The sequence below is a fragment of the Phoca vitulina genome, unplaced genomic scaffold, assembly GCF_004348235.1.
Source record: "Phoca vitulina isolate PV1807 unplaced genomic scaffold, GSC_HSeal_1.0 scaffold16, whole genome shotgun sequence".
Lineage (NCBI taxonomy): Eukaryota > Metazoa > Chordata > Mammalia > Carnivora > Phocidae > Phoca > Phoca vitulina.
In genome coordinates, this window is record NW_022589719.1 from 3,130,435 (window position 1) to 3,261,375 (window position 130,941).

At 36.6% G+C, this 130,941-nt stretch overlaps 1 protein-coding gene across 1 annotated transcript; it reads left to right on the top strand.

The window, feature by feature from the left end:
- The first annotated feature begins 1,516 nt into the window (after nt 1-1,516).
- On the top strand, nt 1,517-111,678 carry ANO5 (anoctamin 5). Its single transcript, XM_032414322.1, has 22 exons — nt 1,517-1,951; nt 12,801-12,847; nt 26,041-26,091; nt 40,551-40,592; nt 43,323-43,436; nt 48,340-48,408; nt 49,466-49,744; nt 54,162-54,275; nt 56,667-56,782; nt 76,767-76,901; nt 77,474-77,579; nt 77,684-77,744; nt 85,265-85,416; nt 87,719-87,793; nt 89,406-89,628; nt 91,253-91,422; nt 92,070-92,167; nt 98,894-99,024; nt 101,202-101,407; nt 103,549-103,727; nt 105,084-105,189; nt 107,890-111,678. Exons 1-22 carry the CDS (start codon nt 1,912-1,914, stop codon nt 108,109-108,111), a joined length of 2,736 nt encoding a protein of 911 aa, XP_032270213.1. The 5' UTR covers nt 1,517-1,911; the 3' UTR covers nt 108,112-111,678.
- The last annotated feature ends 19,263 nt before the right edge of the window (nt 111,679-130,941 follow it).

A 130,941-nucleotide genomic window follows, 5' to 3' on the forward strand; every position in this document is an offset into this window, starting at 1 on the left:
TTATGTACATTCACATTTCAAACACAATTCCAAAATGCATCAAGTAAGGAATTGCCTCTAGTCTCAAATCGCTTGACCAGAACTGATGCCATTCCTAGAAGTTTAAATAGGGAACAGAGAGCATGGTATAGAAAAGGAAAGAAAGGAAGAAAAGAAGAAAGAAAAAGAAAATGAAAGAAAGAAGAAAGAGAAAAAAAAGAAAAGAAAGAAGAAAAAAAAAAAAAAGATTTTCATTTGCACAGTTAACCGTGACCTTCACCAAAAACATTTCTTTCTAGGCCTGTTTCCTCACGTATAAAAGGTAATTCTCAGTTCCAAAATGTCAATAGAAAAGAAAAGAAAAAAAAAAAGAATAGCATAAAAATGAAGAAAGGTCAAGTGTTCCCTGGTCATCTCCTCCTTATTCTTAAATCACCCCATCCCTGCCCCAAACTCAGTCACTCCCTTTTCAGCACTGTCAAGGCCTTCAGCTCAGACCACTACCGCACCCTCAGTTCACCGTCCCTCATCTATTTCCCCCCCTTAGACGATAATTCTTATCTCCCAATTACTGGGGAGCTGGCAGTTGATAGGATCTCAACCACACAGAACCAGTTCAGAGGAGCCTGTGAAGAGTGAGGCCATTTACTCTGCTCGAGGCACTAAGGGACACTTTGAGGTGGAGCAGGGCTCAGTGTAACATGGCTGAGTTCTGAGAGCAGCTGAATTTTAGCACATTATGCTACCACTCTACACTCCTCACAACACCCTGGGAGGTAGGTGCTGTTGTTCTTATTTTAAAGATGAGGCAACTGAAGCTTCTAGAGACTGGCACAATGCCGTCCAACTTTTAAGGGGCATTGCTTGAATTCGAACTCAGGTAAAAAATGTCTGACTTGTCCCCAACTGTATTAGAGAGAGATCGGGTTTAGCGCCCAGGAAGGAAGCCGGGCCAGGAGAAAAGACCCGCGCGGCAGGTGGCAGAGGCGGAACGGAGAGGCTGCAGGATCCTCGGAGACCCGCCCACGCGCCATCCTTAAGGCAGGGCCCCCTTAAGGAAGTGGGGCTTTTCCTCACCCGACAGAAAATAACTCCTCAACTGGGAGGGGGTTCCCTCCGAGTGCCACCCGCGGAAGGCGGAGGGCTAGGCAGATGGAAGAGGACCAGGCCGGTCGGCGGAGACCGGAGGAGGAGGGTTCGGAGAGATGGGAGGAGGCAGGCCGGGAGGACCAGCTGTCTTGGGTGTGGGCCAACCGGGTGGAAGGGGACCAGCAAGACCTGTTGATGGGGCTGAGCGGCCAGGAGAGCCGGGAGGCGGCGGGGCCCGTGGGGGTCCCGGAGGCGGCGGGCCCCGAGGAGGCGGAGGAGCCGAGGCCCACGGGCTCGGGCGGCGGGAACCGAGAGGGGCGGGCGGGCTGGGCGCCTGCCGAGCCGAGGGGCGGGGCGAGGGCGGCCCCCGAGGGAGGGGCGGCGGCGGGTCCGGAGGGAGGGAGGGGCGGAGAGGGGCGGGGAGAGAGGGACGGGGTGAAAGCGGAGGGGCAGTCCTGCGAGGCCGAGAGTATCCGCAAGCTAAGGGAGGAGTTGCGGAGCCGTGCCGTCCCGGAGCCCGGGAAGCTCCGGGAAAGGTACTGGGAGGGCACCCAGGAGCGCTACCGGGAGAGGGAGGTAAAGCGCAGGGCCAAGGGCACGAAGCAGGTCGAGAATAAGTACCAGCTGGAGAAGAAGCCCAACTGGCTGAAGGACCCGAGGCTGGTGGAGACCGAGGAGAAGGAGGTCCTCAGAGTGAAGACGGACGAAAACTTGGCCAACTGGGCGTCGGGGCAGCAAAGCCGGCGGCCCACGATTCGAGTCAACGTCTACCCTAGACCTCACCTCCAGTCGCAGTGGTCCATCGGCCACCACTCGGTCAGTGTCATTAAAGAGCTGGCGAAGATGGGCGACCCAGACGTCCTGGAAATGGTGCAGGAGGAAGGTAGGAGCCGGCGGACTCAGTGGCGCGGGGGAGGGTCGGGCTGGGCGCGCAGGGACCCCGGGGGACGTTGGCGGCCCTGCGGCCTGGATCCCGGGGACGTTCGCTGGGTGGCGTGCCCTGCGCGAGACAGGGGCTGCAAGAGGAACAGTCCCAGCCCCGGCGGGTGGCTGGGTGTCGGCGCACCGTGATTTCCTCTGCTGCTCGCGCTAGCCGGGGACCTGCGTCCTGTGACCGCTGCGGTTCCGAGACCGCCCCCCTTGCTCCAGTGTGCGCCGCCGAGCGGTGGAATAACGCGGGGAGGCTAGGCGAGCGCGCTGGCCGCGGGAGCTGAGGCGCTCCGGCCTCAGACTCCCACGCGGAGCCGCCGCTTAGGGTGCGTGATAGCGGTCCCCTGTGTCGGGAGCTAGCCCTTGAGTTCTTTTGTCTCTCTTCATTTGCCGATTACTGCTCAAGCTTTGAGATCCTTGGTAATTATGCGAGGGGCGGACCCTAGGGTCGATCAGCTGGAGATTCTTGTGCACCTGGAAACGCTGCCGTTTTACTGGCTTTCATCGCGTCTTCACTTCCGTTGAGAAGTTATCTGTTCATTGTTTGCTAAGGCCGTGGCACAGACCTATGTTCTGTGGATCTGTTTTAGTACACACGTATGCTTAAGAATGCACGTATTTTTCTGCGACTATCTCCGGGACTCTCAGTGACACTTCCCTCAGTGACACTCTCTTTTCATGTCTTGTTTGGTATTAGATCTGAACATGGAAACAGTTTTTCTAAGTGATGAAACATCTAAGTAATCTTAGCATTCAGTCTTCAGAGGCACCAAGAAATACAATGCATGATTGCATCCGCCTCTCCTTTCTCAATAGCTTTATTGAGATGTAATTTAGATACCATAAGTCACCCATTTAAAGTATACAATTCAGTGCTTTTTTAGTGTATTTATAGAGTTTTGCAATCATCACCCCAAATAGAAACCTTAGCCGTCACTCCCCATCCCCCCATTCCCTACACTTAGCTCTAGGCAGTTACTAATCTATTTACTCTCCAGATGTACCTACTCTGGACATTTCCTATAAACAGACTCTTACAATATGTGGTCTTTTGTAACTGTCTTCTCTCTCTTACCATAATGTTTGTGAAGTTCATCCATGTTGTAATTTGCATCCTTCCTTTTTATTGCGATATAATACTCCATTGTTATAGATATGCCACATTTTATCCGGTCATCAATTGGAGGACATTGGGGTTGTTACATTTTTTTTTTCGTCACCACAGATAATGCTTCTCTGAAATTCGTGTACAAGTTTTTGCATGAACACACGTTTTCATTTTTCTTGGGTATATACCTAGGCCTGGAATTACTTGATTATATGGTAGCTTCATATTGACCATTTTGAGAAACTGCCAAACTGTTTTCCATTTTGTAGTCCAACCAACAATATGTAAAGGTTACAATGTCTCCACATTCTCACTAACATTTGTTACTGTCTATTTTTTTTATTTATAGCCATCTACTGGTTGTGAAGTGCTATCTCTGTGGTTTTTTTTTTTTTTTTTAAAGATTTTATTTATTTATTTGAGAGAGAGAGAACACATGAGAGGGGTTAGGGTCAGAGGACGAAGCAGACTCCCTGCCGAGCAGGGAGCCCGATGCGGGACTCGATCCGGGGACTCCAGGATCATGACCTGAGCCGAAGGCAGTCGCTTAACCAACTGAGCCACCCAGGCGCCCTCTGTGGTTTTGATTTGCATTTTCCCAGCGCTTTTCCATTAAGTATCTTTCCCACTGCTTATTGGCCATTCATATATCTTCTTTGGTGCAATACCTACTTAAGTCCTTTGCTCATTTTAAAAATTAAATTGTCTTTATTATTGCATTCTAAGAGTTCTTTATATATTCTCTGTGTATTATTTGCACATATTTTCTCCCATTCTGTGAGTTGTCTTTCCATGTTCTTGATAGTGTCACGTAGAAGCAATTCCCTTTTCTTTAAATCAAAAAACAACTTAAGGTAGAAGGAAATAAAACTATTGAAAACTTTAAGTTTTGACTAATGGCTCTGCTAAATGATGCAATAAATTTATTTGTTAGTGAAAATGATTGGTTCATTGTGCAAAGTGAAATGACTTTTAGATGTATAAAACTGAAAGTCCTTTTCTATACTTGCTTAATGGTTTCCTGCTTTGCTGGGAATTACTTTCAGTTGTAATTTCAGTAGTCCGAAGGTCTTAATAGATATTTTTTTTTCACTTAAAACATTCAGTAAGTCATTATTCTCAGTCTTTCTGAAGTAAAGCTATGAGAAGGTACAGAAATATATTTTTTATTGAAGGAAGAGAGGAGGGGAAAATGTGGAGTATGCAACCTTCTGTGCATTATGAAGAAAAAATATATCAATATGACATAACAGAGATTGACCATTATTCTCTTTCAGATGTTAGAAGTATGATCTAGTGTAGCCTCAGGATAATTTTGCTTACTAGAATGTATACTCAAATTAGTATTACTTCAGCCACGAGGTCATACTGCAGCTTAAGTCCATCTCAGGAAGACTTTTAGAACTTTTCCTGAACTAATTTGTTTTCCCTTTGCTTGGCAAAGACCTTTGTAGCTTCTTTATATTCCCTCTTAATATGATTGAAACTTCACCTCTGCTTTGGTGGAGGTAGGAGAAAAGGATATTGATGTGGAGTACCATATATTTGATGGTTGGGTCTGATGACTGCATCCGGTCCAAGTCCCTGTTTCCTGTTTTGTTCGTGGATCCAGCATCCAAGCAGTGGAGGATTGGGGCATTGGTGAGAACAAGGCCTAAGGAGCAGGGTGGTTCTGGCCTCTCAGATGACTCTCAGTTTTCTAAATGTTTTTCGATGTGTCAGTTATTTTGCGTGTTGGTTTTACTGCCCATTACAGAGACCCCTGTTATTACTGGAGTTGTATGAAAAGTGCATTAAAATGAGTGTGTATTTTTTAACATCAACAATCCAATGGATTTTCAGAAGCCATTCTAAATATTCTAAAGATATGTTTCTTCCTGGAGCTTAACGACACAGTATTAAAAACCAAAGTGTTCGCTGAAGAAGGCTGAAAACGACTGGGTTCCACAGCATCCATTTTTAGGAGCTACTTTCATTTCTGTTTTTTAAAATGTAAACTAATGTCTTCGAGTAAATTTACTGATACATGGAAGCCTGGATCTTTTATTTTCTATGTTTCCTAAATCACCTTTGAAGAGTTAATAGGAGAAAGTTAAATGATTGATTTACATGTGATGAGATTTTTTTCCTAGAGAGAGAATGCTAACATTTTACCTTTTAGACATAATAGTTAATGAGGTATTTCTAGGATTTGTTACATTTTCTTAGTTTATTTTCTTCAAAATTGAACACATAAGCAATCAATCTTCTCTAGTTAGCTATTTTCCTACTATCTAATAATTTTTAAAATGAATCGTAAAGACAAAGTGTAACTATATATATATATATATATTTTTTTTTTTTAAGATTTATTTATTTATTTTTGAGAGAAAGAGAGAAAGATAGAATGAGTGGGAGGGACAAAGGAGAAGGAGAGAGAATCTCAAGCAGGCTCTGCACTGAGCATGGAGCCTGATACAGGGCTCAGTCTCAGGACCCTGAGATCATGACCTGAGCGGGAACCAAGAGTTGGTTGCTTAACCAACTGCACTACCCAGGCGCCCCAAGTGTAATAATATTTAAATAGTTATGTAAACAGATACTGCTAGTAAAATGTCAGTGTTGCTGAAATTGAAATATTGACTGGTTGACATTGCAAGGAAGTTGTGATTTGAAATATTCATTCTTTAGTTGATTTATGACATATTCAGCATGGCAAAAGACAGTTTTAAGGGTTTAACATTGGAAAAGGCACTTTTAAAATTGAATGTAAAGTTGCTCGAATCTTTACAACTTCATTAAGCATTGTATTTAGCCAAATCACCCTTCTTTTAGAAATGTGAATATTTGATTGCATGCATTTTGTTTTATGCTGCTGGAAGAGGTGTAAACTGAGAAGATCATTTGGTAAATGCAAGAGCTATTTTTGGGCTCAGGGTTTGTTGGAGTGTGTATTCTTAGCAATGTGCTTTCAGAGAAAACTCAAAGCTCAGTCTTTGGGCTGGCTTTACTTTCACTCGTCTTTTATGATTCTCCGTAGCATTTGGTATTAAACCCTTCATATCTCTGATTTCTAGCCCATAGGAAGAGTATAATTATTTCCATTGATTTTAGAGGATGCTGGAGGAATGACAAGAGACTGACTTAGAGTTGTTGGCTTCAAATCCTGCCTCAGATATGTTTCTGTTTTGACAGAGGCTTGGTGATTATGTGTAGTTATGACAACTTCATACTTTGTGAGTGTGACAGTTTGTCTATGTCTCTGGCATGTGCGAGCATCTAATTGTGCCTGTGTGTGTCAGAGAGAGAGCTAGTGAGCACTATGTGTGAGAGGGGGCACAGAGTGTGAAGAAACATGTCCGTTTTTTCTAATCTTTCTGCTTTTCAGAAAAGGGGACAATTTACAAAGTGTGTCCCACCTGGCTCTCAGGGGGCTTGCCCTCTCATGGAGGGTGATATAATTGGGCTGGGTACCTAGAGAGGGCACCATTCCGGGTGGTACCGGAGCAGGTAGGAGACCAACACAGGGACAGATAAGGAGGTTTCAGACCAGCACTGAAAGGAGGATGTCAGAACGGATACGGTGTGAAAAACGAGCAATAGTTAGCCAAGGAAGAAGGCAACTGTTAGTTCTAAGGAAGGGCAGCAGCAAGTTGAAAGGGAAAAGGGTAAGAGAGAATTAGTAGGGGTAGGAAATAACCTGGAGGAACTATGTTGTCCCTTTTCCAAAACCTCAAATAAACATTGCATCCAGCTCTGATAGCAATTTGAAAACATTGTTTTCAATGAGTTGTTTTATGTTAAATGCAGCAAAAATGCTAAGGGGAAGGAAGGGTTAGTGCTTACAGATTTTCAACTCTCTCTTCTAAAAAACAATTCTAAAATACTCTATAGTCCTCGCTTAAGGCTTGCACTTCTTCCCTCTGTACTTGGAACAGTTCTTCTGCATAATGACTGGTTTTGTTCTCAAGAAAATAAAAGCCTCCCCTAAGTCAGCATTCAAGTACCATGCATTGAAAGACAAAGCGTGTATTCCTTGGAATCCTATTTTTTACGTACATATTAGAAGAGTTTGCTAGATTGGTTTTTTTCTCATTCGAAAATCCAATGAGAGTTGGTGGCCGTATTGTGCAGTTTTGAGCTGTACATCTAGACAGTATTCATGGATAAAACCCTTTGCTGATGGTACTGGACCATGTTTTATATTTTTCAAATAATCTTTACTTATATTTTTAGTCTTTTAGGTGAGAAAGCCTGTACTCGGAAAAATTAAGTGATACAGCTATAGCCAAATTTGTTTAGTTTTCATGCTTTGCTTGCCATAACTATTAACTTTTTAATAGCAGACCCTGCAACAAAAAAGATCTGAATACAAAAGAAATTCTTTCATCTTTATTCTGACACTCGAATTTATCTCAAAGAATTTAAGTTTTGAAAATCAGTAATAGGATATATCCTAATAATAATAACAATTTCAACAAAGTAACTAACACTCATTGACCTCTGCGCCCATGGCTGCATGAAGCACTTTACATGCATTGTCTCATTTAATGCTTGCACAAACCTGATAAGGTAGACATTAGTGTCATTTATATGATACTTGAGAGCTTTCAATTCATGCATAGAAGTTGCAAGGAAGGCTGAGAAATGTGCTTTTTGGTTTGTTTTGTTTTTGTTTTTGCTAGAGCACATTGCTTCACCAATAATTAGGGTTTTGTTAGTAAAGAGAAAGGAGGAGAAAGGATATTTGTCTCCTGTATTTGCCCACTGTTAATAATCTTACCCATTTTATTAAATAGAATCTTCTCAAATTGCCCAAACCTAGGAGAGTCCTCAATCTTAGTTCCTCAACTTGCACATCTGAAATTTGACAGCAGTTTATTTCAAATGTTTACAGAAGTGTCTGTAAGCCATTGATGTGTCTTTACGCACACTTGCCCCCCTGCAGCCCAGCCAGCCACACCTCCTTCCTGGCTTACTGGTTTACTGCAGCAATTCCTGATTTGTCTCTTGGCTCGGTCTCTCCCCCTTCCTTTTAACCCATTCTTCCCTGAAGGACCTGTGCTTTTCATACAATGTAAATGTAAATACGACTTAACAGCTTTTTTGTGGGGGGCACCTGGGTGGCTCAGTTGGCTAAGCATCCTACTCTTGATCTCAGCCCAGGTCTTGATCTCAGGGTCATGAGTTGAAGCCCTGTATTGGGCTCTACCCTGGGCATGGAGCCTACTTAAAAAAATAAAAAAATAAAGCTTTTTTTGTGGCTTACTATTTTACTTAGAAAAAAAATCCAGGTATACAAAGTCTTCCACAAACTGTCCCGCGCTCCGAGTCTCTCTGTTCTGTCCTGCCCCTCTACCATTTACTTACTTGTCTCCAGCTTGACCTTCACTGCTTTGAACACCTCAAAACCATTCCTGCCTTACAGCCTTTATGTGTTCTCACATGGCTTGAATGCCCTCAACATTCAGATCTCAGTATATATATTCCTGCCTCAGAGAGATTTTCTGATTTTCTCATATCTAAACTACTCCCCTGACCAGCTCTGTTTATAGCATTTATCTCAAGTTTTGGTCTGCTTCCTCTACAGAACTGTAAATTTCTTAACAATGGAGAATCAACAAACGTTAGCCATTGTCACATTATTACCATTGTTATATTAACGATCCAGTGTCAAGAACTGTTAAAGGTCTGAGATTTTACTATAGCTGGAGGTTAACAGAATATCCCGTTACAGTTTCATGGATACTGGTAGAAGACATAAGACACATGGCTCAGAGACAAAGGACAGTTTATTACTCACAGCATTAATAGTAGCCAGAGTGGCAGGATTTTTTGCCCATTTCTTGGCCCAGTTTGCCAAAAATGAATGCAAAGAGGCCCAGAAAATACCTGCAGATGTGGTGGGTTGCAATACAGGAGAGCAGTCTCAAGTTAAGGAACTTGAGTCTTTTGTACTGGTCAGTAATTATGCCTTCTGTTTGCTCTGGATGGAGACACTGTAATAGTCCCGGACTGTGAGCAAACCTGCCCTTTGCTACAGAAGGAGATGCTGTATCTTCCAAGGGTGTTCACTCACCCAAGATCCTTGAAAAGATAATCCAGAACAAATGGCAGTCAGTGTCTCACTAGCAAGATATGCAGAAATGTGAGTGACCCAAGGAGAATTGTCTCCAAACAATATCTGCCCCTGAGTATTCATCCCTAAGTAACATCCTTGGGTTTTGCATAGTTATCTTTATATAAGTGAAATATTAAAGTTTCTGCCCCCCCCTTTTTTTTGCTAAATAATATTCTTTGGAGAGTTATCCATCTTTTTGCATGTAATTGAAATTCATTCAATTTTGTTACTAGATACAGTATGTGGTATTATTATATATATTATTGGCCATAATACCACATAATTGTATTTATCCATTTTACTATTTCTGGATATTTGAGATGATTTTGGTTTCCTATTTATTCCTAGCAATGCTTTTATGAACATTCTTGTACATTCCCATAATGCCTGTATTTCTTTTGAGTTTATACCTAAGATAGCACTTCTCAAACTTTTTGATCTCAGGACCTCTTTATACTTTAAACAATTATTAGGAACCTCAAAGAGCTTTTGTTTATGTGAGTTATGTCTATTGTTATTCACCAGGGATATCCACTTTTACCCCTTCTATTAAAAATAGTACTGGAAGTTCTAGCCTGACCACTTGGGCAAGAAAAAGAAATAAAAGGCTTCCACACTGGAAAAGAAGAATTAAAATTCTCTCTATTCACAGATGATATGATCTTTTATGTAGAAAACCCTAAAAAGTCCCCCCCCAAACCTGTTAGAACCTGTAAATGCATTTATAAAAGTAGAATACAAAGTCACTACACAAAAACCAGTTAAATTTTTGTACACTAACAATGAACAATCTGAAAAGGAAATTGAGAAAACAATTCTATTTATAGAATAAGAGACATATCTACAAAAAGGTTGCTACAGCTAATGTCAAAAAAATTACTGCCTTCTAGGATTTTTATGGTTTCAGGTCTGACATTTAGGTCTTTAATCCAGGAGTGCACTTGTTGTGATGAGCACTGGGTGATGTATGGAACTGTTGAGTTATTATATTGTACACCTGAAACTAATATAATACTGTATGGTAACTAACTGAAATTAAAATGAAAACTTAAAAAAAGAACAAGATATTTAAGAATTAACCAAAGATTGCATGACTTATATAAATAAAACTACAAAGCATTGCTGAAAAAAATTTAAAAAATGCGAACATACCTATGTTCATAGATTGGAAGACTTAATATTAATAAGATGTCAGTACTAACCAAAGTGATCTACAGATTCAGTGCAGTCCCTATCAAAATTCCAATGATGTTTTTTGCAGAAATAGAAAAAGCCATCCTAAAATTCATATGAACTCTCAAGGGATGCTGAATAGACAATCAATCTTAAAACAAGAATAAAGCTGGAAGATTCACACTTCCTGATCTCCAAAATTACTACAGAGCTACAGTAATAAAAACAGTGTGGAACTGGCATGAAGACAGATATAGACCAATGGAATAGAATAGAAAGCCCAGAAATAAACTCTCACATATATGGTCAAGTGATTTCTTTACAATGGTGCTAAGACCATTCAATGGGGAAAGGACAGTCTTTTCATCAGATGGTGCTGGGAAATTTGGGTACCCACATACAAAAGAATGAAATTGGACCCTTACCTATGACCATATATAAAAATTAACTCAAAATGGAATTAAACCTAAATGTAAGACCTAAAACTATCAACCTCTTAGGAGAAAAGAGAGCAGCAGTTTCATAATGTTGGATTTGGCAGTAGTCTCTTGGATATGACCCCAAAAGCACATGTAAGAAAAGAAAAATAGACAAAATGACCTCATGAATATTAAAAATAATGTGCATCAAAAAACACCACAAACAGACTAAAAAGGCAAACCACAGAATGGGAGAAAATGTTTCCAAATCATGTATCTGATTCAGAATATATAGAGTACTCCTGAAACTCAGCAATAGAAAAACCTGATTAAAAAACAGGCAAAGGATTTGGATACACATTTCTCTTAAGAAGGTATAAAAATGGCCAATAAGAACATGAAAAGATGCCCAATAGCATAATCATTAGGGAAGTGCAAATCAAAACTAAAGTGAGCTACCACCTCAAACCCCTTAAAATGGCCACTATCAAAAAAACAAAAAATAACAAGATTTGATGAGGATGTGGAGTAATTTGAATCTTTATGCAGTGTTGAGAATGTATAATGATAGAATTGCTGTGGAAAACAATATGGCGGTTCCTCAGAAAATTAAAAATTGAATTGCCATATGATCCAGCAATTCCACTTTTAGGTATATGTTCAAAATAATTGAAAGGAGGATTTCAAAGAGATATTTTTACAGCCATGTTGATAGCAGCATTATTCATAATAGCTAAAATGTGGAAACAATCCAACTGTTCATTAACAGATGAATGGATAAATCAAATGTGGTATACACATACAGTAGAATATTGTGCAGCCTTAAAAAGGAAGGACATATGCTACAACACTGGTGAACCTTGAGGACATTATGCTAGGTGAAATAAACCATTCACACAATGACAAATTCTGTATGATTCCACTTTTATGAGGTACATAGGGTAGTCAAAACCATAGAGACAGAAAGTAGAATGGTGGTTGCCAGGGACTGGAGGAGAGGAGAATGAGGAGTTATTGTTAATGGGTATTGTGTTTCGGTTTTACAAGATGTAAGAGTTCTGGAGATAGATGGTGGTGATGGTTGCTCAATATTATGAATATATTTAATGCCTTTGCACAGTATACTTAAAAATGGTTGGATGGTAAAGTTTGTTATGTGTATTTTACACAATAAAAAATGGAGAAAGAAGAGCAAAAAAGAAAGAAAGAAAAAAGAAATAGAAAAAGGTTTACAAATGGTAAATTTATATTTTCTATATTTTCAGAATATATATGAATACTTCCTAAGATTACAGTTACTGTGGATGGCCCTTTATTCCATTCCCACTGTGATTTTCTCCAAAAAGTGTTTTTATATAGAAAGGTTTTGACTTGAGAAGTATTTCTCAGTGTTTCTCCAATGTGGAATCACTAGAGAATAAGAATCTTCTACGTTTAATATTTTTTTTTTTAGCATTAGAAACTTATTGGAAGATGTATTTCAGTCCAAATGACTCAACACGTAACTATCACAAAGATCCCTGTGTATGAGGAAAGTCATTTGGCCTGTTTAGAACTGGTGGTGCCCTTTAGTGCTTTCCTTGCAGACAGTTTGGTTCAATTCCAGGGAAACACGCCGACAGAATATTAAATCTTATGCACCGAAAACTAAGAGGTAGCGATGGACATCCCTATTGGATGCTTTCCTCTATCCAGTTTTGAGGCTACAGATTAATAACTGCATTTATTAGAGTTAATTTTATTTCTTAGTGGGAGACATTATATCCTACACATCAGTGTTTGCTTTTCCCCTAGGTTATAGACAGTTTTTGGTGCTGACTTCTATTGGCAGCTATTTTGAACAACTTAGCTCCAGGGAGGTCTTGGATGTTTCCTTTCAGTATTTTTTCTTCTAACTTTTTTGTTTGATTTTGGAATTTCTGTTTTCTCCTCATGCAGACTTCTAACCTATTCTGATCAGTTGGTCATTCTAACTTGTTTTTTCCTTTCTTATTTAATTTAGAGAGAATATCCAATATAGAAACAGAATATGTTTTCGGAATGAATGAGGTAAGTTAAATGTATATGTATTAGTTTCCAATAAGTCAGAACAGAAAATCGAGACAAGGCTACAAATGTACTTTGTCTGAATACTTAGTACTTCATTATTTACTCATAGTACATTCTTTTTATTTTGTCCTCTAATCTATTCATGTTTTTGGTAAGGAAAGCAAATTCCATGTTTCATGCAGATTTAATACTCGATCTTTCTAGATGCGATAAGGGAGCAAATATAAGTTTGGATTTCTCTTGAGGCTCCCTGTGAAACAAACTCAGATATGCTGAGTCTTGGTGTGTAAGAGAAAAGTATTTGGCTTAACGCTTTGCTGGAGTGTTATGAGGGTGGGATATGTGACAGCTTTTTATGTTAAACTTACTGGTATGTGAGGAGTGCTTATTGATGACTAAAATACAGTTCTAGTGACTCAACTCCAATTAAATACATATATTAAATGAAATAATAATAAAATTAAATACAAGTTGTAAAAATAAGAACCTAACTAAAGGCCTTATTTTATTTATATAAACTTGCAAAAAGATACTAAAAATTTACATTTCTTGTATACAGAGTATAAGCATTCTAAAGATATTTTTTATCTTTCTGGTAGGCTCTAGTTGACACAAAAGCACTCACAGAGGTAGATTTTTTTGAGTTGGGTTAGGGGTGTCCAGCCAGATAGAAAAAAAGTTCTTTAAAAATAGATAGATTTTTAGGAATAACTGAAATTCCCACCCTGGAAAACAACCCACCAGATAGACTGGCTAGGTAAGCTGGCTGACTTAAAATTTGCAGAAGTTCTGGGATTCCTTTAAAACCTGTGATCAAAATGCTGAGAGAAATAGAATATGACAGCCAAAGGGACTATGAAAATCATTTAGTTCAGTGATTTTTACAATGCAGTTTGTAGACCACCTGAATAACAATTATATTAAAAAATTTCTTAAAAATGTGGACTCCTGGGTCCAATCTGCTAATCGTATTCTTGGGGAATAAGGTTATAGAGTCATGATTTAAAAATAACACCCCCAAGTGATCTTTATTGCTACTGAAGTTTGAAAACCACTGTCATAAAGCAGAGTCTCCACAACTTAAAGTGATGTAATATGACACAGGGAACATGTTTATTAAATGAGTAAGTGAATCAAGGTAACTATGTAAAAAATTTGCATGTCTCTGGAGTGGACTGAAGAAAAAGTTATCATATGAGATTTATTGACCCAATTTAAATGGTAATAAATATATTGTCATTTTCATGTTGTTCATATTGACATAATAGTAATATACTTCACACAGGTCTCTATATGCTTGCTCAAGTTAACTTCAATTCCAGTTCATTTCTTTGCTTTTGTGTGTATCTTTCATATATATATATACATGTATATATGTGTATATGTGTATATATATATATATATATACATACACACACACTGTAGACTTAAACTTCTGTAATAGAAAAACAATTTCCTCAAGTCGTATTTGTTCTGTTCCTTATCTCTTTGCATATTTAAAAAGCAATGGATATTACTTCCTTGCCTTCAACCTTGGATAGGCCTTCATTTGAGACAATTTTGCTTAGATTTTTAAGGCTTTACATTTGACTTACCTTTTTTCATATAAAGTATTTTGGAGTAAAAACAGCATCTCTCTGAAACATAGTTGAAGAATGCCTAATAAAGTTTGGAATTATTAAGTGGATATTTTATTGAATTAATCCATTGAAAAGTGACTGTAGCTTTTGCTTCCAGAAAGAGGAGTAGAAGAAATGTTCCCTGTTCCTTCTGCTAAGTACTACTAAAAACTCTGGACATTATATATAAAACAAGAAGACTCTGAAAGTTAGAGAGAAGAAGAAAACTGTCTAGTGACCTCAGGACCCAAGGATCAACACTAAAGTTAATTCCCTAGGTTTTCTGTTTGCTTTATCTAGTACAGACTGGGTGTAGGAGAGGCCAGCAAGTGCAGAAATGCTAATTGGCCCAGACAGAGCACCAAGAAAAGCCTATTTTCTTTCAGTGATGGACCAGAAAAAGGGTGACCTAGGAATACAGAAAACTTTTAATCAATGACTGTTTTTGTAGCCAAACACCACAGGAAAAACAACAACAACAACAACAACAACAACAACATAGTCCTACCATCATCCCCTCCAAAAGAGCTGACATGAGGAGACTAGGCGTTAACCCCTGTCTGGTGATAATAGGATGCCCCAACTCCTCCTAGAGTTTGTGTCAAAGAATTCTGAGTGGGGAGCCAGGCCTTTCATTCCCACTGGATGCTAACATGTCTGTCTCTCACAATCCCCTGCATGATGTCAGTGGAGACCATGTAAGCAGCATAGACTTCCACTTTCAGCAGTAGTAATAAGGTGCCCAACCCTTTTCTGCTGGGTTGGTATCAGAGGTAGCCCAATGGAGAGCCAGTGGTTTCACCATTATCTCGGAGAAAAACCACCTTATACCACTCCCTGATAGTGAAGGCCATGTGGGGAACAGGAGGAGGCACCCTTGCCCCTTCTAGCCAGCTTGGGATCAGTGAAGGTCTAATGGTAAGTTTGAACTCCCCACACCAGCCATCATTAATGAGAAACACTTCCACCACCTTACCAGCCCCTCATGTCCACAGAGGTTGAGTGGGGAACCTGGACTTCTACCTGCATCAGATGGTGAGGCATCATCCCACTTAGCCTACCAGAGTAGTATCAGAGGAGACTTAATAAAACATAAGGTTTAAATAAAAGCTAGACTCATAACATAAAACTCTAAAGTCCAGATTTCTAGAGAAAAATCACATGTAATACGAAGAACCAGAAGGGGATATCAACTTGAATGAGAAAAGACAAATACCAATGCTGAGGTGACATAGATGTTAGAATTATTTAGATAAGGATTGTAAAGCAACTATCATAATAATGCTTCAATGAGTATTTGTGAACATTCTTTGAACAAATAAAAAAAATAGAAAGCATCACAAAAAAAAAAAAAAGAAATAGAAATTTTAAAGAAGAACATAATAGAAAGCTTAAAACTGAAAAATAGAATAACTGAAATAAAAAAAACTCAACAGCAAAGTGGAAAGGACAAAAGAAAGAATCACTGAATTTGGAGATAGAATAGAAATTTTTGTCAAATGACCTAAACCTACAGATTCAAGAAGCTGAAGGAATCACAGAAATATATAAACCCAAAGAAATTCACACCAATTCACAAAACTAGATACAAGAAAAAGAAAATTTGGAAAGCAGTGAGAGAGAAACAACATCTTAACCATAGGGGAACAGTAATTAAAATGACAGTAGATTTCTCATCAGAAACCATGGAGGCTGAAAGAACTGGTACACATGTTTTTTTCAAGTGCTAGAAAGAAAGAAACAAAGATGAAAAGAAAAAAGCCAATCCAGAATTCTATAGCCAATGAGACTATCCTTAGGAATGAGCAAGACATTCTCAAGTGAAGGAAGACTGAAGAAATTTTTCACCAGTGCATCTACCTTAACAGATTGACCGAAGGAAGTTCTCTAACAGAAAATAGAAAGAATTTTGTAACATGAGGAAGGAGGAAAAAAACAATAGAAAGGATAAAAATAAGACTTTCTCCTCTTGAGTTTTTAACATTATGTTTGACAGTTGAAGTAAAAATTTTAACAATGTCTGATGTGGTTCTCAATGTATGCAGAGAAATATATAAGACAATTATAAAAATTTTGGGATGTAAAGGGAGGTGAGGATCTTATACTTTACTTGAGAGAGAAAGCATGTAAACTGCAGACTGTGATAAGTAATGTATATATAATGTAATATAAAAAGCAACCATTTAAAAAACTATATGAAGAGATACACTCAAAAACTGTTTTGATAAATAAAAGTGGAAATATAAGGTAACGTTTCAGTAACCCACAGGAAGTCATGAAAAGACAGAAACACAAAACGGAGGGAACAAATAGAAAACAAAAAATAGAAAGGTAGAATTAATCCCTAATGTGTATAATAATTACATGAAATGTAAGACAGAGATTTGAAAAACGTTTTAAAAAACATGACAATAAAAGGATTAAAAATATACATTATGGTTGAAGATATATGCCAAAATTAATAAAAAGAAAGTAGGGGTGCTACATTAATATCCTGTAAAGTATACTTTGGAGCAAAGAAAATTACCATGGACAGAGTGGGACATTATATAGAGATAAAAAGGGTCCATTCAACAATAAGACATAGCAATGCTAAAGTTGTATGCACCAAATAATAGCATCACAATATGTGAAGCAAAAACTAATATAATAGAAGAGGGTAATACACAACTCTAATTATAACTGGAGACTTCACCTCTTTCTCAGATGGAACAATTAAACAGATGGAACAATTAAATAGAAACCAGCAAGGATATAGACGGACTCAACATATCATCCAATAGGATATAATTGACATTTATAGACTATTCCACCTAACAATAACAGAATGCACATCCACCTCAAGTGTTGGTGGAATATATGACAAGATAGACCATTTCATGGGCCATAGAACAAACCTTAACAAATTTAAAATAATTCAAATCATGCAGAATGAGTTCTTTGACTACAATAAAATCAAACTAGAAATTGGTAAGAGAGAGAACAGGAACAGCTCCAACAGTTGGAAACTAAACAGCATACTTCTAAACAATCTGAAGGACAAAGAAAGTTTCAAGAGAAAAACAAAACCAAAACAAAACAACATTGAACTGAATAAAAGTGAAAATGCAGCATATTAACATTTGAGGGATGTAGCCAAAGCAATGCTGAGAGGGAAATTTGTAGCACTAAATGTTTGTTAGTAAAAAGGAGAAGTCTCAAGTCAATAATAAGCTTCCATCTCAAGAAATAAGAGCAAAGTAAACCCAGAGAAAACAAAACTATGGGAATAATAAAAAGCAGAAATCAGTGAATTGGAAATTGAAAAATGTTAGAGAAAATAATTGAAACAAAAAGTCAGTTCTTTGAAAAGATAATAAAATTGACAAACCTCTAGCTAGACTTACAAAAAAAGTGCAGGAGAGAGAGAGAGCGAGCAAGAGAGAGAGAAGAGATAGACATAATCAGGAATAAAACAAGGCATATCACTATAGACTCCATATCAAAATGATAATAAAGAAATACTAAGAATAATTCTATACATATAAATTTGACAACTTAGATAAAATGGATGAATTCTTCAAAGATCACAAACTGTCACAGCCCATTCAATATTAAATTGATAATATGAATAGGCCCATAATTATTAAGGAAATAAAGTGAGTAACTTAAAGACTTCTTCCCCCAAAGAAATCTCTAGGCCCAAATGGTTTCACTGGAGAATTCTACCAAATATTTAAAGAATAATTAACACCAATCTCTTCTGGAAAATAGAAGAGGAATGAACACTTCCCAATTCATTTTAGGGGCTTGCATTACCCTGGTACTAAACCAAAAAAAAAAAAAAAAAAAATAGTACCAAAAAAAGAGAGAAAACTACAAACTAATATTTTTCCTTAGTAAAATACTAGCAAATAGAATATGAAAAGAATATAATACTATAACCAAGTAAAGTTTATCCCAGTGATGGGAGGCTCATTCATTGTCCCAAAATCAGTTGATGTACTTGATTATATTAAAAGGATAAAAAATCAAAATCAGATGATTTTATTATTTTTTTCAGAAAAGACACTTATTTTATATATATATACCCACATATGTATCTATCTATATCTATATCTATATTTATATCTAATCTCAGAAAACTAGGAATAGGGAGGAACTTCCTTACCTGAAAAAGAACATCAATAAAACAATAACATCATATTAAGTAGTAAAAGACTGAATGCTTTCCCTCTATGGTCAAAAATGTGACAAGAATGTCTTCATTTATTCCTCCTATTAAACATAGTACTGAAAATTCTTGCAATAAGGTAAGAAACTAAAAGGCATATGGATAAGAAAGGAATAAATAAAACTCTGCCAGTTTGCAGATGACACAGTGGTCTAAATTGAAAAAATCCAAGAAATCTACAAAACAAACAAACAAAAAACCCAACCCCTCCAAAAACCAAAACAAACAAACAAAAAAAACCCTCCTGGAACTAAGAAGTTAATTACATACAGAAATCTGTTGCATTTCTATCTATGAACAGTGAACATGTGGAAGCCCAAATTGGTATATGGGTTAATGCAATTCCTATCGAAGTCTCAACAAGACTTTTTGTAGACATAGACAAAATTGTTCTAAAATTTATATGAAAATGCAAAGGAAGTAGAAGAGATAAAACAGTTTTGAAAAAAGAGAGTGGGAGGAATCACTCTACCCAATTTAAAGCCTTGGTTTTGTTTTGTTTTTTGTTTTTTTTTAGCTGCTGTTTAATCAAGATACTGTCATATTTGCAGAGAGAGGCATGTAGATTAATGAAGCAAAGGGAACTGCAGAACTAGTCCCACACAAGGACACCCAAACGATTTTGGACAAATGTGTAAAAACAACTCAGTAGAGAAAGGATAGTCTTTTCAGCAAATGGTGCTGGAGCATTTGGACGTATATAGGCAAAATTATGAACTTTAACTTCAACCTCACACCTTACACAAAAATCAATTCAACATTGATCACAGATTTCAATGTAAACCATAAAACTATACAACTTTTTGAAGAAAAAATAGGAGAAAACCTTTGGAAAGTAGGTCTTTGTAAAGCATTGTTAGACATGACATAAAAGCATGATCTGTAAAAGAAAAATTGATTAAGTTGGGCTTTTTCAAATTTAAGAAGTTTTGTTCTATGAAAGATCCCTGGTAAGAGGAACAGAAAAGCCACAGATCTGGAGAAAACATGGGTGCATCGCATATCTGACAAAAGACCGCTATCTGTGGTATTATAAAGAAGCAGCAAAACCCAGTATTAAAAAACAACCAACCCAAATGAGTAAAATACACGATGATATAGTTCCTTAAAGAGGATTTAGATGGCAAATCAATACATTTGGCAAATAAAAGATGTTCAGTATGACTAGCAATTAAGGAATTGCAAACTAAGACCAAACTGAGCTATCACTATATGCCCATGAGAACCACTAAAATGGAAAATAGTGAGAATCCCAAACAGCAGTGGAGATGCTGAGAAACCAGGGCTCTCACACGTTGTTGGTTGGGCTGGAAAATAGGGACAGTCACACTAGGAAACTGTGGGGCAGTTTCTTAAAAAAACTAAGCATACACTTACCCTATGACTTAGTAATCACACCCTTGGGCATTTATCCCACAGAAACGAAAACTTATAATCACACGAAAACCTTGGAAAAAATGTTTTGAGTAGCTTTATTTGTAGTAGCCCAGAGTAGAAACAACCTGAATGTCCTACAGTAGGTGACTGGTTAAATCAACTGTGGCATAGCCTTACCATGGACCACTACCCACAAATAAAAGGAGCGAACTATTGATATGCACACAGCTTGGATGGGTCTTCAGGGCATTAAGTTTAATGAAAAAAAAAAATCTCAAAGGCGACATACTATATGATTCTATTTTTATAGCTCTTGAAATGACTATATAGAAATGGAGAAAAAATTAGTGGTTGCTAGGGGTTATGGATGTTTGGGGGAGGAAAATAAACATAACTTTTAAAGGAGCAGCACATTGATTGATTTGTGTGCTGCTCCTTTAAAAGTTATGTCTATTTTCGTCCCCCAAACATCAGTGTGATACAATACATTAATAAAAGAAAGAACAAGAACCATATGATCCTCTCAATAGATGCGGAAAAAGCATTTGACAAAGTACAGCATCCTTTCTTGATCAAAACTCTTCAGAGTATAGGGATAGAGGGTACATACCTCAATATCATAAAAGCCGTCTATGAAAAACCCACAGCGAATATCATTTTCAATGGGGAAAAACTGAGAGCTTGCCTCCTAAGGTCAGGAACATGGCAGGGATGTCCACTATCACCACTGCTATTCAACATAGTATTAGAAGTCCTAGCCACAGCAATCAGACAACAAAAAGAAATAAAAGGCATCCAGATCAGCAAAGAAGAAGTCAAACTCTCACTCTTTGCAGATGATATGATATTTTATGTGGAAAACCCCAAAGACTCCACCCCAAAACTGCTAGAACTCATACAGGAATTCAGTAAAGTGGCAGGATATGAAATCAATGCACAGAAATCAGTGGCATTTCTATACACCAACAACAAGACAGAAGTAAGAGAAATTAAGGAGTCGATCCCATTTACAACTGTAGCCCAAACAATAAGATACCTAGGAGTAAATCTAACCAAAGAGACAAAGAATCTGTACTCAAAAAACTATAAAGTACTCATGAAAGAAATTGAGGAAGACACAAAGAAATAGAAAAACGTTCCATGTTCATGGATTGGAAGAACAAATATTGTGAAGATGTCAGTGCTACCTAGAGCAATCTACACATTTAATGCAATCCCTATCAAAATACCATCCACTTTTTTCAAAGAAATGGAACAAATCATCCTAAAATTTGTATGGAACCAGAAAAGACCCCGAATAGCCAGAGGAATTTTGAAAAAGAAAAGCAAAACTGGCGGCATCACAATTCCAGACTTCAAGCTCTATTACAAAGCTGTGATTGTCAAGACAGTATGGTACTGGCACAAAAACAGACACATAGATCAGTGGAACAGAACAGAAAGCCCAGAAATGGACCCTCAACTCTATGGTCAACTAATCTTCGACAAAGCAGGAAACAATGTCCAGTGGAAAAAAGACAGTCTCTTCAACAAATGGTGTTGGGAAATTGGACAGCCACATGCAGAAGAATGAAACTGGACCATTTCCTTACACCACACACAAAAATAGACTCCAAATGGTTGAAAGACCTCAGTGTGAGAGAGGAGTCCATCAAAGTCCTAAAGGAGAACACAGGCAGCAACCTCTTCGACCTCAGCTGCACCAACTTCTTCCTAGAAACATAGCCAAAGGCAAGGGAAGCAAGGGCAAAAATGAACTATTGGGACTTCATCAAGATAAAAAGCTTTTGCACAGCCAAAGAAACAGTCAACAAAATCAAAAGACAACCAACAGAATGGGAGAAGATATTTGCAAATGACGTATCAGATAAAGGGCTAGTATCCAAAATCTATAAAGAACTTACTAAACTCAACACCCAAAGAACAAATGATCCAATCAAGAAATGGGCAGAAGACATGAACAGACATTTTTCCAAAGAAGACATCCAAATGGCCAACAGACACATGAAAAAGTGCTCAACATTGCTCGGCATCAGGGAAATCCAAATCAAAACCTCAATGAGATACCACCTCACACCAGTCAGAATGGCTAAAATTAACAAGTCAGGAAATGACAGATGTTGGCAGGGATGTGGAGAAAGGGGAACCCTCCTACACTGTTGGTGGGAATGCAAGCTGGTGCAGCCGCTCTGGAAAACAGTATGGAGGTTCCTCAAAAAGTTGAAAATAGAGCTACCCTACGACCCAGCAATTGCACTACTGGGTATTTACCCCAAAGATACAAATGTAGGGATCTGAAGGGGTACATGCACCCCAATGTTTATAGCAGCAATGTCCACAATAGCCAAACTATGGAAAGAGCCAAGATGTCCATCAACAGATGAATGGATAAAGAAGATGTGATATATATATATATATATATATATATATATATATATATATACACAATGGAATATTATGCAGCCATCAAAAGGAATGAAATCTTGCCATTTGCAATGACATGGATGGAACTGGAGGGTATTATACTGAGCGAAATAAGTGAATCAGAGAAAGACATGTATCATATGATCTCACCGATATGAGGAATTCTTAATCTCAGGAAACAAACTGAGGGTTGCTGGAGTGGTGGGGGGTGGGAGGGATGGGGTGGCTGGGTGATAGACATCGGGGAGGGTATGTGCTATGGTGAGCGCTGTGAATTGTATAAGACTGTTCCTGTACCTCTGAAACAAATAATACATTATATGTTAAAAAAAAAGAAGATAGTAAGAAGGGTAAAATGAAGGGGGGGAAATCGGAGGGAAAGATGAACCATGAGAGACTATGGACTCTGAGAAACAAACTGAGGGTTCTAGAGGGGAGGGGGGTGGGAGGATGGGTTAGCCTGGTGATGGGTATTAAAGAGGGCACGTTCTGCATGGAGCACTGGGTGTTATTCGCAAACAATGAATCATGGAACACTACATCAAAAACTAATGATGTAATGTACGGTGATTAACATAACATAATAAAATTTTTTAAAAAAGGAGTAGCACAAAGGAGATCCTTATAGCTAGAATTGCTCTGTGTATTGGGCTGGTTCTTAGTCGAATGTACATATGTGATACAACACAGTGCTGTACACGCACATTGTACTCATGTCAGTTTCCTGGTTTTGAGCTTGTATCAGTTATGTGAGGCATTAATCATTGGGGGAAACTGGGTGGTGGGCACATGGGATTTCTCTGCTATCTTTGCAAATTCCTAGGAATCTATAATTGTTTCAAAATGAAAAGAAAAAAGATAAGTAAATACAACTTATTTAACTTTTCCTCAATGCCAACTTGATTTCCTTTTATTGACTCAAATGCTATAAAAACACAAAATCTACATTGTAGTCAATTTTTTTAAAAAAGACATAGTAATAAGAGAATATTCATTCAAGCTTTGGATTGAGGCAAAGATAATCAGAATAATTCAATTTAGTCCATTAGCAAATTCATAGCTATGAAGAATGTTTGGGCCTTTTACAAGACAGAATACATAGAGATTCTAGGCTCACTATTTTAAAATTTTCTTATACTTTCAAATGATCTCTGTTTTCACGATTGCTTAAACTTTAAAAGGACTAAATTCTAGAGTATTACCTCTGATCTACAATTGATGTAGGTCATCACTGAACATTGTTAGAATTATTTGGATTCCAGAGAATGCATGTGAATTAAAAATTTATGGGATGATAAATATATTAAATTTATGATATGATCCCTAGAAATTAAGCAAAAATTAATTTTAAAATGTCAACATCTATTGAAAACTTCCCATGTGTTATCATATTTAATTTCACTGTACTGAAACTGTGGCGTGGAGAGGTTAACTTGCTCAAATTTATATGTATCAAGCCATTAGTTTTGCATAATTGAAGAAAAAGGTTATCAAGAGTCTCTAAAATGAGACTATCTAAACTAGTTTATTGCTATAGCCATAAAATTCTGGTGTTGGGTTTCTGAACCCAGGCAGGCTGATTCTAGAGCTTGCTCTCTTAATCACTCTACAGTATTACTTCTTTTAAGAATCCTATATAGAAGTACTTTTTTCCCCCTGAATTTCAGTTTCCAAACAATTGCTTCTCACATTTAGAAGTCAGGATTGCTACTTAGTTTCTATGGTGATGTGTAGATTTTCTGAATATTGCCACGTTTTTGTTTTGCTGCTGGGAGTTTGCATCATTCATTCATCTATTTATTCATTTCATTCCATTTTTTACCATTTCATTCAATTCCTTAATGGTTGGGGTCAGGAAAGAGGCAGCCTGAGACAGGAAAGTGATGGTTGTGGAAGGGGAAAATGTAGAATTTAGATTCTCCTTTGGCCTGAGACTAAGGTCAGTGACAAATGAAACAATGAAATACTCAGCAAAAAGTATGAAGAAACCTATGTGAATTTTATTTTGCAAATTGAAGATACACCCAGAACTTTTGATTGAAAAGTCACAGCAAGTTCATGTTTCTTACAGTGAGAGATTGTAGCCCGGTTGCTTTGGGACATTTAATGTATGGTTTTTTTGTACCTTCTTGTAAGTAAGCAACTGGCCGTTCTCTACCATAATTGAAAAAAATTAGGTTATGAGGAGTCAACATAAAGTGAACCTATAATAGATTCATATATTATCTTTAAGGCAGAAATGTAGATGCACAATTTATTATTACAGGCTGCTATTTTGGAATTGAGTGATCAAGATACTCGTTAGCTCAGGTGAGTTAATGGAATTCATTCAAGGTCCATAGGCAGAACACACATCAGTGAAAGAGGATTTTGAGCATATATTTACTCTTAGACTCAGTCTACCATAGTTCTTCCAACTGTTTCAGTATAGCTTTAATACCATAGATGACATTCATCTTTTCATGGAATTTATTTTGAATACCGTAATATGAAAATTAATAGGTGTTCAAAATTCTCTTCCTTGTCTTCCTTAAGAACACAGATAAATTACTGTGTTTTGTTTTTTTTTTTTTTGTGGCACATTTTGCAACTTAAATTTCATAGCATTGGATGTATTTCCAAGGTGCCCTTTGATTTATTTTTTTAAAATGTTGATAGTACTTTTTATCTCCTATTTTCAAAACTGGTCAGCCCAACATCACCTGGGTATAATGATGCTGTTTGTGATTTTCCAGGAACCAGGTAAGTGAATTCCCAGTCTAGACATGAGTTTCAAGTCATTTTTGCTGACTGCTGCCTCTCTATAGCACCTTACGGTACCTGTCACTGGAGACCCCGGAGAAGTGACAGGGTGTTATCTCGGGAGCATGTGCTGTGGTGTGCAATCTGTCGGGGAACATGAGGATTTAAAATCCACCAAATACCAGGCATCGCTCTTGCTTTAATTACAAGTGTTCTTTGTGTATTTATATCCATGTATGGCTTCTTTCTTGGGTTGTAAGTACAGATCCTTAAGAATTCTGGTGGTGCGTTTCCTAAGGTATTCACTTTATTTAATAATTCAATAAATTGATAAATTAAATAACTTAATTATTTAATAAATATTTATTTAATAATTCCAAACAAATGTTAAAAAGTCTAAAATAGCCAATTAATTCTGCCTTTCCTTGTGGTCCTGTTCAGGATGCAGCGTCGTTCAGAGTGGTGCTCTTTGTTGTTTTCTCTATAATACAGTAGTTTCTTAACCATTTCTCGCATCTCAGACTTTTTTTTTATGATTTGATAAAGCTGCCTTCAAAATTCCCATTCTCTCCCAAGCTCTTTCTCTCTCTCTTTCTACACACACACACACACACACACACACAAGCATTAACACACATGCGCATGGATGCACATACATACACAAAGTTTTGCATTCAATTTCAGGTGTTTCATAAGCCCTCTGAATTGCAGGTTTAGTATTTCTGTATTGAGAACCTAGAATTTTTGTTGTTGAAAGTGACATGCTCCCCACTTGCATTATTATTAACAGCATTCTGTCTTCCCCATGTTACTGTTAGCAGTCCCTGAGCGGCAGAGAGACGAGCTTTCTCATCAGTGAAGAACCAGCGGTAAGCAGCCATCAGCACTGTACTTTCCTGCACGGACACAAATGGGGTATTATTTTGTAGTCAGAGAGGGTGATGCTCTCTTTCCCAGGTCAGTTGTTTTTCACATCCTTATACGTGATAGTCGAGAATTTATTACTTTGGAAAAAAAATCAGTTTCTTATGGGGAAAAAAGTAACAACAAACATATTAACGAGAAGTACACAGAAAGCATAACTATTTGCTTGCATTTTAATTTCTCAGTTTTACAAATGAGAAAAAAATGAAGGGTCTGAGAGGTTTAATGACTTCACCAAAATTATCCAGATGTTGAAGAGGCAGATCCTGGAGTAGAACTCGAGTTTCTGAATCGTGGTTTAGTATTCTTTCTTCATCTCTTCAATCCTTTTACCTGTTAAGTACATGCCTGAGAATAATCATGAAGTACAGTTTATTTAAAAATCAAATTTGAATATCAATTAAGAGGTTAGTAAAGGGATTTAAAATTTTTCACTTATTGCTTAGTAAAAAAAATGATGCTAGAAATAGAGTTATATTCTTATACCGACAATTTTAATGGGTGATGTTTTGCTTTTTGTTAGCATACTGATCTATAATGTTCCAGAATGAAGGATGTGGGGTTCATCAAATTATAATTGAAACTTTGTTGGTTCTTTTTTTTTTTTTGATCATGTAAAACATTTATATGATTCCAAAGTTGAAAGACATAGATCAAATAAAGTTTAATGGAGCCTAAAGCTTATGCTATTTTAGTATCACTCTTTAAGAAGAATAATGGAACAATAATTTACTTTAAAAAAATTTACAAAAGATTTAACCATGAGAACATATTGTTAGAGTGTCCTTCTAAATCCTTGGAGGGGCTGATGCAAGCAAGAAGCCCTGAAGCTTTGCCTTTATTAGCTTGAAGGTAAATCTATCTGAGGATGAAACTATGAAATGAAACATTTTCCAAGAAAATTTTCTTCTTTGTTTTTCCTCTTAATCCTCTGTAGTAATCATTTTTACTTGGTTTATCCTTTTATCCTGTTAACGTATCCCTTAACAGTACATAAAATTTCTTACACCCCAAACTCGAGTATGGGGTGTGTGTGTGTGTGTGTGTGTATACATACATATGTATATTTATATTCCTCCTGCCTCTTACACTATACTGTATGTACTGGTCTGTTCCTTGGTTTTTACTTAACATAACCCGAGTTCATGCAATATTGTATATAGATTTCATTCCTATTCATTTGTATGTTGCATAATATTACATTGTGGAGGTTTAGCATGGTGTATTCATTCAGTTCCTTTATTGATGCACATTTGAGTTGTTTTTAATCTTTTGTTATTACAAATATTATTATAATAAATACCCTTGGGAGTCAGTCTTAATAATATTTTGGCCAGTGTTAAATAAGATTTCTGTATAAAAGAATAAACATATATGTAATTTTGCCACATATTGCCAAATTCCCCTCTGTTTTGCATTTCTAATAAGTGTACAAGAATGCCTGTATGCCCACAGCCTCATCAATAGCATGTTGTCAGGAAGTTTAGATTTTTGCCTATCTGAGGTGAGATAACTAGTGGCTGTTGGGAGCTCTATCAGTTAGCTGTATCTTAGTGTGGTTTAAATCTGCCTTTCTCTCAATATGAGTGGGACATTCATCTTTTCCTATGTTGATGGTCATTTTAATTTATTTTTCTGGATAACTCTGTTCATTTATTTTGTCTATTTTCCTGTCAAACTGTTAGGTATTTCTTTTTTCTCTTGATTTTTTTTGGAGCTGTTTACATATTTATTGTTATCCCCCTGCCTGTTATATGAGTTGTAAGTAATTTCCCCATTATGTCATATGCTCATAATTAAAATTCTAGATTCCAGATGATTTGAAAATGATTTATGATAGTTCATTTTTTATGATGACTAGTGTCTTTGGTTAAACAGTAAGCTGTGAAAATTAAATAGTAAGCTTCTTTTTCAAATAAACTTTTTATTTGAGTATAGTTTTAGATTTACGATTTATTATGGATACAGTACATAAAATTTCTTATACCCCATTTCCATTTTCCCCTGTTATTAACATCTTGCATTAGTATGGTAAAATTAATGAACTAATATTGATACATTATTATTAACTGAAGCCCATACTTTATTTGGATTTCCTTAGTTTTTCCCTAATGTCCTTTTTATATTTCAGGATCCCATCTAGGATACTACATTGCATTTATTTATTTTTAAGTTTTTATTTTAATTCTAGTAGAGTTAACATACAGTGTTATATCAGTTTCAGGTGTATAGTATAGTGATTCAGCCCTTCCATACATCACGCGGTACTCATCACGACAAGCACACTCCTTAATCCCCAGCAGCTATTTCATCCATCCCTCCACCTCCTCCCCTCGGTGACCATCCGTTTGTTCTCTGTAGTTAAGAATCCGATTCTTGGTTTGTTTGTTTTGTTTCTTAAATTCTGTGTATGAGTGAGATCATATATATTTGTCTTTCTCTGACTGACTTACTTTGCTTAGCATTATACTCTGTAGCTCCATTCAGGTCATTGCCAAATGGCACAATTTCATTCTTTTTTTATGGCTGAATAATATTCCAGTGTGTATATATGCTATATCTTCTTTATCCATTCATCAATTGATGGGCACTTAAGCTGCTTCTGTTATCTTGGCTATTGTAAATAATGCTGCTATAAAAATAGGGTGCCATGTATCCCTTTGAATTAGTGTTTTTCTGTTCTTTGGGAAAATACTTAGTAGTGTGATTACTGGATGGTAGGGTAGTTCTATTTTTAACTTCTTGAGGAACCTCCATACTATTTTCTACAGCAGCTGCACCAGTTTGCATTCCCACCAACAGGGCATGAGGGTTCTTTTTTTCTCCACATCCTCCCCAACACCTGCTGTTTCTTGTGTTGTTGATTTTAGCCATTCTGACAGGTGTGAGATGATATCTCGTTGTAGTTTTGATTTGCATTTCCCTGATAGTAAGTGATGATGAACATCTTTTCATGTGTCTGTTGGCCATCTGGATGTCTTCTTTGGAGAAATGTCTGTTCATGTTTTCTGCCCATTTTTAATTAAATATCTGTTTTTTGAGTTGTTTCAGTTTTGTTTTGTTTCTTAAAGATTTTATTTATTTGTTTGACAGAGAGAGACACAGCGAGAGAGGGAACACAAGCAGGGGGAGTGGGAGAGGGAGAAACAGGCTTCCCGCTGAGCAGGGAGCCCGATGCAGGGCTTGACCCCAGGACCCTGGGATCATGACCTGAGCTGAAGGCAGTTGCTTAACCAACTGAGCCACCCAGGCGCCCCTTCAGTTCTTTATATATTTTGGATACTAACCCTTTATCAGATATGTCATTTGCAAATATCTTCTCCTATTCTATATGTTGCCTTTTATTTTTGTTGATTGTTTCCTTCACTGTGCAGAAGTGTTTTATTTTGATGTAGTCCTAATTTACTTTTGCTTTTGTTTCCTTTGCCCTATGAGACTTATCTAGAAAAAAGTTGCTACAGCGATGTCAAAGGGGTTACTTCCTGTGTTCTCTTCTAGGATTTCTCATATTTAGGTCTTTAATCCATTTTGAATTTATTTTTTACTACACTGCATTTAGTAGGATGTCTCCTCTGGGCTGTGACAGTTTCTTATACTTTTTGTGTTTCTGATGACCTTCACAGTGTTGAGAAGTACTGATTAGGTATTTTGTAGGCTGTCCTTCAATTAGGATTTTTCTGATGTTTTTCTCATGATTAGACTGGGATAAATATGTTTTGGGGGGGAAAACAATGGAAGTTAAGGGATATTTTCATCACATTATATCAAGGGTATGTCCTGTCAACATGACTTACCATTCTTAATGTTAACTTTGATTGTCTGGCTTGAAGTAGTGTTTGTCAGTTTGCTCTGCTATTAAGTTATTCTTTCTCTTCTCCCTTTCTATACTATATACTTTGGAAGAAAGTCAATCTGTGAAGCCTACACTTAAGGACTGGGGGGTTGTGCTTCAATGAATGAATTATTTAGAATTCTTCTGTATGGGAAATTTATCTCTTATTCATTCATTTATTCATTCATTCATTTATATCAGGATGGACTCATGGATATTTATTTTCTATTTTGTGTTATAAATCCAGTACTGTTTTATTTATTTCGCTGCTCAAATTGTTGTAGCTGTGGCTATTGGGAACTTTCTTGATTGACCTATATCCTTTTGACATACGCCTATTAATTTTGTTTTGCTTTGTTTCTAGCATTTACTTACTTTGTGGCACTGCAAAGTGCTCTAAGCTCATTTTATACTTTCCCTGTTATCAGTCCTGGGATCAACCATTTCTCCGGGGAAATTTCCTTTTAATGTCCCAAAAATATCACAAAAGAAGAATCTGTATCATTCAGGGTCCTATTAGCCATACTCGGAGTAGGATAATTTGGGAGGTCTTCATGAAAACCTTTTACAAATATGGGGTGCTAGAGAATCCTGCTATGTATAGATCTAGTATCCGTGCATCTTTTATCATTGATAGCACTGAAGGGAATAGAAAGAGAGCATCATGTACTGAAGACATTCTTGAAAGGCTCAGTGACCTTCAGTGGAGAGATACAGCCTTCCTGAAGCTAATGTTGGGAAGGAAGACACTCATTCTCTTCCTTCTCTATAATCACAGATGCCAGAAGTCTAGGAAGTTCTTTGATATCTACACCAGTCATCATCACAAGAAGAAGCTGGGTAGGGAGGGATAGAAAGGGGATCTGCTGGGATGAACCAAAGATATCCAGCAGAATATCATTGCACATATTTTCTTTTTGGGGAATAAAAAGAAACCCTGTGGTTCCTATCATTTTTATTATGATAGAACTTCAACATTAATGATTCTATAAATACAGAAGAATTAACATAATTTAACATTTCATTTGAAGTAGTCAACAGTGGATTTGATTGAGTAGCTAGCTAAGTGGCTACCTAAATTGCTAGAAGATACTAAAAGGACACTAAAGCCATTAAATGAAATTCAGGAAAATGGAGAAAACCGTACCTAAGAAAACTTGTCTTGGAGTGAGTACCATTTGTGTTTGGGGATATAATTTGAAAAGTACTTATAGGTTAAAGAGAGAGGAATGGGAATTGGAAAGTCATAGTAGAGGCATGCTTTAGGAACAACAAACAGGACAGATTCTGAAGGGATGTGGGTCTTTAACCTCAGGGATGATATTCCAGATATTTAACAACTTATATGGTACAGAAGCTACCTTTAAATAAGTAGACCAGAACCAATCAGTATAAGTGTAGCATAGTATTTATAATTGATCTATGTATAAATGTAGATATGATTACTACAGAGCCCAGATATTTTAATTCACTGTCCTGGTGATCTCATGTAGTTTCATGGCTTTAAATGCCACCAATATGCTGTCAACTCTCAAATTTAAGTTTCCAGTATAGACATCTCTCCTCAACTTAAGACTGAAATATCCAATAGCTTTCCCATTATATGCACTTGAGTATCAAAAGACATCTCAAGATTACTATGTCTAAAATGTAATTTTTTTCTTCCTCCATAAGAAAGCTCCCTGTTGAAGAGTTTCATATTCCAGCTACACATAGTCCAAACTTCTAGTTGTTCAGGCCAAAAACTTTAAAAAATTATCATCTTTATTATTTATACATTACATACAATGAGATGCACTATTTTAAGTGTATGGTTTGATGAGTTTTAATAAACCACAAAAATCAAGATACAGATTTCTATTACCTCAAAAGTATCCTTTTGCTGTTTCACCTCTGCTCTAGACACAATGATTTGGTTTTTTGTTTCTAGAGTGGTATGTGAATAGAATCAGACTCTATATACTATTTTGTGTCTGGCTTCTTTTGTTCAGCATAATGTTGCTGAGGTGTATCCAGAACTTCCAATGATACTGATAAATTGTATCTTATTGAACATATCTGTAGCTTTTTATTCAATTTATTTTGTTTTATTGATAAGTAGTATTTCATTGTAAGGATATGCCAAAATTTGTTTATCCATTCACCTGTTTTTGGGGTTTTTTTTAGATTTTATTTATTTATTTGAGAGAGAGAGAGAGCACGAGAGAGCATGAGCGGGGGAGGGACAGAAGGAGAAGCAGACTCCCTGCTTAGTATGGAGCCCAACTTGGGGCTTGATCCCAGGACCCTGGGATCATGACCTGAGCCGAAGGCAGGCACTTAACCAACTGAGCCACCCAGCTGCCCCCTCATTCACCTGTTGATGGATATTCATATTGTTTTCAATTTGGGGACCATTATAAATGAAGCTGTTATGAACATTCATGTACGACATACATAATTTGTATAGACATATATTTTAATTAATCTTGGTTCATTTCTTAGGAGTAAAACTTCTGGGTCTTATGAAAGAATATGTATAAATTTATAGAAATTGCTGAACTCTTTGTAAAAGTGGTTCTGCCATTTTTCTTTCCTACCGGTAATGTATGAGAGTTCTAGTTGTTCTGTACCCTCACCAGCACTTAATATTGTTAGCTTTTTAATTTTAGTAATCTAATGGAAGATAGTGGTATCGTATGATTTCAATTCTCATTTCCCTGAAAAATAATGAAGTTACACATCTTTTCATGGGCTTATTGTCCATTCATATATCTTCTCTGTGAACTATCCTTTCAAATCTTTTGTATATTTTTATTTTTATTTTTATTTTTTATTTTTATTTTTTTTAAAGATTTTATTTATTTATTTGACAGAGAGAGAGATAGCGAGAGCAGGAACACAAGCAGGGGGAGTGGGAGAGGGAGAAGCAGGCTTCCTGCCGAGCAGGGAGCCCGATGTGGGACTCGATCCCAGGACCCTGGGATCATGACCTGAGCCAAAGGCAGACGCTTAACGACTGAGCCACCCAGGCGCCCTTTTGTGTATTTTTAAAAGTCAAGTTAACTTCCTGTTGACTTGGAAGAGTTGTTTATGTACTCTGTACGCAAGACCTTTGTCAGCTGTTTTCATGCAAGTATTTTCCCCCAGTCTGTGACTTTACTTAAAATATTTTAACAAAATTTTGAAGGATTTGGAGTTTAATTTCTCATCTTTTTCTTTTATGATCCATGCTTTCTGTGTTCTATCTAAGAAATATTTGTTTATACCAAAGTAAGAGAGATTTTCTCAGATTTTCCTATTTTATAGTTTTAACTTTTACTTTTGGCCTGTGATCTATTTGGAGGTAACTTTTGTAGATGCCTTGTGGTGAGGATTGAAGTTTATTTTTAATATAAATACAGCACTATCTGTTCAAATGACTATCCTTTTCTCATAAATTACACTGGGACTTCAGTGGAAAATCAGTAGGCTGTGTATACGTGAGTTTACTTCTAAACTCTCTATTCTGTCCCATCATCTGTCTATTCTTATGCCAGTATTATACTGTCTTGTTTATTTCCACTTTAGAGTAAGTATTAACATCAGGCAGAGTGTTATTCCTACTTTGTTCTTCCTTATCAAAATTGTTCAGCTATTTTAGATTCTTTGCATTTCCATATACTTTTTAGTATCACCTTGATAATTTCTTTTTTTTTTTTTAAAGATTTTATTTATTTATTTGAGACAGAGAGAATGAGAGAGAGAGAGCACATGAGAGGGGGGAGGGGCAGAGGGAGAAGCAGACCCCCTGCCGAGCAGGGAGCCCGATGCGGGACTCGATCCCGGGACTCCAGGATCATGACCTGAGCCGAAGGCAGTCGCTTAACCAACTGAGCCACCCAGGCGCCCACACCTTGATAATTCCAAAAAAAAATTAAATCTTACTGGTATTTTGATTGGTATTGCATAGAGTTTTAGATACATTTTTTTTTAAAGATTTTATTTATTTATTTGACAAAGAGACAGTGAGAAAAGGAACACAAGCAGGGGCAGTGGGAGAGGGAGAAGCAGGCTTCCCGCCGAGCAGGGAGCCCGATGTAGGGCTCGATCCCAGGACCCTGGGATCATGACCTGAGCCGAAGGCAGACGCTTAATGACTGAGCCATCCAGGCACCCCGAGTTTTAGAGAAATTTGAGAAGAATCTATATCTTAATAATACTGATCTTTCAATACATGAACATGGAATATATCTCTTTATTTTGATCTTCTTTAATCCATCTCAGCAACATTTTCATTTTCAGTATATGTCTTGCACATCTATTGTTAAATTTGTTTATAGATGCTTTATATTTTTGATAATCTTATATTTTTTTTTCAATTTTCAACTAGACCTTTATATATATATATATATATAAATGCAAAGATTAAAGCATATGGAATATCCTAAAGCACCATACTCTGCCACATGAATAGTACGGGCACCAAGGCAGTAGAATGTCAGAAGACCCAGAGCTTTCACTATGTGCGGGTCATTCACAAAGGAAGTCAGACTGGCCTTGAGAGAAGTGAGGTTTCCATGTATGAAATAGAAACATACAGAAGGCTCTCTCCCACATTTTTTTAACCTCTTAATTTTAGGCTTATTCAACATGTGAGCATCCTTTTATGTGGTCTCAGTTAACAAAAAAAAGATGGTAGTAGTATTAGAAAATATTTACTCTAAGGTTTTTTTTTCTGTGTTAGTTGTTACAGTATTTAATATAACATATTCAGTATGTAATGCCTCACTAGAATGATATTCATTGTTATAAAATTCTAAGCCAGTCTGTTCTTTATTTAGAGTGCCATACACAGCATATTTGATACTTGATACTTGAAATAGTTAATTTTTTTAAATATAGCTCCCCTGCATGACAAAATATATTTCAGGCTTAATCGTGAAATGAGTAATAATGTTGGCCAAAAAATAAATACATCAGTGAACATTTTATATTATTGTATTTCATTTCATATATATTTACATATATACATTTTATATTATTGCATTTCATATATTATTGCATTTCATTTCATATATATATATATAGTCTTGCTAGTTAAAAAATAAAAATTAAAAGTAAATATGTTATTACAAAAAAGAATAATGAATATTTTAACATTATATTAGTTGAATTTTTGGAAAGAAGGGAGAAACCGTATTCCTGCATATTGGTCTGTTTCAGCAATGAATTGCAGTTCCTTTTTGGGGGCCTTCTGCAGATGTGCCATTGGTGTATTTAAAATTGAGCTTTGCATATTTATAGTTAATAGTGTATAGCCAAATTTGTCAAATATACTCATAGTTGATAAAAATAATATATTTTATTAATTTTAACTTCAAAAATTTCTCTCCTATGAAGCAACGGATATACAAATAGTTAGGAAAAGTCTTAAGCGTAAGGGTATTAAAGATTCATAAAATCCCATTTCACAGTAAATTCCTAAGAAATCATAATACTATGCATGTGTTCAATTTTATTATTTTATTTATTTATTTATTTGATAGAGAGAGCGAGAGAGCACAAGCAGGGGGAGCAGCAGAAGGAGAGGGAGAAGCGGGCTTCCTGCAGAGCAGGGAGCCTGATGCGGCGCTCGGTCCCAGAACCCTGGGATCATGATCTGAACTGAAGGCAGACACTTAACTGACTGAGCCACCCAGGTGCCCCACATGTCTTCAGTTTTAGAGATCTGTTCTATCTGCTTTCAGATGTCTTCACAGTGGAAAAAAAATTCCACTAGAAGGATCTTCACCAGAAAATTCATCCTAAATTCTGTTTGGAAAAAACTTCCAAAGTTTTTCTTCTGTGAAAAAATACCAAAACCAAAACAAAGAAAATGAATAAATGAGAGTGAACATTGACATTACTTGTCCCATTACTATAGAAGGAGTGTTGGGACACCTGGGTGGCTCAAACATCTGACTCTTGATTTCGTCTGGGGTCATAGTCTGAGGGACATGGGATTGAGCCCTGCGTTGGGCTCCGTGTTCAGTGGGGACTCTGCTTGGGATTCCCCCTCTCCCTCTCCCTCTGCCCCTCCCCTGCTTGTGCTCTCTTTCTCTCTCAAATAAATAAATAAATGAATAAAATCTTAAAAAAAAAAAAAAAAGGGAGTGTCTACTTCTTGGTGAAACTGATTGAGGAATTCAGACATTGAAATTTTGATTTTTCTTGCCATGTAAGACCGGAATCTTTTGTCCTTTTCCTAACATTCTTCTCATAAATTGGATTCTCTTTTTATGTGCAAACATCCATTTCCTTAAATTTTTTGCTACATGGTTAATTGTTCCTCTGTGATTTTTTTTTTAAAAGATTTTATTTATTTATTTGAGAGAGAGAGAATGAGAGAGAGCACATGAGAGGGGGGAGGGTCAGAGGGAGAAGCAGACTCCCTGCCGAGCAGGGAGACCGATGCGGGACTCAATCCAGGGATTCCAGGATCATGACCTGAGCCGAAGGCAGTCGCTTAACCAACTGAGCCACCCAGGCGCCCTCCTCTGTGATTTTTATGTGCTGGTCTTTGAGGAACAGTCTTAAAGCTTGGTGTTTCACTGTACATTCTTAAGGTCCATTGCAAGTATTTGCAAATACTTCTGTGTCTGATTAATCCATCTAATACTTCGAACTAGAAAAATAGAAAGGAAATTCCACATGGCTGTTATTGTATATTTTGAAGCTACAGTTTAAGCACAGGAATATGTAGACCACAGAGGCTGGGAATATGAAATGCACTCAAAGCAGTCTTCAAGGAAGTTAAACATATACTGTCAAAGCAAAGTCTGTTGCTGAATCCACAAGCGTCGGCATGTCCAGACATGGTCACACATAACTGGGGATTCTCTAAATTAACATCCATTTACTAAATTGAAACTTACATATACAATATTAAAACTCATCAGAAACTTAGCAATTGTTTAGGATTTAGATATATTTTTCAAGAAGGAATATTTTACCGATTTCGTAAGAATTTGCTAGTAGTTGACTTTTTGTTGTTTTTATTATTTTATTGGGTGAACACCAAGGGTGTGCAAGCCTTTTGTGTACCTAGCTGGTTATATGTCTTTATTACTGATAATTTGCTGATAATTAATAAGATTCTACCTGATAACATTAAATATACAGAGTACCCAGTGTTTGGCACAAAGACATTAAGATTTGGTAGCTACTGTTTAATTACTGTGGTTTTTGTTTAAATTTAGAACTTGTGTAGGGTCCACTCATTAATGGGTTTTATAGTTTGTAGATTGAGTATCTACATCCTTATCATCAAGGATTAATGTAGATTTAAATGTGAAATCGAAGTCTCAAGAGCAACTGGACTTTTTCTTGCTGAGAAAGTCAGAGCATTGAATGGCTTGTTGTATTGCAACTCCATGAATTATATTGATTTTCATTTGCTTACAGTATACGTTCCAGAATTGTCTATGGTATTGGACTTTCATGCCCTGCCTCATCTGTTGCCAATGATCTAGTAGCTGAGACAGCAATCTCTCAAGTGCTTCCTGCTAGAGCACGCTGAGTAGGGCCTGTGTTGGTGGTAGCTGGCCTATTGACATTCAAAAATGGCCAAGGAAGGGTGTGAGAAAAAAGAAATACATAGAGAAAGAGGAATGCAGATGAGTGATCAAGATTATATATAATGAGAGAAAGATACTATTAACAGCTCCTACTATGTGGCACCAATAATACAGGTTATCAACTCTATTCCTAGAGAAAGGACTCTAAAGTGTCTTCTTACAAATAAGTTAGATTAAATTTAATGAATTGAAATTACATAGAGAAAACTTTTTATGAAAAGTTTATAATATATGTATGTAATATATGTAATAATATAATATATGAAAATTTATTTTAATATTATGGTAATATTATGAAAAAGGCAAGAAAAATGCGTACGTTAAATATAATGATTTACTATATTAAAAAATTCAGTGCTTAGAGAAAGCCAGAAATAAATACATCAAATAGTTACTAAGGTAACAAGGAAATAGCAATGATTTTAAAAATACCTTTTCATTAGTTTCAGTGTTACCCATTTTTTAATAAAAAAGCAAATATAATTTAGCACATGATGGAAATATATAATAAAGTTATTAATTCAATAATTTTTATCTCTAGATCGTAATTTTATCTTTTTGTAATCAAGTCCTTTGGTGGTGATCTTGTAATATATTTAAAATCAAGTTTAAAAAATATTAACTGTTGAGTCAGTATGCTTTCAGACCAACTGCTGGTATTGATCCCATTGGTTTTTATATTGTGAAGATATCGTATGTATTGAAAGCTCCAGACTAACTTGGTATTAGATGTATTTATTGCAGAAGGCTTTTTAGGAATCATCTAGCTAACTTTTTAAACCCTGCGCTCTTAGCAGCTCTTAAATGTATGATACTTAGTTAATTCATGACCATAGGGCCAACTTAAGATTTTATTTATTTATTTGAGAGAGAGAGAGCACACACAAGCAGGGGAACAGGGCAGAGGGAGAGGGAGAAGCAGACTCCCCACTGAGAAGGAAGCCTGACGTGGGACTTGATCCTAGGACTCTGAGACCAGGGCCTGAGCTGAAGGCAGACGCTTAACCAACTGAGCCATCTAGGCACCCCATGGGCCAACTTATTCTATAGGCACAGTGGGTACTGTGCCTACTAGGCCCACGACACTTTTTGGAGTCCATGGAAAAGTTTTAATTTTAATTTCTTCTAAAATCAGAATTAAAGAAACAAAAAAAACCCCATAAATATAATTGTGTATATGAATATATATATACACACACACACATATATGTATATTCGTTTGTTTCTTTTTATTTTAAAAAATTTTTTAAAGAGTTTATTTATTTATTTGTCAGAGAGAGAGAGAGCAAGCACAAGCAGGGGGAGCAAAAGAGGGAGAGGGAGAAGCAGGCTCCCCACTGAACAGGGAACCCGATGCAGGGCTGGATCCTAGGACTCCAAGGTCGTACCTGAGCCAAAGACAGATGCTTAACCAGTTGAGCCACCCAGACTCCCCTCATTTATTTCTTTTTAAATTGAAAAAAAAATTTTTTTAATGGTGGAAGGAGCCCACAGAAAGCAAATAAGCCAGACAGAGCCCATGAAAGTTATAATGTGTTCCTGCATGACTTCTTAGTGCACAACTTTTTCCTTTCCCTTAATAATTCTATAAAGAATTTAGGAAAAACATCTGAGAATAACAGAACTTGTGGATCTCAAGAAAGATCCTAAGAAAATTAAAGTGCTAAGATGAAAAATGTCAGCCCAGCAGAAAAATGCAGTTTAAGATATGCTTTATGCTGGATACCTGGGTGGCTCAGGTCATGATCCCAGGGTCCTGGGATCGAGTCCCCGCATCAGGCTCCTTGCTCAGCGGGGAGCCTGCTTCTCCCTCTGCCTGCCACTCCCCCGCTTGTGCGCCCTCTCTCTCTCTTTCTCTGACAAATAAATAAATAAAATCTTTAAAAAATAAAAAAATAAACGGATTTTAAAAATAATAATAAAATAAAATAAAATATGCTTCATGCAGTCACCAGTATCCATCTTGTGTCTCTTGTGTTCTTAATCAACAGCAGTATTAACTCGACTATACATAGTTGGTCCTTGGTTTATATAGAGCAGCGAGGTTTCACTCCAGTACTCACCTCTGCTTAGATCTCTAGCTTATTTTAAGAAAACAACAGTTTCAGCAAAACTTTTTCCATGACAAGGACTAAAACTTTTTATTGGCAGTTTTATTAGAGTATTTATATTCCATTATATTATAAAATACACACAGCACTTGCCTTTGTGTGTCATTGTTTGATTTTCTTTCAGATATTATTGATTTTCCCAGATGTTTTAGGTCATTGCCTTGGTGTTTTAAAAATAACGGTCGTAGTGACTAAAGATTGAAGACAACTCAGCATTTAAATAACCAAATGTCTTTCCCTTTCTCTACCCCAGTATTTTGGGAGGCTATGAAATATTTTATGCTATTAGGTGAACTTTCCATACCATACAGTATAATTGTAGTGATTTTACTTTCTTTGCCTGATACATATGGGCATACTTAATATTTTACTTTATTTTCCATTCTTCTCATGTTTTTCTTCATTATTTTTTTCTCTCTCCATTCTTCCTTAATTCAGTTCCACAAATACATGTTATTTAAAGTGACTGTATAAAGAACTTAGGGAAATTCACTTTGAAGTCTCATTTTCCCCCCTTTTCTTTGTTCTTTATTGTTTTCTTCCTACATTTGTTCTTCTTTCCCTCTTACTAGCTTCTCCCACCCTCCAACTTTATTTTTTTTAATTTTTTAATTTAAATTCAATTAGCCAACATATAGTACATCATTAGCTTCAGATGTAGTGTTCAATAATTTATCAGTTGTGTACAATACCCAGTGCTCATCACATCGTGTACCCTCCTTAATCCCACCTGCCAGCTTTAAATGCCACACACACACACACACACACACACACACACGTGTACCTGAGTGATCATACTGAAGGTTTGTGTATTTGCGTGCCTGTGTTTTGGGAATCTTTAATGTCAGGCAGGATTTGCTAACTTTCTGTTGATTGTTTCACAGTCTGCCAAGCGATTCAATTTGTTCCTGAGACGACGTCTTATGGTAAAACAAGTGCTGAATGATGCTGCTTATGCTTTGGATGGCTGCAGTAATAGCCCCAGTCACTTTTATTCCAATGTATACCGTGATTTGGGGGGACTTTGTCACTGATTCCCAGTCCCCAGGCAATTGAGATTTTAGAATGGTGATTCTTAATTGTTTCTGGATCTGATTAGAACTGTGGACCCTCTTTCTAAAAAATGTATATGTGTGTCTATTCATATACATATAATTTATGTATATATTATATATAATATTTATATTTGGTGTGTATACATATTTATATGTATTATATATACTAATATATACTATAATATATATATTTGGTATATATAGTATATATATTTATATTTGGTATCTACATATGTATACACACACACATATATATATTAATATATATTACATACATATACACACACATACACGCAATTTGCCTACAGTTTTAGAAGTTTATGAGCTCCCAATAGGGATCCTAGACTATGAACCTTAGAACAACTACCTCATTCAAAGAAAAGCCACCCAAATGTTTGCCTCATTATAAATTGGCATTTCTAAGAACAAATCAAATATAAACACAGACACATATACACATTGCAAAATATTATCTTACTGTCATGTCTTGAGCAAAACAGGAGAATGATGTTTTTTAATAGCCTTCAGTTTTATGTAACAAAATTACCAGGCTTTTCTCCCCTAGTTTGCTTCAACCAGTTTTTTGTTAACAGTACTAAGACATGTGCCTCATGGTGATCGACAAGGTTACCAGTGATTTCTCCATATTTTTAAACATTTTACTGTTAATATTAGGGCATGACATCATGATGGAAGTTTGGGTTTTCCTAGGTAGCATTTGGCTTTCAGAAGGGAAGTATATATACCTATTTTGACTGAACACTCAGAAAAATTAGAGTCACTATTCATCTAGTTACTTTGTTTATTCCCTAATAGTCAAATACTCTGAGTGTGATTTTTGTTGATTTCTATATTTACATCCTCTGTTGTCAGAACTTCTCTGTGGACCTAGATTTAGCTTGCCAAACAATAAAAACATTTGTAAATATATATTGTTTTAAAAATAATCTCTACCATGCAAATTTCGGCTGTCACAAACTAAGAACAAAAGAATTATTGGTTTCTTTTTTCACCTAATTTTTTGCTTTGATTATATTTAGCCCAATTAGTCCTTTTTTTTTTTTTCCCCTGCCCCAGTTTGGCTTCCATGAGTTTTGGTGGATTTCATAAAATGTTTTAATATTATGATGATTTACAAGAGCTCAAATGATTTTTTTGTTTTGATTGCTTTTCCTTTCTGTAGTGATTTATATAAATCAAGAGGTAACATGATAACAGTAAGTTTTCTCAGATTCTTTTACTTACTTTTAGGATAATGGAGATGATTATGCATCTTTTGTTAGGGTGCAGAGAACTCAGACATAACATTTGAATTACTGTATTTTGATATTGACTCTCTAGACTCCCTGGATGTATCTTGTTTCTTTATTTTCCCACTCATTTCCTCCTGTGCATTGGGAGCTAGTTCTTCCCAAGACACATCAGCTCTGCCTTCACTTAGATAAAATACAGTTACTTTGTTCAAAGACCAGGTCAGACATGAAATTTTTGTCTTATACATGACTGATCTATATCCATTCCTTTTTAGGGGAGGTCTCCCTGGCCTGCCTTGGGTGAAAAACAACATAGAATACCATAACAGAAACTCATAAACTAACATAAATACCAGTTATGAAAAGTAAAAAAACACCCAGTTCTCCATTCACCGGTTAGCTGAAGCAATTGGAAAATTGCCTTTGTTAAGTTATAACTGCGTCACAGGGTGAGAGAGATCACTGACATCTGCTGCATCATCTGTTTGCCATCATTCTAAGTATTACATGTGGGCTATTCCAAATATTACATATTATGTATTATATATTATAAATAAACTCTGGGGAAGGCCAAATCAGTCAAACATGAGATCTCTTCTTTTGAAGCTCTCTAGTGTTTTTGTGGTTTTGAAAGGGAAGGAATTGATGAGCCATACAACAAGGGAACATTGAATTTGTCAGTTTGACTATTATACTGAGAGAATTGATAACACAGATTCTAAACAAAGGATGGATTCTGGCTGACCTAGGGACTGGTGTTGAAAGATCTGCATGAGCATTTACTTGTAGTAAAACCAGCTGGCAAGCTACCTGCTTTCTCATTTTTAACTGCACCTTGATTTTATTTTAACCCTTCCAAAGTTGAATTAGAAAGTGGCAATTTTATGAAAACAGTATAAGCATGAGTCATCAATTAATTTCCTTAGAGTGAGATGCATTAATTGGTCTATAATTACATCCCCAAAGTAGTGTGTGAACATGAATTATCTGTTGGACTAATTGGTATGTTCTTTAATGAAGATAACAAGTCTCCCTCTGAATATGCGTTTTGGGATCAATGTATACATATGTTCATTTTACATTTTGGTATAATTGCATCATTTTTGTTGTGTATGCATGTAGTTAAATGCTTAGCTTCATCTTGGGTCTTTCTTGTATATATATCTCCTTTATGGGATTTCACTTTCTAAAACAAATGTAATTTGTTGATAAAAACTCTGGTGATTTGTCTTCACCTGCCATTTCAGGACTGAGAAAAAAAATTAGACCAAATTTTAGCTAATTCTTTTCATGTTTTTGCCATTTGAAAATAAAACTGTGAAAGCTGTGTCATTCATTTCTCCTGCAGTTTAAAAAAGATGAACAAAGCAAAGATTCTATCTTCTTCCGAGATGGGATTAGGCAAATTGATTTTGTGCTCTCGTATGTTGATGACATAAAGAAAGAAGCGGAATTAAAGGCGGTAAGTACTTAGGTGAGAGAAATGGAATCATTAAAAGAAGCAATTTCTATAGTTCAACAGGGTTGTTCCCATGGAATTATATTGTAAAAGTCAGAGGCCTCTCAGATGTTACTGAAAGCTGAGACTGGGTGAGAATATCTAAGAATGGTTTGGATGTGTAAAGTCAATTTGTGTTTTTGGACTATTTTGAACTCTACCTTCTTTATCGTCTTCCAAGTGACTGGCATATTTTTTATGTAGCTCCACAACATTAAATGTGACCTCCAAAATTTGAGGTGTGTGTCTGAATATAATATTTATTTTTTGTAGGCAGTTTTCATTTTGAAAATGTATGGCTAAGCCATGCTGTCTGAAATAGCCTTCACACAATGCTCTATTCCTTATCCTGTTTTCTCTTCATTATAACACATCACTTTCTGAGTTATATGTATTCATTGTTTAACTTGTTTGCTGTGTCCAACACCATAAATTAAGTTCATGAGACCAAGGACTTCGTCTTGTTCACTGCTATATACCCAGATGCCTAAAACAGCTGTGGCAGTATCGTGGATGCTCAAAAAATACTGGATATTTGAAATAGTGAATTAATAAATGAATCCATACATGTAAGCATGTACACACATTTACTAACATACTTACATGGGAAATAAATATCATATAAAATAAAAATAAAAAACAATGGATATTATCCCATAAGACCCTATTCCTTTCTTCCACCCTTTTTCCCTGGGGGCCCTTCCATCAGGCCCCTGAAATCCACCCACTGTTATTTTCCTTTCCTCTGAATGTCCCCCCGAAACTGGGGTCTTCATTGAGGTTCATTGCCTTCTCCAAGTCTCTCAGGTGGTGGTTGATTTTCACTCATAGGACCTTTTTCTGGTAAATGGCTACCCTTTTCCCATCTAATTGTTGATTACAGTCTGTTCTTCCTACCTCATCTCTAAAATTCTCCAAGCTTTAACTCCGATCAGATTAATCATTGCCCTGCTTTGCTGCTGTCATTAATCTTTCCCTGGGTCTTCCGTTTTATTTCTCAACAGTTTGAGCTCCTGGTTCACTCTCATTCTCTCCACCAATGTTCCTTCTTAAGTCATTAATTATTGCAATGCATACACAGATAACTATTACTCAATACTCTTTTATTATGTTATGTTAATCACCATACATTACATCATTAGTTTTTGCTGTAGTGTTCCATGATTCCTTGTTTGCATATAACACCCAGTGCTCCATGCAGAACGTGCCCTCTTTAATACCCATTACCAGGCTAACCCATTCCCCCACCCCCTCCCCTCTAGAACCTTCAGTCTGTTTCTCAGAGTCCATAATCTCTCACGGTTCGTCTCCCCCTCCAATTTCCCCCCTTCATTTTTCCCTTCTTACTATCTTCTTCTTTTTTTTTTTTTTTTAACATATAATGTATTATTTGTTTCAGAGGTACAGGTCTGTGATTCAACAGTCTTATACAATTCACAGCGCTCACCATAGCACATACCCTCCCCAATGTCTATCACCCAGCCACCCCATCCCTCCCACCCCCCACCACTCCAGCAACCCTCAGTTTGTTTCCTGAGATTAAGAATTCCTCATATCAGTGAGATCATATGATACATGTCTTTCTTTGATTGACTTATTTAGCTTAGCATAATACTCTCTACTTCCATCCACATCATTGCAAATGGCAAGATTTTGTGGGTTTTTTTTTATGGCTGCATAATATTCCATTGTATATATATATACCACATCTTCTTTATCCATTCATCTATTGATGGACATCTTGGCTCTTTCCATAGTTTGGCTATTGTGGACATTGCTGCTATAAACATTGGGGTGCATGTACCCCTTCAGATCCCTACATTTGTATCTTTGGGGTAAATACCCAGTAGTGCAATTGCTGGGTCATAGGGTAGCTCTATTTTCAACTTTTTGAGGAACCTCCATACTGTTTTCCAGAGTGGCTGCACTAGCTTGCATTCCCACCTAGGTAAGTGAGTGGCTGATCCAGAGACTAAGATAAATGGAAAGGGGAGTTGAAGGAAGAAAGAGGATAGGATGCTAAAACAGTCATCTGTGTGAGGGAACACAGAACTTCCTTGAACTCCCCTTTCCATTTATCTTAGTCTCTGGATCAGCCACTCACTTACCTAGAACTTGTCATTACTAACAACTACAAGTCTTTATCATCTCATTCCAGGCATCTAACTATCTGACCAACCCCTCAAATATTTTGGACCAATACCCTTCCTTCTAGCAGGACCATATAAGATACAAATACCTTAACCCCCTTTTCACTGCTGGTCCTTATCCACTGCTTTCCTATGCTGATCCAGCTTAATTAAATCTAATGGTCAACAAATATAATCACTCTATTACCTATGCCTTCAAACCCCTGCCCCTCCCTCACTTGCGCTTCCTTGGTAAAACAGCACCTGCAGTTAAACTCACCTTTCCACTGACGGTGTTCCGGAACCCGGCAGAAAGAAGGACATGCAGTTCACTTACAGATTTTACCTCATGTTTGTGCCCGTCGACCTCAGCTGAGTGAAGTTAATCATGCCTCAGCAGTCATGCTTCACCTCCTTATTCAGTTCATTTTCCCACTCTCCAAGAACAACAGTCTAAGCCGTTTCCCTGCCAGCTACTATTCTTTTCTCAAATTCTTTTCTGTCCCATTTTCTCTTAAACCCATTCCCATCAGGCCATCACCTCAACCATTCTCATTTTCGTATAAATAAATCCAGTGATCAAGTCTCAACCCACATCTTACTTGACCTATTAGCAGCGTGTTTCTCATTTCCTTCTCATATGTATGTTCTTCACTTGAATTCCAGAACTCCATATCCTCTTGGTTTTTCTTTTATTTCATTTGTTGCTCCTTCTCAATCTCTTCCTCTCCCTGATCCTTTATTATCATAGTGCCTAAGGGTCCAATCCATAATCCTCTTCTTTTCCCAGCCTGCATGCATTTCTTTGATGAAACATTCTGTCTCACAGTTATAAAACCACATCTGTGCTAATTCCAAAGTTCACTTTCCAGTCCATTCTTCTCTCCCACATGACTATTTTGTGTCTCTGCTTGGAAGTCTCATAGATGTCTCAGACTTGCCAGGTCCAAAATGAGCTCCTGAACATCCCCCACCCCTCCTAAAATCCTGATCTATCTACAGGTCTTCCCCATCTCCAGTTACTGATACTGCATTTCAATAGTTGCAAAGGATGTAATTTATGATGTATTGCTAATGGTCCATTTAAGCCACTTTTTAGCATCTCCGTAGAACTTAAATATCATGGAAATTTGATACCCACCATCATTCATTAAAAAAAAAAATGAGTTATATGAAGAAATTCTTCTTCCACACTTGAAATTTTACATCATTTATTTTTCTCCTTCATCTAAAATTTCCATCCCATTTTCCCCACTTAAATTTTTCCCGAAGTAAATATTTTACCTTTGGGAGTCTCTTGTTTGTTCATTTTAAGTTTGCTGCAACAAATATAAGTATACACATTGAAATGTTTTTATTTCCCTTAACCAGAACAGTCTAAGCCTTAAACTTTTTCTTCTGTTTTGAGTTTTTTAAACAATTGTACAAGTATATAATTGATAAAGCATCATGACTGTGTTACAAAATTTGACAATTACCAAACATAAAAAAATAAACTCATCATAAGTTCGTCAGTTAATGAGATGGACAGAGGGGCTTTAAATATATTTTCTTTATTAATAGATGAACAAGAATTATTTCCAGAATGAGTTGGCTCAACTTCAACTATATTCCTCTCTTGTTTTTATATGGTAGTATAAATTCAGCTTGTTCAGATAAATAAGTAGATTGGAATAGAAAGATTATCATTTAAGCAGATTTAATCTTTTTTGGACTCCTGAATTCTGTCTCCAAATTATAGTAATGTATCATAAAAAGAGTGTTTAATGGTCCATTGGCTAACAGTCCTTTTAGTTCTTCACTTTTGTTGACCTCAGAGAATTGGTAGCCATGTAACTTGCAAAAGCATTTGTTACTAGAATGAAAAGAGCCGTTCGCTTTCTCAGTTCTGATAACAATATTTTGAATGCCCTCCTCCTTTTCCTTGTCCACCTCCTCCTTTTTCCTTGGTCTTCTGGAAGTTTGCTGTCTGTCTCAATCTGATAACATAACAGAAGGGCAATTAGGAAGGGGTAGTGGAGAGGAAACTTTGCACCACTATCATAGACCTTTTCTCATCTGTAGCAAACTTTGCAAGTGGAGAAAAAGAGCACATTAAATTATCTTTTACTCTTTGTAAAGTTTGAAGATATATCAAGGTAGACCTATCAATTTGAAGGTAAGCATTCTATATTATCATCATAAAGCCAGTTACTATAAAATTCTTCACACTTAAGTTATAATGAAGGCCACAGGATTTTTCAACAATCAGTGCATTGTTTTGAAGCCCGCAAGTAATGATAGTTTTAATTTAATTTTTCTTCTAAGTGAAGCTATTCTGTTCTCCAAGGTTAAAAAGTCATAATGATATTTTGGCTTAAAATTGAATTAAATATATCATTTCTTTTTAAGAGTATTGATATATTTGTCATACTGAGTCTTCCCAACCAGGAGCATGATATGTCTCTCTGTTTACCAAGTTTTTTTTCATGTTATTTAGTAAAGTTTTGCACATATTTTCAGATAGAGGTCCTGCACATTTCCTGGAAATTATTCCTAGATATATTGGATTTTTATAGTTATATTATGAATTTTAACACAGGTGAATAGCAGGACATGGTGCTAAGATGCAGGTAATACATAAAATACTTTTATGTATAACCATGGGAGGGACAGAGGACCATCTGGAATAACAAGTCTGTTTATCACTGGGCAAATAAAAGTGTTCTACATAATTCTATTGATTTGTTTTTCCATAGGAAAGGAGAAAAGAATTTGAACAAAATCTCAGAAAAACAGGTCTTGAGTTGGAAGTTGAAGACAAAAGGGTAAGTATAGTTGTTAATTTGTACCAGAGTCTGTGTTTGAAGCATTGTTTTCTTCTGCTATGGACCTTGACCAAATAGACTTCGTGTTTGGGAGCAATACAGTAGTTTTGTTGGCCACAGATATGTAGGTGGTAGGGCCTGTGGTCTTCCTGGTAAATAAGCAGGTCAGTGCTCTGAATATAAGATGATGAGTTAAACATTGTAAAAATAGACATACATAATTCTATTCAGGGTACAAAGAAAGTGAAGACACAGGTCTTGTTTCATATCTCTCATTCTGAAGGCTGCTGTAATCTGACACTCTAGTTAACCTGGCTGTCTTATAGCACAACCCACTATGGGTAAGCCAAGATGACTTTCTCTGCTCATGAATATGGCAAATTCTTTTATTTATTTTTTTAAATCTCTTGCCATCCACTGGTTTTCTAGAATTTCCTTCAAAATGGTTTTTAAAGACCTATTTCGGATCCCACTTTGTCCATGAAACTCCAGTATTCTCTAGTTCTTATTTATCTGTTTTTACTGAACTAATAAATATATGTTACAATCTATAACTTGGTCATTCTTCGGTGTCTTGAACCCCTATTAAAGTTCTTCTTCTAGGTATAGGCCATACATAGCTGGGTAAGAAGAGTAAGTATGTCTTATCCTTTGTATGTGTCCCTCATATATCCTAAGCACAGTTCTGAGCTCATGGTTAGTCATTAATAACTTAAGAGATTGCCCAGAATCACATATGTATCTGTAGATTCTTGGCTAGTGTACATTGACTCTGAAATATATTTTTTAGAATATTCTTTCTTTGTCTCTGTCACATACACACACACATACACACAACAACATTTACACATATACATACATGTATATGTAAGTGTAATACATAGATATATGTTTTGAGCATTTGTTCCTCTAGAAGTTTTGCTGAAAAATGTCAATAAATTGTAACTGCTGTAACATCTTTAATTTGTTTGAGATTTTATAAAACTTTGTTTCTTTAATCAGTTTGGTAACAAATAAATCATAATGCTTCCTGTTATTTTGCCTCCTTTTTCTACAGAACTCTGAAGATGGAAGGACTTATTTTGTCAAGATCCATGCCCCTTGGGAGGTACTAGTTACTTACGCTGAAGTGCTGGGAATCAAAATGCCTATTAAGGAGAGTGATATTCCTCCAGCTGAGAATATCCCCTATATGCTTGGGCCTCTGAAGCTCCCAAAGAATGTGAGGCACCCTCATCCTGAATATTTCACTGCCCAATTCACCAGACATCGGCAGGAACTCTTCCTCATTGAAGACGAGTCAAGCTTCTTTCCGTCCTCATCAAGAAACAGAATTGTAGGTAGAGAAGACCTTTGGTCACATCCCTTCAACTGAGGCATACGTGTCTGTGTGTGCTTGTGTACGTGTGTGTATACGTGTGTGGTGCGATGTCTGCACAGTGTGTCCGCATGCATTTTGATAAGTATTTGGTGGGATTGAGTGGGTTCAAAAGTCCACATGGACCACTTAAACCTGTTCACCTACTGACTTATCAAACTTGTTTAAACACAAAAGTTTGACAGTGTGGACACAGTTAAGATAGAGGCTTCACGTAATACTGGGACAAGCTCTTAATTGAGAGCCAGGGCTTAGGTTTTATTCGTTCTTTGTAAAATGGTTTTAGAGTTTGGTTTTATGAATACACTGCATAGCAGGAAGAATATTGGTCATTCCAAATGAAAATGGAATTTTAAAATTTCTTTATATATAGATAGCGTTTGAGAAACCTCAAAACTTTTTCCTCTCATTTAAAACCATTTTCAGTCCTGAATAATAATATTTCCTCTCTAATTGTAGTCCTAGAACCTTTATGTTTCCCATTAAAAGCCTCTCTCCTAAAGAATCATGCTTCCCCTACCACTGTTTCCTCATGTTAAGGTAGGAATAAAGTCTACCTCATAGGTTACTCTGAGAATGAAGTGAGTTAAGGTATGAAAGACTTTGATACCTGAATATACTAGGTGCTCAATAAGTGTTAGGTATTATTGTCAAAATCAAATGAAAGACTCTGTGTGAAGCACTTTGCAAACTGTAGAGTACTTTAGATAGACTTGTTACGTTAAAAAGTAGCTAGCAAAAGGCCAGGGAACCAGGAGGAGCAAATTAGGAACTTGATCAGGTATAGAAATATTAGTATCCATTTCTCTTTACTTGTTCTGTGTAAAGAGTATGGATACCTTAGATTAAGTCAGCTTTAAAACAGCAGTTTTTCCTCCTTCAGTGGAGCAGAACTATTTTTGCTCTGTTGAAGAAGTTATTTGGGAGATTAATGTGGAAGAGTCCCTTCCTTCCTATCCTCATCCAGGACACTCAAGTTTATGTATGTACACATTGAAAGTATTCCAAGAGCCTCTTACATTGGTATTGAATTTCATACTTCTCAAAGCATCTTCACAACCATCATGACATTTGAGCCTCGTGATGTATATTTTATAACATCTAGCATGTATATATATTCCCAATTCCAACAGCTATTGAGTTTATTCCCAACTTTTCTGATTTACAAACAATATTTCAGTGTATATGTAAATTTTTCTGCAAAATTGATACCAGCTACAAAATTACTGGATCTAAGGGCACACACATTTAAAATTTTATATTGCACTATCACTCTTTACAAAAAGATGTACTAATTTGAGTCCTAGTAACAACATATGAGAGTGCTCCATGTTCCACATCTTTCTCAACATTAGAATTTACCAATCTTTCTTTTTCTTTCTTTTTTAATTGTGGCATAATATGAATAGAGGTAGGTCCCCAGGTTGCAAGCAAACAGCTCACTGAATCGTCACAAAGTAAACACAGCCATGTAACTGCCACCCACATCAAGGAGAAAAACTTGTTCACCCTCCAGAAGTCCTACTAACTTCCCAGTTACTATTCCCATTGTCCTCAGCAGAAGTTGACTTTTAAATTTTATAAAAGTGGAATCATGCAGTATATATTCTTTTGAGTTTGGCTTCTTTGGTTCAACACTTATTTGGGTGATTTAGCTCTTGTATGAGTTTTTGTGCATTCATTTTCATTACTTCGTATTGAAATTTATTTGTGTGTCATTATGGTCTTAATTTGCATTTCTCTGATATGTGTTTGGATGCTTTTATTGCTTATTTAGATAGGCACTTTTGTGAAGTCCCTGCTAAAGTCTCTTGTCTATTTCTCAATTAGGTCTTTCCTGGTTGATTGGTAGAAATCGTTGATATATTCCTTATATGAGCCCTTTGTTTATCATATACGTTACTGATCTTTTCCTACCTGTGCTTCCTTTTTCTTTCTTTTAATGGCTTCTTTTGCTAAACAGATGTTTTTAATTTTAATGTAGTCCAGTTTCTCAAGCCTTTTCTTTATGAATCATGCTCTTAATCTTTTAACTACCACCATGACCATGACGTCAATTTCCTATGTTATTTTTTTGAAGTTGTATTATTTTATTTTCCACATTGATTGAAACCTAGCAGCCACCTGGAATTCATTTTTGTGCATGGTGCAATTTCCCACCGTATGTGTGGTCATTCATTCAGTTTGTAGCAATTATTGAAAACATTCAACTTTTCATACCGTTTTTCAGTTCCACCTTTGTCGTAACTCAAGTTTCTATATATTCATAGGTCTACTTCGGGGCCCAGTTCTGCAGCTTTGATCTTTTGTCTCCTTTTGTATCATCAATACTGACAATGTTGAACTTTACTTGAGTTCTGTAGTCCTAGAAAACAGGGACCGTTAAGGAAATCCCTCACTCCTCGTTCTGGTGAACTGCTTCCTTTAAAGGATCACCCTAGCCCCTATGAGTATTCATAGATAACCACTGCCCCCATCTCCCAGTTTGACTTGACAGCACCACTTGCCACATAGTTCATCCTAAATTCGCCTGGCGATTGAAGTGTCCATCTATGGTAGTTGTCTTTATACCAAGAAAAAATTAAGCTTCTCATATCTCCATGCCAAACAAGTAGTTACAAGTTGGAGTCAGGTGCCCAGGCTACTTTCCCATAGAAACAGGGAGGTAGGGATGCTATCTTGCTTGATGTTTACATTTAAAAGGGATGGCTCCTAGAAAACTTAAGGAAAACACTCCTGGGTTGTAAAACTGTCAAGAGGCTTATTTAGCTTTGCTACAGATTTACATAAGTCTCAAAGGGATAGAGAAAGAGTTTATAATTACAAGCTCTCTAAAGGAAATGCTCTAAGAACAGAGAGGTCGGGGAGGAAGTCTCTTTCCCTTTTGGCACCAGGGAAATTTCAGTTCTTTTAGATTTATAATTAGCCTTATAATTTCTCCCTTTTGTAATTAGTTTGTAGTCATAAGAGTCAAACATAGACCCTCCATATTCTCACTCTTGGTCTGATAAATGGCTAGCTGAACTATTTATCCGCACTGATCCATCAAAACAAAGTATTTATTAGCTGAATTGACCGAACATTAATTAAACTTTCCTCCCACAGAAACCTAAACTTTGATGTACCCTTAACCCAAGCCAACACTGGCATGTATAATAGCCCTTCCTTACCGCAAAGAAGGACACTCCCTGACCCTGGCTTGCCTCTCCCAAATGAATAAGTGAATGAATGAATGAATGAATGAATAAAAAGAATAGTCTCTTTTTGCCTGACTTTTCAGATGTTCACAGGGCTCCCTATTATAATAGTTTCCCTCCCCCTCTTGTAATAATCTTTTCATATAATGTCTTTCCTAAGTACAGATTTGTTTTTTTTTTTTTTGACAATACCATGCTGTATTTTTTTTTTCACCATGGCTTCATAATAAGTCTCAATATCTGGTGGAGTAAAATTTTCCACTTTGTTAATACCCTAGGACAGAGTTCTAATTTTGGTGAATCTTTCCTAAAGAAATAATCCAAAGTATGTAAAATAATTAATATCTATCATATTATTTGTAAAAATTAAAACTGCTTTCATAAATTATGATATATTTACCAACATAAAATAGTAAGATGCACTTAAATGAGTAACCAGATTAGCTAATGGTGATTCGAGAACAACCAGCACTCTAACCAACAATTCTTTAACTTAGGAAATGTGAGAAGGGGGGCGGGGAGAGAAATAGATTGAAAACAGTGCTGAAAAGACCAAATTCATCAGAAAAGCAGAAATTCTGAAAAGGTGCTGGAAAACAAAGTGCAGATAGTATTGAACTGGCAGAAATATGAGAGCAGAGAACACCAAAGCCAAAATTATACGGAGGAAAAAACTGATGCAAAGATATAGATGAATGCAAAGTAGTTGTAGAGATATGGTAATCTTGTGTTAATCAATTCAGATGTCAGGAAGAGGCCCTGTATAAATCCTCAGTGTAACTGAAGTAATCAGCATAGCTAAGTATCAATTCTATCCCATATTCCCACAGCTGAACTGTTAGTGGTGATATTACACTCCCAACTTGAATGCCTGATTGTAGGAATTTTGGCACAAGACTTCCAGAGTAGCTTGGGACAGGAGAAGCAAAATAAATCATGATCCATTCCTGCCTCTCCCCAAGAGAATAGAGAGCTCCCATACCCAGGAGCTAAACTACCTGCAAACTCCATACAAGCTTACCCTCTACATCTTCCCTCAAACAACAGAGGGAAGGTTCCTTCTGTAATCAGAGCCTGTATCTACATTCAGAGAAAGTTGGACATTGTTAAATTGTGATGGGAAAAAAAATGTGGATAGCATAAAGTTCTGAAATGTGTGTCTAATGCTTACCTCATAGGTTTATTATATTCTCTCACGGTGTCCTTTTGGCATAGAAGATGGGAAGAAAAAGTTTGGGATTGAAAGACTGCTAACTTCTAATACTTACTCATCTGCCTATCCACTCCATGATGTAAGTATAAGCTTGGTTTTGAAATACTGAGCCCATTTTCCCTCTGACATTCAGAGGTTGCCTTGTTGGGAGAGAGAATCTTCCCTTTGCTTCCTTTTTTATGATAGGTTGCTTAATTCTTTCTCATGTTGGGAAAATCCCCCAAAGACTCCCTAGTTCCCAGCTGAGAAATTTACAAGCTATGCTGAAACATATAGTTAACTTTACACTGTGGTTTCAATGGAAATTTATTTTTAAAAAATATTACATTTGTATGTGAATTTTCTTTAGAACCCATATTGAAAAATAGCAGTTTTATTAAAAAAAAAAAAACACTGCAGAGTAGAATATTTGGAAATTTCTATCTGAACCCATCAGATCTTTTCTCATTTATGAAGTTTTGGCTTAAATTATATGCATTTATGTATTCGTTCATTAGATACATGATTGGTTTTAAGTACATGCATACCTCCTTTTCTTGTGCCTTGCTTTATGACACATTGCAGATATTGGTTTTTTTTTTACAAATTGAAGGTTTCTGGCAACCCTGTGTCATGGAAGTCCATTGGCACCATTTTTCCAACAGCATTTACTTACTTCATGTCTCATTAAAAAGTGAATTTTTTTGGTTTCCCACTGCATATATAAGTTGTTTACACTAAGCTGTAATCTATTCAGTGTGCAATAGGTTATGCCTAAAAACGGTACATACCTTAATTAAAAAGTACTTTATTGCTAAAAAAGGCTAACCATCCTCTGAGCCTTCAGCGAGTTGCAGTCTTTTTGCTGGTGGAGGGTCTTGCCTCCAGATGGCTGGGGACTGATCAGGGTGGTGATTGCTGAAGGTTGGGGTGGCCATAGCAATATGTTGAAATAAGAAAATGAAGTTTGCCATATCGATTTGACTCTTCCTTTCACAAATGATTTCTCTGTACAGAGAGATGCTTTTTGATGAACGAGGTCTGTTCCTTACTGTCTAGTTGATTATCTTTGATATGTTTTCTATAAAAGTACGGCAGAATTTTCCAGAATGGGTGGCAGTTTTTAACAGGAGTATCAATTCAGGTGAAATTAACTTCAGTGTTAAGAGAAACCATCCTCCTTCCCCAAGCCCCTCCCTCCCTCCGCACACATTTGGCAGAAGAACTAATAGGGGATTAAAGATTCAATATAATGCCATGGTCATTTGGTAGAGAGATATATAGTGGGTTAATAAACACTATACAGTGCATTCTCTGTCAGTCTTTCTTCACAGAAGGGCTCATTCAGTTTTAGAAGATTTTGAGGTTTGGTTTGTTTTTAGGGCATTAATTCTCTTCTTACTGTTACCAGGTCATTAAGCCAAATTAATATCCTCAGTCACCAGCAAGTTTAATCTGTACCTCCAGCCTTCCAGCAGTCATTTATGATCACTAGACGATCAGTGGTACTTAGCTGTTGTGAGAGATAGTTATAGCTTACTGTTAGTTTTACTTTTTTTTTCTTTTTTTTTTTTTTTTCCTATCCTGAATGCAAGGTTAGGTACTGGATTTTCCCTTCTGTGCATTAAAGAATCATTTTTCAAGATACCCAAATAGGCTGCCTTTTTATTTATTTCAATTTTCAAGATTCAGGAGGATTAGCTACAGAAGAAGAAAAAAGTTGGAATCTAGGTGATATAAAATCTTATACCTTATCATATCGAGATTTTCACATGTGCTTAATTTTCAATTGGATATTTATTCATGTTGTCTTTGGCAGTTCACTTGTCTGGGCAAACAGTTAAAAGAATGTGTTGAACTACCATGTGTAGACAGTACTCTGCTATGTCCCAAAGGGATATTATTAATAAGGCAACTCAGTATGTAACAATGGGGAAAATGCATGAAACAGTACTGAGGTTCTTTGGTGCTAACATTTGTGATGCATGTTTTAAATTTTCTGGGAAATTGTGTCAGTGATTACCAGTGAGGGCCAGACAAGTCTGGAAGAGATTCCCGTCATAGTAGTGTGACTTTGGATCATTCATTGAACTTTGCTTGAGTATAATTTTTCCATCTATAAAAGTGTTAGTGTATTTCTAAAGTCCCAGCCAGTTATACGGTTAACATGAATCCCTGAGCTGTGAATAATCTGGTAGAATTTGAGTAGAGAAGAAAGGGCATTCCACAGGAAAGAGCAGCTAGAGTAAAGCCAGAGTCTCAAACTTTAACTTGTATTTTTAACTAACTGGGTGGGGGGGATCTTAATGATTATCACTATTGTTATAGTTTATTATAGATTTTAGGAGATAATTATACATCAGTGGAATATGAAAATTCAAATCAAAAGAACAATTTGCCTCATTCACTAACCTTATAAAAGCTGTGTTTATTTACTTCACCCCTGTCTTTTGCTTTGTCATTCAAATACTTTCTTTTTGAATATCTGTAGGGTCAGTATTGGAAGCCTTCAGAACATCCCAATCCTGTCAACGAGAGGTACATACTTTGCCAGAATTGGGCCCGCTTTTCCTATTTTTACAAGGAGCAGCCTTTAGATTTGGTTAGGTAAGTTCCTTACATAGTATCAAACTGATTAAAACTTGATGATGTGATTTTTATTCACAATGGCAGCGCATTCCCTTTCTTTTACCACTGTTTTCATCCACAACATGTTACATCTTCCTAGTTTTGTATCCACACTATCATTTAGTCATTCATTTGTAAATTAGAATGCTGTTGCCAGAATACTTTTAACTACCATGCAGAGGTAGCTCGGTAGTTGGTATTTAGGTAGGCTGGGTTCAGATCCAAGTTCTTGCTCTTAGAAGCTACATAAACTTGGTCAAATTATTTAACCTCTATGAGGCTCCTCTGTAAAATGGGAATAACAATGGTGCTTTCCTTATGGGGCTGTTTAATAATGAAATGAGACATGTCTATATTTTTAGCATAGGGGCTAGCACTTAGTGCTTCATACGTATTAGTTTTGTTTTTCTGAGTCCGGGGATTTAGAAACTAGCAGAAAGCTTGTGCGCAGAGGTCTGTGTGCATGCGTGTGTGCGTGCGTGTAGATCTCAGAGATCCGTGAAGGCACGTGTTCCGTGACCTCAATTCTTTAGACAGTTTCATTGGCTAAGCAAGAAGCCTGCCGTTGCAGGTTCCTGCTTTGAACCCTGACAACGCCCCATACATACAGGATGTCAGGAGACTGGGGCCAGGATTTCAGTAAAGGAACAATCAGATGAGACCCTTGGTTGCTCCACACCTGGTGTTTCACTCGGGGATTTATGCTGGTAATGCTATGCTTGCACAGCATCACAGTGTCCTTTTTATGACGCTGATGCCCCCAAATCAGTAGAACAGTTATCTCAAAGGTTTTGTTTAAGGCAAGTAAGTGGAGATTTTTAAGAATAAATGAAAGGCAGGTAGCATAGATAAGCTGGTACTTTCTGTAAATCATTATATGAACTCTTTGTTGGATAGATGTTTTAATTGTTTTGGATAATGGTCATTTAACAATTCAAATAGTGAAGAGACTTGCAAAATGTTAAGTGAAATTCTACCTCTGTCGAACTTGGCAGAAGTAATTGCCCTTGATTTGGTATATCCATTCAGTTCTATTTTTATGTGCATGTGTAATGAAATGCATACACAATCATATTTTTTCCTTAGAAAAAACAATGGCATCTTTATTTGCTTTTTTGCTGTCATTTTCTTTTTGCGCTAAATAATATATTATTGGTACTCCTCCTGTGAATACACACAGATCTCATGCTTTTTAACAGAACACAGAGTGCCATATTATAAATGTTGCAAAATTCATTTATCTGTTTTTCTGTCAGAAAACAGGCTGTCCCAGATTTTTCACTGTTACAAACCTGCTGCTAAGGACATTTGCAGACATTGGGCCCTTGGAGAATGTTTTCATAGCATATTTTTAAAGAAGCATAGTCATCAGAATGAAGGTTTACATAGTTTATATTGCTCAAAATATATTGAAAGTATATATTCATTTAACATTTTTAACTATCAACAGGTGTTTCTACTACAAGTATTCTCCAAAGATTTGTATTTATGACCTTGGGTATATACAAACACATTACATCTTGGGTCAGTGGGGGTTATATCTGTAATACTTTGTTAGCCCTTGCAAATTTCCTTTTACAACAAAATGGAAACTCAGATATTTAATCAGGTGACAGTGCCTAGCATAAATTTAATAATTTTTAAAAGTTTTTCATCTTCTTACTATAATAACTTCCCATTTATAGCAAGCTATACTGCTTTTTCATTTCAACCAAGTTTAATGTAAAGAACTGATAACTTAGGTGAAAATTTTTTTAGTTAACTTAAAAGGCAAAAAAGAAAACACTATGTTATCACAGAAGTAGCAACTGCAGAAAACAACTATTATCCCTAGGGTTTCTTTTTAGTGTTTATGTAAGATAATATTCTTTTTCTAGGAACAGACAATGAAGTATTTAGGGATAAAGGACCATGACATATTCAACCAACTTACTTTCAAATGGCTCATCAAAAGATATCTACATCTATATTTATATCTCTATATGTCTGTATCTATATTGTCCAAAGTTAGATATTGATATATAGATACAGGTATATAGATAGATAGACATATATGTCTCTTGATATATATATATATATGAAGAGAGAGAGGGAGTTATATGAAGAGAGAGAAAGTACAAATGGAAAAATATTTTTGCAATAAAAGAATTAAAGAGTATATGGAAGTTATCTAAATTATTCTTACAACTTTTTCTATATATATGAAATTATGAACAAATGGAGACTTTAATAAAAGGAGAGTACAGAAGTAGATCCACACATATATGGTCAATTGATTTTCAACAAAGGTACCTGGTTATTCACTGGGGAAAGGATAGTCCTTTAAACAAATGATGTTAGAACAAATGGAAATCCATATGCAAAACATGAATCTTGATCCTTTCCTATACAAAAATTTAAACTAACTTGAAATGGATCAGGGAACTTAGTGTAATGGCTAAACCTATAAAACTTCTAGAAGAATGTTTAGCAGAAAAATTTATATGGCCTGGGGTTTGGCATGGACTTTTCAGGAAAGACACAAAAAGTACAATTTAAATATATATAAATTTGACTTCATAATAATAAAGTCTGCTCTTTAAAAGACACTGTTATAAAAATAAAAAGGCAAACCACAGGCTGGAGAAAATACTGGTAACACACATATGGACAAAGGACATTTAGAATATTTTAAGGAACTCTTAAAATTCAATAATAAGACAAAATCATTAAAAATGGACAAAAGATTATAACAGATACTTGACCAAAGAAAGCATTTATGGATGGCCAGTTAGTAATCAAAAAATACATAGCATCTGTATTCACTAGAGGAATAAAAATTAAAACGTCTGTCATTGAGATGCTACTACACCACCCACTATTATAGCTAAAATCTAAAAAATTGACAGCAGTAAGTGCTGACAGGGATCTGGAGCAACTTGAAATCTCTAAGTGCTGCTGGAATGCAAAATGGTGGAGAAACTCTATAAAAAATTTTAGTTTCTTATCAAGTTAAATATGCACTCTTTTTTTTTTTTAAGATTTAATTTATTTATTAGAGAGAGTGGGAACACAAGCAGGGGGAGTGGGAGAGGGAGAAGTAGGCTTCCCGTGGAGCAGGGAGCCCGACACAGGGCTCAATCCCAGGACCCTGGGATCATGACCTGAGCCGAAGGCAGACCCTTAACGACTGAGCCACCCAGGCGCCCCAAATATGTACTTTTTTATGACCCAGCCATTCCCCCACTAAGTCTTTACCCAGGAAAAATGCAGCATATGTCCACAAAAACACCATTATTTGAATGTTCATAGCTTAACTCATAAGAAAAACCTGGAAGCAACCCAAAGGTCCATCAATTGATAAATGGATAAACAAACAATCATGTATACACACAATGGATATTTTTCTCTGAGATAAATTACTGATACATGCAACATCAAAGGATGAATCTTCAAAGCATTTTGCTAAGGAAAAGAAGCAGGCCACGAAATGTTGCATAGTCCTATGTTTTCATTTATAAAACATTATTCTGGAAAAGGCAAAACTATAGGAACCAAAATTAAAGTAGTAGTTGCCCAGATCTTGGTATTGGGGAAGGGGTTAACTGCAAGGGTCTCAAGGGAACTTTTTGAGATGATGGAAATGCTCTGTATGGTTGATTGTGGTGGTGGTCATATTGCAGGGTTGTGGGGTTGCAGGGTTCTTGCCTCATGGAGTTGAAGTATAAATCTTGTGGAAAATAGGGTGAACTGAGAGTTTATTAACGGAAGTTGAGAACAGAAAGGAAAGCTCTCTAGACAGGGGTTCCGAATGGGTTGCCACTGAGGGCTTTTATGGTCGGTCTTTTATAAAAAACTGACCAGGGAACTTGGCAAATATCTTGTCTGTAACATTTAAGACAAACAAGATAGATTTGTAAATATTATGAAAATATCTTGTCTATATTTAGAACAAACAAAGTGGATTTGTTATGTTTTCTTCTCTCTAGTTAATATCTTGTGTATAACATTTTTCCACATCTGGAATTTCTTTTTTTTTTTTTTTTAAGATTTTATTTGTTTGAGAGCAAGAGAGAGCATGAGGGGGGAGGCAGAGGGAGAGAGAGAAGCAGACTCCCTGCTGAGCAGGGAGCCTGATGTGGGGCTCCATCCCAGGACCCTGAGATCATGACCTGAGCTGAAGGCAGACACTTAACTGACTGAGCCACCCAGGTGCTCCAACACATCTGGGATTTCTGTGAGCCTGGTCATGTAACCCGCTACCTAGCCTCGCCTGTCTCTTACTTAGTTACAAGAGTGCATGCATTTGAACTTACCAAATTATACACTTAGGTATATTTTATTATATATGAATTACACCCCAATCAATTTGTATAAAAAAACAAACAAACAAACAAACCCACTCCTCTTAGAGGATTAACTTTCTCAGATAGAGGGTAAGATGGGTTTAGTGAAGAAACTCAGAGGGGGAAGGGGGAATTCCTTCTTGGAGAAATGAACACCACTGGCGTGGAGGAGCTGCAATCCTTACACAGTGACCTGGACAAAGTGTTGAAAGCTGTTCCCCAGGGGCGCCTGGATGGCTCAGTTGGTTAAGCTTCTGCCTTCGGCTCATGTCACGATCCCAGGATCCTGGAATCGAGCCCCGCATCGGGCTCCCTGCTCGGCAGGAAGCCTGCTTCTCCCTCTCCCACTCCCCCTGCTTGTGTTCCCTCTCTCACTGTCTCTCTCTCTGTCAAATAAATAAATAAAATCTTAAAAAAAAAAAAAAAAGAAAGCTGTTCCCCACAGATATTCCTAGTACAAGTGAGACATGTCTGGGGACTCCCCAGGATGCCTGGAAGGAAATGACGCCGGAGACAGGGGGCAAGGCCTGTAGTTGTGCGGGTAGGAAGTGGCAATTGGATGTGGATTCCTAGATTAACACTTGATGTGATCTCACTTACATACCAGTCATTAAGCTATTGTTTCTCAGCTGCAGCCCACCTTTCTATAATCTGCTTTGTGAAATTGAGGCTGGAACTCTGAGTATCACCAGCATGCTTTGCCAGTTAGCTCACTGCTGGGCTCTGCCAGCAAGAAGCGCTAAGGAGACCGAAAGATGGGAGGAGGAAAAGAGGATTTGTTTCTATTGGTTTATTTATGTGTTTCCTGTTGCTTCCTGTGAGCATTTCCCCAACAATTCTTTCCTGGCTGTGGCCGTGCGTTCCTATTGCTGTGGCTGAATGCTGTTTACAGCTTTGCCAACACTTGCAGATCCAACCCCATATCTGTTGTGAGATAGCCCACCAACTTGCCATACCTCCTCCTCAGAGACCTGGGTCCCAGCCCCGCAGGCCCCCTCCTGTGACGTTAGAGATAGCAGCACCAGCCACGGACACCGTCTTCTGGGTTGACTTTTAGCTTGGGGGAGCACCGGGTCGTTGATGGTAATTTTGAGCATCCAAAGTGTGATCCCGTTTCACAGCTCTATATATTATTTTCCCCTTGCTTCTATAAGCCCCTCATTTTTTATATTGATTTTGATTATCCAGTTAAGAGTTTGTTGGACTTCTCCACTGTTTTTACCCTCCTAGTAATAAACAATCTGTGGGATGTTGTGTTACTCATTACAATTTCTCCCTAGACTTAGCATACAGAATGATTCTCAGCTGAACCAGTATTCACTGTTTTGGCTGCAAAATGAGTTTCCAACTGCAGCACTCCTTCCACATTTACTAGTTGTCCCTCATCATTCTTTCACCAAAGCCCTTGGAACTGGATCCCATGTCTTTCTAACATTCCTCCTTTTTCCTCCCCAAAACGCTACCCTTTTCACTTTTGGCATAATAAGGCTTATTTCAGTTTGTTTTCAATATTAGTTAAAACCCAGGGGAGCGGCACTCCTTCCCAGATACCTTTCACCCATTTCTTGCCCGCTTCTCTCATTCCTTACCCCTTATAGCTTGCCAACTTCATTGTTTCCTGATTTATCTTTATCAAAAGAAGCAGATATATGTATTCTCTAAAATTTCTCCTTGTTAAACAAAAGTGGCATTCTATATAGACTCTTCAGCACTTTGCTATTTTCACTTAACAGTATATCCTGAAGATCAATGCATGAATTCATTGGAGACATTATCATTCATTTCTCTGCTTTATGGTACACCATTATGTGTCCTTGGACATATTGTTGGGAGTATCTTCAGGGTAAATCCATATGTGTGAGATTGTTGGGTTGCAGGGTAAGTGCATATATAGTTGTGTTAAAATTTGCCAAATTCACCATACAGTACATCATTAGTTTTTGATGTAGTGTTCCATGATTCATTGTTTGTGTGTAACACCCAGTGCTCCATGCAATGCAGTACTGTATTGTGACTAACATAACATAATTTTAAAAATAAATAAATAAATAAATAAATAAATAAATAAAATTTTTTAAAAATTGCCAAATTCCCTCTCAGTGGGATTGGACTATATGGAATTCCCACGAACAATGTATGAGAGTACAGCGTGCACTGTCAAGTTTTCTAATTCTTGCTAGCTGACAGGTGAGAAATGGTATTTTAGTGTAGTTTTAATTTGTATTTCCCTTAATATGCATGAAATTGCACATCTTTTCATATGGTAAGGGACATTTTTGTAGCTTTTTAATGAATTGTATATTCATACCTTTTGTCCATTTTTCTATAGAATTTTTGCCTTCTTTTTTAGTGTTTTTAAGTTTTTTATATACTGAGGTTTTATAATCCTTTATCTATAATACATATTCCTAATATTTTCTCCAAGTTTGTCATTTGCATTTTGACTTTGTATATGGGTTTTGTTTTTATTTGTTTGTTTGGTTTTTGCTATGTAGAAGTATTTTCTTATTTTATATGAAGTCAACTTTATCAAAATTTTTATTGCTTTTGGATTTTTAGTGACAATGTTTTGTTTTTTAAGATTTTATTTATTTATTTGAGAGAGAGAGAGAGAGCACAAGTGGGGTGAGGGTCAGAGGGAGAAGCAGACTCCCTGCTAAGCGGGGAGCCTGATGGCGGGGCTCAATCCCAGGACCCTGGGATCATGACCTGAGCCGAAGGCAGATGTGTAACGACTGAGCCATCCAGGCGCCCAGACAATACCTTTTTTGTACACACAAATTATAGAGGAATTCTCCTACATTTTCTTTTACTTGCATAGTTTCATTTTTTGTGTTTAGATTCCTGATCCATTTAGAATTTTTCTTACATATCATGTGAGGAGTAGATCTACTTTTATCTATTTGTCCCAACACCATTTATTAAGAAGTTTATTGATGTCTCAGTGATTTGAGGTACTACCTTTATCTTAAACTAGATTTCTTTATGCAATGGAGTTTCTTTCTAGATGTTCTGTTTTATTCCTTTGATCTAACTAGCTTCTCATGTATCAGTACCAGGCTGTTTTCATTATAGCACCTTTGCTACATATGTTTTACTATGTAGTAGTACTATGTAGTATGTTTTAAAATCTGGTTGGGCTAATACTTCATCATAGGTTTTACTCTCAGTGTTTCCTTTTACATTCTGCATATTTATTCTTCCATATAAACTTTAGTATCAACTTGGCTAGCTCTTTACTAAAAAACAGATTGTTGGTATTTATATGGGTATCACATTAAATTTACAAATTAACTTAGATAGACCTGATAGTTTGATGATAATTCAGTCATCCTAATCAAGGAGAAGGCATGTCAAGGAAAAGATATGTCTTTGTTCAAGCCTACTTTTGGGTTTTTCAGGAGTCTTGTAGATTTTTCTTTGTATAGGTTAGGCAACTTTCTTAGGTTTAATGCTAGGTACTTTATATTTTTTGTTGCTATTATAAATTATGTATTCTCATAATATATCTTCTAACTTGTTTTTATTTATATACTGAATGCTATTGATTTTTGCATCTTAATTTTATATTCTGACACCTTGATGAATTCTTCATTGAATTAGTTTTTTTCATTGATTCTTTAAGGTTATCTAGGTATAGTACCATGTCTTATTTATTTATTTATTTATTTGTTATTTTTTAAAAGATTTATTTATTTATTTGAGAGGGAGAGAGCACATGCATGAGTAGAAGGGGCAGAGGGAGAGAGAAACTCAAGCAGACTCCACACCGAGCTAGGAGCCTGATGTGGGGCTTGATCTCATGACCCTGAGATGACGACCTGAGCTGAAACCAAGAATCGGATACTTAACTGACTGTGCCACCCAGGTGTCCCACCCTGTCATTTTTAAATAGAAATAGTTTACTTTTTTCTTTACCAATTCTTAGGTCTCCAGTTATTTTCTTTTGTTCAGTTGCATTGGCTAGTAATTCCAGAACAATATTAAATAGTAGTAGAGATAGTGGGTGTCCTTGCCTTGTGGAAATGCCTCCAGTGTGTCCTCATGAGTAGAAAATTGTTTTGTCCTAGAACATTACTTTATCATTTTGCTAGGAAGCTCCGAGAGTTTTGTTTGCTTGCTCGTTTGTTTTAAAATCTGATTGTTTTAACACATTATGTTTTGGAGGTGATTGTTCTAAGTCAGTTTTTCCTGGTTCCTACTGGATCCTTTCAATGCATACCTTCTATTTTTTTTTTTTTTTTCCTTCTGGAAAGTGTTCTTGGATTATAGTTTTAAAATATCAGATCTTTTCCAGTATTTTTGTTTTCTTTGGACTCCACTTATATGTATATTGGTCTTTTTTTGTCTGCCTTTATATCAAACAATTTCTCTGAGACTCTTTTTACTTCTCCATGTCATTTTCATTTTTCTGATAGGTTTCATTTTTCTTACTGTCTTTTATTAGATTTTCACTTAATTGTCCCTTTATTCTCCCTTTTGAATACCAGACAATACCTTTTTTGTACACACAAATTATAGAGGATCCCAGGGTCCTGGGATCGAGCCCCGCATCAGGCTCCCTGCTCAGCAGGGAGTCTGCTTCTCCCTCTGACCCTCACCCCACTTGTGCTCTCTCTCTCTCTCAAATAAATAAATAAAATCTTAAAAAACAAAGCATTGTCACTAAAAATCCAAAAGCAATAAAAATTTCAGCATAATTTCAGCATCAATTCTGATACAACCTTTTGCAATTTTTCTTTTTCCTCTCTTTATGGAGTTCTTTCACCTCTTGTTTTATTTATTCCAATTCCCACACTTATTATTTATATATTTCTGGTATTTTCTTATGTTTTCAATTATTTATTTGAGAAAATTTAATTCAATGTGTAGTGTTTTATTCCACTATTTCTTATGTTCCTTTGGGAGAATATTCATTAGCTGAAATTATTTGTTTAACATTGTTGGTTTTTCTAATATAGTTTTGTATAGACATGGTCTGCTTTTGTCTATTTGTATTTAACTCACAGTGTTTCAAGCATTAGAGTGCACTCTTCTGCTAGCCCTTTACTATTCCATGCAGTCTCTTTTATGGATGATGGTGTGTGGTTATTGTCTAGGATCTACAGGATCCCTCTTATTTTCTTCTTTCTCTTTCCTGCCACACCTTTAAGGAGTACCACCATTTACATCTGACTCTTCCCCCCCAAATGTTGCTTCTTTGAGGCTTCCATTCCTGCTTATTTTCAGATCCCTTCCTTTTGACCAGTGCTGTGGATTACCCTATCCCAAAATGTGTTCAGTATTATGACATTTAGTTACATCTTTTTCTCCCCCTGGCGGTTATTTTGTCTGTATTTGTTTAATGTCTGTACCCAACTTTACTTTTTTTTTTTTTTTTTTTTTTTTTTTGCCCCTTTTTTATTTTTTTTTTTTTTTTTTTTTTTACTGGAACTTCTTAAGCATCTTCTTCCTTGCTCTCTGGTACCTCAGGTTTGTGACAACAGGTGGCAGGTCATCTCTTGGAACTGGGTTTTTTTCTTTACTTATAGTTAATTTGAAGATCATGGTATTCTCTGTCATGATGCTGAAGGCCTGTATTGGGTGTGCTTTTATTTCTTTTCCTTGTTGATTTTATGGTTTTAGGAAAAGTTTTAGAGACTTGGTAGCACTTGATAGCAAGATGATAAAAATAAAAAACATCCTTAAGAAGAGAAAGGAATTGTCCATAGATGCATGATTACAATGCACACGGTTCCTTTAATGAGCATTTATTAAACATCACTAGATAGATACTAGGCAAGAGAGTAGGGCTACAAAGATAATCAGAACATGGTTTTGATGGTTATGAATATATTCACAGGAAGACACCCAAATTTATAATAATTATAACAGAGCGATACTCCTGAAAGAACAGAGCACAGATGAAAAAGCACCTACTTTTGTGACAAGTTCAGGGAAAGTTTCACAGCACTTATTCTTGAGCTGTGTCTTGAAAGATAAGTAGTAAGTTCCAAAGTAAACAAGTTAGGTAAGAATGTCTCAGGCAGAGAGACGTAGTGCAGAGCACTGGGCTGAGGAGGAACACTGGGCATTTAGTTCTTCATATAGGAGTAGAAGAAGGTGAGACTTGAATGTTTATCAGCAACATCATGCACACACTGCTAAAAGAAGGGATAAAAACCTTTTTGAAGCAGGAAAAGGACATGGTTCAGTTTTTGCTTTAGAACCATCACCTCAAGGAGAGGGGAAAGATGGTGGAGGAGTAGGGGACCCTATTTCAACTGGTCCCCGGAATTGAGCTGGATATCTACCAGACCACTCTGAGCACCCACGAAACCAGCCTGAGATGTAAGAAGATCTGGATCTCTACAAACAGAATATTGCAGGCGGTTGGTTTTGAGGTACGAAGTGGAGAGCCGTGATTCTGCGGGCAGATATCGGAGGATAAACGGCAGTGGGAGGGTGCCTGGCCATGGGGATCCTACACCGCGGGTGAGTGACAGCCTCGCGCGCTGGGGACGGGCACAGACTTGCAGACCAGTAGCGTCAGGAAAGGACTTTAGGGCAGCCCCCAGGGCAGAAAACCAATGTGGCGGGGTCGCGTGCACGCGAACCGCAGCCCCCCCAGACAGAAACCTGGAGCGACCGTCGCGCGCACGCGAACTGCAGCCTCCGAGACGGAAACCCAGTGCGCTGGGGTCGCGCCGGTGAACTGCAATCCCTGGGGTGGAAACCCCGAGCGGCGGAGCCGCGCACGCGAGCTGGGAGCGGCTGGTGGTTTTAGAAGCACAAAGGGCAGAGACATGCCCCGACCTGGAGGCAGGGCTCGGAGCGCTGCGGAGAGGCGCACAACCCAGGACGCTGCAGTTTATAGCACCATGGACAGAAACGGAGACGGTGTGGCCTGGAGAGCTCACTGAAGAACAGACTGAGGTCTCTCTGCTCTGAGGCAGAGGGTTGGAAACGGTCTCTTCTGCTCTGACTTGCGGAAGAGACGTGGAAAGCCGCCAGGGAAAGGCGCCAGAGAACAAAAGTCCCAAAGACTGATTCCCACTGAGCCCATCCTCCGCCACAGGGGCGCAGGGCAACTCCGCCCAAACAGGGTTGCCTGGTAACAGCACGGCAGGCCCCTCCCGCAGAAGACAGGCTGGGAAAACAAGAGGCCAGCAACCCTAAGGTCCCAAGAAAACAGGTGCATCTTGCTTGGGTTCTGGTCAATAATTTGGACTCTATACATTCCCTCAAACACCCATCAACAGAATGACTAGGAGGAGGAGCCCCCAAAACAGAAAAGACTCAGAGATTATGACTTATGCGATTTACAAATGGATGCAGATATAACCAAGATGTCAGAGATGGAATTCAGGCTAGCAATTGTGAAGACAATGGCTAGAATGGAGAAACCAATTAATGGCAACATAGAGTCTCTAAGGGCAGAAATGAAAGGTGAATTGGCAGAACTTAAAAATGCTATCAATGAGATCCAATCCAATCTAGATAATCTAACAGCTAGGGTAACTGAGACAGAAGAGAGAATAAGCGATCTGGAAGACAGTATAATAGATAAAAAGGGAAAAGAGGAGGCCAGGGAAAACAACTCAGAATCCATGAAAATAGAATCAGAGAAATAAGTGACACCATGAGGCGTTCCAATGTCAGAATAATTGGAATCCTGGAGGGAGTGGAGAGAGAGAGGGCTAGAAGATGTATTTGAGCAAATCGTAGCTGAGAACTTCCCTAATCTGGGGAATGAAACAAACATTCGAGTCCTAGAGGCAGAGAGGACCCCTCCTAAGATCAAGGAAAACAGGCCAACACCCCAGCATGTAATAGTAAAACTTGCAAATCTTAGAACCAAGGAAACCATCTTAAGGGCAGTTAGGGGGAAGAGATTCCTTACGTACAGAGGGAGGAACATCAGAATAACGTCAGACCTATCCACAGAGATCTGGCAAGCCAGAAAGGCCTGGCAAGACATATTCAGGGTATTAAATGAGAAGAACATGCAGCCAAGAATACTTTATCCGGCAAGGCTTTCATTTAGAATGGATAGAGAGATGCAGAGCTTCCACGACTGGCAGAAGTTGAAAGAATATGTGACCACTAAGCCGGCCCTGCAAGAAATATTAAGGGGGGTTCTATAAAAGGAGAAAGACCCCAAGAGTGATCTACAACAGAAATTTACAGGGACAATCTATAAAAACAACGTCTTCACAGGCAACATGATGACAATTAATTCATATTTTTCAATAATCACTCTCAATGTGAACGGCCTAAACGCTCCCATAAAACGGCACAGGGTTGCAGATTGGATAAAAAGACAGGACCCATCCATATGCTGTCTACAAGAGACTCATTTTGAACCTAAAGATACATCCAGACTGAAAGTGAAGGGATGGAGATCTATCTTCCATGCCAGTGGACCTCAAAAGAAAGCTGGGGTAGCAATTCTTATATCAGAGAAATTAGATTTTAAACTAAAGTCTGTAATAAGAGACACAGAAGGACACTATATCATTCTTAAAGGGTCTATCCAACAAGGAGATCTAACAATTGTAAACATCTATGCCCCCAACATGGGAGCAGCCATCTACATAAGCCAACTATTAACCAAAATAAAGAGTCATATTGATAACAATACGTTAATTGTAGGAGACCTCAATACTCCACTCTCAGCAATGGACAGATCATCTAAGCAGAAAATCAACAAGGAAACAAGAGCTTTGAATGATACATTGGACCAGATGGACCTCATAGATATTTACAGAACATTCCACCCTAAAACAACAGAATACTCATTCTTCTTGAGCGCACATGGAACTTTCTCCAGAATAGACCATATACTGGGTCACAAATCAGGTCTCAACCAATACCAAAAGATTGAGATTATTCCCTGCATATTCTCAGACCACAATGCTCTAAAACTGGAACTCAATCACAAGAAAAAATTTGGCAGAAATTCAAACACTTGGAAGCTGAAGACCACTCTGCTCAAGAATGTTTGGGTCAACCAAGAAATCAAAGAAGAACTTAAACAATTCATGGAAATCAATGAGAACGAAAACACATCGGTCCAAAACCTATGGGATACTGCAAAGGCGGTCCTAAGGGGGAAATACATAGCCATCCAAGCCTCACTCAAAAAAATAGAAAAATCCCGAATTCACCAACTAGCTCTACACCTTAAAGAACTAGAGAAAAAGCAACAAACGATGCCTAAGCCACGCATTAGAAGAGAAATAATTAGAGCAGAAATCAGTGAATTAGAAACCAGAAACACAGTAGATCAGATCAATGAAACTAGAAGCTGGTTCTTTGAAAGAATTAATAAGATTGATAAACCACTGGCCAGACTTATCCAAAAGAAGAGAGAAAGGACCCAAATTAATAAAATTATGAATGAAAGGGGAGAGGTCACGACTAACACCAAGGAAATAGAAACAATTATTAGAAATTATTATCAACAACTATATGCCAATAAACTGAGCAATCTGGATGAAATGGAGGCCTTCCTGGAAACCTATAAGCTGCCAAGACTGAAACAGGAAGAAATTGACAACCTGAATAGGCCAATAACCAGTAACAAGATTGAAGCAGTGATCAAAAACCTCCCAAAAAACAAGAGTCCAGGGCCTGATGGATTCCCTGGGGAATTCTACCAAACATTCAAAGAAGAAATAATACCTATTCTACTGAAGCTGTTTCAAAAAATAGAAACAGAAGGAAAACTTCCAAACTCATTCTATGAGGCCAGCATTACCTTAATCCCCAAATCGGGCAAAGACCCCATCAAAAAGGAGAATTTCAGACCGATATCCCTGATGAATATGGATTCCAAAATCCTAGCTAATAGAATCCAACAATACATTAAAAGGATCATCCACCACGACCATGTGGGATTTATCCCCGGGATGCAAGGGTGGTTCAACATTCACAAATCAATCAATGTGATAGAACACATTAATAAGAAGAGGAAGAAGAACCATATGGTCCTCTCAATTGATGCAGAAAAAGCATTTGACAAAATACAACATCCTTTCCTGATTAAAACTCTCCAGAGTATAGGGATAGAGGGAACATTCCTCAAGCTCATAAAATCCATCTATGAAAAACCCACAGCGAATATCATCCTCAATGGGGAAAAGCTGAGAGCCTTTCCCTTAAGATCAGGAACACGTCAAGGGTGCCCACTCTCACCACTGTTGTTCAACATAGTACTAGAAGTCCTAGCAACAGCAATCAGACAACAAAAAGAAATAAAAGGTATTCAAATTGGCAAAGAAGAAGTCAAACTCTCTCTTTTCGCAGACGACATGATACTTTATGTGGAAAACCCAAAAGACTCCACCCCCAAATTACTAGAACTCATCCAGCAATTCAGTAATGTGGCAGGATGCAAAATCAATGCACAGAAATCAGTTGCTTTCTTATACACTAACAACGCAACTGTAGAAAGAGAAATTAAAGAAACGATTCAATTTACAATAGCACCAAAAACCATAAGATACCTTGGAATAAACCTAACCAAAGAGGTAAAGGATCTATACTCTAGGAACTACAAAACTAATGAAAGAAATTGAAGAAGACACAAAAAGATGGAAAAATATTCCGTGCTCATGGATCGGAAGAATAAACATTGTTAAAATGTCTATGCTACCCAGAGCAATCTATAACTTCAATGCCATCCCGATCAAAATTCCAATGACATTTTTCAAAGTGCTGGAACAAACAATCCTAAAATTTGTATGGAATCAGAAAAGACCCCGAATCGCCAAGGAGATGTTGAAAAAGAAAAACAAAGCTGGGGGCATCACGTTGCCCGATTTCAAGCTATATTACAAAGCAGTGATCACCGAGACAGCATGGTACTGGCACAAAAACAGACATACAGACCAATGGAACAGAATAGAGAACCCAGATATGGACCCTCAACTCTATGGTCAAATAATCTTTGACAAAGCAGGAAAAAACATACAATGGAAAAAAGACAGTCTCTTCAATAAATGGTGCTGGGAAAATTGGACAGCCACATGCAGAAGAATGAAACTCGACCATTCTCTAACACCATTCACAAAGATAAACTCAAAGTGGATGAAAGACCTCAATGTAAGACAGGAATCCATCAAAATCCTAGAGGAGAACATAGGCAGTAACCTCTTTGACATCGGCCACAGCAACTTCTTTCAAGATACATCTCCAAAAGCTAGTGAAACAAAAGCAAAAATGAACTTTTGGGACTTCATCAAGATAAAAAGCTTCTGCACAGCAAAGGAAACAGTCAACAAAACAAAGAGGCAACCCACAGAATGGGAGAAGATATTTGCAAATGACACTACAGATAAAGGGCTGGTATCCAAAATCTATAAAGAACTTCTCAAACTCAACACTCAAAAAACAAATAATCAAGTCAAAAAGTGGGCAGAAGAGATGAACAGACACTTCTCTGAAGAAGACATACAAATGGCTAACAGACACATGAAAAAATGTTCATCATCATTAGCCATCAGGGAAATCCAAATCAAAACCACACTGAGATACCACCTTACACCAGTTAGAATGGCCAAAATGGACAGGGAAAGAAACAACAAATGTTGGAGAGGTTGTGGAGAAAGGGGAACCCTCTTACACTGTTGGTGGGAATGCAAGTTGGTACAGCCACTTTGGAAAACAGTGTGGAGGTTCCTCAAAAATTTAAAAATAGAGCTACCCTATGACCCAGCAATTGCACTCCTGGGTATTTACCCCAAAGACACAGATGTAGTGAAAAGAAGGGCCATATGCATCCCAATGTTCATAGCAGCAATGTCCGCAATAGCCAAACTGTGGAAAGAGCCGAGATGCCCTTCAACAGATGAATGGATAAAGAAGATGTGGTCCATATATACAATGGAATATTACTCAGCCATCAGAAAGGATGAATACCCAACTTTTACATCAACATGGATGGGACTGGAGGAGATTATGCTAAGTGAAATAAGTCAAGCAGAGAAAGTCAATTATCATATGGTTTCACTTATTTGTGGAACATAAGGAATAACATGAAGAACATTAGGAGAAGGAAGGGAAAAATGGGCGGGGGGAATTGGAGGGAGAGATGAACCATGAGAGACTATGGACCTGAGAAACAAACAGGGTTTTAGAGGGGAGGGGGGAGGGGGGATTGGTTAGCCCGGTGATGGGTATTAAGGAGGGCACGTACTGCATGGAGCACTGGGTGTTATACGAAAACAATGGATCGTGGATCACTACATCAAAAACTAATGATGTGGGGCACCTGGGTGGCTCAGTCGGTTAAGCCGCTGCCTTCGGCTCAGGTCATGATCCCAGGGTCCTGGGATCGAGCCCCACATTGGGCTCCCTACTCAGCGGGGAGCCTGCTTCTCCCTCTCCCTCTGCCGGCCTCTCTACCTACTTGTTCTCTCTCTCTCTCTGTCAAATAAATAAATAAAATCTTAAAAAACAAAAACAAAAACAAAAACTAATGATGTATTGTATGGTGACTAACATAACATAATAAAATTAAAAACTACAAAAAAAAAAAAAGAACCATCACCTCATTGGAAATAAGGAAGATAGTTGAGAGATGGATGCAAGACTGAGGTCAGGGAAGTAAGGAGGCTATTAAAAATTTTCAGGAATAGGTATTGATGGTCACATGCAAGATATTGGTAATAGAAAGGAGAGGTGACTATGGATTAGAAAAATATTTTTATAACAAAATTTATTGCATTTAGTGGATGATTGGATATGGAAAATTTCAAAAAAAAAAAAAAAAAAAAAAAGGAAGACAGGATGCCCTGGGATGGCTAGAAAGAGATTTAGAATTTAGGAGTCTGATTTCTGAGATTTCACATAGTTCATGTTACCTCTGCACCAAACTTTAGTTTCATGTTCAAACGTTTGTAAATAGTTTTGCTGTCTTTTGGGTACTGATCATTTTGTCATATTAGATTTTATTTTTAAAGAAAAGGTAGGAATACTGAGGTTGCCGTCATTGGTTTATCAGTCTTCAGTGTTACATGCCCTCTGATCTTATTTTTTCTTTCCAATTTAAGAGCTCTCTCTATTTTTCTTTTGATCTCACCTATTCTGAGTGGTTTAATACTTAATATATGCCTATATAGTAAATAGCTTAGAATAAACATATTTATATTGAATATAATGGTGCTATTCAAATGTTATTAAATGTCATAGCTAAGTGTCTCAGATGCCATAAATTCACTATAAAAATGAATCCCTTTTAATTAAATGTTTGCATTTGTTTGCTCATTCCTCAAGCCCATACTCAGCTCAATTATATCATCATTCTTTTGACTATTTGCTGTGGCTCAGACTAAGTCTTGGAAATACAAAATTAGACCAATGCCTTCTCACCAGATCTCACAAACAATATTAATGAATGTCTCCTACCTGTCAACGTGCTGTTTAGATGCTATGGGGCCACAGAAGGGTTCAAAGTCTAGTAAGTAAAATGGGCAGATTAAGAAATACCGTAGGTATGCATATAAGGCTCATTTTTCTAAAAATAAATACTCAAAAGAAAGGTTCTCTTTATATTTGGGTCTTTATAGAGTATCTCATATTATTAGAGTTCTCCCATTTTCTTTGTTATGAATAATGAGATAATTTAACATCTTAAATGTTATTTCAATATTGTGTACATTTTTGCCATAATACAAATCTGAGATATGTCTTTTGCATTTTACATTTGCAAGAGATGGTTTAGTTGTTAATCTGTGATTGTTAAGCTTCCCAAATCGAAAGTTTAGTAAAATAATTTCTATGATTCCATATATAATAAATGCTCATCTGAGAATTTCTCTTTTTAAGAATTTTTTAATACTAATTAAAAGTCTGGAGTTCTTGAAGACTTTTTTTTTTAATTCTCAAGGAGTAAGATTCTTGAAATTTAAAAGGGAGAAAAAGGTAGTTCTTTAAAATTAAGGTTGTTGAAATATCTGGTTTCTTTATGAATTCCCAAAGAATTTAGGTTAAATCTATAGCAGTAATATTAATATCTTCACTTCAAAAAATGATTGGTTTTGTAATTTTTAAAACATCAAGTGGAAATAGATATGATGAATAGTAAACTCCACAAAATCAAATACTTTTATCCTTTATTAAAAGATTTTGATGTTTTGGGGCGCCTGGGTAGCTCAGTTGGTTAAGCATCTGCCTTCGGCTCAGGTCATGATCTCAGGGTCCTGGGATCCAGTCATGTGTTGGGCTCTGTGCTCAATGGGTAGTCTCCTTCTCCTTCTCCCTCTGGCCCTCCCCTGGCTCGTGCTCTCTCTCTCTCTCAAGTAAATAAACAAAATCTTAAAAAAAAAAAGATTTTTATATTATGCAGTATTGAAGTAATTGCTGTATTTTTCAGCAAAAAAGAAAAGAAAAGAAAAAAACAAATTCATTTATCCTAAGTGTAAGTGAGCCTAAGGAATTTGGGAGTGGCAAATTAACAAGGGACTATGATGGAGTTATAATTTAATTTCAAGTTTATAGTGATTTGAGGAACAGAACAAGAGAAAACAACAGTGCAAAAATGTTTATAATCAGTGAAAAGAATGAAAGATGGTATAAGCAGTGAGATGCCTGTTTTAATTAGAAAAGATTAGGATGTTTGAGTACTTGAAGAATATGAGGCTCAATAAAATTAGTACTGAATACAAGAAAATATGTAAATATTGGGAAATTAAGTTTATACCCTTATGTTCAGAGTTGTATTTTTGAGCATGTATGGAAATTATAAGTTAATATTAAGTGATGTAATAGTTGGTGATATAGCATGCTATTAGAACCCAGAAGGGATCATATCTATCTGCCTTGGAAACTGTGGAAAGGTTTCACAGATTTGATAAGCCGAACTCTATATGAATAGGAGGATTAATCTGGTTTTAAAAAATGAGGTTTTTGAGACAGAGAAAACTATATTCTCGGATTCCTTAAGGGATTCCTTAAGGGGGACTTGGTCTGAAAAACAAAAACAGAAACAAGAAAAAAACCTTGGTGGTAAGACTTAAACACTTAGGACATGTAATGCTGTAACTTTTTAACTTTTTGTAAAGCAAGAACCGAACTGCGTATTTTACGGAACTCTTATTATGTGGTCATTTTTAATTCCTTGGTTTGCTACCCATCTCACAACCCTGTAAACATCCATCAGAGATCCAAAATTGCAGGAAGATGGAAGCTTATACATAGAACCTTGTCTAATGTGGTCAGAGTACCTTCTTTATATTAGAAAGAGAAATAAAGCCAAACTCCATTCACATTGTGAATGTGATTTGATCTTAATTGCTGGAAGTTACATTGCAGAACGTTCTGCAGTTTATTTCAATACATTTAAACTCTCCTTAAAACTTAGAAGCTTTTCAAATTACCTTATTATCTCAGAATTAAAACTTAACTTATACTCAGTTGGTTTCTGACTTTTATGTGCTATCTCCTTTAGTCATTATACCAGTTCTGTGGATAAGCATCATCCTGTATTTTGTGTTGTGGAAACCAAAGTGAGGAGAGTTTAGTAACTTTACCAAAATCGCAGGGCTAGAAAGCAAAGGAGCCAGGAATATAGGTCTTGTCTGAATACAAAACCAAAGCTCTCTGGATGGTATCATTCTTCTAACCTTTGATCTTATTTCTACCTTCTTTCATAGGAATTATTTTGGAGAAAAAATTGCCATGTATTTTGTCTTTCTTGGATTTTACACCGAAATGCTGTCCTTTGCAGCTATAGTTGGCTTAGCTTGTTTCATTTATGGCTTATTATCAATGGATGGTAACTCAAGCAGGTGAGTGCCACTGAATTGCCCAAACAGAGAGAACATCTCGCTGTTATACTAACTGAGACTGTTGTTATTATTTCCCTGGCATGTTTTCAGAATGTTTCCTGATGGCAGGCAGATAATTGATTTTTTTTTTTTTTTTAAGATTTTATTTATTTATTTGACAGAGAGAGAGATAGCGAGAGCAGGAACACAAGCAGGGGGAGTGGGAGAGGGAGAAGCAGGCTTCCCGCCGAGCAGGGAGCCCGACGCGGGCCTCGATCCCAGGACCCTGGGATCATGACCTGAGCCGAAGGCAGACGCTTAACGACTGAGCCACCCAGGCACCCGATAATTGATATTTTTGAGAGAAAAAAAAAACAAAACAAAACATAACAGCTGCCCCTCACCTGGTGCTTTATGGAAAATCTGTTTTTAATGATCAGCTGTAAATATTCTGTTTCTCAAAACATGACTTGACCAACGACAGAAATTGCTGCTTTATTACCCCTCCGCCATGTGTGAGAAGCTGTATAGACAGTGGTTCTGTCACCTGAAAACACATCACTTTGAAAATAACTTTGCTGTTCCCTCTGCAGCACTGAGATCTGTGACCCTACAATTGGAGGTCAGATTATCATGTGTCCACTCTGTGATCAAGTGTGTGATTATTGGAGACTAAATACCACGTGTTTGGCTTCAAAGGTATGTATGCATTGTGGAACGATGAAAAGACTTGGAATTTCTCTCTTTTTGTATCGCATTTGATACACTAAGTAACCTTTGTGATGTTATTGCTGTTTTTACAGATCTCCCATTTATTTGATAACGAGTCAACAGTGTTCTTTGCAATATTCATGGGAATTTGGGGTGAGTAAATAGTCATATAAAAAAACAACTTTCTCCAGGTTATGTGTTATGTGACCCATCTGTATAACATATATATAACATACACAGATGGCATACTTACATACCAAAGGTGATTTTGGACCTTTGTGTCTTTGCTCGCTAGCATCAGTACACTGATGGAGTCTACATCGGTGGTCTGTAGTCCTTGGTCCTTGGTCCAAAAAGGTCTTTATTAATCATCTCTTTATTTCTCTGAGAGATAATATCATTTTTGAAACTTTGTATGCATTCAGCTCATACTGTGTCCCAGCACTATGGTAAAAAAACCAGCTCAATAAGTACTTAATGCAGGAAAGAATACACATAAATATGTGTTGGCTGGATGATATTGAATCATGGGCACAAAGTTGAACAAGAATCAACTGTTGAGGGCTAATAAATCCATGTTTGAATCTAAATTTCCTGTGTATAATTCTGGTTCCAGCTTCCGGTTCCGTTTATTAAAAATCTTCCATGTAAAGTAGAATTCCCCTTAATTTTGGAAATGTCCCAGTATTTCATCTTTTTCATTTTACATGAGAAATAGAGGTGTCATGAAGTTGTTCCTGCCATCAGTGAGGAAAATATTTTATGTAAGAGTAACTCAGCAGGAGGAAGCCTGAAGACTTCTAAAACATGTCCCAAATTTCAGGGGACTCTGGGAAAAAATATACTTTTTTCTTTCCAACTTGAAAAAAAAAGTCTTCAACAATATGTACATTTAAAAACTGGGCAAGAGAACAAGGGTAGCTTAATCCAGGCAAAAAGACACCAAAACATGGGGATATGGGTGTGAAGCAGAGGGATTTAGCAGAGCTAAATGCGGAGCTGCTATGTGAAGAGAGCAGCCTAGATTTAAAGAACAGAGGACAGAGAAATCTTACTAACAATCCTCTAATTACCCCAACTTTGCTAAGTCCAGCTATATCTTTATTGTATGGCTGCCAAGTCCTTCCTCTGTCATTACTCGGAATCAACAGTGCATGAGAGGTACACCAATTACAGCAAATACAATAGAGTGCAGTTGTTTCCATGAGAGAGATTGTGCACCCACTGCAACCTTCTATTTCATCACAGAGAAGCCGCCATATGTGGAACACACAGACCCTTGTGTGTGTGAAGAGGTGCTACCATCAGTTCTCTGGGAAAAGTTTACTCTAGTAGTGAATTGGTTTACCTTTGCTTTTTGAGGATCGTGGCCAAATTTGAGTCCTTAACACATTCTAGGTTAAAGGAACAATACTAGTCCTTATCACTATATAATGATTTTCTTTGCCTCTTATTATAGCCTTTGTCTAAAGTCTATTTTGTCTGATATAAGTATAACTAACCTTGCTTTCTTTTGGTTTCCATTTGTACGGAATATCTTTTTTCATCCCTTCCCTTTCAATATGTATGTCCTTAAAGCTGTAGTGAGTCTCTTGCAGTTCACATATAGTTGGGTCTTGTTTTTTACTCATTCAGCCATTCCAAGACTTTTGACTGGAGAATTTAGTTTATTTACATTAAAGTCATAATTGGTAGGTGTGGACTTACATTTGCCATTTTGTTAATTTTTTTCTGGATGTTTTATAATTTCTTTGTTCCTTCCTATCTTGCCCTCCTGCTTTGGGCAATGATAATTTTCTCTAATGGTATGCTCATATTCCTTTCTTTTTATCTTCTAGGTATCTGTTATAGGTTTTTGCTTTGTGAATACCACAAGGCTTATATAAAACATCTTATAGTTAGTAATAGTCTATGGTAAGCTAAGACAGATTAACTTTGAATGCATGCTAAAGTTTGGTATTTTTACTTTCCTCTCCGTTTTTTATGCTTTTGATGTCACAATTTACATTTTTTATCTTGTTTATTCATTAACCAGTTATTGTATAGTTATTTTTACTACTTTTTGTCTTTTAACCTTCATACTAGTTTTATAAATGACTTACCCATTCCCATCACATTAAAGTATTCTGAATTTAACTATATATAACTATATATTTATCTTTACTAGTGAGATTTATATTTTCATATGTTTTCATGTTACTAATTAGCATTCTTTTATCTCATATCAAAGAAGTCCCTTTAACATTTCTTATAAGGCCAGGCCATCTTGGTGGTGATGAACTCCTTTAGCTTTTGCTTGTCTGGAAAACTCTTTATCTCCTCTTCAGTTCTGAAGGAGAGCTTGCCAGTTAGAATATTCTTGGTTGGCAGTTTTTGTCTTTCAGCACTTTGACTATATCATGTCACTTCTTCCTGGCCTGCAAAGTTTCTGCTGAAAAATCTGCTGATAGTCTTATGATGGTTCCCTTGTACATAACAAGTTGTTTTTCTCTTGTTGTAAGATTCTCTCTTTGCCTTTACCTTTTGAGAATTTAATTATAGTGTGTCATAGTGTGGGTCTTTTTGGACTCATTTGGAATGCTTTTGGCTTCCAGGATTTGATATATCTCCCCCCCCCCCCCCCCCCCCCCGCCGCCATGTTAGGGATGTTTTCAAACATTATATCTTTGAGTAAGTTTTCTGCTCCTTTCTTACCCTCTTCTCCTTTTGGGAGCCTGTAATATAAATGTTGGTCAGCTTGATATTGTCTCGTAAGTCCCTTAAGCTGATTTCACTCTTTTTTCTTTTTGCTCCTCTGATTGAATTCATCACTGCTTTGTCTTCAGTTTTGCTGATCCTTGCTTCAATTGATCTAATCTTCTGTGGAATCACTCTATTGAAATTTTTAAGTACAGTATTGCATTCTTCAGCTCTCTGTGTTTATTACTTTTTTATATTTTGTCTCTTTGTTCAGATTCTCACTTTGTTCACACATTGTTCTTCTGACCTTGGTAAGCATCTTTTATGACCATTATTTTGAACTCCCTATCAGGTAAATCATTTATCTTCATTTCATTAAGGTCCTTTACAGAGGTTTATTTTCTTTTTCTTTTTGTTTTGTTGTTGTTGTTTGGAACATATTTCTGGGTTTCTTCATTTGCTTTGTCTCTCTGTGTTGGTTTCTGTGCATTAGATAAAACAACTACCTCTCCCAGTCCTGACCATGTGATCTGGTATAGGAGATGAATCTTTTTGATCAATCCAGTCTGAACTCTTGGTCGTCTCTCTAAACTCTGTGATTATCTCCACTGCCTTCTTTGTTCTTAGTGGTTCCCAGTATTTGGGAGTATGCCAAGACCTGTCAGTGTCCCAAAGGGGGAAGATCTCAATCAGTACCTAGATGCAGCCTGACTAGGGAAGCCAAACCTTTAGGAAGCAGCTTCTAAGTATGCAAGTAGATCTCCTTCAGGGAAATATTGGAATACTAAAACACTGCTTAATTATACTATGCTCTTAAAACTTTGTTCTCCTAGTAACAATGTATCTACTGAATACATGAGTAAAGAAATGAATAAATGAGTAAAAGCCATCTGTCTCAGTCAGTATTAAATTAAGAAGTGAATAAATAAATGAGTGAAATATAACCTGTTCTTAAGAAGGTCACAATCTAATTTGGCCAGAATCCAATACATGCTCTCATTAAATTTTAAGTGCTGAGGAAGTACAGAGGAGGAAGGAATTATTTCTTGACTAGAGGAATTGAGATCACTATGGAAGATATGGAATTTGTTTTGGATTTTTTTAAAAAATAAGATTTTGATAGGGAAAAAGGGTGGGAAAGGATAGAACAATCTGATGTGAGCATTAGCTTATCCTCTATGCCTTCATTGTAATGAACCATCTCTGAGAGTCCCTTTAAGCTGAAGGTTTTGCCAACGTCACTTCCTATGGGACATCATCCTCTTCCTCACAACTGCTTTCTTCATTTATGGCAGTAAGATTGCCTTTGCTAGATTTCTCTGGCTATATGTGTAGTCTCTCAAATGGCAGCAGTGTCAATATTCTCAGAGTCCTCTATTTCTTCTGTAACTCCATTTATGTTTTATTTGTTAATCACTTTTTATTCCTTGCTATACTTTCGTCCTTGCTGATCAGTACTATCTTTTGATAACCATTTTTGTAAAATGTCACATGGAAGACAAGGAGAAAACACAAATGGATGCTTTGCTCTCTGTGCATTAATGGAGTAACAGATATGTAGTGGTTCAAACACCAGCAGCATTTAACGTGATGTGATTGGTCACTAATCATGATATACATCTGCTATTTATATAGTGATTTGTGGTTTGAAGAACTAACAGCAAAATTTGTACTTTATGCAACAGTTCACAATTAATTTACTGCAGTACCTGAACTTTGAGTCATGCTGGGGGACTTGTGTTATATAACTAACCCATGGAAACTGGAACATGCATACTGTAACCACGCAAAGCAAACAATATCTATATTTCTAAATATTTGGAGGAATAATATAATAAGCCATCCCATGATCATGGATTGGAAGACTTAATATTATTAATTTTTCCATACTACCCAAAGTGATCTAAATATTCAATATGATCTCTACCAAAATCCCAATGGCATTTTTTAACAGAAATGGGAAAAACAACTGAAAAAAGTTCATGTAGAATCACAAGAGTCTTGAAGTAGCTGGGTCAGTCTTGAGAAAGAGCAAAGCTGGAGACATCACACTTCTTGATTTCAAAATTGCAAAGCTACAGTAATCAAAACACTATGGCACTGGCATAAAGACAGATATACAGACCAGTAGAACAGAATAAAGCTCAGAAATAAACCCATACATATATGGTTAACTAATCTTCAACAAGAGTTCCAAGAATACACAATGGGGAAGGGATAGTCTCTTCAACAAATGGTATGGAGAAATTGGATATCTACATGCAAAATAATGAAATTGAATCTTTATCTTTTACACTATACACAAAAATCACTTCAAAATTGGATAAAATCTTAAATGTAAGACCTGGAACTATATAAAACTACTCGAAGAAAATTTAAGGAAAAACTTCATGACATTGATCTTGGCAGTTATTTCCTGGACATAACACCAAAGCCCAGGTAACAGAAACCAAAAACAAGTTGGATTGCATCAAGCTAAAAAGTTTCTGTGCAGCATAGAAAATGGCAGAGTGAAAAGACAACCCATGGAATGGCAGAAAATATTTGCAAACCCTATCTCTGATAAGGGGTGAATCTCCAAAATACTTCAGGAACTCCTGAAACTCAAGAGTGAAAAAACCCAGGGGGTCAGGCATCTGACTCTGTTCCGGCTCAGGTCACGAGCTTGCAGTCGTGGAATCAAGCCCTGGGTCAGGCTCTGTGCTTAGTCTGGAGTCTGTTTCAAATTCTTTCTCCTCTCCCTCTGCCCCTCCCCACTCATGCTCGCTCTCTCTTTCTCTCTCTCAAATAAATAAATAAAATCTTTGAAAAAATAGTGAAAAAACCCTAATAACCTGATTTTAAAATGGACAAAGGACTCAAATAGACATTCTCCAAAGAATATATACAAATGGCCAATAGGTATATGAAGAAATGCTTAGTGTCACTCGTTACCAGGGAAATGCAAATCAAAACCACAATGAGATGTCATCTCACACCTGTCAGGATGGCTATTACCAAGACAACAAAAGACAAGAGCTGGTGAGGATGTGGAGAATTATAATAAATTTTTGTACATTGTTAGTGGGAATGCTAAATGGTGCAGCTGGAAAACAGTATGAGAATTCCTCAGAAAACTAAAAATAGAACTACTATATGATCCAGCAATACCACTTCTGAGTATTTACTCCAGATAATTGAAATCAGGATCTTGAAGAGATGTTGGGACTCCTATGTTCACTGAAGCACGATCCACAATAAGCGAGAGGTGGAAACTACCTAAATGTCCACATTGACAGATGAATAGATAAAGAAATTGTGGTATATAAATACACCACATACTGTTGGTATATACATTTGATATGCTATTCACCCTTGAAAAGAAGGAAATTCTGCAATATGTGACAATATGGATGAACCTTGAAGATATTATGGTCAGTGAAATATACCAGTTACAGACAGAGAAATCCTTCCTGATCTCATTTATATAAAGTATCTAAAATAGTCACATTTATAGAATCAGAGAGTGGAATGGAGATTATTGGGGATTAGTGGAGGTGAGGGAAAAAGGGAGTAACTAATCAATGGGCATATAGTCTCAGTTAAGTAAGATAAAGAAACTCTAGAGAGCTGCTGTACAACCTTGTGCCTATAGTCAACAATAAGATATTGTAGACTTAAAATTTGTTAAGATGGTAGAAAGCTGCTTAACTGTTCTTATAATAAAATAAATTTTTTTTAAAGGAGGAAAAGGGGCACCTGGGTAGCTCAGTCAGTTAAGTGTCCGATTCTTGATCTCAGCTCAGGTCTTGATCTCAAGGTTGTGGGTTCAAGTCCCGTGTTGGGCTCCATGCTGGGTGTGGATCCTATTAAAAAAATTAAAAATTAAAAAAAAATTAAAAATTAAAAAATATTAAAAATTAAAAGTAAGCAGGGAATGTGTCAGATGAAACATTAAAATTTGAATCACAGGTGATAAAATTATAAGTTAATATTGATTGTGTTAGTATTCCATTCTTAGATATATACCCAAGAGAAAAGCATTCATATGCCCACCAGTAGATATGCACAAGAACATTCACAGCAACACTATTTGTAATAGCAAAAAACCTGGCAATAGCTGAAATGCCCATGAACCTGAGAATAAACAAAATTGTGATTTACATAAATAATGGAATACTATACAGCAATGAAAATAAACGAACTTTTGCTATACACAGCAATATGGATTCAGTTTATAAGAAAAGTTGAACCAAAACAAAACCTAACACAAAACTACCTATGGTATGTCACCATTTATGAAAAGTTCAAAGACAGGTGAAACTCTCCTATGATATTAGAAGCTAGGATACTAGTTACACTTACATCTTAGAAGAGTCATAAGGGAGTGTTTCCGGGGGTTCTGGTAATGTTCTATTTTTTGATATTGATGCTGATTACATAGGAATGTTCATTTTGTGAAAATTCTTTAAATTGTACCGTTGTGTTTTATGTACTTTTCTGTAAATATGTTATGATGCAATTGGAAGTTTATTAAAAATTATATGTATATATATATAAAGAGAGAGAGAGGAAGAGAGACAGAGGCAGACAGAGACAGAGAGACAGACAGAGATTGTGCTATGGTAGTGGCTCTCATGTTTTCCTTAAATTTACCTAAGCCCAAAAAACTGGTATGATCACTTGAATGATTTCGCTAAAAAAAAAAAACATGCAAGCAAAATCTAGGTTTTAGTAAAAAGTTAAGTTTAAATATTACTTCAGACTAGAGTAACGTGCCTGAAATGTTTTTTTCTTGAGTGGACTGCTACGAAATTAACTGGAGTTTTTATATATGCATTATTTCAATGTTATTACCTGCTATTAAGCCAACATAGTAGTGACAGAAGAACCATATTCAGCCAACATGGTTTTTTAAAGTCAAGGAAAAAAAAAGAGCCCCAGGTTACTTTGTTATGGACTTTATTTCTCCATCCCTTGATTACAGTTGTTTTTACACATTTCTTTGTCTACAGTCACATTGTTTTTGGAGTTTTGGAAACAGCGACAGGCCAGAATGGAATATGAGTGGGACCTGGTGGATTTCGAAGAGGAGCAACAACAGCTCCAGCTGAGACCGGAATTTGAAGCGATGTGTAAACACAGGAAGATGAATGCAGTGACTAAGGTAGGTCAGGGCACTGACGGGCAGCATGTCTCAATGGAGTCACCGCTGTAGGTCGCCACACAAATAATAGTGTATATTTTAATTTGCCTTTAAAATATTTTCCAACATATAAATCTTATAAACATCTTTCCTTGTTTCTCACACATGTTTCAAACATATACAAATAAAGTAGAGGGTGCCCGGGTGGCTCAGTCGGTTAAGCGGCTGCCTTCGGCTTAGGTCATGATCCTGCGGTCCTGGAATCAAGCCCCGCGTCGGACTCCCTGCTCAGCGGGAAGCCTGCTTCTCCCTCTGCCACTCCCCCTGCTTGTGTTCCCTCTCTCGCTGTCTCTCTCTCTCTGTCAAATAAATAAATAAAATCTTTAGGAAAAAAAAAAAGTAGATGGAAAAGTATAACGAACCCCAGGATAAACCCATCACCCAGCTTCAAAGAATACTAATTCATGGACAGTCTTGTTTCATTTACAATTGCTCCTCCCTGCCACGAGATGATTTTGAAGCATATACAAGGCCTCATGTCATGAAATAACCTAGTTTTGTAATAAATAAAATAAAAGGAAAATGGAAAATAATGTGTATGCAGTGGACTTAGTATATAAATGCATATGCACATGGAAATGATACTATGTTAATATACCAAAATTAAAATAGTATTGTATTAAGATAGTGAGCTTATGAGTGATTGTTTTATTAGACCTAATTTTATTCACCTAGTCCCTTTTAATTTATTATAATGGGAAGATCATTGCACTTGTGTCTGGATGGCAAAGTCTAGATTTGGGGTTCCTTCACTGGCAAATCACCTATATGTTGGTGACTGAGTAATTTGACTTCTTGGTACCTCTTTTTTTTTTTTTTAATGTGAAAAATGCGAGGTACTTTGCCTTCAAAGACCAGACTCTTGACCGCATATTCTTAGCGTCCCTACCTTTCATCATCCATAATCACTGTGTGGCCTGATGCTGTTAAGGGGAGAATAGAGTATGCCTCTAACACAGTCTCTTCAGCAGAATTTCCCACTCTGTTCAGGGCACTCACTATTCTTGTGGCATAATACTCAAAATTATTTTCACAGTTTAGACATTTATGCATTCACTAAACATTAACTTATAGTGGACATTACAAAAAAATTCAGTAAATGAGCAAAGGGGAAAACACCTCGGAAAATACATTAACAACTTGGGTAGCTGTATGACATTAAGAAAATATATTAAAAGAGACATTGTCATGATAATGACATGATGTGTATCTATTCATATTTCATGGTATAAAAAGGAAACTAAAAGCAGGCCTAAAATCATTGCCATAAAAACAAGATGTGCTAAACGTTTACATTTGAAACCAGCTGAAAAACAATATGGATCGATTCACTGTGAGTCATCCTCTTGAATGGTTTTGAAATCAAGGTTTTTGACTTCCTTGCAGTGCTTCTTCAGCGGGTCAGTATGACCAGAGCTCTCACATTTGAGTCTGTATTGGGAAACACATACATGTATGCATGGACACACATACACACGTGCACAAACAAATATGCACACACAAACACATACATATTGGACACACATGTGTACACATGCACACACGTTCAGTAGAAACCCTGGGACAGCTATTCTGCCTGTCAAGTTCTGTTTGCATTCAGTCTTCCCTAAAAATCCTCAAGGTGTAAAAATCCTCCCTATCTAAAGGATAGGATTACATGATTTAGATTTCTGCTGACAGCTATTTTTTACTATATAGCAATTTTTGGGGGTAAGATCTCATTGCCTCCTGATACAGCTAAGAATTTCAGCTGATATAATGAATATCTTCCATTAATGAGTTAGACAAACATCAAGATAGAAAATTCTGGTCCCCTGAACTGTGTGGAAGAACACACAGAACACTGTAAATATAAAGATGGTGCCCTATTTGATATAATGTATAGCTATAGAGCAATGCAGTTCAGTTCGGTTCAATTAGAAGAAAACTGTAATATCATTAAAGCATGTCCACGTAAGCAGCAGCCCCCAGGCTTTGACTTTGTTTCCCATCTACCAGGCCCTGAATACCACTCTAATTCAATCCTGAGGATATAGTGTGTATCCATTATGTTTCATATCATGTGTGAAATATCTCACTTAAGAGCCCTGAAGGTCTCTCCTTGAAGGGAAGGAACCATTGCTAGAATGTAGCTGCCCATGAGCTGTAGTGGATTCTGGGGGAGGTTTCTACTTTAACTGGGTTTTGTGGTTTTGACTACTGCTTGGCATCCCAACTTTGAGGGTAGATTTTGAATTTTGCTGTGATTTCTTCAAAATTGCAGGAGATGGAACCTTACATGCCTCTATGTAGTCGTCTTCCATGGTACTTTTTATCAGGAGCTACGGTGACATTATGGGTGAGCATTCTTGGAAAACTGCTCTCATCTCTTGATGTGCAATCATATTAGGATTAGCTCAGCAGTTTCATCTGCCATGGCTCTTGAGTCCCTCTCCCCCTTCTCCCCCTCTCCTCGCTTTTTATTTTGAATAGAGCTCCTATGTAAAATCAAGTGTGATCCACATGGATGTGCCATAATTGAACCTTGGAGAAAGAGCTCGGGGAGAGACTGGTGCCTCATCTTAGAGCCTGCCCCTCCCCCTCTCCCAGCAACCAGAACAGTGCAACAGATAATTTGTTTGCAGGCCATTTGGGTTTTATTTCCTTAAAAAATCATTAATTTATCTTTATCTCCACTTAAAATATCTACACAAAATGCAAAAGAAAAGCATATACTCTTAAAATTTATTTTCTTGCTGAAATAAATAGAAGAAAGTACTACTTCTACTTGAAGAATTTAATTAGCGTGTCCCATTGTGAGGGAGTCAGGTTTTTCCATGCCTTTTAGTTAATAGATTCCTCCATCACCATAATTTATTTCCTGCCCTCCAACTTTCCAAATGTGTGTCCTCTCACAGTTGGCCTTGAATTTTAAGGAAAAGAAGCAGTGTTAACCGTCTGAGAGTTTAGCACGTTGAAGTATAAATAATTAGCAGCTGTTGACTAGAGTTTAACCTTACAGTTCATATTATCCCATAATATTTTATCTTTAACATTTCTAGTTAAAGGTATTGATTTTTCTCTTTTAAATGTGTGTTTTCTTAGATGATATAACAGTCACTGAGGAGAAGTGATAGAGTAAATAATACTCTATTAATAATAGAGCAATAATCAATTCAGGGCACTGCTTGAGAAATAATCTAGAGTGTGGTCCCAGAAAGATTATTCTATCTTTTATTTCTAGTACTCATTCCATTTGATTCAATCCCTCAACTTTCACAATCAGATTTTCCAATCATTGAGGTTAATGCATCCCCAGATCTTTGGGTTTTTGCAATATGGGAAGTGTTTAAAATTTATATAGAATCTATACAAATATCTAAACTACCAGGCATATCAGAACACTAATGGCAACATTCTGAGGGGAAATGGAATAGAATCTCTAAATGTGTTCTTCTTGGGAAAGTATGTGGTCTTCACACTACCTGTTTAACTACAACCTAGGGCAGAGTTTGCATTGTGGAGGGGCCATGTGTATTTTAAGCTTTGTGGGCCACAAATAGTCTCTGCATGTAATCATCTTTGTTTTTTCATATAACCTTTAAAAAAAGCAAAAAGCTATCTTTAACTCAAGAACCATACAAGAGCGAGAAAGGCCACAGGCAGGATTTGGCCTTCGGGCTAGTTTTCCAACGCTTGGTGGAGGACAGGCCTAAAGGATGGGCAGTGGCTACTTGTCTGTTTCAGACTCACCCAACCGCAACCATATGCCTTGTCTTCTCTCCAACCCTTTTGCCTTGCCAGTGTTCTTTTCCTGCCATCTGTGGTGAGAGAGACCGGCTTGGTCTGCTTCCCAAGTCAGAGGGGCTAACCTTAACATAATGAGATGAAGAGAGTTGTACGTCTCAGGTGCGTACGCGTTGCAGAGACACAGAGAGCAGGGTGATGCAGTCCTTGTTTCCCTTTTGCAGATGGCCCTTGTCGTTGCGTGTATGGTAGCTGTGATTGTGTACCGCCTGTCAGTGTTTGCGACATTTGCTAGCTTCATGGAAAGTGAAGCATCCCTCAAGCATGTCAAAAGTTTCCTCACTCCCCAGATAACCACGTCACTCACTGGATCCTGCTTGAACTTTATCGTCATCTTGATCTTGAATTTCTTTTATGAAAAGATCTCTGCATGGATTACAAAAATGGGTAAGCTGGCTAGGTCATCTGTGTGACACTGAAAAAAATGTTCTACCAGCACTATACATCCATTTTGGGCCATCCCTCGGGGAGTTCATTTTTAAAGGCACATGCTAAGCAGTTTTTTTCTCGCCCTGCTTGTGTTCCCTCTTTTTTTTTTTTTAAAGATTTTACTTATTTATTTGACAGAGAGAGACACAGCAAGAGAGGGAACACAAGCAGGGGGAGTGGGAGAGGGAGAAGCAGACTCCCTGCGGAGCTCGATCCCAGGACCCTGGGATCATGACCTGAGCCGAAGGCAGACGCTTAACGGCTGAGCCACCCAGGCGCCCCTTGTGTTCCCTCTTTTGCTGTGTCTCTCTCTGTCAAATAAATAAATAAAATTTAAAAAATAAATAAATAAAAATAAAAGGTCTCTTATAGCCATGAGGGATAGTAAAGGTGTCACAGTTGAAGTGGGAGATTCAGTCAGGGAGAGGAGTGTGGAGCACAGCTGCTTCTGGTCTTGCCCCCAGCAAGTTGGAAGTGGTTTCAGAGACTCCCTCCAGGCCTCAGCTTCTCTTCTGCATGCTCAGGTCCCCCCTCAAAATCAGTACACCATCGTTGTGCCCAACAGTAACCAGAAAGAGCACATTATCATTGAGATTCAGAGTATGCACTAGGAAGCAACTTCCATTAAATGCTATTTTCAGATTTGTAGTTCTCGCTCAATTTTACTGCTTTTTTTTTTTTTTTTGGTTAATAAAAAAAAATCTAGCAGATAAGCACTTAAAAACAAAGCATCTAAAAAAATCAGAGATTTTGGTGAGACACTTGTCTACACATTAGAGATTTTGTAAGAATGCAGCTGAATTTCACTAAAATGGAGGAATTTTCTGTGTCTTTAGAATGATATGTGTTACCATTTCAGTAGCATTGAAACTGTCACCAATTTGGCTAGATCAGCTCATGCTGTTAGGAGATCATCAGCTCAGAAAAACATGCTCCCTGACTCTCTTACATCTCCAGATGCTTCTCTCTGATGTGAAGGGAATCTAATATTTTTTATCTTTGGAATTCACTAAATGTTAGATCATGATCATGCATTTTAAATAAAAGAGAGAGAAAGTGTATTATTACTGCCACCAATTGTATGACATTCTTTTCAAAATTAATACAACCATTTAATTCATGAGAGGAAAACACAATTTAGTTTGGAAACCATCCTCTGCCCTTGAAGATGCCCTTTACTTTGTTTAAACCTGACTGACAGCAGACAAGAGAGAGAGAGATCTGATATGTTTACAGGATATCATAAAGTATACCAGGGTAAGCATAAGCCTCTCCAGTCTGATATGGGTTTGAATTCCATATTCTGACTGTGTGACTCCATGTGAAGTATTTTGTCCATCTAAATATAATAATAACTGCTTCCTAGTCTTCTCCAGTGATTAGATTAATACAAAGTCTCTAATTGAAAGCCAAGCACAAATCTGTAGTTACTTAATATTGGTCTGTTAGGACAAGAGTGGGTCATATTTCAACAGGCTCTCAGAATAATATGTCTAATAATATGACTTGTCCCAGACAATACAGAATTGAGGGAGAAACAGGAAGGTGCATAATTTAACTTTGGTGTTTTATTACTTAACAGAAATTCCTCGAACTTACCAGGAATATGAGAGCAGTCTTACCTTGAAAATGTTCCTGTTTCAGTTTGTGAATTTTTACTCGTCCTGCTTCTATGTAGCTTTCTTTAAAGGGAAGTTCGTGGGCTATCCCGGAAAATACACATATTTGTTTAATGTGTGGAGAAGTGAAGAGGTAAGAATTCTCTTGAGAGGCTTGTGGCTTCAGGAACTCAGTATTAGCTAAATATTGTTGTGTGCCCAGCACTAACTCAGATTTTATCAAGACTTAAGAGAAGTCTAAGACACTGACTCTCTCCACAGAGAGTGTGGTCTTACAATTCTGTCGTCTGGTAGACTTTCCAGTTCCTTTGGGGCAAGCAGTTATTTTGTGCCTATTATTTAGGAATAAAATATGAGCTATGAAACGGGATAAGGGAGTTCTGTATTCCTGAAGGCGTCCTGCAAAGGATAAGCGATAGCGTTTCAGAAGTAGAGCAAGAAGGGCTCTACCATGGGTCATAGAGCTAGACCACATCAGTGGTTTCCATACCTGCCTTGCATCCAAATCACATGAAGAAAATAACAACTCCTAGCCTTGATCCTGATAGAAAGATTCAGGATTTTCTAAGAATGAGACCCAGCAATCTGAATCTAATGCAGCTATCCTGTAACTGGTTAGTGATCCTGCTTGAAACTATTGAGCTAAATATCTCTTTATATCCCTTTAATATCCATTCCCATCAAAATCTTCAGATTCTACTCTTCAGGTCTGAGATTTCTTTTGTTGGCAAAGTCCATCTTTCATCGTTCACCTTTCTTTTTTTTCTTGCTTCTGACTAGTGTGATCCTGGAGGCTGTCTAATAGAATTGACAACCCAGTTGACCATCATAATGACTGGGAAACAGATCTTCGGAAATGTCAAAGAAGCCATTTATCCGTATGTATGACTTACAAGTTTTTCTTGATTCAAGTAACCATGAGAGATTTCCTCTGGAAGAAGATGGAATTCTTTTATTATCATCGTATCAATATTAGCAAATGGTTAACTCAACAAAAACTCACTTTTAATCAACAGTTAGGAATGCACTAATGTAAAATAGGCTTTTAGATATGGATTTTTATTGCTTGAGTGAAGTTGAGGAAAAGGTATTATCCCCCTCTCCTATGGAGATTCCATTGGGAAATCTAAATGTTTTATCCTCTGTACATTATTCTATATGTTACATATTACTTCTCAAGATTACTAAAAGTTAAACTCCATAAAAATATTTTTGTGACATGGACACACTTAGGCACAAAAATTGGTCATGAATTAAGTTTTGGTATATGAAGGGATTGCTTCCTATTCCAAAAGCATAGCAATAATGAATATGTTATGAAAAGAGAAAACCAAAATGACAGTTGATCTCAAATATAAGTTGAAAATTTCCATGAATCAAAAGAGAAAGAATCATAAGCCTGTCATCTTGCAGGGCTCCTAGTTAGGAAATGACAGCGTCAGGGTTTAGCACCTGTAGTCTCAAGTGGACGGAAGTGCTCCACCTGAGACCAGGGCTGGGCCAGAGTAACTGTAGTGAAGGTAGGGATTAGGTTTATTCTCACGTCTTCATGAAAGAAGGTTGAAAACACCCTCCTCTTCTGCTCCCATCTCTCCCTATAGTTCAGTAGTTCTCCTGGGGTACTATTTCCTGTGCTGACAAAGGAAGAACATGACATATCTTTGCAAACAGTATGTGATAAACCATATCCCAGTTACCATAGAGAAATAACGCTAAGCTATTATCTTAAGTCCCAACTGTAGATTGAGAACCTGGAGGGCAGAATGGGGATAACTCCTAAACCAAACACAAGAGGGAGAATAAATATTCACAGAAAGGAGAAGAGACAGACACACAGGGAAGTAAAAGAAAAAAGAAGCAAGTAAAATTAAGCCTACGAACCAAAATTCCAAAACTTATGAGGACATGTCATGCTACAAAGTCTACTAGCAAAATCAGTTTTTAGAAAGTGAACTTACTCTAGCTAGAAGATTCTGGCAAAGCCTAAAAACATAAAAGGAGGAGGCGTCTGGGTGGCTCAGTCCTTAAGCGTCTGCCTTCGGCTCAGGTCACGATCTCAGGGTCCTGGGATTGAGCCCTTCATCAGGCTCCTTGCTCAGCCAGGAGCCTGCTTCTCCCTCTCCCACTCCCCCTGCTTGTGTTCCCTCTCTCGCTGTGTCTCTCTCTGTCAAATAAATAAATAAAATCTTAAAAAAAAAAAAAAAAACCAAAAACATAAAAAGAGGTGATACTGTCATTTAAAAGGGTCAGGAAATAATTTAAATAAAAACAGATATAAATGAAACAAGAACAAATTAATATGAAAAAGAACCAATTCTACATAAATGAAATATGGTACTTTAAATAAAGAGTACAGTAGATGACATTGATTGCAGATTGGACACAATTGAAGAATGAATTATTGACTTGGAAAATTGTACTGAGAAATTCCCTCATTGTACAATACAACAGAGTGACAATGAGATTAAAAAAATTGAAGTGACAGGAAGCTATATTATATTAAAAGGCTTCCATATTAACTTACTAGTAGTTCCAGAAAAAGAGAATTGAGTAAATGGTGGAGGAAAAAATTCTTTCACCAGTTCTTTCTTACCAATTCTCTGAATAGGTAATTGCTGAAAATTTTCCAGAAATGAAGAAAAACATAAGTTTCAGAAATGAAAAAGAATTTGGAGTATGAAGTAAGATAAATAAAATTAAACTCACACCCAGATACATTATGGTGTAACTCCAGAACATGAGAGCTAAACAATCCTAAAATCTTTCAGGAGAAAAAACAGTATCATCTACACTGTCCACAGATTTCTTACTCCTTGCATTAGATACAGAAGACACAGTATTTTCAAGATTCTGAGTAAAATTAATGTGCACCTTAGATTTCTAAAACCAGTTTAACTAACGTATAAAGTGCGGGTGCAACGAAGACAACTTTTAGACATAAAAAACAAGAGTTTATGTTCATAGACCGTCACTGAAAGGTGTAGTTGAGCAAGAAAAGAATACAAAATGAAAGTTTGGGATGCAAGAAACATTGATCAGTACAGAGGTAGTTAGCACCAAAAAAATGAAATACTTTGATATCAATCTAAAAAATGGGATTTGTATGCTGAAAACTACAGATCCGGATGGGAAAAAATTTTTTTAATCTATATGAATGGAGAGAAATATTGTGTTCATGTATTGGAAGACTCAAATTAGTAAAGATGCCAGTTAGCCCCCAAGTTGATATATAGATTTGTTATTCAAGTCATAATATCAGAAGAATTTCTTTCTGTGCATATAGACAAGCAGATTCTCAAATTTATATAGAAGATGAAGAGCTAAAATAAGCAAAACAATTCTGATAAAAAATAAAGTTGAAAAAATTGTACTAGATTTTAAGGCTTACTATAAAACTGTATGATGTTGGGATTGGTGAAAGGATACATATTTGGATTAATAGAACAGAGTAGGGATTGCAGAAATAAATCTACATAAATATGGCCATTTTATTTTTGACAAAGGTGCAAAAGCAGCTCATTGAGGAAAGAACAGTCTTTTCAACAACTCATGCTGGACCAATCGGACCTCCATTTGCAAAATAGCAAAACTTGTTGTAAACCTTACACCTCATTTAAAAATTAACTGAAAATGGATCATGGATGATCAAACCATATTTAGGAAAGCAAGGAAGTACTTATTATAAAATTCAAGATAATGGTTGCTATGTGGGGACTGAGGAGTTAGTAAGAAGTGCTCCTGGGGTTCCTGGGAGATTTTTCTTGCTTAAACTGGGTGATCCCCTTTTCTTTGTGATTCCAGTTCCGTGTATGCCCATCTTTTTGATATTGTCTGAAAAATCTCAGGTGTTCTGTGCCCTTCCTCTTTGTCTTTCAGTTTGGATATAAAGCAGCATGTAAGTGTCATTTTAATGTACATTTGCTATAGTACTTCAAATTTTACAAATTTGGAAAGCACAAATGATATCTCACTTTGGTCTTATTTTGCATGTCCCTGATTAATAACACGAATGAGCAGTTTTAGCCACTGTGTTTCCTCTTCAGTGAAATGCTTTTTGGTGTTGTTTAACCATTTTTCTACCAATATATCCTTTTCTAATTGATTTGTAGGAATACTTTATAACTTCTGGTGACTGTTTTTGTTTGGGATTTGGTCATATGTGTTGTGTATCTTTTATCCGAACATAAATTTTGTCTCTTTATTTTTCTCAACCCCAGCACTATTGACAATTTGGGCCAGATAATTCTTTGTTGTAGGGGGCTGTCCCCTGCATTGTAAGAGGTTCAGCCGCATCCTTGGACTCTATCCAGACTAGATGCCAGTAGGCCACCCTCTCCCCAGCTGGGACAACCAAAAATGTTTCTGACGTTGCTAATGTACCCTTGTGGGCTAAATCACTCTCTAGGGAACCTCTGGTATAGATGGATAAAAGAATATTCTTTTAATACAGTAGAATTTACCAATCTTTTCTTTTATGGGTTAGCATTTTTCAAGTCTTACTTAATAAATCCTTCCCTACCCCAAGATCAAAAAGATGTTCTCATATACTTCTAAATTTTTAACATTTTTACATTATTGTCTTTATCTTTTAAAGTTTGAATATACATGGAAAAGATTTTTGTGTTTGAGAGGAAGTTCAAATTTAATTTCTTTCCCACATACACACAGATACGTAATTGTTGTGTTTACCATTTATCGAGAAGTTCCTCTTCTCCAGTCTTCATGATCTACAATACTACCTTATGCCATATAGCAAGTGCAAGGCTATACTAGGTTTCCATTCTGTTCCAGGATTTGTCTATCCTTGCACCAATACTACACTCTCTTAATTAATACAGCTTTATAATAAGTCTTGATCTCTGGTGGGTCAAGTCTTACCAACTTATTCTTCATCTATAGAAATATATTGGCTATCTTTTGTCTTTTGTCTTTCTGTACAGATTTTAAAAACATCTTGTCAGACCCCACATGGAAAAGTATTTTGGTTTTTTGATTGAAATTACATTTCAGTTGTTTCAGTAAAATAACTGGCATTTTCATAATACCAAGTCTTTTTATTTCATGAATGTTTATTTTGGACTTTCATGACTTTAAATAAAGATTTAAACTTCTGCATATAGGTCTTATAGATCTTTTGTCAAATCCATCTAAAGGTACTTTCAATTTTAGTTGCTATTGTAAATGATATCTTTTTAAAAATTATGTTTTCTACTTGTGTTTTGTGGGTACGTAGGAATAAAATATGTAGATAAACTCCATTATTTTTTCTAATAATTCTTATCTAACTTCATTTGGGTTTTCTAAGCAGGCAGTTCATTCACATGACTGTTATTAATCTGAGTCAGAGATTTCTTCTCTTCATTTCCAATTCTTTTGCCTTTTTCTTTTTCATCTTGCTGTGCTAAAATCTCCTGTAGATTCTCTCTTCTCTTTTTTTTTTTTTTGCAGAAAATTATTTATTAAATTGACCATGAATTCATAACGCTTGCTCGGCATAGTGCTACTTTATTGACGTAAGATGACTTCTTTTTTTTAATTTTAATTTATGTAGTTAACATACAGTGTTATATTCATTTCAGGTGTACAATATAGTCATTCCATAATTCCATATATTACCCAGTGCTCATGAAGATAAGTGTACTCTTAATCCCCTTCACCTATTTCACCCTTTCCTTCACTCATCTCCTCTCTGGTAACCATTTGTTTGTTCTCCACAGTTAAGAGTCTGGTTTTTTTATTTGTCCCTCTCTTTTTTTTTTTTTCCTTTGTTTTGTTTCCTAAATTCCCCATATGAGTAATATCCTATGGTACTTGTCTTTCTCTGACTTGTTTTGCCTAGCATTATGCTCTCTAGATCTATCCACATTGTTGTAAATGTCAAGATTCCATTCTTTTTTATGGCTGAATACTATTCCATGGTGTGTGTGTATGCACACATATCACATCATTTTTTTAAAGATTTATTTATTTATTTTAGAGGGAAAGAGAGAAAACAAGCCGGGGGGGGGGAGCAGAGAGAGAGAGAGGGAGAGAATCTCAAGCAGACTCCCCGCTGAGCATGGAGCTGATGAGGGGCTCAATCCCACAACCCTGAGATCATGACCTGAGCCAAAATCAAGAGTTGGACACTCAACCAACTGAACCACACAGGTGCCCCTACCACATCTTCTTCATCCATTCATTTATCTATCAGTGGACACTTCGGTTGCTTGCATAATTTGGCTACTGTAAATAATGCTCCAATAAACATAGGGGTGCATTTATCCCTTTGAATTGGTGTCTTTGTATTCTTTGGGAAAATACCCATTAGTACAATTACTGGATCATAGGGTAGTTCCATTTTTACTTTTTGAGGAACCTCCATACTGTCTTCCACAGTGGCTGAACCAATTTGCATTCCCACCAACAGTGCAAGAGGGTTCCTTTTTCTCCACATCCTTGCCAACACTTATTATTTCTTGTCTTTTTTGATTTTAGCCATTCTGATGGGTGTGAGGAGATTACTCATTGTGATTTTGATTTGCATTTCCCTGATGATGAGTGATGTTGAGCATTTTTTCATGTGTCTGTTGGCCATCTGTATGTCTTCTTTGGAGAAATGGCTGTTCATATTGATATTTTTAAAGTGGAATATTTGTTTTTTGGGTGTTGAGGTGTATCAGTTCATTATATATTTGGATACTAATCCTTTATTGGATATGTCATTTGCAAATATCTTCTATTTAGTACGTTGTCTTTTATAGTTTGTTGCTTGTTTTCTTTGCTGTGTCTAATAGATTCTTGACTAAGATCATGCACAGTCTTATTTTATTATTGATCGTAAAAAGAATACTTCTAACTTTTCCCTGTTCAGAATGATGTTTGCCCCAGGATTTTTGTAGATGTTTTTGATCAGATTGAAGTAATTTCCTTCTTTTCCTGCTTTTCTGTCATAAATAGGTTTTAAAGGTGCTTGAAATGTATCAAATACATTTTTCTGCATTAGTCAACATAATTTTATGTTTTTCTCCTTAAATCTGTTAGTGTCATTTATTACATCGATTGCTTTTCTAATAAAAAAAAAAAAGCCCTCCTGTTCCTTAAAGTAATCCAACATTACCATGATACAATATTTTTCAAATAGTATGGAATTTAGTTAGGCAATATTTTGTTTAGGATTATTGCATTTATTTTCATGTGTTTGATAGGTCTCTGTGTTTCCTTTGTCATATATTTTCCCTTGTAACCAGTTTCTCATTTCCTTGAGCATCCTCATGACAACATAAAGGTTAGTAAATTAAATAGAAAAAAAAAAATGGTCCTCTGGTGACCTTCTCTTCCACATGCTTTTTAACAGAACTGTCTCTGAGTAAATATATTCCTTTGGGGAGAGTCGGGGTTGTCTTATTTTCTTAATATGTCAATAAAAAACTTTGACCTCAGCATGTGTTGTAAAAAGAACACTAGATTCTTATTTCGACTTTAGCTGTAGTTATACTCTCTTTGCTCTGTGATCTTAAGTTACTTAACCTCTCTTACCACCAATTTCTAGATTTAACACCCTGGTTTTCTGACCCCTTTCTTTTAAATTCTAATCATGTATTTACTTTTGTCACTTCCAACAGTATGGTTCTGAATTGGTGGAGACGTCGAAAAGCTCGGACCAACTCTGAAAAGCTGTACAGTCGATGGGAGCAGGATCATGACCTTGAAACTTTTGGATCTCTTGGGCTATTCTATGAGTATTTAGAAACAGGTAATTTTTAACCACTTTCTTGAAACAGGGTCAGGCTGAGTAAAGTGAGTTTTTTTAGCTCTTAATATTTCTTCCTGCCTTGCACCTAGTAGGTGTCCAATAAACCATTGAGTGGTGGATGAAAAGACAGGTGGATGGATATATTCCTTACTAGGTAGAATGAAGAATGAAGTTTAGTTTCAAAACGGCAATGTTAGAGATGTATTTCCTATCAATTGAATGTTAAGATTGTTGAACCAAATAAAGTAAGGATCACTTTTTAACTCCTGTCTCAAATTAGCTTGCATAGCTATCCTGTTTGCCTCACTGACAGCCCAGAGAGAATAAGTTGAAAGACATGTCCAGAGTCTGACATACATTTAATGTAAGTCCTTTATTTCAGGCTGAAAAGAAGCGGGCTAAAAACAGTTGTGTAGGGGAAGTTCACGTTGAACACAAGAAATGCATAAAAAATGCTAAGGATTGAACAGAGAAGAGATTTTGAGGTGAAATATTAGGAGGGTTGATGATGGAGACTGCTTATAAAGTCTACTTAAATGTTTCCTCTCAAGTTACTTCTCTGCTTCTCTGGTAGAATTAAAGAGGACATTTTGCTTTACTTACTCTCAAGGCCCATAAAAGTATGGTGGAATGAAAAAGTGACCTGAAATTGCTACTGATTCTCCACTGTGATACATGTACATGATACCTGGATTGAAATAGATGAATTTAGGACAAATCGAGAGAAGTCTGTTTGATATAGCTGGTTGTAAAATTGGGCAGTCCTTGCTTTATAGGGTGATAAGGCTGTAATTTTTAATTAATTGTGTAACTATCAAATGCATTTGTGCATAAATGCATTAGGGATTATCACTGAAATTAAAAAATGAAATCAAGGTTTCATAAGAAAATTAACTACCATTTATTGAGGCACAGCTGAGTTAGTTTATTCTGGATGTTTTATGTATGTTATTGCTAATCTTGAAACATTCCACAGAGTACTCATTATTCACTGCATTTTGTTTTTAGAGGATACTGAAATTTGGATGGGTCAATTTATGCCATGTGCCACAAAGATTTTTAAGTAAAATGTGGGATTTGAACCCAGAAAATTCGAGTTGTTTCTACATAATGCTTCCTCTGAATTTTCTTTTAGTTCAGTAGAGGTGTTCAGTTGGGTTAGTAAATGGCAAGGCTAATTCTTTTGAGAAACTCTTGTGAGAAAAGTTGAAATCCAGAAACACTTGAGATTCATTTAAAAATAGAGGACTAGTAGAAGAGTCTTTCTTTCTCCCTTCAGTGGAAAGGCATTCCCATATCTATTATATGGTTTCCACTCACGTGGGAAGCCCAGACTGCCAGTTGAATGCATTCTTGTACCTCAGTCATTGTTGGAAACAAAAGAACAAAAATGGGAAAAGAAGCTAACTTACATAGGTGTTAAGTCTTAATGAGGAAAGAGAATAAAATTTATATAGGAAGATGTCAAGATAGGATAGAAGATCAGGACCTTAACAAACACCTCATTCCAAAAAATTGTGTATTTCCTTGGCCCACATATAATTTATATATGTTGTAATGCTTTAGATGACTCATTTTCTGATTTATTCTCAAATATCTTCCTTTGCACTGCCTTTTCAATTGTTAGCATCTTCTAACCTTAAACAGTATAGTTTGTACACTGTTGTAGTTGGATATGTTTATATACCCAACACATGCTGGCTCTTGGAAGCATACAAATGAATCAGTCATTATCCCTGATCTCATAGATTTAGCAAGATAGAAAAACTTGATTACCCCACTAATGTGTCACTACCAGTGTTAAGACTAGACCAGCATAGACCTAAACATAGCCCCTAATAAAAGGGTATGTTTTAAGAAGAATAAAGAGAATCTCTTATCTAACAAGAAGAGATGCTTTCTTCATCTCTGACATCTTCATCATCTGACAAGCAGATGTCAAAAGAAACAGCAAGGACAGAACTGTGCTGTACATGCCCAGTTTCTCCTTTCTATTCTAGCCAGTAACTAAGTCACTATGCTTCCAGTGGGGAAGAGGTGGGCAAATGGAAAGAGGCCTGGAGTGTTTTGCTGGTGTAGATCCCTCCAAAATGAGGACATTGCAGGATTTGGGCAAAGTTTTCCTCCTTTTCTCCTTCACAATAATGAGTTCACTAATTTTTCTTTTTTCCCTACAGTTATCCAGTTTGGATTTGTTACATTATTTGTGGCCTCTTTTCCTTTGGCTCCTCTTCTTGCTCTCTTGAATAATATTATAGAGATCCGAGTGGATGCCTGGAAACTTACAACTCAGTACAGGAGACCCGTTGCTGCTAAAGCTCACAGCATAGGTGTTTGGCAAGACATTCTTTATGGAATGGCTGTCCTTTCTGTTGCAACTAATGTAAGTGGACCAATTTTGCTTGGGTGGCTTTGTATTTTATTTTGTTTTCTTGGGGATGGGAAGATATGAATGATGCTTAACTCAGTCTTTTTCTATGTTGACTTCATCATGGTGACAGTCCATAATGATAAATCATCCCTACACTTTATTTTTTTTTTTAGAGAGAGAGAGAGCATGTGGGTGAATGGGGGTCGGAGGGAGGAGCAGAGGGAGAGGGAAAGAGAATCTTAAGCAGGTTCCATGCCCAGCACAGAGCCCAACACCAGGCTCGATCTCACAACCCTGAGATCGTGACCTGAGTCGAAATCAAGAATCAGATGCTTAACCAACTGAGCCACCCAGGTGCCCCCCATCCTTACACTTTTATGCACTAAACAACATAGAGAAATTCAGGACATGCAAACTCTTAGAAATACAAGGAAAATTGTAAAACTACTCTCCTTGAAATACCATGATAGAGTTTCATAGCACATGACAAAGTAGACAGAAAATATGTAATGCTATATAAAAGATTTGACTAACACAGTTAAAGCTTGATTACACATGATGTTGTATACTACAAATAGAGAATATACAACATTTACATGTTATGTTTATGGAGCACTTATTAAAAAAAAGATAATAAAACTAAATTCCCCAAAAGCAGAAATTTTTACAATATATATTTATATACAATAATGGTATAAAAATTGAAGTTGATAATAAAGATAATATTAAAAAAATCTAACCACCTAACATTCACACTTCTAAGTAAGCTTTATTGTATAAAGAGGAAGCAAAATTGAAATTATAAAGAGTACTTAATTAAAATGAAAACCTATAGGAATTAGCTAAAACCACAGTTACAGAAAAATTCATAGCAATAAATGCTTTTATTATTAAAAAAGAAGACTTGAAAGCATGAGCTGAGCATGAGTTCAGAAACTTAAGGAAAAATATAAAACTAATCAACAGAAAGTAGTAAGAAATAATTAATACAGATATAATCAGAAATAGTCAAATTGGAAAACAAATAAAAAGCAGTATAATTCCTAAGTGAATCAAGAGTTGGTTCATTGAAAATACGTATAAAATAAACAGAACTCTGAAAATCTCCAGCAAGAAAAAAAGATTTACAAGATACAGGTGAGAAAATTATGAGACTGTTATATGTTCCTTTATTCCAATAAATTTTAAAATCTATTTGAAATTGTCACCTTTTTAGAAAATAAAAACTGCCAAAGTTTATTCAGTAACTGATAGAAAACCTGATTGGACCAGTAGCTATCAAAGTAATATTAAAAGTTTTTTAAAAAGCTACCACTAAGGGGCGCCTGGGTGGCTCAGTCGGTTAAGTGTCTGCCTTCGGCGCAGGTCATGATCCCAGGGTCCTGGGATCCAGCCCCATGCGCATTGGGCTCCTTGCTCAGCGGGGAGCCTGCTTCTCCCTCTACCCCCTGCTCATGCTCTCTCCCGCTATCTCTCTCTCTCTCAAATAAATAAATAAAATCTTTACAAAAACAAAACAAAACAAAACAAAACAACCTACCACTAAAAATGTAGAAGCCAGAGCCAGATGGTTTTAAATGGACTTACCTAACCTAAAAGAAACATGGTATTTATACCATTCCAGAGCTTAGGGAAGGATGGGAAAATACCATTCCTATAGAATCAAATATTGAAATTAATTGCACTGAACTGTGGGAAATTAACCATCACATTGTCTTCTCTCTTCCCATTGCCTCCCCACCAATCCCCGACCAGTGTGAGGGCATGTACATGCACGCACAGACGCATATACACACACCGTCCTAGCTAATGAAGTTGGTTCAGGCAAATGAATTTGGTTAAGGACAGTAGAAATGTACTTTGAAACAGATGTAAAAAATAACAAGGCACGGTGGAAAGAGCATGATTTTTGGAGCTAGATACCTTTAGGTTCAGTTTTCAACTTGGCCGCTCTCTAGCTGGGAAATCTTGGAGTACTAGATCATACACTTGAAAAGGACTATTTCATGTTGTAGGCCAAAGACTCCTATATTAACATAATTTGTAATAACATTTTAATCATTTGCATCCATATGGAACGGAGAGGTATGTAAATCAGACGTTTTAAAAACTAGATTGTTAGCTCAAGATTTCCCTCTTGCTTTTTCTTTCAGGCTTTTATTGTTGCATTTACATCGGACATCATTCCCCGTTTAGTTTACTACTATGCCTACTCAACGGATGCCACTGAGCCCATGAGAGGATATGTCAACGACAGCCTGTCAACATTCCTCATCGCTGATTTTCCAAACCACACGGCACCTTCGGGAAAACGAGACTTCATCACTTGCAGGTTTCCTCTTGATTTCTTAGCTTTCAGTTTTGCTTTTTAAAATGTATTTTTTAAGCTCTCCATTTCCTCCATGGCTTGAGATGCAAAGGATTTACTTAGGGCAAGTGCATCAATTTTAGACATCACTCATCGTATGAATCTGATTTGGAAAAGTAGAATGTCCAAAAGTAAAAGAATATTATGGATAAAAGTAATATCAATTTTGAATTGTTTCTTATTTTCTAAATTTCTTGGAGAGATTTCTCACCAACAAATGCCCCTTGGTCCCAAGATATAATATCTATTAGATCATACAGCATGATCATATTATATCTGCATTTAACCTACTTAAATTTAACTATATGTTCTTAAAAAGAGATAGACAGAGAAAAGGAGAAATAATATGATAAAATTACCATCTATCCCATGTAAAGGGTTTCTTCCATGCAGGGAGCATGAAATTAGATTTGTGAACCTGTTTCCATACTGAGGGTCTCATGTACTGTGAGGGTCTTTTTACTCTGTGATTTAAAGATTGTATATAATAAATACACATGACATAAAGATTTTATATATAGTACATAAAGATTATATATATATATATAATACATATCTAGTACATCCAGACCACTTAACTTAAACCTTAAGCAAACTACTTCATCTGGGAAACAGCAAGAGACAGCAAAATGTTGGTAGACACACAGGTAGACCAAACCATTGTTAGATTTTAGATTTGCATATAGGGGAATCATAATATAGTGTTTAAGAGCATGGACATGTATCCATTTTCTTGATTTCATCACTTCCTAGTTGGACTAAATCTTTGAATAATATCAATGTCTAGCAACTCTGTAGAAAACAGTGAGCTTACAAAGTTGAGCACTAAGAAAATCCAGAAGAATAGTAAGAAAAATAAAAACAATGCAGTGTCAGGTAAGCCAAAAGAAAATAGAGTTTTAAAAAAATAAAAACAGTCAACAGTGTCAAGTCCTATTCTCAAAAGATCACAAAAGATGAGGGTTAGCATGTTTCTTCAGTTTAATGACAGGAGACAATGTGTGTCAGTGGAGTGGTGGATAGAACTACGTGTGTTAAGGAGTAGGAAGAGAGTGAATGGAGACAGAATCATTTTGCTGACTCTTTTGAGAAATTTGAAGGGCAGGAGAGAAGTTTCACTTGTGTCTCCTGCTACACCAAACTATATTTAAGTAACATGTAGCCATGATTTTTATCTGTGCAAAAATGAAATGTATCATAATAGCAGTTAACTTCCTATGACTTTACTTTTGTAGTCAATTAAAAGTGTCTCTTTAGAGAAATAATGCTAGGTCTCTATTTGAAGCTATAGCTAATTTTTTTTATTTACCTGTTTTTCAGGTACAGAGATTACAGATATCCTCCTGATCATGATCAGAAATATTTTCATAATATGCAGTACTGGCACGTCCTCGCTGCCAAGATGACCTTCATCATCGTTATGGAAGTAAGCCTCTTGTAATTTGCATTCCAGTTAGTCTGTCCTCTCCCTTCAGATTTCTAAAGGTATCTGCTCAGCAGAAAATTAGTATTATCTCAGTAAATTGTTTTGAAGGAAGTATTCGTTGTCCTGAAGAGCAACTTAGGGATATTTTCAGTACAATGGGTTGTTGCCTATTATTCACCTACTATTGTTGAAGATATCAAGGTGACATAAAGAAAGAAAAAATAGGGCCTCTTCCCTCGAGGTCAGGAAAAGGACAGAGAACGCACGGATTTTACTGAATAGCTAATACATACTGGTTCCAGACACTGTGATAATAACCTTGTAAGTTAGACTTTATTATTCACTCTTGAAAAATGAATCTGAGACTCAGCAGAATTGGCAGTGGGTTTAAAGATAATCAGCTAATATTGGAGCTGGGTTTCGATGCCAGATGTGTCACTCCCAAGCATCTGCTCTGTCCACTATATTATGTTACCCCTTTGTGGAATATCTAATCTTATTATGGATATAGGGCATGCATTAAAAGAGAACAAATACACACGGGGGATGTGGGTAAGTTTCATAGTGATGTTCTATATCAGAAGACATGAGGACCAATAAAGGAGACAGAAATAAAGGTAAGGCACTTTTTTCACTCTGCCATGAAGTTCAGTAGTAGTCAAGTCTAATGCAAGCACACACAAATTCTACATGATGAAAGAGAGAGCAGTCTTATGTATATCCCTCCCCATATTTTTCTTTCTCGCTCTCTCTGTTCTTTATGACTTTATCACTCTTTCATTCCCATATTTTCCATCATAAGTTTAGATCACCTTTCAGTCTGGTCAATTGCACCAGGGATTTTTTGATTTTTGTTTATTTATTATTCTATTAATGCTTTTAATTATGCCAGGCTCTGACTCACTATCATCCTGGGACTTTTCTTCACCTTCTCTTGTATTGAAAACTGTATTTTCTGTGGTCTGTGTTTCTCCCATTCTTGGTTTACTAGCTTATTTTGATGAAGTACATTTTTCATAATTTTCTGAGGAAAATTATGGGCGGTCATTTGTAGAGACCTTGAATATTGAACATTTCTTTTCTTTCCTCAGAGATGATTAAATGGTATAGAATTCAAGATTGAAAGTCATTTTCCCTGAAAAATTTTCAACCAACTTTATTTAGGTATTCCTGACATTTCTGAAGACATTGCTCTATTTTCTGTCAGCTTCAGTGTTGTTCTAAAATGCAATACCATTCCAATTCCCCAGTCTTTGTTTATGATCTTTTTATAAATCAGTAAGCTTTAAGGATTCTCTCACTAGTCCTTCTTTTATGAAACATCACAAGACAGTTTCTTGTTATTGGGTAGTACTCATTTTTCTGGACACTCGCTGAGCCCTATGGATCTGAAAATGTACTTACCCTTCAAGTCGAGAAAATTTGCTTCTACATATTATTTTTTTAATTATTTCCTTCTTTTCTCTATTCTGTCTTTCTGGAAGTTCTATTACTCAGGTGTTATACTTCCTATTTTGAAATTGTAATTATTTTCTCTCCTATGAATAGATTAACTCATGTTTTTGTCTTTTTATTCTGCTGTTCTTTTGCTCCTTCATTATCTCTGTTTCCTCTTAGTTTCTGTTTGTCCGTTTCAATCTTTTTCTTTTGCATTAGAGACTTTCTTACGTATTTGCCGATTCTTGGCAATCTGCTCCTACTTAAGAGTGAATAAATGAAAGCTGATTATACATTCTTTGTGTGCATAGAGGAGGAATGTCACTTGGTAGGTTTCACTGTAGGGTGATGAGGTAGTGAGGGGACCTTTTTATTTGAAACCTACAAAATTTGGTATCTGCAGTTCTAATTTCACAGACTACTTACTTTTCCCAGAGAAAAGTCCTCCGAACTCCTTTCTGTTGAGCTCTTTTATGGCTGCCTGTGTTCTGAGAGCTGAACAAGACAAAGAAGACTAAGGATCTTAGGATTCACTGAATTTCACTTAGTGGCCCTATTTTCAATATGGCGCCACTCCTCCAACCTCCACTGTCTCTAGTGCTCCTGAGTTCACAGCTTCCTGTTTTGATTTCTGCACAGAGTAAATTACTCATTTGCTGCCAGGTCGGAGAGAAGTAGTACCTGGATGACGATGGGAGAGAGGTCCTGAAAATTCCAACTTTTCCTTATACCAAATGTTGGCTAATCCTCTGGTTTTCAACTCCACCCACATGTATGCTTTCAAAGTCCTTAGGACCAACTTTCCTGAGCTTTATTGAAGATCTAAACAAAGTTGGCTTTTGACTTGCTGGGATTTACCACCATCATGTCACCAATCGCAAGTTTACGTGCCAGCTTTCTTTACTCTCGAGTGTGTTGTCGCTGTTCCCTCTTTTTTTTTTTTTTTTTGTCTTTGTGAGTTACACCATTTTTTAGAATTCCCTTACAAATATTTTATTAGGTTCTCAGGAGTGAGGACAGATAAAGAGAATATTCAATAACCGTGATCAACTGGAATTTCTGTAATTATACATTTTAGTATATATTTATTTGTTTAATGTTTGTCTTTCTGGGAAAGTTCCAGGACAGGAACCATATCTTTTTGCTTTTCCTCATGACTTCTCTGTTGAGCACGGTCTATTGAATGAATGATTTGTAAGAACTTCCTGCTGAACATTTGACAATTCTAACAGTGTCCTTGATTTTCTCTTATGTTTCCTCCAGCATGTTGTGTTTTTAGTTAAATTTTTGTTGGCCTGGATGATCCCTGATGTTCCAAAAGATGTTCTGGACAGAATCAAGCGAGAAAAGTTAATGACTATCAAGATTCTCCATGACTTTGAGCTTAACAAATTAAAAGAGAACTTGAGAATTAATTCTAGTGAACTTGCCAAACAAGTCTTGATTCAGGAAAACAAAGCACAACTGGCTAAATCAGCAGTCTAATCAACATACTGAGCAAGCAACTGGTTGCCTGTCTGGCTTCACGATTTTCCCTGGGTTTTGGGCTAGAGGCCAGAAGGCATGTGTCAATTTCACCCCACCTCCTCTTCCTTCTTTTTTAATTTAAAGTTTTTGTACACTTCTACAGAGGCCACCTTTGTGAGATTGGAAGAATACCACTTGTCTGCTTCATTGGCTGAGCTCTCCCCAGATATTGTTTTCTGGAGTTCTAGAAATGATTGTTAGAAGGGCATGTTGAATCAGAATATTGGAAAATCATGGAATGTTGCAGTTTAGAATTAAACACTGGACTTGGGCTGCCGCATCACATTCCAGTGCATCTGCACATTTTCATGGTCTTCTATTGGGTTGTTTTATAACTCCTTCCCATCAAGAAAAATGTTGGGACAAAAAGAAAGGAAGTGAAGAGGCCCCCTGAGCCATGTATATCCTGCCATCGCAGACTATGTGAATGAAAAACCAAAATCAGATGACTTAAGAAAACTCACATATTAAAAATGTTGGGTAGATATCATGGCATGGGTTTGTTCCTGAAATCATCCTGAGTAAGTTAAGTTAAACTTCCATCAGAATCCCAGATTCCCCTTCCATCAGAATCCCAGATTCCCCTTCCAGTTGTCAATGCAGAATTGATTTTTCAAGAGACTGAACATTTGGGTTTCAACAAAAGACTAACAACTCTGTTGTTTAAAGACAACATTTTGGTAACAGTAGTTTCAAGGCTGGATTGTCTTATCTGGAAAACAGCATTAAGAAGTTGTTAGGTTGCTTCAGTTCTTCGAGTAAATGAAAGAGATTGTAGAGAAGTAAATGTGTCTTCTTAGCAGTTAACAAATGCAAGACAATGAATATTGATTAATTTATTGACCTTAATCTGAAAAAATCGTTGAATTATTTTTAAAAATCATTTTTCTTCTATAATGCGTATTTTGCATCATGAAGCCTGTTTGAGTATTAGCTCTTTGTATAAGTTAGGTACAAGTTGTTTATGAAATTTGATCTCTCTGTTGAAAGCAATCTTGAATCCTTTAATGAGTTTACACTGTTTTCTATTGATGCATCATTTCATACAAGCTCAGTGCCTTCTCCCTATGCCTTTGACACACAAGAAGTGGTTGTGCTGTTCATCTGACATGATGTGACATCTCAAATATTAGCTTGTTTTAGAGAAATTGTCAATTTAACATCAGTCACAGAGTTTAACACCAAAAGTAGATCAACCAAGTAAGAAAGGGGTGATGGATTTGATAGCTAAGTGGGAAAAAATTAATTGCATTATTTCTCTCATACTTAGGCCCATGGCACATGTACACCAGTTCTTCTTTCTCTTAAAAAAAAAGTATATATTTTTAACACTATAAAGTGAGAGATACTGTTCAGATATAGTACTTGCATCTCTAGCTTCAAATTACACTTCAGTTCCAAAAGAATAGTGTTTTTTTAATTGCATACCAAAGAAGAAACTTTATCACAAGATATTTTTTAAAGCAGTTTCATTATTTGATACTAATACATTTTTGTAGAATTGCCAATATTAAGTATATGCAGGTAGTATTAATTAATGATCGATATTAAGCATGTAGAAGTGAGGATTATGAATTTTCCAAAACCATGAGACAGTTACCCCAATATTGGCAGTAATGACTTGTCATCCACTGGGTAGATTTTATAAAAAACATTTTTGTGTAATTTAAAATGATCTCATATTAAAGAATGATTTCATAGGAGGAGGAGACCTATTTCTTGCTTGAGAACACCAGTCAGTGTTACTATGAAATAAGCCACAGATGCAGTGTCTTTGGCTTGTCATATCAAACTCTGTGTTACTACAGTGTTGTCCCTTTGCACAGTTCATACATACTGCTTTCTTCCTAGGTGCTAATAAAAATAAGGAAGAGTATGGAAATTGGTTTCTTGGATATAAGTTTTAGTTTGTATGGCTTAACAGTATTTATAGAGCTAGAGTGTTAAGATAAATAAAGACAAATTTAACTCAAAGTTATCTGTACACTGCAATCTTAAAAACAAACCAACTCCAGCGTCGGGTTTCTAGAATGTATGGAGAAATAGCAAGAGAGGAAATAGTTTTAAGACAAGTAAATAGTTCCTATGATTGGTAGATATTTCCTTTTAAAATGTTATTGACAAATACTTTGTATTCATGTTTCCATTTTCTACCAAGAAATTTCTCCTTGTTTCACAGATTTTAAAATGAAATACAAGTATCCCTCCCTTTCATAAAAGCTTGCTAACCAAAATCTAAAGCCAAATCAATTCGGGTAGATTTGGCTTATCTAATTAAACTCGTGTTATTATGGGAGAGCTGAATTAAGAGCACCTGACTACCAAATGTAAGTTGATATTTATCATCATGGCTGATGTTTTTATCATCTGATCAAAGCCATACTTATTTTTTTCAGAAATATCCCAGGAAACATTGGGATTTTGAGATTTTATTTGAAATAATTTTATGTGCAAAAATAAAACAAAACAGAAAAATTACATAATTCTTTCAAATGTCATCTCTAATCCTTTCCTTCATTAGTTTTTCTTTGCACACAAGAAGCAGAATCCTCTTCAAAACATTTATTTCAGAGGAATCCATCAAGAAGGGAATATCTTAATTAGATGGAATGCTGTCCTATTTTTGCTGCATCTCATGACTCCTCTTGGCTTTAACATTCTTCTCTTAACTAAGCCATTAAGCAAGTTATCAAGCAGAAGATGGAAAGAGGTTGATAAAGAAGAGGAGGGACAGAGAATGAATGAGATAAAGAGTTCTGTCCTTATAAAGCTATGCATGCTTCCATGGGAAAGACATTTGTGGAGACAGCATGGTGCAGCTGTGGGTGGTAAGAGGAACGTCTCCCCTAAGCCATCTTAGGATGAGAGGAAGCCAAAGAAGTTTCAAGTTGAAAACTGTTCCAGGTCAAAAGTAAAACTTGGATTCCCAAGTGATTTTGTACCGTCAGGTGCTATGTGCAGCTGTGAATCTCTGTTGATTGACTCCAGTCGAGGGTGAGGAGTTTGTACTGCTCATTCAAAAGGGGAATCTACTGTTTTGAAAGAACCTCTCTATAATAGTTGTTTTTAATTAGCAATAGTTATTATGTTATCAAAGAATGTTAACAGGGAAAAGAGCATTTCCAGAAGTACCATTGGCTAGGCTTTGACGTCCGCTACCATGATTCACTGTAACTATTACGTTATTCTTTTTCTAGACAAATTTTTACTCTTCTGCTTTATGTGTGATAATTCAAGTATGTCAGTTATTCCAGCACTACAGTGTTGTAAAAATTCATGAGAATATAAAAAGAATAGCACAGTTCAATGTATATGAGATACCTTCTTCCATTCCCCCCCGAAAACATTTGACTAAGAATGTCTTTCCTATAAGTGATTTTGTGCCATGGTTAACCAAGAAAATAAGTGCTCCTTTTTCTTTTCTTTCTTCCGTTTTTTTCCCTCCTCCGAGGTGTTGTGTATGGAGTTACGCAGGGGAAGTTGCTCTTTAGTAACATGTATGTAAATCTCAAGATTCAAACTCATGCAGTGAATAAAGTAATACTTTGACATGAATTCAGTTTATTCTTACAGTAAACTTTGATGTAATTCTTCTGAATTTGAGTGCTCTCAAAAGGTTTTTAAGCCTCTTTTTGTTTAGAAACATTAAATGCATTACATGTAACATGTTTAATTCACCAGATTACGTGTTTGTGACATTTAGAGATGCAAATTCCTCAAAATAAGAGGCTGCATGGTCCAGAAAATTTGGAGAAAGTGGTACTTTTTGTTGTTTTGCCTCTTTATTTTTTTCTGCTTTGGGAAGTTGATAAAGGTGAATAGAAAGCCCCAGGAGAAAAATAGTATGTTGAGATATATTCTGAATAAAAATTCCATCTTTCTAAAAAAGAAACCCACATCCACATACATTGGAATTATCTGGGATATTTGTGAGAAATTCATATCCCTTGGTCCTATCCCAGATCTCTAGGAACAAAATCTTTGGGAGAAGAGCTTTAAAAAATCTCCCAAGTTACATTTTACTCAAGAATTTCCTCAGAATGCCACATTTCCTAGCCTAAAGCACTTTTTCATAATAGCTCTCAAACTTGTCATTCCAACTCATCAAGGAGGTATGTCAAGGCAGGTAGACTCGGGATTTCCAAGTTCATAGAACTGTTCTAATTCTGCAGTGTGCAGAAGTAATCCAAATCTTATACCTTAAGAGCCCTAGACTTGTAGTTTCTACTTAATTAAAAAAAGAGAGAGGATAAAATAAAATATATTTGCTTTTACCAGTATATTCAAGAAAAGAAAAGTGCACACTGGTCAGAAGTCAAGGTGACTCCATCACATTCTCTGTAAGAAAGACAAATTTTAGGTTGAAAGAATTTAATCAGGACAGCGAAACTATGAATATTATAGAATAAAGAATTTGTTATAGAAAAATACGCCTTTTGAAACTGTGAAAGTGGGAAGCAATGGTGTGGAAGGGAGATTTGGAGGATCAGAGAAAGGCACTGTTCACCTCTCCTGGAACACTGCAGTTGGTGGACAAATTGGACCACTTACAGATATTCAAGAGCTGAAGTGAGACTGGGAAGGAGGGCGAATGAAGGAGTCTTTGGAAGGTCGTTGCTTCCCTAAAGCTACTTCTGTGAGTTTGCAGCCCAGCTTCCCTGCTGGTCAGCAAGATCTGGACATGAAGTGGAGAAGAGTGAGACAAGATTCCTGTCTGTGTGTCCTTCATCTATCTGTCTGCAAAGATCTCCAGAGGGAAATAGCAGCTGCTTCACTTCTGTCTGCCTCTTTTGCAAATCTCACTAACACCATCTAAGGAAAAGACTTCTGGGAATTACAGCTCCAGCTTAACCAAAACTACCATATAAACAAAACTTCACCAAATTAATGAAACTATTGATCATCTGGACGATGTGACTAAAAAACAAAGCCAATTTGCCTTCATAAAACATTGTATTCAATAACTAAGAATAGGAATTTCTTTTCAAGAACGTTGTAAACACAAAATCTGACCAAATGCAAGGCCATTAAAAAAAAAAACAAAAAAACAATTTCAAAGGACTAAAATCAGAAGGTAATTTTCTCTGTCTATAATAAAATGAAACTAGAAAACAATAATAAGATAACCAGAAAATTATGTGACAGATTTTGAAATAATTTATGAATCAAAAAATCAATCAAAATAGAACCTAGAAGATCTAATTACATAGAACTAGAAGTACTGAGCAGCTCAAATTTTGTGAGTGTACTAAATACTTGTGGGTTGCTTTTAGGGGAAGTATATAGCCTTCAGTTAGGCTATTCAAACAGAACAAAGAAAAAATAGGCTAAACATCAAAAGAAATTAGAGAACAGCAATGAAACAGAAAGGAAAAGGAAGGAGAAATGGATTTAAGAGGAGAAATTAATGAAAAGCTTACAGAAAACATCATTTTTAATGGGACTATATTAGACCCACCCCTTTTATTATTAGCAACAAGAAATTACACTTCCAGTAGTAATAGCCTGGGTTTTGTTCAGATCATGGAAACTCCGAGAACAACTAGAAAAATTGGGTAAAATGTTTTAAAAAGTTGGAAATATCAGAATTACAAAGCAAAGGGGGACTTCCAGCCTTTTAGAATCAGTATCCAGGAGAGGGGAGAAAAACATAGCGAGCAAGGTCAGCCCGTGTTTGTGGTGATTTTTCTCCTTAAGGAAATTGGGAGTTTCAAAAGCAAAAGTACTAGCTAAAAGGGAGAGAAGCTGAGCTGAGCATTCGACAGACTTAGGGCTTTGGAAAAATATTTAAGTTCAGGGCCCACCAAGGATAAATAGCCTTGGTAAAATTCCAGGGCTGTCTGTTGAGTCTTCACATATAAGGACACAGAGAAGTTGAAAGGCACAGAATGGAAAAAAGATACTCCATGGAAACACTAACTTAAATGAAATAAGATAGATCTATACAAATATCAGGCAAAGTAGATTGTGAGGCAAGATGTAATAACTAGAGTTTGAGATATTTTATAATGAAAAAATGGTAATTTTTAAAAGAATACATACCTATTCTAAAGATGTATATCTAATAACATACAAGAAAATACATAAAAGAAATGTTGGTAGAACTAGAAGGGATAATAAATCCACAACCATGTTGATATGCTCTTGTAACAGGTAGACTAAGCAGAAAAAAGAAAATGCAACAAGGACGTGGAATATTTAACTATGCAGTCAATCAACATGACATAGAGATAACATTACATCAAAAATAGCAAAATACACATTCTGTTCAAGGGCACATGGAATTTACTAAAATGGAACATATTGGGCCATAAAGCGAATACAATTTCAGAGAACTGAAATCATTTAGAGTATGTTCTCTGACCACAGTGGATTAAACTAGAACTCAGCAACAGAAAGATAATTAGAAAATTTTCAAAATATCTGGAAATTAAGCAACACAGTTCTCAATGCCATATGGATTAGAGGAGAAATCTCGATGCATATTAGGTAACATTTTTAAATGAAAATGAATATTGACATTTCATGATTTGTGGTAAGCAGCTAAATCACTGTTTTAAGAAAAATATCTGGATCTTAATGCATACATTAGATGAAATTATGAAAATAGATTAAGCTTCTATCTCAAATATATAGGAAGAAATTAGCGACATAAACTCAAAGAATGGAGAAAAGAGCAATAATAAAAATAAGATAGAAAGCAAGCATACAACAGAGAAAATTAACGACAAAAGTCGATTCTTTGAAAAAGCTAACAAAATTGATAAATGCCTAGCAAGAAATGATCAAGAGACAGAGAAATCAGAAATTACCAAAATCAGGAGACTATCTTCATGGCTGGGGATAAGCAAAACAATAACAATTAAAGAAATGGTAGATACATTAACTTCTTTAAAATTAGGAAGGTCTATTCAATAAAGGACAACATTAAGAGTGTGAAAATATATGCCACAGATAAAGTATTTCCAAAATGGCTCGTACCTAGAATATATGAGTAAGTTCTATAAATGAAATAAAGACTGCCCAATTTTTAAAAGTGGTCAAAAGACTTTAAATAGACATTTTACCAAAGAAGTCCAAATTACCAATGAACTATGGAAAGGTAAACAACACCGTTAGTCATAGGAGAGATGCCAGTTAGACCAGTGCACCCTTACCTGAATGGCAAATATGAAATGACCGACAATAAAGGTGTTGAAAGGAAAGAAGCCAGTGGAATTCTCATCCACTGCTGATGGGACTGAAAATTATTACCAACACTTTGAAAATTGCTCAGTATGAGCTACTAAATCTAAACATTAGTTTACCCTATGACTGAACAATTTTTAAATACTTAAATCCACCAGAAGACATGTAAAGAATGTCCATAGCAGCTTTATCTATTATACTCCAAACTAGCTACCATCTAAAAATCTAATAACAACATAATGGAGAATTAAGTTGTGTTATATTAATTAAATAGAATGCTAATAGCAATGAAATAATGAAGTATCATTATTAAAATTCAAAGAACATAAAAGAAGCTCAACACAAAGGAGTACATTTGCATGTCTAATGTACATGTTTTTGATGTACATAAAGTTAAGAAACATGGCAAGATGAACCCATGATAGTAAAGGTCAGAATAATGGTTACTTTTGGGGGAGTTGTCATTTGGGAGAATGCATGAAGGAATTTCCTGTACTATTGAAAATGTTTTATATTTTCGTTTGAGTTGTGGTTACACAGGTGTATACATAACTGTGAATTCATTAAGCTGTGCATATCTGTTCACTGTACTCTATGAATATTATACATCAATAAAAAATTGAAATTATAACCATGGAATAGGAAAAGGTATTTACAACATATATTCCTGACAAAGATATATCCACAATATTTTTGGAAATTGCTACAAATTTATAAGATAGACAACCTGTTATTGAAAATGGTTAAGAGGCTTAAGCACACAATATAAAAAAAAAAATTCCAAATAGCCAATAAATACTTGACAAAGTACTCAACTTCATTATTATGCAGAAAAATTAGTATGCAGGCAATATCTCACCTGATCATCAAAGTAAAAATTCTCAACAAAATATTAAATCCAATAATGTATAAAAAGAATTATGCACCACGATTCAGTGGCACTCATCCCAGGAATGCTAGGATGGTTCAATCTTCACAAATCAGTTAGTTAATCCGTCAGACCAACAGGCTAATGAAGAAAAATCACATAATCTTATCAATAGATGTAGAAAAAGCATTTGACAAAATCCAACACCCATTCATAATAAAAACTTTCAGAAAATTATTTTTTTCCCTCTCAAAATGGAGGATGGAATCATTTTCAAATTTTAGGTATGGTAATGGCATTATTGCTATAATTTTGAGAGTATGTATCTTTTAGAGACACATCCTAATTATTTGTGGGTGAAATGACAGAGTGATTATATCCTTTAAAATAATTAAATGGGAGGAGATATGAATAAAACAAGATTGCCAAGTGTTCACATTTGTTCTCATTCAATAATGAGGACATAAGGGTTTTAACAGCTATTCTTTCTACTTTTGTATGTATCTGAAGTTTTTCTGAATATATATCTGAATTAACAGTCAAAAACAAACTACATACTGTCTGACAAGCAATTTAACTCTAGAAATTTGTTACAGAAATAAAAAACTTGTAAACTGCAGATATTAATTAATATGGAGATTCCACAAAACAGGTAATTTCATGTGTATACAGTTGAGTTCACAATTTAACTCACATTAGAAACTGAGATAAGCAGAAATGTTACTGTCCGTAATTATTCTTATCTTGATCGCCACCTGCTGGTAGCAGGGAGAAATATAATTTTTAACCATTACCTGGTTTCCAAGTTAAGTTGGATCCAAAGAAGCAAACAGAATGCTTAGGTTAATCTCAGTAATTCCTGGATAAAAATGCTCAGTCTCTAAGGGATCCTGCCTCCCCTCTTATTTCTACAGCAAAGATGGTGTTCCAGTTTATAAGTGGAGGGAAATGTGGAATGGGAGGAGGGTTTTTCTGGTCTCATACTGATTTTGGAGTGTGTATGTGCACTGTTCTCCACTGTTCTTTGGCAAATGACCCTGGTAGCATGGCCACTGGGAGCCTGGTGGCATCCTATGATAAGTAAACCTGTGATATTGGCTTGGACAATATACCTCAGGGGGAGAAACTATCTTCCTCTTGCCGGCTCTATTTGCCCTCAGGTTTCACTAGCTAGCTGCCTCTCAGTTTATGTCATGGCTGCATCTAACCCCCTGGTGCAGTGGCCAGCTCTCAACATCTGCTGGATAGTGCCCTCTATCTTGGCAGTTTTCCGGGTTCTCAGCTTAGGATCCACTATGCACAAGAATTGAGGAGGACAACTAGATAGTCTGCCTGATCACACCCATCCACTCTTTGTTGCTATGTTGGGCTGGTCCCTATTAGTGCAGAGTCCTGTGTATAACCTCCTAGTTTCCTCCTTGAGACCCCAACTGGATATCGGGGCAAGTACGTCCTGCTTTCAGTCTTCCCGTGCTTGTTGCAGAGACTGTGATAAGGATCGGGTGAAATACTGTCTTTAGGATGTGATTCCAGGGAGTGAGAAGAGGAGGCAGGGAATAAAGCATGTGTTTATCAGTGGGCTACCATTATAGGAACCTAGAGTTCAGCCCTACTGAGGATCCTCAGAAACACTATTGAAAACAAAGTTCAGAATTCTTACACTGAGGGAGGGACAAGACAGGGTCTTTATCCAACAACTCCCATCACTCATTGATTAAAGGTTGCTCCTAGGAAAAATTACAAAGTTTTACCTGTCCCTGCAAGCCAAGAACACTCTAGCAGCCAGAAAAATCATTCTGAAAAAGGTAAATAGATGCAGGCACTTGGGGTGGGATGCCGACAGTCTTTATGGAAGTTGTCCACAGAAGCTGCAGTAAACTCTAGGTGAGTGAAGGGCAATGGGTAGCGTACCAGTAGCATCTGCTTACATCCCCTCACCTTATTAGAATACGTATTCCTCTCTGGACTGAAACCTAGGAAGGGGAAATTGAAATTCATGTCTTATTAATATGCTTTCCTCTTTTTGATTTCATCTTTCTGTCACCATCCTCCAAAGCAGTGGGATTTCCCATTTGTCATACATTGCTTTTTCTGAGTTCTAAATCCATTATTACTCAAGGTTTTTTAAATAGTAAACTGAGATTTTTTTTTTCTATGCACTGAAAGAGCTCTATGGGGGACACCTCTAAGCTCAGCTCTTGGTTTGCAAACAGAAGCCAAATGCATTTAAAAAAAAAACAGCTTTATTGAAATATAAATACATAGTTCACAATTCAGTCATTTAAAGTGCACAATTCAGTGGATTTTAGTATATTTACAGACACATGGTGAGTAAATAATTTCCTAAACATTGATTTATTGCTACTGTGAACTGAAAGGTGGGCAGGTGAGGGAGAACAGTAATTATCAGCACCACTATTCATGACTTTGTGCTAGAGGACTCACATATGTGAGTATTAAATTCCAATGTAATACTCAGATATTATTAAGACCTTATGAAGTGCACTTAGTAACTGGTCCCGGATTGCCTGCAAAGAGTAAACAACTAGACCTCACTAACTTGGGCTTCTTGAGAGAAGGGAAAGGAATGAAGAGAGCTCTCTTATCCCTTGGGCTCCCTGCCTGGAGGCACTTTCAAGGCTGAATAATAGGGAGAGGAGGCCCAAGCAGGGCCTGGCTTGTTGAGTGGAGGGGAGAGATACTGGGGTTCAGGGATTTGGGAAGGCTGATATTGGCAGGATGTACCACTGAAAAGGAAGGACCTATGTAGAGAAGGAGCTCCAGAAATCTGCACAGGAATTCCCTTGATTCTCTTACCAGCTCCTAAACTTTGTGTGAGGTCAGGCAAATGATAACCAGATGGCCATAAGCTGAATAGTTCTCAACGCTCATGTCGGTATGGGGGAAAGGCAGAGTTCTTACTATGTATGGTGGGAAGAACTTGTGAACACCTGTGACAATCGGTAGAGATCCTAGAAAGGTCACACCTTGGTATGACACCTTAGAGTAGTCTCATGTGAGACAGATTTAAATTAGCCCTAGAATATAGGCTACTCTTAAACTTAACAATGCTTAAAAATACGTCATGAAAGAATCAGATGGATTAATAATAATATAACTGCATTTCAAAAACAGTTTTCAAAGGAGGAAAGAAAAATCCAGACATTCAACAGTGTAACATTTACAAAGCTCAGCATATAATAAAAAATGATTAGACACGTAATAAAGTGGGAAGCCATGATCCATAACAGAAGTCAAACAAGTCAACAGAAACAGATGTAGAAATGACAGAGATGATTAAATTACTGCTTATTGACTTTAAATTGGCTAATATCTCCATATCTAGTATCTACCTGTCTATCCAAGGACTTAAGGGAGAGATTGCTTCCAACTCATTTTATGAGCCCAGCGTTACTCTGCAAAATCAAAAGGAAATATTACAAGAAAGTAAAAGCACAGGCTTCTCTGCCTTAAGAAGATAGAAACAAAAATCTTTAAATTGATGTTAGCAAACCAAATCAGCAACATATAAATATTACAACACATCATGACCAAATGGGGCTTATCCGAAAGGGGCAAAGCAAGTTGGTTTCATATTCAATAGTTCATTGACATCATTAGCCTCATTTAAAGAATAAGGGAGAAAAATCATGCAATCACGTTACTTAAAATTTTGGAGGAAGAAAAAGACAATTCAACACCCATTCATAACAAACACCTTCAGCAAACTGGTAACAAAAGAGAATTTTTACAACTTGATAAAGGGCATCAACAAAAACTACACTAACATCAAACCTATGGAAACTTTTGGGAACGAAACCACTTCTTTAATCCACTTCTACTCAACCTTGTGCTGAAGGTCCTAATGAGTGTAATAAGGCAACAAAAAAAATAAAGGGCGTAGAGATTGGAGAGGAAATAATAAAGCTGTCTTTAATTGTCGATGGCATGAGTACCAGTAGCATCTGCTTACATCCCCTCACCTTATTAGAATACGTATTCCTCTCTGGACTGAAACCTAGGAAGGGGAAATTGAAATTCATGTCTTATTAATATGCTTTCCTCTTTTTGATTTCATCTTTCTGTCACCATCCTCCAAAGCAGTGGGATTTCCCATTTGTCATACATTGCTTTTTCTGAGTTCTAAATCCATTATTACTTAACAAAAAAGCTAATAGAGTTAATAGTTGAATTTAGCAAGGTCATAGCATATAAGGTCAATACACAAAAATCAATTTTAATGAATGGTTGGAAAATGACTAAATAATCTTCAAGTTCTAAAATTATGTGTCTCAGCAAAAGAAATATATATATGTATATACATATACATATATATATATATATATACTTGTTTTAGCACCCTTTATTTAAGGAAATATAAATGACTTCAGCCATCAAACTGTCAGCCCCTAAAAAGTAGATTTAAAACCTGTGTGATTCATGACTCATTAAAAAAAAAAAAGTGACATTTCCATCAGAGTTTTAAACTGGGTCAGTCCGATGGCAACATTTTACCACTAAATTGCCTTTACTGCTGTAGAAGCAGGGCAGAAATAACATTGTATGCTCTTCAGTGGGCATCTCTCTTCCGGAATGCCAATTTATACTTAAGGTAGTGACTAATCTTATTTAAAATTTTAAAGCTGCCTTTTTGTGCTCACACAGCATCATGGTGGTTGTTTTCCTAGACTGTAGAGAAGCACATTAAAAGCTGCAAAGTCCGGATGAGTTTCTGTCCCTCCTTACACTAAAGCATGTTGCGTCCAACCTCATGTCACTAATAAGGAACTAGCCTTGCTTAGCCTGATCTTTTTCACTGCCCTTCCAAAGGCCTTTCTTCATCTCCAAAAGACCACCCTAGGGCTAGAAAGAAATTGGATTCTCTGAACCTTTTTTTTTTTTAATTCCGGTTCTAAATGGGACTGTAAAGGCTATAAGAAAGAAAATTATTTGGGGGCAGTGGTGTTAGGCAGCTCTTCCCTTGGGCTTTTTAGCTCCTTTCGTTAGAGAAAATCTCTGACGAGGACAAGGTCACTGGAAACTATTCAATTGCCACACTATTCTGTGGCACAGATTGTATTTCTAGATTTGACCAATAACCTGGCTCATGGCTCATTCTTTCATTGAACCAACTAAGTGCCAGGAACTGAAAACAAAATACTGATTAGCGATTTTTAAGCCCTTAGCATGTGAGAGACACTGTGAGCTATGTGTTTTTCATACAGGATCTCATTTAATCCTCACAATAACTGCTCAGGATGAGTCATGATGCTAACGACACTTCGAGTGAGGAAACAGACTTGCACAGACAGAGGAACTCGGGCAAGGGGGAAGAGTGAAGGGACCAGGATCTTATCCCAGGCCATCTGAGTCCCTATCAAACTGGACAGAGTTCTTGTCTCTGTGGGGCGTATACCTACATGGGGAGCCAGGGATCAAATGTTAATTCCCTAAAACGCATTCAATTATTGTTTTATAATAGTTCATCATTATACAATTGTGATAAAGACTGAAAGAAGGACTATGGTGAACTATTAGATCACACTGAGGATGTCAGAGAATGCCTCCCCATGGAAGTAAACCTTAAACTGAGACACGAATGCTTAGAAATTAATCAGGTAAAAAGTGGAAGAGATGTGAGCTTTCCAGGCAGAGAGATGTACCTTGTAAAACTAAAAAAAAGTAAATAAAAGAAGAAGCCAACATTTACTGCTTGATTAGCAGCAACCAAGCTACACTAAGCCCTTTTATAAGGATTATTTCTCTTAATTCACACAGAAACTCCTTTTTTTAAGATTTTATTTATTTGAGAGAGAGAGAAAGAGAGAGAAAACGAGCAGCGGGGAGAGGCAGAGGGAGAAGCAGGCTCCTCACTGAGCAGGGAGCCTGATGCGAGGCTTGATCCCAAGACCCTGGGATCATGACCTGAGCCAAAGGCAGACACTTAACCAACTGAGCCACCCAGGCCTCCCACACAGAAACTCTTTAAGATAGATATTATTACTATCCTCATTTCCCTTATCCAGAAGCTGAAACTGGGTATAGTTAAGCAATGTAACCAAAGCCACACATCCTGTAAAAAAGGCCAGGGCCCAGGCCAGTACAGTGTAGTTTTAAAATTTAGATTCTTAATTACAATTTGTTATAAGAAAGAAGGAGTCTTGGATTTAATTGTAGTGGATTGAAGAGTGTCTCCTCGAAATACATGTCTATCTGAACCTCAGAATGTGACGTTATTTGGGCCTTGAGATAAAACATTTTGAATTTAGAGTGGGCCCTAAATCCAATGACCAAAGTCCTTCTAAGAAGAGAGGACACAGAGACACAGAGAAGAAAGCAATGTGAAGACAGAGGCAGAGATTGAAGTGACCCATCTACAGGCTAAGAAAGGACAAGGATTGCCACAAACCACTGGAAGCTAGGAGACAGACATGAGATGATTTCTCCCTCATGGAAGGAACCAACCCTGCTGACACTTTGAATTTGGACTTCTAGCTTCCTGAACTGTGAGAGAATAAATTCCTGTTATTTTAAGCCACCCAGTATGTGGTAATTTGCTGTGATAGCCCTAGGAAACTAATACAATACCCTTTGCCACAAGCAGAACCCAGTAATAAAGTTTAGGAGGATATATTTATTCAACATTATTTACTGTTTGCCTGTCTGGCAAGAGTTATGGAAAATGCACATAATGCAAATATGAACCCCATTTTCGAAGACTGCAGGGTTGAAAATGACATTTCATGTAAGAGTTTTAAATAAATCATCGTCATCATATTAATAATTACTCCTATGTGCCAGGCTCTGTGAGAGGTAGCTTACATGCATTATTTAATTTACAGAAGATAGATATAACTCATTCCATTTAACAGATAACGAAACTGAGGCTTGATGAGTTTTAATTGCCTTCTCCAAGGTTGTTCATTTCTTCCAATGACAGAGCTGAATTTCACTTTCCAGTGAGGGGATAAAGGAAAGAACTTCATTAAAGAGCATGCATTTGATCTGGGTCAGGAATGATGAGCCATGCTGGGCACTGGTAAATGGAGGCAAGCACAATGGAATTATGGGTGAGTGGTAGTGAGCATACAGTCAGAAGAGCAAGGAGTGGGGCTTTTGTGGGTAATAGCAGGCTCCAATCTGTTGGAGTGTGTAGAACACTAAAAAGGAAAAGTGGGAAGTCAATTTGGAATGGCAGATTCAGACCAGCTATTGCCCAACGAGCAGATGTCAGGAGGAACTGTAAAATGATTCTTGAGATTGAAGTTCTGAAAGATTTTGCTAAAACTGGTGGAGAGATCTGAGTGTTGCTTCCAGCAGTCCCACAGGGATGTGGAAAATGGACTGGAGCCTGGGAGAGACTAGTGATCAAGAATCCACTTAAGAGCCAAATGTCATAAGAGAGGACTAAATCCATTCACTTTCTTCAGAAAACAACTCTAAGTTCAAATACCAATTACTCATTTATTCAAAAATACCTGCTGAACCATTCTATGTTATCCAAACAGTTCTCTGTCTATAGCACGATGACCAGGGTTTCTGTCCTAACTTAAAGGGAAATGTTTACAATGTCCAGAGCCCAGATATCTTGCAAGCGAAGAAGGATGGCCTCAAATTTCTTGCAGCAGGAACCTGCTTAAGTGACACCAACATTGACTTGCAAATACATCTACAGAAGGAAATTCGTGATGTGATGTGATGTGATGTGATGTGATGTGATGTGATGTGATGTGATGTGTTGTGATGGAATTCAGGAAGGAATTCAGGAAGCTTCCGGAATTCAGGAAGCTTCCGGAAGCTAGAAAAGACAAGGAATGCATTCTCCCCTGGAGTGTCCAGGAGAATGCTGCTCTCCCGACACCTTGAGCTTAGCTTAGGTAAAACCTGTGTCAGACTCCTAGCTACGGAGCGCTAAGATAATAAACGTATGCCGTTTTAAGCCACTAAGCTTATGTTCACTGGTTACCGTAGCAATAGGAAACTAAAACAGAGAGAAAGCAGAAAATTAGACAAGATAGTTTTCTGTAGTGATATGATCTAGAAAGAAGAGAATTTTACTTTTTTTCTTTTTGAGAGAGGGAAAGAGGGAAAGGATGGGGGAGTGGTAGAGGGAGAAGGAGAAGGAGAAGGAGAGAGAGAATCTCAAGCCGGCTCCACACCCAGCGTGGAGCCTGACGCAGAGCTGGATCTCACAACCCTGAGATCACGACCTGAGCTGAAATCAAGAGTCAGATGCTTAACTGACTGAGCCAGCCAGGTTCCCTGTAATTAAGAGAATTTTTAAAAAGATAATACGATGGTAAGCCGGAACAGGTCCTAACCCAAAAACACACTTGCCCTGTGTTCATGGTGTGTAAAGAGCAAGAATGAGATTAGTTAAGATGAAGGTGGAGAGGTAGGCTTCCCTAGGGAATTCAGCTAACCTTGATCAGAATGGTATAAACTGAAATATTAGAATTGTTTCTGTGAGAAGTATGTTATTTTTTTCTGTCCCTAAAAAAGAGAAACACAAGATCTGCTTCAAGGTTTACACCATAGTCTTTTTAAAAATATTAAGACCTAATTTTTTTTAGAGGAGTTTAAGGTTCATAGCAAAATTGAGGGGAAGGTACAGAGATTTGCATATACTCCCTACCCCGCACCCAATATCAACATCTCCAACTAGAAGGGTGCATTTGTTACAACTGACCTACATGGACACATCATATTCACCCAAAATCTATAGTTTATATTAGGGTTCACTCTTGCTGTTGTACATTGTATGGGTTTGGACCAGTGTATAATGACACGTATCCATCAGTATGGTATCATATTTTCACTGCCCTAAAAATCCTCTGAGATCCACTTATCATCCCTCCCCTCCCAGTACCCCACCCCCAGAACCCCTGGTAACCACTGATCTTTTCACTTTCTCCATAATTTTGCCTTTTCCTGAATGTCATATAGTTGGAATCATACAGCATGTGCTTTTTTCAAATTGGCTTCTTTCACTTAATAATATGCATTTAAAGTGCCTCCATGTCTTTTCATGGCTTGATAGTTCATTTCTTTTCTAGTGCTGAATAATTTTCCATTGTCTGAATGTACTGTAGTTTAGCGATCCCTTCACCTACTGAAGGACATCTCGGTTGCTTCTAAGTTTTGGCAATTTATAACCTCCATAAACATCCATGTGTAGGTTTTTGTGTGGACATAGTTTTCAACAGAGTTTTTTTAAACTATAAAATAGACACTGATTTCCGATTAAATTTGAATGATTGAACATATGTAGCTTATGTCCATTTTCTCCTAGGACCTCATTAAAATGATAGTAAAGCATTTTTTTTTTTAAGTTAAAAATGCCCAAGGATAAAGAGATTGGAACAGGAGGTTCCAATATTTAGAGAATGTTAACAAGATTTTAAAAGATGGAAGCCTGATGGACAAATGGAAAGTGGCCTAGATGGTGGGGAAAGATGAACTTTAAATGCCTTGCCAGGGGAACCCAACAAGAGGCAATCTGATTCATGTGCAAACCCTGGAAAAAACTTGTGAGTTGAAGTGACCAGGTCACTGTGAAAGCAAGATTGTGGGCTAGGGTTAAAAACAGATGGTTTGCTGCAATTCCTTATAAAGAGGATTTAGACCTACCTTAGCCTATAGAGATCGGCAAATACACCTCACCCTTGCAGAATATGGAAATGTATCCCTGCAGGGTGAATCATACAGACCTGGGTCTCAAGGAAGGCAGGCACAGCTGAGGTCTGAGGGGAGAAGCCTTACTAAAATCAGGGGGAAAAATGAAAATTTGCATACTGAATAATGAGATTCTATCTCTAGTTCCTTTCTCTACTCAGCTTCTAGAATACTGGTTGCCAGATGTGTAATCTTCAGGAAAGGATTCCTATATAGAGAAGCTCGTCAACTCAAGAAAAAAGATGTGGTTGCTATCCAGGGCCCACAACTGAAAGGTTGAGTTTTTGTGTGATCAATCTTGGTTGGTGAGCCCGATACCCACAGTGTCTTACCCTTTTTTTTTTTAAGATTTATTTATTTATGAAAGAGGGAGTGAGAGCATGTGGTGTGGTGTGGGGGGGGAGGTGGCAGAGGGAAAGAATCTCGAGCAGACTCCCTGCTGAGCATGGAGCCTGAACAGGGGGCTCCATCTCACAACCCTGAGATCATGACCTGAGCCAGACAGTTAACTGACTGAGCCACCCAGGTGCCCCCACAGTGCCTTACCCTTGAATACAAATGGACCACTGAGGACTCCTAGATGTTTGAGGAAAAACTCTAAAAGAATCTAAAACAAAGTGAAAAACAGGAAATTAACAGAAAAACAGGGACAAAAAGAAAACTAAAAATAATAACAGCCTTCTGAAAATATTAATTTTAGATGCTCTTATTTTTAGGAACAACAGGATCATGATATGGGAAAGAAGACTAATTTTTGAAACATTTCATCAACTGATACACTATTGCAATAGTTATCTTCTGAAGTGAGAACACTGCCTCCATTTTCTCTCCACAGTTTACCACATTATTGCCTGATTAAACTTCTAAGAATGTTATTTATAAGAAAAAAATCTAAATTTCTTAATTAAAATCTGAGTTCTCTGAGAGCAAGATCTCTGTGTTATTTTCCTGTTTCCCCGGTATCCAGCCAAAGACCTGGCACATAATCATAACTTAGAAATGTTGAATAAAAATGTAATTGAATTAACTTGAAATTCTTTGTCTCGTCCTATTCTGCCTTTCTGCTATTTTGTTCTGTAATTACTTTTATATGATCCTTCTCTCTTTCCAGTGTTTTTAATTTATATTCTAGACTTCAAATCTATCTATTCACCCTTTTTTCTATTCATCCATTTATCCATCCATAAAATACTTTTAAGGTGTTAAATCAGGATCCTCTCAGTTACCAAGAATGAAAACCCTGACTCAAACTGGCTTAAATATTAATTAAAAGGGACTTGGTGGCTCAAAATTTTAGGGAAGTCAGTCTAGTTAGAGAGCAGATTTCAGGTATGGTTTGATCAGATCTCTAATTCTGTTCCTCCACAATGAATTAGGAAAGGGAATGGCACTCAATATCCAAAGTGTCAGTGAAGGATCATAGCCTCTTCTTTTTACACAATAAGACCTACTCACTGTGGTTCTCACCACAGTATAATGGTGTCTTTACCATTACCATAATTCTACAGGCAGACATAAACAAAACTGTTTAAATTGTGGCACAACTTTTGAGTGCTAATTAATCAGTGCCTCTTTATTCTTTGTGCTAGGAAAAAAACACACAAGTAATGTGAATATTATTTGAAACATGTTTACCTGCTGATTTTAAAATCATTTAAATCATCATGCTTTAGGTTAGCCTTTTTAACTTAAAGAAATATTTTTCTTTTTCACCACCAGAGGGCAGCAGTTAGAAAAGAGCGCTATTGATCTTGCTGTTGTTTTTACTTCTCCAAAATTGTAATAGAGTATGCTTACAGCAGTGAAATATTCTGTATTTTCTGTATTTTAAATATTCTGTCTTATTAAAAAAACTATGTATCTATCCATATCTTTATTTTGGAAAATGTCACTCTAAATATTCTAAAAGTGAAATTGCCCCACCTTCTGCCTCTGATAGCTTAAGTAACATAGAAAATGTAAACAATTTAAACAGAAAATATCTAGGTGCTTGCAGCCAAGTGGGAAATTTTAATAATGTTAGATGCTTTCCTCCAAGGAAGATAATATTCCACAATCTGGAATGACAAGCATATGCTCTTCAAAGGAAGGGAATCAGTAACCTAGGCTGATGAAAGCTAAGTAGGATCCTTATAGGATGCAGAGAGAGAGAGAGACATTTCAATTAGATAAGATTTCATCGGACTTGAAGGGTATTACATGTTACTTGTCACCTGATCTCTTTATTTACCTGTAAAATATCTTAAGTCATGGTGATCTCTGCCTTGGTTTCCTTCATATTGAAGTATATATTTCTTTTATTCATTTTACAAGTTGCATCTCTTTTCTGTCCTAATTTCTCCCAGTATTTCCTTATACAATCACATCTTCCATTTTAAGAAAATATTTTTGAGAGTTTAAAGAGAGGTCAAAGTCCTTCTGCAATTTATCACATTACTCTCTATGTATAGTATGGGATTCAAAATTAAAAGTACTTTCCTGCATTAGAACAACAGTATTTGGTCTCCATTCACTTTAAACAAGGCATAATGGTGTGTAGTGAATAAGAAGGTTTTTTTTTTCCTTGAGTACAGAAAGAAAGGACAGGAATAAAATGTATAAATCTTTCTAATGGTAATTTATACAGAGTAAGATACACACTAAAAGAAGAACACATAGCATACATGATTATATATATACATTTTGGGTAGTTAAAATATATACTTAATATTACAATGTGCTTTATTGAAAACTTCCAGCTTTCAGTTTTTTAATCAGACAGATCACAGGGAAATCAAAAGATATTTTATACTAGGCCACTAAATATAGCAGTGCAGCATATTGGGTTATGTACACAGATGTGGATAAGACAAACTAAATTACTTCTTCTATCTCCAACACTCAAGAAATTGTATAATCATAATTTCTTGGAAATGTCTCTGAGGCTAACATTGCCAAGTAAAGTCAAATAAAGCTGAACTAAAAGCTGTCCACTTAAAAAGCCTTGATAAGAAACAAGTCACAGATGAATCCTAGAGCTTATTTGTATAGCCTCAACTTGAAAGAAGTGTGTAATTATTAGAGTGAATGTTGATTTAGGAATTCAAGTCAAATAATAAAAAGTGATACTGTAAAAAAATAGCTTTTCAAAGCACTTTTTCTTCAAGAATATACACTCCCTACATCTATTATAACAAGCTGTGATACTGTCCTAAGTTCATTGGTTTACTATATTCCAGAAAAAGGCCTAGCTCACTACATGTGCAAATTATCTGTTGAGTATTTGTTGAAAAAACAATAGAAAATGTTGCATTTAAAATAGCCTTGGAATTAGACATCTTGAAGAATTTTTTGAAATAAATTTGCCTTAAAAAAATGCTCCAGCAAAGATTTGTGAATAGCATTAAATATGATGCCTTTAAAATATATTTTTTGGTAATGGAGAAGGAAACTTATCAAACTTACATTACTATTTCAAAATATTTATAAAATTATCATAATTTATTCCATTGAGATTAGAAACTTTAACCCATTTTCCTACTGTCTGATTACCATATCATTTATAAATCTTAATAGAGTTAAATTTCCTTATAAAAACTCTTTGATTAACTGATTCTTAGACAATCAACTTACTTCTAAAGACATTTAGTACTTGGTCAGGCAATTTCAAGTGTTTTGTCCACAAAAAGGACTTCATATTTTTAGTTGTAGATATTAATTTAACAAGTACTAAAAAGAGAAAAACAGGGAGTGAATGAGGGGGAGAGAGAGAGAGAGACTGAGAGAAAGAAAGGAAGGAAACAGTAGTTTTAATTACATAATTAAGGACTACAATTACTTCTAAAATAATTGTATATCCTTCCACCAGAGGGCAACATTTGCAAGTCATTTAAAAGATCTCTCAGAAGTAATTCCTCACAGGCAGGTATAAACAAATGCAAACCTATCACATTGTTATTGGGTAATATCTTCTATAAATTTCAAAGAATACTATAGAGACAATTATTGAAATGATTGCATATAAAACTCAATATCTACTCATAGTAAAACAAGCAATAAATGTATTCTTCTTTGAATATGTAAAAAGATTCAACTCAGGAAGAAGCATATTTCTCCCATATCATTGGCACTTTCCTCTGTTCATTATTAACCACTTAGCTCAAATATAAAAGAAAAATCTCATGGTGGAATAAGCAAAGGAAATGTGGTTTTACATCAATGAATAAATTAATGAAAAAGTCATAAAATTTTACAAGTAGAAGGGGTAACAGAAACCACTTACTATAACCCGTCATCTACACAAGGAAGGAACTGAAGTTCATTAAAGTGAAATGATTGATTAAAAATTACAAGGTTGATAACCAACAGAATCAGGACCCAAACCCAGGTCAGCCAATTTCACCTTTCATACTGTAATGCTATCAAGATTTGAAGGGTGATCTATGAACAAGTGGTCCTGAAGACTTGTTAAAACTGCTGAATCTTAGGCTCCACTCTAGATCTTTTGAATCAGAATCTGTGTTTTAACAAGATCTTAAATTTTGACAAATTACTCTACCTCATGCTCCTTCTTCATCGCTGTTTGCATGTCTTCAGGCAATTCATTAAATCTAATTTTTCTCCTCAATAAAATGGGAATGAAATTAGTTTAGTTTGAAGAATAATTATAAGGAATAAATGTGATCATGTAAATGAAAGTCATTCATAATTTGTAATAAGCTACACACATTAAATAAATTCAATGAAACTTCCTTTTATTTTTAAGAGTGTTTGGGTAGAGGCCACAATTCTTCTATAGGAAGACTTGTGTAATAATTCAATTTAAGGCACTATTAAAATTGGATGGAAAAGTGTGTAAGGGGTAAGGGAGGTAAGAGAGTAAGGGAGTAATCTCACCAGATTAATATCATATGTGTAACACTAATATTTCTTTGCATAAAGATAAGTCTGGTGATCTTAAGGTCACAAAAGTACATGTTCAGTGTTTGAATTTGAGGATCACACATGAAGAAAATCTGTTGGGTATGTACATAGTGCCCAAGTATATGTCTCTTATATTGGGAGCTATCAATTTAAGA

Coding starts and splice junctions, on each gene's coding strand:
- ANO5 (XM_032414322.1), top strand. CDS start 1,912: ATGGGCGACCCAGACGTCCTGGAAATGGTGCAGGAGGAAG. Junction 56,783..76,766: donor CAGCCTTTAGATTTGGTTAG/GTAAGTTCCTTA, acceptor CTTCTTTCATAG/GAATTATTTTGGAGAAAAAA. Junction 85,417..87,718: donor AGATGAATGCAGTGACTAAG/GTAGGTCAGGGC, acceptor TCAAAATTGCAG/GAGATGGAACCTTACATGCC.